This window comes from Pelobates fuscus, chromosome 3 (assembly GCF_036172605.1).
Source record: "Pelobates fuscus isolate aPelFus1 chromosome 3, aPelFus1.pri, whole genome shotgun sequence".
NCBI classification, from domain to species: domain Eukaryota; kingdom Metazoa; phylum Chordata; class Amphibia; order Anura; family Pelobatidae; genus Pelobates; species Pelobates fuscus.
The window spans coordinates 15,189,824-15,334,002 of record NC_086319.1 but is presented as its reverse complement, the minus strand read 5'-3'; the positions used below and the strand labels follow the sequence as shown (position 1 = coordinate 15,334,002).

The 144,179-nt window shown below is 43.1% G+C and overlaps 2 protein-coding genes across 3 annotated transcripts; one reads left to right on the top strand and one right to left on the bottom strand.

Moving 5' to 3' along the window:
• The first annotated feature begins 28,372 nt into the window (after nt 1-28,372).
• Nucleotides 28,373-30,782, top strand: LOC134601583 (indian hedgehog protein-like). The gene is made up of 3 exons (XM_063446107.1): nt 28,373-28,429; nt 29,388-29,517; nt 30,007-30,782. The coding sequence occupies exons 1-3, from the start codon at nt 28,373-28,375 to the stop codon at nt 30,672-30,674; spliced, it is 855 nt and encodes a 284-aa protein (XP_063302177.1). The 3' UTR covers nt 30,675-30,782.
• A 48,944-nt stretch (nt 30,783-79,726) lies between these two features.
• Nucleotides 79,727-137,395, bottom strand: FBLN1 (fibulin 1). Of its 2 annotated transcripts, XM_063446745.1 has the most exons (17): nt 137,238-137,389; nt 122,674-122,782; nt 118,309-118,444; nt 117,266-117,428; nt 115,224-115,286; nt 113,577-113,678; nt 112,401-112,538; nt 109,452-109,589; nt 108,614-108,757; nt 107,790-107,918; nt 107,536-107,661; nt 104,302-104,421; nt 103,285-103,416; nt 102,599-102,722; nt 92,036-92,172; nt 86,765-86,899; nt 79,727-80,620 (listed from the first exon to the last, which is right to left on the bottom strand). In XM_063446745.1, exons 1-17 carry the CDS (start codon nt 137,293-137,295, stop codon nt 80,481-80,483), a joined length of 2,094 nt encoding a protein of 697 aa, XP_063302815.1. In that variant the 5' UTR covers nt 137,296-137,389; the 3' UTR covers nt 79,727-80,480. The 2 variants fall into 2 exon arrangements, with proteins under 2 accessions (XP_063302815.1, XP_063302816.1); XM_063446746.1 differs by lacking the exons at nt 79,727-80,620; nt 86,765-86,899; nt 92,036-92,172 and adding an exon at nt 96,514-96,949 and having other exon boundaries at nt 137,238-137,395.
• Nucleotides 137,396-144,179: the final 6,784 nt, after the last annotated feature.

The window sequence follows — 144,179 nt, the reverse complement described above, 5'->3', positions numbered from 1 at the left end:
ACCACTTGATATCGCCTTACATGCATCAAATAGCAGAACACCCGAAGAATATACGGATTCTAACACCGTCTTATTAATTAGGGTCCCCTGAGGATCTCCATTCCTGAGAGTCAACCAAATTGTACGAGGTTGATACTCTGGACTGAAGCACTTAGGTTCTCCTACTCCTAAATGGCACACACTATAGTCTATATTTAGGTATCTACATCTTGATACCTCTCCTTTACATTCGTATTGTGAATGCCAAATTAGGGTTTGGGAAATATGGTTACCTGTTCTCGTAGTCTTAATGCATACCTCACAGCTAGGAGTGTCGGTACCTCTACCTTCCTGAATATAAAAACACATATAAATAAACACAATCAAAAGCACATCTTTCGCCGTCATCCTCAGTCTTCGTCCGTGCGATGGAACCTCAGCTTCCAGGATGTGAGGGCTGCAGGGAATGGAGTTCTGCTCGTCTTCACAGGTGTCCCTTCGAGACTTTCCTGGCTTATACACTATGTGTTGGTAAGCGGACAGGCTTTATTATGGCCTTCTCACTCACACCTGTAACAATAAAATTTGTAATCCACAATAATTCCTCGTTACTCCGACTGAGTAGTGCGTTTCAACCGGATCTTGCAGGGATTCTCTGGATCTGCTGTAACTTGCCAAGAATCGACTGCTGCTGGCTTAACCCTGGAGTGATGTATCCACGGAGTCACTTCGGCTACTTTTATCGCTGTAGGGGTAGACAAAAGAACAACATAAGGACCTCTCCACTTGGGCCCTAACGGTACATTATTCCACTCTTTAATCCACACTTGATCTCCTGGATGATAACTATGAACAGGGGGATAAATATTCACAGGTAATCTATCTTGTACCCATTTCTGTACCTCCTCCATAGTCTTACCCAACTCTACAACCTGCTGCCGGGTAATTCCTTCTCCCAACTGACTCAAATCCCCCCTTAAGTTACCAAGTACGGGAGGTGGTCGCCCATACATGATTTCAAAAGGAGAGAGGCCCATCCTTCTGGTAGGGGTACTGCGGATTCGCAATAAAGCTATGGGTAAAAGAACGTTCCACTTAAGTTGGGTTTCCTGACACATTTTAGCCAACTGGTTCTTAATAGTTCTATTCATTCTCTCTACCTTACCAGAACTCTGGGGTCTATATGCAGTATGAAGCCTCCACTTTATACCAAGCATATGAGTCAGTTGTTGTAGGCACTGGTGAACAAAAGCTGGACCATTGTCCGATCCTATAGAACAGGGTAGTCCATATCGGGGTATTATTTCTCGTAGCAGGAATCTCACAACTTCTCCTGCTTTCTCTGTACGAGTAGGACATGCTTCTACCCAGCCTGAATAGGTGCACACAATTACCAACAGGTAACGATGTCCACCCGATTTAGGCATCACTGTAAAGTCTATTTGTAGATCGGACATGGGGAGTCCCCCCATAAACTGGACTCCTGGTGGCTTTACTGGTCCTTGTCTTGCATTATTTTTAGCACACGTTACACATCTACGTACAATGGCCTGAGTCAAGTTGGACAATCTTGGTATGTAGAAATGTTTTCTGAGAGATTCTTCTGTACTGTCTCTCCCAGAATGTGTCCCGTTATGATAGTTCTGGACAATTTCTACTGCTAGTGATGCTGGTATGACTATTCTTCCATCTTCTAGCTGATACCACTTGTTCTCCAAATACTTTCCCGGTTCAGTCTTTAACCCCTCCTCTTCTTGAGTTGTATAAACTGGAGTCCATTGGGACAGTGGGGTTGGTATTAGAGCAGCTATATGCCCCACATACTCCTGTCTTCCTGATTCAGCAGCACGCTTAGCTGCACTATCTGCCATCCGATTTCCTTTGGTTACATCACCATCTCCTCTCAGATGCGCTCGACAATGTATAATACCGACTTCTTTCGGCTCCCACACTGCTTCCAATAGTTGTAGGATTTCAGCTGCGTACTTGATTTCTTTGCCTTCTGAATTCAGTAGTCCTCTTTCTTTATACAAAGCTCCGTGGGCATGAGTGGTTAAAAACGCATACTTAGAGTCCGTATAGATATTTACTCTTAAACCTTCAGCCAATTGTAACGCTCGTGTTAGTGCTATCAATTCTGCCTTTTGTGCTGATGTTCCTTTTGCCAGTGGCCGAGCTTCTATCACCTTGTCTATTGTTGTTACTGCATATCCTGCATAGCGGATCCCTTCTTTCACATAACTACTGCCGTCGGTGTAATATTGAACATCGGGGTTCTGGATGGGAAAATCACGAAGATCTGGTCTACTTGAGAATACTTCATCCATTACTTCCAAACAATCATGTTGACTTTCAGTAGGTTGCGGCAAAAGGGTAGCTGGATTTAAGGTGTTTACAGTCTCTAAATGCACTCTTGGGTTTTCACACAACATTGCTTGATACTTGGTCATACGGCTGTTACTAAACCAATGATTTCCTTTGTAATCCAACAACGTCTGTACTGCATGTGGGACTCGTACATAAAGTTCTTGACCCAGAGTGAGTTTATCGGCTTCAGCTACTAGCAGGGCGGCTGCAGCTACGGCTCTTAGACAAGGTGGAAGTCCGCTGGCCACTGCATCCAGCTGCTTAGACATGTAGGCAACAGGTCTTTGCCATGATCCCAAGTACTGTGTCAATACTCCCACAGCCATTCTTCTTTGCTCATGTACATACAGGTAGAATGGTCGTGTGTGATCAGGTAGACCTAATGCTGGGGCACTCATCAAAGCCTTCTTCACATCTTCAAAAGCCGTTTGCTGTTCTTGAGTCCATAAGAAGGGGTCGTGCTCTGTACCTTTGATGGCTGCGTACAGAGGTTTTGCCAGTATCGCATAGCTGGGAATCCATATCCTACAGAAGCCTGCTGCCCCCAAGAATTCTCGCACTTGTCTTCTATTCTTGGGTATTGGTATTTGGCAGACAGCTTCTTTTCTCTCTGGCCCCATAATCCTTTGACCTTCAGAGATATGGAATCCCAGATACTTGACAGTTGGCAAACACAACTGAGCCTTCTTTCTAGACACCTTGTATCCTGCCTTCCAGAGAATGTGTAGTAGATCGTGCGTTGCTTGCTGACATTTTTCTTTTGTAACTGCTGCTATCAACAAGTCATCTACATACTGTAACAATACACACTCTCCTGGGATGGACTCGAAATCCAGTAGATCTTGACTTAGAGCTGAACCAAATAGGGTAGGTGAATTTTTAAACCCTTGGGGTAGTCTTGTCCAAGTCATTTGGCGTTTTGAGCCCGTTACAGCGTTCTCCCATTGGAAAGCGAAAATACATTGACTTTCTGCGGCAATTCGGAGGCAAAAGAAGGCATCTTTGAGGTCTAAGACTGTGAAGTAAGTAGCCCCGCCCGGAATTAAAGCAAGCAGGTTATATGGATTGGGTACAACTGGATGTATACTAACAACCGCATCATTGACTGCTCTCAAGTCCTGCACAGGTCGATACTCATCTGTACCGGGCTTTTGAACAGGCAGCAATGGGGTGTTCCAGGGGGAAGTACAGAATTTTAGGATACCATACCGTATGAACTTATCCAGATAGGATTGAATGTTCTTCTTAGCCTTCTGCGGGATGTGGTATTGTCTTAGGCTCACTGGATAAACCCCAAGTTTCAGTTCAATTTTTATAGGTGGAATATTGCGGGCCAGTCCTGGTGGGTTGTTCTCTGCCCAAACTCCTGGTATGTTAAATAATGTCTCATCACTCCTAGGGTTTTGGCTAGTCAACACTGTATAAAGTCGCCACTCTTCTTCCTTTGGTACGGATACAGTCATAATACCTGAAGGTCCATTAAACTTTAAGGATGTTGTTCCATTTGGTAGGAACGTAATCTGCGCTTGTAATTTTGATAGCATATCACGTCCCAGCAATTGGACTGGACATTCAGGCATATAAAGGAATTGATGTTTTACTACGTGGCCTCCCAATGTACAGAGTCGACTTTTAAGAACCGGTTTTTCAGCACTTCTTCCAGTTGCTCCTATCACAGTAATAGTCCTTCCAGATGGAGGAGCAACTAGATTAGTCACCACTGAATGTTCAGCACCAGTGTCGATCATGAACGCACTCCTTTTTCCCCCTATTGATACATCGACCATAGGCTCCGCTCGACCAAGGGGGATGGAGCCCGGTCGGTATCAATAGTCCTCCATGACCGTGTCAGCCAATCCTACAAAGTCCCTACCTTCTCTATCGCGGGACCTTTGCGCTGCTGGAATATACCTGTCTTCCCTAACACTTCCTCTGTTCCCATTACTCCCTCTATAACCATTACTCCCTCCGGGGCCTCCTCTACCTCTCGCTCTGCCTCTAAAGTTTCCGTAACCTGACCTAGGTCTGTCTCTCTCAGACTGTTCTCTTCGCAGACACTCATTTCTCCAATGCCCTTCTTCCTTACAGTAGGCGCACTGATTTCTACTTAGAGGTTCCTCATTCCACTTACTATCGCCTCTATCTGGGCCCCGTCTATCTACGCCTGCGATCGCTACCGCTAGCATATCAGCCTTTTTACGCATCTTGCGCTCTTCCTCTTTCTTACTTTCTGTATCCCTGTTCATATAAACCTTATTTGCTACCTCCATTAGTTGGGTGATGGACATACCTGCAAACCCTTCTAACTTTTGTAGCTTGCGCTTAATATCTCCGTATGCTTGGCTGACAAAGGCGGAGTTAACCATTCGGGAATTATCTGCGTCTTCCGGATTAAAGGGGGTATACAAGCGGTATGCCTCCAATAATCGGTCATAAAAGACACTGGGCGCTTCATCGCTTTTCTGGATCACCTCAACTGTCTTCGACATGTTAATGGCTTTCTTTCCTCCTGCTTTCATGCCAGCAATTATAGCGTCTCTATAGGCTCTGAGTTGAACCATATCAGCACCATTTACATTCCAATCGGGATCGGTGTTGGGATAATGTGTTGCGGCCCATGCTGCTGGATTAGCTTGGTTCAAAGCACGGGCTCTATCCTCTAGTGCTTTTATGGCTGCTTGATTTATTCTTGTCCTTTCCTCATTGTTAAATAAAGTCATTAGTAACTGCTGGCAATCAGCCCATGTCGGATTATGCGTCTGTACTATTGAGGTGAACAGATCAGTCATAGCTTGTGGTTTCTCAGTATACGAGGAATTATGGGTCTTCCAGTTTAAAAGATCGGTTGTGGTAAATGGGACATATACGAAGACTGGGTCAGCGTGTGCCATTTGACCTGCGGCATCGATATAAGCTGACCCGGGATTCAGACGAAGAGGCATCTGATAGTGCTTTAATTGTTGGGCACCAGTCAACTGTCGGGTTTGGATGGGGCTACGTAGAGAGGCGTCAGTCATGGGTTCCGGTCGGGGAGAGATAGGGTATGGGGATGTGGGAGGTTGGTTTTGGGAAAAGGTCGTAAATAAAACACTTCGAGCCGAGCTAGATGAAGCTTGACCGGAAGTCTGAAGTGGCGCCAAATCAGGATATTCGTTTCTAATGGGGGTGGGTTCTGGTTCCGGAAGGGGAGATTTAGTAGGGGAGATTTAGTCCTAGTGGACGAACAAGTCCTAGCTACCATGAGGCGACACTGCTCCTCGTGGCATGTCTGGAGCCATTTTGGCGAGTCATTTACGGCCTGTCTCCAACAGTCAATATAAGGAAACTGGCCGTAAAGTTCAGGCCTACCCGATACAGCCACGTGTAAGCGCTGTACCAGAGTTGGATCCAAACTGCCACGTGGCGGCCATGCCGCAACCAAAGTAGGCCACTCCCTATTGCACAAAGTAACTAAACGTACAGGAGACATCTTAACCCCAAAATCACAAGTTTTGAATCCCTTTTTAAAATTCTTCACCATACAACCTAAGGGATCCGGAATCGTTGACTGCGACGCACCCATACTTAACAATGGAACGTCGTCGACAACGAATACTATACACGCGTACTATTCAACAGTCACACCCGTTTCCTCTGGCAACAGCACCACGTGGTACGGTTACCAAGTGAAACGTACACAATAACAATAAACACTCAGGGAATTCCCGTACACACACAGCTGTTACACCAGTCACTATATAATCAATATTATGCCCTTTGGCGTAACTATACAGTCACCCACGCTATAATTCTCTATATACGAATTACCCGTCTATAACACACCCCAGTAACATCGTCTTTTACAAATAGCGGTTACAGTACGGTTAGCATAGGTCAAAGCACAAGTTAAGGTCACAATACAATTATTAGTGGTTATGGTGTTAAAACATGCAATGGACGACAGTGATTAGTACTTATATACAGTGTCAGTAAATATACAGGGTTATGGTACCGAGCACTATAATACAGCAACACACTATTAACACTCTCGCTAGACGGCTGAGCTCGCGCTATCTAACAAGATATACACTTTACTAAACAATCGTTAACACATTTACAATTCCCAACTAAACTATTGGCCAGTACCTTGATGGACTACCTAAAACAATCTACATACGTTTTGGTTAGCCACACTGCCCAATCACCACATATATAGCGAGCTAGAGGACCGAATTTACACAGACGCCTCTTAGTCGCACTATCAAAAGTCTAGTGGGTTCCAAATTTACACGCCTTCCCACTTAGCCCAGATAGGATGAGAACTAGCGAACCGAATTTACACAGACGCCGCTTAGTCTCCCGGTCCCTCCGACCTAGCGAACAAAATGTACACCCTAGAACGCTAGTCTAGACAAGACACCGGTGTCCGGCTAGGGCTATTTACACCAGAGCCCCGCCTGACTAACAGAATCAAACGGTCTGACTAAAGAGCGTTCGATCGAGCGGTGCGCCTTCGCTCCTTCCCTCCGACAGAGGGGGCAGATACACAGATTCAAAACCCCTTTGGGCCTACCGCACAATCGGCATACCCCTAGTGGGTCCTGCCGTCTAAAACAGCAGTTGTCTTACCTCCTCGTTCCTGAACCTGAGTTCACACTCATCGACGGGGACACCCCAGCACTTCTCACGTAGAGGCCGATGATCTCCTGGACAACGGCCCAGTGGCGCCGAGACAAAGGGAGGTCCACGCAGAAGTTCAGGGGTGCAGCCGTAGAGAACGTGGGCAAAGATAGACCGTCTCACGCCTCTGCCTCTCAGCTACCGTTGAACGATGAGCTTCCCGGCCAATGCACCAAATGATACCGGAGAAACTGACGGAAGCCAAGCACAGAGAGATGGACACAGGTTTCTTCAGGAAGGAAGAGATTCTTTATTGGATCACCGATCGGGACTCAGAGGGACTAGCGTCACCAAAATACCACAAGTTCTGAGCCCCGGACAATAGTGCAGGCTCCTTATATAGGCATATAACTCCTCCCATATTAAGCTCCACCCGCACATTCTCTTAACCAATCAACACAAATAAGAATTAACTTCCTGTTTGACCGCATGGCTTGTCCAGCACAATGGAGGAGGGGAATACTATATCCTGTATTCTTGCACATGCTCCGTACACTACTGATCGTATCTTGCCTCGTGCAACCAACTGATCGATACGTCAGCATATGCACGTACACATGCCACGTGGTAATCTCGGCCTACTAAATTTATTTTTACCGAGATTCCACCACAAAACATTTTTATCGTTTTAAGCACACACACTATCACTGACCAATACATGCAATCAATGGCACACATAGTGTTTAAACAACACACACTTTCACTGACAAACACACACTCTCACTGATATGGACACACTGACATAAACACACTGACACACAATCACTAACAGACACCCATACACACACTCATGGCACACACTGTGTAACCAACACACACTTACTGACAGACACACTTTCTCACTGATACTAACACACACTGACATACACACTCAATGACAGACATGCACTCTCACTTATATTGACACAAACTAACACACACTCACTGACACACATATGCTCACACACATACACATTCTCTCACACACACTCATAAAGTAAATCTAAATATAATAGAGTATTTTTGCCTTTTTTTTTTTTTTTTTTTTTAAGGGCCATCCAGCCTCCCCACCTTTGGTAAGAGCAGTTGTGGATCCTATCCCAGTTGTCTAGTGGACTGCTCTTATCTTCATTGTCTAGCACTGCTCCAAAGTGTTCCCTATAGTGATGCCTGGGCCGAAGTGACAGCATTCCTGTATTTCTAACACTACAGTGACCCTGTCACTAGTTAGATTCAAGACTCCCCACTTTTCCTGCACATATCTCCACCTCTCACAACATCATCAAGGAGGCATGACTTCCTTGTCAGTGGTCCAAGCCAATGCTCCTTCCTCATAAAGGAGCACTGGGGACATCATGTGCAATATATATATTTATGTAAATCCCTGTCATGGGAGATGGGACTCCTCGTACGAGTTCCCTTAATTATACTTTGTATCGTCTAATGTTTCCCTGCATTCAAATTAAATAGCTCCCTTCTGTTCGGTTACCGAACAGATTCTGTGGGGTCCCCTAGTTCGCAAATCATGTTTAGGCTTGATTGGAAGATTGTGCTACTCCCATTCTAAATATGTAAGGAATAATTGACGACAGGCTGTTGAATTATTAGAAAAATAATGCACACCCGAAGTGGTAATGACACGAAGCGGAGTGGCCGTTACACCTCGGGTGTGCATTATTTTTTTATAATAATTCAACGTGCATTATTTTTTAATAATAATTCAACGGCCTGGAGTCCATTATTCCGAGTTATCACACCTCGAAACATTGTTCAGATGATGTATTTCAAGCCGTTTGTCAAGTTTTTGTCATTAACTCAATCTTGTATGTAGGACTAATTTCTTACGTAATGCGGTAAAGACCTGTCTGGAACTACTTTAGCCGTGCATCTCCCTGAAAATAATGCACACCTTAGAACGTTTGTCAACCAATCAGATTGAAGCATTCAACGGCCCTGTAGTATAAGATAAAAATGAGGTCTGAGTATTAATCTGTGGATAGGTATTAATGTCTCTTTTGGATATGATATTGGAACACAAGGCTTGTTCATATCAAATGACTCCTTATCTATGAGGGAATCAAGATATATGGCAAATGAGAGAGTTAGTTTATACTGAAACCAGACTTCCAGGCCACTTATGTGTGACTTCTCACACCTTAGAGAGTAGCTCTGCTGGGGCGCCAGTTTCAAAGAGGAATTTAGGTTCTAAGCTTTGACCTCCCATACAATCAAATTAACCCCTTTTGAAATTGACAATACCACCTCTGCCAGTTCATATATGCACGGACATAACTTTCATTTTACTGAACCGATCTGAGCGTTTTTTGGATATGTTGTGCGCTCAGATCGAGAATATCATTTTTGTGGGGTTCCGATGCTGTTGTCATGTAATTTAGTGATGTGTAAAAATTGTATGTAAGTTTTCCTATTTGAGAGATAATTGAATTAGCTTAATTGGAGCTCAATTATCTCTCAAACACAATGGCTTGTGGGAAGGAAATCCCTGTGATTTTGTGTTAGAAAACCCCATGTTAGGGGCACTGCATAAGAAGCCGAGTGTGGCCTAATAAAGTTCAGATTGCTGCTTTTACCCAATACGACTGGTTGCGTCCTTTATATCGGAGAAATTTTACACAACGATAATATTACCACCATATTCAGCACATCTGGAATTAGGACTAGTGGAGGATTGAAGGAATAACCACAATAGACTCACAAACCCGTGACAATACCCCTTTGTCCTCAGTCACAAACTGAGGTTATTGCCCTCTCTGTGCTACTTCCAAGATAGCTTTTTGCCTCTCTATCTAACCCCACCCCCTGGTGCCATCAGCTAATGATGGCCCTTGTATAGAGAGGCCAATAAAATGATTCCATTCATGTGCAGCTTGTTCTGCTGCCCAAATGACAACGCAATAGGAGACCACTGAATTCATTCTTATAGGAGACTAGGCATGTGCAAAACCTGCTGCAAGAGGACAGATTGCAAGTCTGCCCCACTTTTTTGACATGCCTAGATTCTCTATAGAAAACTTCTCAAACAACCACCAAAGAGGAGGAGGGGCCTTAAAGTTTATTACAAAATGAGAGGCACATATTTTTATTTTGACACACACACATAGGCAGTGGCTAGAGTATACATAAGAATGTCACTAGAACAGTATGATAAAATATCCAGGAGCTTGAAAACCTCACATAAATATAGATGTCTCAAAAGAAACAACAATGTAATACAATACAAATAATATAAAGTTCCAAAAATAGAAAATACAAAATAAGCCCATGGTTCGTTGCATAAGAGTTAGAGTATAAACAACACAGAGTAACCAGACCCAATTGACAATTAGAGAAGTGTTGGGACATACAGACACTCAGGAATGTAAGGTTTGAAGGAACAAGAGCATAACTATATCAATGTAAACATGCTTATGGGGATACACTCCTAGTGAACCCTGCCTCTTTTTTAATGAAATTATGAGTGAGCATAAGTGGAACTTGACAAACCATGTCTAAGGGCATCATGAAAGAATTACATGTTGGACAAAGGAGACATGTTGATTAATAGTTTGTCTACTGTATATATTTAGACTTAGTACCGATGATATTCTACAATGTGACAGTAGCCCACCCTGGAGACCCCTCTACATGAAACCACAAATGAGTCAGGACTATAAAAGAGTAAAGAAAGGTAATGTAATTATTAACCTCCTGAAGCGGGGGGTAACCCTTAGTGAGACTAGTCACTAGAGAATAAATGAGAAAAAAGAGACCTGTCTCTGATGAGCCAGATTGGCGAAACATGCGTCAGGGGTTCTGACAAGAACACTTCATAGCCACTGTATCACTGTAAAAACGGCTCTCATTACAATCTCCAGCTTTCTTTCATTATATCTGTTCTAGGGGTGGAAGGCATTTCTTATACATCCATTTAGGAGTAACAGGCATTTTGGGTTAAGGGGTGCCCTTGAAGGCACAGAATTAGTATATACTTTTCCTCTCCCTGCTATGACTCCTATCGCTACAGACATGTATTGGCTACATTGTTTGGCAGCGACTATTGGCTAATACAATGTTACTTTTTGTGCCCACTTTGTGACAAACTTCCCTTCCTACGTGAGTTTGCCACAAGCTCATGGAGAAGCCTGCTTGCCATCCTCCTGCCCACTGACTATGGGCCCTGCAGGAATACCTGTAAAAGACTATTTTACTGGCTTGGTTCATGTAATTCTCCTCTGCTGTTCGAGAACTAAACAGCCGCACGAACTATGGACCACCCGGGAGCTTGTTAAGCCTTATGGATATATTGTAACGATCCTAACCGCAGTGTTCTAAGTGTTCGCCTGGGTGGCCGCATTTCCTATGGACCACCACAAGGTGGCGACCATCTCGTTCGCACGAACATAGGCAGCGGTGTTTGGTCGTTGAGTTCATGGAACTAAAATCGGACACTCAAACTCCCGAACACCACTGGACTTCCATGATCGCCTGTGTTCGGTTTTTATATAACTTAGAAGAACACTGTTCGGTAGGATCGTTCGTCTGGATGAAGGGAACAAGCTCCACGGTATGTCAATGGATTCTGTTCGGTAGTTTGTTCGGTTGTAAACTACCGAACTAGACCGACTGCTAGCTCTGATTTTATGGAACTGTTTTGGGCAGAAGCCTCGTGTGCGGTCGGTCAAATCAAGACTTCCAGGAAATTCCCGAACCCCTGAACCGATCTGGATGATTTTTGGATATGTTAGTCACCCAGATCGGGGCTATCAGGGGTTGTATTTTATTTTTGTTTTTTATTAATGTATTTTTAAGGTACTTTTGGGGTGGTTGTGAAATGTATGTTTTTTTGTGCCTGGAGATAATTGAGTTTTGTACAGTTCCTAACTCAATTATCTCCCAGGCATAGGGGAGGAATTATCCTGTTTCCTGTGGGAGTGTCATGGGTGTGCTCAACTGTATTTGAAAATTTATAAAAGCAGGCCATCTGGCCAGATTAAACGTATTCCAGCTTGTACTCCCAGAACTATGTGTCCTCTGGTTACTGGGAGGGGAAAGGGCTACTCTTTAATCACTGTTCCGGTGTAAAGGATACCACAGGGAAAGTCCTTGTAAGGACTAGAGCTCTCAGGACTGAGTGTCGTCCAGTGCCTGGGAGTGTCTAGAGCAAATTTCCCATTCGGCTCCAGGAGGGAGCGATTCCAGGACCTCAGTCAAGCCACGGCGACTGTGGGCAAGAGTGCTGAGGTTTGTCCCCTGTTCCAGCTAGGAAGCGGTCCTTGGTGGAGGTACACCGTCAGGGGTACAGGGAGCTCAGTTACACACTACATTGCTGGACTTTTTTAGACCATTTAGCCTGTATTACTAGCATTTTCTGATATCTTAGTATTTCTATGGCATCACAGCACATTGTTATATACTACTTTTTTTTTTTTTTCAAAAGAGAGGGAGACGTCCCCTTATGCCTTTGTTTGGAGTTTAGATTTAGATTTTTTTCTATTCTCCTTATGCCACTGGTCTGCTACAGAAGGTCTTTTTATTATCCTGAACTGACTGAGCTACAGCCTGTACTACCTTACTCTGTGTTCATTATCCCTATATTTGGGTATAACTACCAGAATTTCATATACAGACATTATAACTACACTCAGGATAATTGTTTTGTAAATATGTACAATATCATTTCTGATTTAATTCTCCCCCCCCCCCCCCCCCCCACTGTATCACACAAATATTAGAAAAATAAAGTTTTACACACCTTTTCCAACACATAGACTCCCTTGGCACTATTCATCTCTTCCACAAAGTCACGGACAATGCATGGCCTCCTCCATAATGGTCCAATCCAATGCTCCTCATAGAGGAGTACTGAGGACCAAATGTACTTCCCCATAGGAGAGCATAGAGACATTGCTTTCCTATGTGGGCTTCCACACCACGTGACAGTCACTGGAGGAGGACTTAAAGGGACACTTTATAGAAGAATAAACTTGATTTACTAGCACGGAAGATATGGATTTTTTTTTTTGTTTGGAGAGAACCTCCATTCTACTTTATAAAACACAAATGGCTGTCTATAACTTTTGCATTTTAAGAAAAAAAACTAATTATTAATCTGAATTTTACTTTTTTTCAAATACTTTTTGCATGTGAGCTGCTGGAGATATGTTTGCTGGCCTGAAAAGGATTAAAAACCCCAAAAATCTGGATTTTTCACTATTACTAATGATTCTTTAACATAACCTCACTCACCATTAAAATAAGAAGACAAATCATGCCGCCATTTATGTCATAATATCACAATTAATCGTACAGAATCAGGAGGAAGCAGCAAGGACTCTGCTTATTGATAATAGATAATGGAACTGAGTGACGGAGCTTAAGGGTCTTTTTGCAGATATTACGCGCTTGTTAGTTATCCTTTGGTTTGTGTCTATGTTTTGGGTCTTTTTTTACACTGCAGGTGTTAGGTTTCTATTTTTTAATCTTTGCTTCAGGGCTACAGTATCGTCTTTCTCTTGTGTATCTATCAGACAATGTTCTCATCATATTCTGAAACTCTGAAACGTCTGAAACTGATAATTGGATTTTCGTTATCAGCCATCCTATGAAATGAGTCTGAATTTGGTAGATTTGTGATGGAGCTCAAGTACTCTGACATAGTACCTTCCGCCAAGTCTGCTTCCTCGGTGCCACAGGGGACTCTGGAGCACTTCAGACCCAGTCACCAAAGCTAGACTCTCAGGAACTCTTCCACTTCTCTAAACTGTGACAATAAAATCCATGGCAAAATTCTGCTGTAATTATTGCTAAATTTTAGAAATTTTCCAGGTCATCTATATAACCCTTAATTTTGCAGAATGGATATTAATTCATTAAAATTTGGAGTTAAATGAATACACTTGTGTCACGTTATTCATACAGCCCTCAGTAGGTATATACAGGTAACATTTGAAATCACCTTCTCTGCACATTACTCCATTCAATAAAACATTGAAAGCTAGGAACGAACTACAGCAGACGTGCGTGATAAGAGCTCCCGAGAGATACTATAATTTTATGCTCTGATCTGAACATCAGGGGAAGAATATCCCAACCTCACCGAGGTGAAGCCACCAACGCTTCCAAAGATATTGGCACTTTACTTCATGTGACTCTGCAGCCATGTCCTGTCAACACGGGGTCCGCACGGGAAGTTTCCAACAACACTTCCGACTAAAGTGAACCAGATGAACCTATGGCTCATGTTGGGCAGCGAGGGACCCAGGCGAGTCCACTTACTGCCCTGGAGCAATTGCTGGCGATCAATGCAGATATCCAAAACTTCCTCACAGAACTCAAGGTTATGTCTGCTGCAGACATTGCGCTCGTCTAGAAAGACATGAGTGCTATAACGGCCCTGATACAGGATGTGGAGGAAGAAGGGGATACTATGAAAGGCAAACAAGCAGACCTGCACTTGGTGGTAGAGAAGTCTAAACAAGTTAACTCACTTATGGAGGGCAAGGTGGCAGCACTGGAAGATGCCAGAAGGCAGCACAACTCACGGGTTACCGATAGTTACCCGTATTCTTAGAGACTTGAGATTGGATTTGATACACGCTCCTACACCGAACTCATAGATATGAGAGATGACACACACCTCTGGCATACAGCTCTGCACCTCGTGGACTTATATCATACACACCTTGCACTAACACCACTACACACAATAAGGACATAAAGGAGAAACCTACACCAGACAATACCACTGTCAGCAACAACAACATGCACCGCTGGACTGGGGCCACCCGCGAACCGGGTATCCTGCCGAATTAGCTAGTGCCCTCACCCTTGGCCGAACGCACCACCGAGAAAGGGTCGGGGTAGTCCCTCATACGGGCTCATGACCACCACTTAGAAACTAACCCACACGACTGTAGCCCTGGGGGGATCTAAACATAAACCCCGCTGCACAGATACTCGATAGCATACCAGATGACTGCGACTTTAGCAACGACCCATGTCCCGATCACATTACACCACTCCCACACAATAGAGGATACGTGATCACCCTAGGGTGGATCGCGAACCCGCCTACACCGCTGGCCTGTGACCCGCTTCGCCTACAACCACTCTGATTTCTGTTCACCATATACAATTAGTGTATATCCGGGCTGTTCACGTTTTATTATCATGGAGACTTACATGTCTCACTGCCACACCCAGATAATTCTTGCATACATCGAGCCCAATTCTGTTGCTGATGATACTGTACGCAACTCCTGTGTTCATCCACACAATGTCACTGATTGGTAAGGCCGTGTAACAGAAAATGTATATCCATGCCTCCTAAAGCTATTCACTAAACGTCCTTGCCCGAAGATGCGATATTTAACACACGATGCGCAAATAGTGTTCTTGGTATAATGGTATACATGTCAAGAAGAGAAGACACTGGTTCATCACGTAATAATTTGGGTACACGGTTATGCTGTTGAACCTGGGGATGGTGGACACGTTTCTCCCCCCATGACTAATCTACTGTATGTTCTCATGCTTGTTTATGCTACTATGCGAATATCATAGAGACCTGGGCGTCTCCCCTCCTTGACAACAGCTGTTTCAGGTCCTGCGTGACCTATACTGTCGCTATCTTGCATTATTGAAAGGTTTCTTATATATATATATTATATATTTACAAAAAAAAAGAAGGCAGCACAACCTCAGAATTCAAGGTGTCTCTGAGGAGGTACTGGACACTAAGGTCCCTCACTAGCTTAAGCGGTTGCTGACCTCCTTGCTATCACCCTCCAAGGCCCAAATCACCCTCTCTGAATATTTCTTTCCGATCTTCAAATTGTCCAAAACCCCAGATGTGGTGCCAAGGGACTTACTGGTTTGTTTTCAGTCAATCTGGAGTAAGCAGCATGTGTAGGCTGCCACCCAGGAAGCACCCACATACTAGTTTGAGGGTTCAGACCTCTCCTTTTTCAGTGACCTCTCAAGGTTGAACAACTCATGGCGGCGATCCCTGAAGCCAGTGGCACAGCTACTGTGGGAACATTGAAGCCCTACAGATGTAGACCTGGTCATAGACTTTCCGTTCTTCACAGGGAAAAGATGATTCTGCTCACACAACGGTCCGATGCGGAGAAGTTCCTAATGTCATTAGTTATCTCCATGTCTGATACATCAGTGAGACTTGCAGCAAAACCAGTCACCACTACATCATCTAAGCTATGGGACATTCACAAGATCAAACCCTTTGATCCATGCTTGGTACAAGCAGCGGGACTGCTGAATTCGACAGACACTTGAATTTAGTACATCACCATGGTGGTTCTCCGCCGGTTCTCCTCTCAATACTCCAATAAGATGTTCTGCATTATTTTTTAATATATTTTATTGCTTGCTTTGTGTGATTTGAGTTGGTTTTCTTGTAAACAATTATCTTGGCTGAGCCATAATGTGTCAGGCTGACAAGCTGCAGACTATTTGGGTGTATACATAAAAACTCTGTATAAGTGTAACGGGGTTTTGGGGATGCCCCCTAGTGTCTTTGGGGTCCTTAAACCTAGTTAATTCACTATGCCTGACAGGCGGATCCTGAGCCTCCGCTATCTGGGAGCTGGGGTACATGTCTGCGGCAGCGCCTCCACCCAGTGGAGCATCCGGGGTAGGGATGTGGGGTCCCACTGGGAACATACTTGGTGCAATAAGACTGACACAGCCTAACTGGAACTAACTTTATATGGTAAATAGCAATTGAACCGACACACATAGGAAAATACAATGGCGTAACAGATAACAATGCAAATGTGGATTTTCCCCACTCACCCACCAGCACACCTGCGTCCCACCCCCTTATCTTCACCCTAGCGGCCGTTGGTGCACATAGGAGAGTTGGGGCCCTAATAAGTCCTGCTCCACAGAGTCACTGACACAGCCTCAGATGTGTAATGTCTGTACGGGACCTCAGAGTCTTTACTGTGAGTGAGAAGACAGGTGCCCTGTGGTGATACAGGGAGAGGTTTGGCTTACCCTCACAACACAATTAACCAGCTAGTCAGTAGCAGTCTCCTCTCACTGGATTCACCAAACGTCTGGGCTCAATGCTTGTCTTTGCCAGCAGGTCCCTCTCTCATCTGGTGTGATCTTGGGTGAAACAAGTTCTCTCCGCCAGGTTCCATCTCTTTTTACAGTCTCTCACATGTCCTCCATTTCAGCTCAGCATGTCATCCTTCTAGAATCCTTTTAGGCCCCTCCTTCCCCAGAGCTGTGCAGGAAAACCTCTCAGGAACTGATGATGCCACACTCCTCCCACTGATTTCAGTAAGTCATGTGATCAATGCTCAATGTTTTATTAACAACATACTGGGGCCATGTGCCATCTACTTGGCATTTCAGATAATGCAGCCTGTGTAACTTCACAGGGTTACATGCTCCCCCTTGAAAATACTTGCCTTCCACTGGCAAGTCCTAGCCAGGGAGCTTAACAAAAATTCAACAGAGAAAGGTTTAGCATACCTACAGTACAGTTAGCACAGTAACATCCTAGCTAGCTAGTTATTTAGGGTAAAGAGTCACTAACATTTACCACTTCAGCTAGTGCATGTAGGAAAATGTCCATTTTAGATGCGGCTTGTGTCAGCGGGGCATAACTGGGCTCTCCTATATTATCATGAACTAGGGTCCTAGGGGGTTGCCGCACTCTGGTGCTGTGTCTCAGTTCTCTCTGGGGGAGAGGATCTTGGGACATCAACTGTGGAACTTCGACTCCTGCCCTCGAAGTAGAGTCTCTAAGGGAAGTTCCAGGCACAAAACATGGACTTTCTGGATTCAACCTTGGAGAACTTAGTGACCCAGGAGAGGTTCCGGGACTTTGTGAAACCACAGGAGTTAAAGGAGGCAATTGCTGTGTTTCTTCAGCGGGTGATGACCACCACTGATCCTCTGCACTGGGAGTCCCCAGGGTCTCCTCTGCCCCATTTCTAGGACTCTCTGTTGGGTTTTCCTCCAGTTCTTCACTACTCTCTTCCTCTTCATCAGCATACACAACTGGAAGCAGATGGTTTCTATGCCAAGCCTTTATTCGGCCCTCCGGGCCCCTAATGTTGTACACTGGTAGTCCTTCCAGTTTGGACACAACCTCAAACAGGGTATCCTTCCATCTGTCAGCCAGTTTGTGTTTTCCAGGCACACCTAGATTCCGGAGAAGAACTTTATCCCCTGCTTGAATCTCCCGATATCTCACCTTAGCATCATATCTTCTTTTGTTCCGTTCTTCCATTTTTGCTGCAGCTTGGGTGGCCAACTCATAGGCCCGATGAAGGTTTTGTTTGAGGTTCCTCACATATTGAAAGTGTGAAGTTGAATCTGTTCCATCAGGAGACACTCCCAAACGGACATCTATCGGCAATCGAGCTTCTCTTCCAAACATTAGGATATAGGGTGAGAACCCTGTAGATTCATGCCTTGTACAGTTGTATGCGTGGACCATGGCTTCCACATGTTTACTCCAAGACCGCTTCTCGACTTGCTTGAGAGTCCCTAGCATATCTAGGAGGGTCCTATTGAACCGTTCTGGCTGTGCATCACCCTCCGGATGATAAGGTGTGGTTCTGGACTTCTGCACCTGCAACATGCCCAACAGCTCCTTGATCAACTTACTCTCAAAATCTCTACCTTGATCAGAGTGTATCCGATTGGGTAATCCATAGTGAATAAAATACTTCTGCCAAAGGACTTTGGCTACAGTCACAGCCTTTTGATCTTTAGTGGGGAAGGCTTGAGCATATCTGGTGAAATGGTCCGTTACCACCAGCACATTTCCAATTCCCGCTGTGTCGTTCTCAATGCAGAGATAGTCCATGCACACAAGATCCATGGGTCCCGCACTTTTCAGATGACCCATAGGGGCAGCTCTCACAGGCAGGGTCTTCCTCTGGATACACCTCCTGCATGTCTTTACATGTTGCTCGACATGTTCCCTCATGCGAGGCCAATAGAACCGATCTTGTACTAGGCCATAGGTCTTGTCCACCCCGAGATGCCCATGTTGATCGTGGAGAGCTCTCAGGACCATGCCACGGTATCTGTGCGGTAGTACCAATTGTTTTCTATCGGGGTGATCATGATACTTCACGACCCTATAGAGTACTCCATCTTCGAGATGTAGTCGGCTCCATTCTCTTCGGTATAATTCTCTTTGACTCACAGGTAGAGAAGTCAGCAATTTAGGATTCTCAGTCTTTATTGCTCTGATAACTATCCCAATATACCAGTCCTGCGCTTGAGCCTTCCTCTTGTCTTCTGTGGTTATACTGGGCCACTGTTGAAGCATGACTGGAGCATGGAACACCTCAGGCACAGCTTCTGGAGAGTGGCTAATGGAGTCTATCCCCCTTAGCTCAGCAAATTCTTCTTGACTCTCGGCCACCACAGACATCTGACAAAAGGCTCCTACCCCCGGCCCAGGGATCTCTTCCCACTCCTCTTCTTCTTGGTGAGGAGGGAGTCTAGGTCTGCGGGACAGGGCATCTGCGCTGATATTCTTGGGCCCAGGCTTGTACTTCAGGCGGAAACTGTAGCTTGACAAGGCAGCCAACCACCTATGTCCTGTGGCATCCAGCTTAGCTGTAGTCTGGATGTAGGTAAGTGGATTGTTGTCAGTCCTTACTTCGAATGTTGCTCCATACAAATAGTCATGCAGCTTATCCATGATGGCCCACTTGAGTGCCAGAAATTCCAATTTATGGACTGGATAGTTTTTCTCAGCACCTGTAAGACTTCTACTTATGTAAGCCACCGGCCTCAATCCTTCTGGATAACTTTGGTGCAGTACACCCCCTAGGCCTTCCATGCTGGCATCCACATGGAGGATATATGGTTTCTCAGGGTCTGCATAGGCTAAGACAGGAGCTTCTGTAAGTCTCTTCTTCAGTGTCAGAAAGGCATCTTCACATCCTGAAGTCCATTTATCTCCAAAGGGGTCTTTAGGATATGGTGCCTTAACACCCTTTACGTCAGAGGTAATCTTCAGCAGGTCATGTAACTCTCGAGCAATCTTTGAGTAGTCTTTCACGAACCTACGGTAGTAACCACAGAATCCGAGAAAGGACCGCAACTCACTGATGTTATTTGGTCTTGGCCAATTCAACACTGCTTCAATTTTAGCAGGATCTGTGGCTACTCCTTCAGCGGAGACTATGTGCCCCACATAAGTGACAGAGTTCTGGGCAAATCGGCATTTGTCCACTGATAGCTTCAGGCCTTCAGCTTGCAGTCGATCCAACACCTTTAGCAATCTTTGTTCATGCTCCTCTGGTGTCTTCCCGAAAACAATTAGGTCATCTAGATAAACTAAACACTCTTTGGGATTCATATCCCCCACAGTTTTCTCCATCAGCCTCTGAAAAGTAGCAGGAGCTCCTGTGATTCCCTGTGGCATTCTGGTAAACTGGAAGAACCCCAAGGGGCAGATGAAAGCTGTCTTTTCCTGATCCTCCTTCTTCATAGGTACCTGATAATATCCAGACCTCAAGTCAAGCACACTGAACCACTGGCTGCCAGATAGGGCGTTCAGAAGATCCTCTATCCGGGGCAAAGTGTACTGATCTGGCACAGTTCTCTTGTTCAGAGTACGGTAGTCCACACATAGCCGAACTGAACCATTCTTTTTCCTCACTACCACAATAGGTGAGGCATAGGGGCTCCGGGACTCTGTGATGATGCCTGCTCCTTCCATCTGTTGGAGTATGTCCCGGACATCTTCCACATCTCGAGGGGGTATTCTTCTTGACCTTTCTCTGAAGGGAGTAGGATCAGCAAGTCTTATAGCATGGGTGGCACTCTTAGAACACCCCACGTCCATCTCTGCTCTGGAGAACACTCCCTCTCGGGTGGCCAGTTTTGAACGAAGGCTGTCTTTCCACTGCTGTGGTAGGGGAGAATCTTCTAGATCAAAATCTAAAGGTGCTTTCACATAATCCTTCTGTTCTGCACTCACAGACATGATGGACGAAACTTGATACATCCTGTACCATCTTTGCATTAGTACCCAATATTATTGGGGCACACACTTTCTTGGCTGCAGGGCATATCAAAGCTGCCAGCTCCATAGGACATATCATCCCGGTATTTAACTGGGGAATAGTTATGGTCACTTTTATGCATCCCTCCACAGGTTGAGCTTGCGACCCAACGCCCCATAGCTGAAACTCTCCTGCAGGTTCCATAGGAATGTGTTTCAAATGACGTTCATAGAAGTCTCTGTAGATAATGGTGACTTGAGAACCTGTATCTAGCAATGCTGAAGCATGAATTCCTTCCACTTGTACGTGTATCAAAGATTTAGGCCCAATCTTGGCCCCTACAGTTAGACTATGTGTAGGCCGGGTCTTCCTTCGCTTGTAAGACCTGGTCATTTGAGTCTCCTCGAGCTCGGTTGCCAGCACCTCCACATCCACCTCCATGGAATTCGCAGGGCACTCCCGCTGAAAATGCCCTGACTTTCCACATTTAAAGCAGTCCCCTCGGCGGGGTGAATCCTCAGGAAACAGCTTTTTCTGAGTCTTCCTGTGTTGCCCCCCACTTCCAGGGGGAAAAGCTGCTCTCTCTGGTGGTGATTTGCATAAGAGCTCCAATTCAGCCACCTTCTTCCTAAGAGCTGACAGTTCTGTATCCTCTTTTTCTTTCTGTAGGGGTGGACACGTCTGGTCTTCCATTCTCCTAGCTGTATTTATTAATGTGGAATAAGGCAGAACTTTATCATCCAATTTGGCTCTCAGCAGAATCATAACTGGATTATTGGTCAAACCACCTCTCTGAATTTGCTTAGATAGCCGAGCATCCAACTCAGGGGCAGTGACTGCTCCTTTATGGAATAACTTTCCAAGCGATAGGTGTAACCGGTTGCTATAGTCAGTGGCTTTTTCATGCTCCTCCTGCTTAGTGGCTAGGAACTTAACCAACAGATCATCCAAATCTTCTGATTTCCCATAAGCATCCTGTAAAACTTGTAGATAGTCGTGCACAGTAGCTTGCCCATTTACTCCCTTGTACAGTCTTATCATGTCTGTAGCGGTAAAACGAAGACTCTCCACCAACCGCTGTTTCTTTATGGTATCCGTACAAGACCATTCCTCCAACAACTGCATAGCATTATCCTTCCAGACCTCAAAAGGTTCTTCTCCTACAGGAACAGGCTGATTCCCAGAAAACACCTTTAGTTTGCGGTAACTATGGGTGTGGTTTGCCGTCACTATGGCTTCTGAGAGTTTCTGTAGTATGTCCGATACATCACTACCTCCTGTAGGCAGGGTGTGTACTTCAGGGTTGTCTGGTTTCAGTAATGCTGTAGGTGGATAAGATTCTACTTTAGGAGTAATCATCCCCTGCCCTCTAGGAGGATGGGCAGCTTGTTTAGGAATGGCTCCGGCCTTTCCGGAGATGGGGGTCAGGAGCTTAGAATAATTTTCTGTGACATAATCTTTCCGTTATAATTTAAAGGGTTGTTGCAGTGAGGCCCTTTCTTTCTTATCAAGGAGAGCGTACACTAAGGAGCATCCTTCATCCGGGGCTCCATATAAATGAATGTTGGTAGGCATCTCGTGGTCTCCCAAGTCCGTATGACAATATATTAACATGTAAGTTTGGCCTTCAGAATCCTGCAGGATATCCCTGACGGTCGCCATTTCTATTCCCAGTCGAATTTCTATACACAAGATGACGTGATTCCTCTCACAGCAGGATGGGACTTTGCATAACATCACAGCTTGCTGTAATGGTACATTTTTTTTCTGGGCCCACTCTTTTGCAAAGGAGGGAGTGGCCTGAGGACTTAGCCTATTCTCACTGGTTGTACCCCAATTCATCTCAGCAGCACCTCCATATGTAACGGGGTTTTGGGGATGCCCCCTAGTGTCTTTGGGGTCCTTAAACCTAGTTAATTCACTATGCCTGACAGGCGGATCCTGAGCCTCCGCTATCTGGGAGCTGGGGTACATGTCTGCGGCAGCGCCTCCACCCAGTGGAGCATCCGGGGTAGGGATGTGGGGTCCCACTGGGAACATACTTGGTGCAATAAGACTGACACAGCCTAACTGGAACTAACTTTATATGGTAAATAGCAATTGAACCGACACACATAGGAAAATACAATGGCGTAACAGATAACAATGCAAATGTGGATTTTCCCCACTCACCCACCAGCACACCTGCGTCCCACCCCCTTATCTTCACCCTAGCGGCCGTTGGTGCACATAGGAGAGTTGGGGCCCTAATAAGTCCTGCTCCACAGAGTCACTGACACAGCCTCAGATGTGTAATGTCTGTACGGGACCTCAGAGTCTTTACTGTGAGTGAGAAGACAGGTGCCCTGTGGTGATGCAGGGAGAGGTTTGGCTTACCCTCACAACACAATTAACCAGGTAGTCAGTAGCAGTCTCCTCTCACTGGATTCACCAAACGTCTGGGCTCAATGCTTGTCTTTGCCAGCAGGTCCCTCTCTCATCTGGTGTGATCTTGGGTGAAACAAGTTCTCTCCGCCAGGTTCCATCTCTTTTTACAGTCTCTCACATGTCCTCCATTTCAGCTCAGCATGTCATCCTTCTAGAATCCTTTTAGGCCCTCCTTCCCCAGAGCTGTGCAGGAAAACCTCTCAGGAACTGATGATGCCACACTCCTCCCACTGATTTCAGCAAGTCATGTGATCAATGCTCAATGTTTTATTAACAACATACTGGGGCCATGTGCCATCTACTGGGCATTTCAGATAATGCAGCCTGTGTAACTTCACAGGGTTACATAAGTGATCATTTTTATTGAGAATTGTTAGTGTATATATCTCTCTGATAGCTCACAACCTCCCGTTTGCTGATGGTAGTATTAGAGCAGGCTTCCCCAAACTCCGGCCCTCCAGATGTTGCTTAACTACAACTCCCATGATTCCCAGCGTATCAATTTCATTCATAGAATCATGGGAGTTGTAGTTCAGCAACGTCTGGAGGGCCGGAGTTTGGGGAAGCCTGCTCTAATACTGCCATCAGCAAATGGGAGGTTGTGAGTTATTTTAGTCCGAGCACAGCAGGACAAGCATTGCAAATAAGGAGTTAAAATAGAAACATTGTTTCATTTCTCCTCCTCTGTGTCTGCTCTCTCTATGCCAGCGGTTCCCAAAGTGTGGGTCGCGACCCACTGGTGGGTCGCAGGGCGATTCCCAGTGGGTCGCGCTGACCCACACATCCAGGGCCGCTGGGGAGTCAGGCAAGCAGACTGACACCAGGAGGGAGCCCGGCGGCTTGCCCTGTATGCCGCCGGGCTCCCTCCAATCAGTCTGCCCAGCAGCTCCTGTCTGCAGCTCCGCCGGGTGCAGAGCTGCAGACCGTGTGATAGAAGTCTCGCGAGCTCCCAGAGCGTTACCATGGCAACACTCAGGGAGCTCGCGAGATTTTTATTACACTGTCTGCAGCTCTGCACTCGGCGGAGCTGCAGACCGGAGAGTTACCCCAACGGACCACCAGGGAGACACTGGACCACCAGGGAATTTATTACAGGTAGGACACAGCCCCAGACCATGTCCTCCCTCCCCATGTAACCCCTTCACCCCCTGCCCTCCCCATGTAACCCCTTACTCCCTGCCCTCCCCAATTTAACCCCTTCACCCCCTGCCCTCCCCCCATGTAACCCCTTCACCCCCTGCCCTCCCCATGTAACCCCTTCACCCCCTGCCCTCCCCCCATGTAACCATTTCACCCCCTGCCCCCATGTAACCACTTCACTCCCTGCCCTCCCCATGTAACCCCTTCACCCCCTGCCCTCCCCCATGTAACCCCTTCACCCCCTGCCCTCCCCCCATGTAACCCCTTCACCCCCTGCCCTCCCCATGTAACCCCTTCACCCCCTGCCCTCCCCCATGTAACCATTTCACCCCCTGCCCCCATGTAACCACTTCACCCCCTGCCCTCCCCATGTAACCCCTTCACCCCCTGCCCTCCCCCATGTAACCCCTTCACCCCCTGCCCTCCCCCCATGTAACCCCTTCACCCCCTGCCCCCATGTAACCATTTCACCCCCTGCCCTCCCCATGTAACCCCTTCACCCCCTGCAACCCCTGCCCTCACCCTCTGCAACCCCTGCCCTCCCCCATGTAACCCCTTCACTCCCTGCCCTCCCCATGTAACCCCTTCACTCCCTGCCCTCCCCATGTAACCCCTTCACTCCCTGCCCTCCCCAATTTAACCCCTTCACCCCCTGGCCTCCCCATGTAACCCCTTCACCCCCTGGCCTCCCCATGTAACCACTTCACCCCCTGCCCTCCCCATGTAACCCCTTCACCCCCTGCCCTTCCCCCATGTAACCACTTCACCCCCTGCCCCCATGTAACCATTTCACCCCCTGCCCTCCCATGTAACCACTTCACCCCCTGCCCTCCCCATGTAACCCCTTCACCCCCTGCAACCCCTGCCCTCCCCATGTAACCCCTTCACCCCCTGCAACCCCTTTACCCCTGCCCTCCCCATGTAACCCCTTAACTCCCTGCCCTCCCCATGTAACCCCTTCACTCCCTGCCCTCCCCAATGTAACCCCTTCACCCCCTGCCCTCCCCAATGTAACCCCTTCACCCCCTGCCCTCCCCATGTAACCCCTTCACCCCCTGCCCTCCCCATGTAACCACTTCACCCCCTGCCCTCCCCATGTAACCCCTTCACTCCCTGCCCTCCCCATGTAACCCCTTCACTCCCTGCCCTCCCCATGTAACCCCTTCACTCCCTGCCCTCCCCATGTAACCCCTTCACTCCCTGCCCTCCCCATGTAACCCCTTCACTCCCTGCCCTCCCCATGTAACCCCTTCACTCCCTGCCCTTCCCATGTCACCCCTTCACTCCCTGCCTTCCCCTATGTGTCACCCCTTTACTCCCTGCCCTCCCCCATGTCACCCCTTCACTACCTGCCCTCCCCATGTCACCCCCGCCCCCCCTGTAACCTTTTCTCCCCCTGCCCCCCCCCACTGTAGCCTTTTCTCCCCCTGCCCCCCCCCACTGTAGCCTTTTCTCCCCCTGCCCCCCACACTGTAACCCTTTTCTCCCGCCTGTGACACCCCTTCTCCCCCTGCCTGCCCACGCCTTCTCCCCCTGCCCGCCCACTGTAATCATTTCTCACTTTGCCCTCACACTGCCCCCCACACTGTTACCAGCACACACACTCCCTCCCACACTGTCACCCTCACCTCTCCCACACACTGTCACACTCACCTTCTGTCTCTGCGTGTATATGTATCTGTGTGTCCTTTTGTGTCATTGTGTGTGTATTTAGTGTCAGTGTGTATCTGTGTACATGAGTGTCTGTTTATCTATGTGTGGGAAACTAGGTGTCATTGTGTGTATTGCTGTCAGGGTGTGTATTTGTGTGTCTGTGTGTGTCTCTGTATGTGTGTGTATATGTGTATACACTTCACACATACTCCATGCAAAAAAACATGCTTACATTCAAACACACATTGTGTATATGTATATTTTATAAACACAATACACACACTGCATCCACTACACACGTACTGCAAACGCAAACATTACATACAAACACACCCCGGCATTAAAACACTAAAATTATCTACAAACACCCCTTCATTCAAACACCAACACTCAAAAAGCACACCTGCATTTTAAGTCCGACACTACATACAAACACCCTTGCATTCAGACGCAAACATTACAAACAAGTACACCACTACATTCCAATGGCAACAGTACATACAAATACACCCATACATGCACACATATACTTAATACAAAAACATGCTTACATTCAAACAATCAAACACTGCTCACAAATATAACCCTGCAATGATAAGAAAATGGTAGATCCCCATCTGGCATAGCATTGTTGAAGTTCTCCGACAGATGGAGATCTACCTTTTGGCCACACTTGCACTAGAGGGGGGTCCAGAAAACATATTTGCACCACGGTCTTCTCTACATTAGTTCCACCACTGGGATAATCAACGTGAGGTGCCTGGATGAAAGATCAGGACACAGCACTTCTGATTCTGACTCTGTGAGTAAGCAGTTCTATGTCTCTAAAACTTATTGCCATGATGTGCAAAGTTTCTGCCTCTAAAACTGCCATAATATCCCAGAAATATGCCTCTAAAACTGCCATGGTGTGCCAATCGTATGCCTCTGAAGCTGATTGCCATGATATGCCAAGTTTATGTATTTAAAGCTGCCATGATGTTCCAATTTTATGCCTCTAAAACTGATTGCCACGATGTTCTGAATTTATGCCTCTAAAGCTGGTTGCCAAGGTGTGCCAATTGTAAGCCTCTAAAACTGATTGCTATGGTGTGCCAATTGTAAGCCTCTAAAACTGATTGCCATGGTGCGCCAATTGTATGCACTTAAAGTTGCCATGATGTGCCACGTTTATACATCTACAACTGATTGCCATGATGTACCAATTTTATGCATCTAAAGCTGATTGCCATGGTATGCCAGTTGTATGCATCTAAAGCGGATTGCTATGGTGTGCCAATTGTATGCCTCTGAAGCGGATTGCCATGGTGTTCACTTTTTAAAATATGCATTAAAAAAAGCAAGTGGGTCTCGAAAAATTACCATTTTGAAAAGTGGGTCTCGGCCCATAAAAGTTTGGGAAGCCCTGCTCTATGCTGACTGCAAGGCGCAAAGGACGCAAAGACTTTGTAACAATGATTGACAGGGAGCTAAGATAGAGGCGCCCAGTTAAAGAATAACTCACAAAAAATATTTTTTAACCATAGGAATAATTAAACATAACATGAAAATCTGTGGAAGGTGAAGGTCCCCCTTTATGATTAAATAAATAACCCGACTCCTGAGTATAATTATCTTTCTGGTGACATCTAGTGGCCAGTTTTAGGATAAATTAGGTTTCTTTATCACGCCTCTGCTTGCGTTGTAAGGTTCTATTTAGTAATTAGTAAATACTAGCAAATTGAAAACCCATTTAATTGGATCTTAGGCATAATACTGAAAGCAAAGTGGGTGTTGGGTTACATAACCCCCAGCTGAAACAAGAAAATGAAGACTAAACTCAAAAAAACAAAACAATTCCAAAATCTTGCTCAAATTAGTAGACATTTTCCGCTATAAACACTGTTTGGCTATTTTAGCTTGAATTCTGCAATTCGATTCTACATCCACCATAATTGACTTTTAAATAAATATAGCACTGTTTGTCCATTCACTACAGTATTTTATGGGTTTTTTTTATATCACTAATTAAATAAAGTTGATCATTTTTAATATGTACCAAATACAAAACTGCAACACCATGGCTATCTCTGTAGTAGATGTTTTAAATCACTTTGTGCCCCAGGAGTGCCACCATCCTTCTTGGTGAAAGGCGGCACTAGGAGAATTAAATGTCGTAGATGAAAGAGAAGGACATTATTTGTAACTGCTGCCGTAAGCTGATGCCTGAGATTTCTGTGAGTTGCAATCAGAATACCAATGATGCTAAGGGGATGGGGCAGGCGTGGAAAAGTGTATCCTGTGTTCCCAAACTAAATCGGTGATTTTCTTTGTTTCTTTGTTTGTAGTTTCCCATTAATCACTTGGTTAAGAAGTGTCCTCCAACCTGTTATCTCAGAAAACTCAGCATATCGTTTTATTGAGAAGACAATCACGCAGAATCCAATGAATCATATTTTAATATAATTCTAGGTTTCAGATCACAAACATTCTTAAATTACGCCACAACATCAGTGCCCTGATTAACCCCTGAAGTTTAAAATTGCAGGAAGGACCAGCTAAAAGATGAGGCGATATTAAAGAGCTAAACTATCAGGTGATATTAAAGTGACATTATAGGTTGTTATTTTTTTTTGCAGTTTTGAAAGACGTGTGAATTCAAAAAGCAAAAACTAATTGCAGCCTTCTTAGTGTAAAAAGGAGAGCACATATGATGATATTCTGTGCGTTGCACTGTCAGGTTATCACACACATGCTCTCCACTTTGCAGCCGCCTGCCGCCAATTAGATAAAGCGGTCGGTATGAACCGTGGCGGCTGCAATGCAAGCGATAAAATGGCATGTATCTTTAAATGTACATGCCGTTTAATTCCCAGATGAGATGCGGTTTCTTTTCTTTTGTTACCATCAAACAAAAAAAGTTTCTCTCTGATATGATAAGATTCTTCCCAAAGAAAAAGCTTTCATTGTCCCTCCATCGCCCTCTATCTCGCAGGGGAATCCAATCACAAAACTCCCATCTTGCACTTGCCAACCTCGAAAAAACAGACATTTTAATTGAACTGTGAAGGCGTGGAGCAGGTCTGACTAATTATATCTTTGAAGGGGAGCTTTGTCCCTCATGTTCGCTATCTCTTTTCAAGGGATTTTGTTACCATGATGATTTCGTTGTTTTTTTTTTCGTTTTTTTTTTAGAAAGATGGGCGATACAGAGAGATCGTCTGGAAATTCTGCTCCCTAGACATGCAGCTTGCAATTCGACACACAGATTACATCAGGCTGGACTCGTCCGTCTGTAAAAATGAATCAACCTGTTTTGTGCAAGGTATCCCTTTGTCACAGATAGCGGGGATGGGAGCGAATCTAGTTTCTAGAAGCAAAGGATACAATCTTTGTGGTTGAAAAAGACGAAAATTGAGCTGCAGATGTATTTTTTATCAGAAATCAAGCATGCTTAAAGATAAGATGCTTTGTCCATTCATTTAAAGAGCTGAGCAGATGCCAAACATTGATGGATGAAGAACTGATATTTCTCATCTCTGTCATCCTATACATTTTACAGAATAAAGGGAACTTGGATTGAGGTCTTTAGAATCCCTGGACACATCACTTCTGCATGTTGATGGTCAGTACATGAAAAGTGATCTTGTAATAAAAATGTATGTCAAGGGTTATTGGAATAAGTATTGTATGTATATATTTTCTAGCATAAATGGCTCACCATATTATACTTTTTTTTTTTATTTTTTTTATTTCAAAGCTATGTATTTTAAATTGCTACTTTGTTGTGACTTTTCTACCGTTCTTTCTCCAGAACATTCTGCTGCAGCCAAGACTGGTGGCTGCTTCCCAGCGAGCGCCACGGCCACTATAGAATCTGGGGAGAAGTTGCCCGTGTCTGACCTGCGCCCTGGCATGAAAGTTCTAGCCATGGACAGTGATGGCCACTTCTTATACAGTAGTTTCCTGACATTTTTGGATAAGAATACTCATGTAGAAAGTCTGTTCCAGGTGATAAAGACTTTTGACCCTCCTCGACAGCTTTTCCTAACTCCATCACATCTCATATTTGTGGCAGACAATTTCACCAGCAAGCCTACTGATTTCCAAGCAGTGTTTGCTGGCCGTGTGACACCAGGGCAATATATACTAGTCTCAGGTGTGCCAGGCCTCTTACCAGCAAAGGTAAGCTCAGTGAGTACGGAAACAGACATTGGGGTCTATGCTCCCCTCACCCAACATGGGACAATAGTGGTGGATGACGTGGTAGTTTCCTGTTTTGCACTGGTACAAAAACAGAGGCTATCTCAACTGGCATTTTGGCCCCTCCGGATATTTTACAGTCTAGGAGTAATGGGGGGAAATCAATCATCCCAACTGGATGGTCTTCACTGGTATAGCCAAGCTCTTTATAACTTGGGCAGAGTAATACTTCACAAAAGTGAGTTCCATCCTCAGGGCATTCTTCAACTAGAGAGCTGAGTGTGAAATTAGAGGTTTAAGCATCAAATAAAGATTTCTTCTGAATGCTACTGTATTGGGTACATTAACAGTATCATTCTATTTGGTCTACTGATCCTTCCCGAGAGACACCCCATGTAGATTACCAACAAGCAGCAAGTAGTCCTGTCCAATGCACTTTCTTATCCACCCGAATGGTCTTTAGCGGTAACCCTCAGACGAGAAATTCTGCTTCATGAGTTATCTCTGTGTTTTTCCAGATAACCCTTGTGGCTATATCTCCATCTGAAGTCCAACCCAATAATGATTCAGAATAATAATCTGTGCTCTCCTTAACGGAGCAGAAAATAAGAACTTTTAGAGTAAACACACTGTGCTGTAAAGTGTAAACCTTTTTTTCATGGAGGTATGAGAGTTACAGTCAGGGGAGGCGTTACCAGGGCCGGCTTTACCTGGGCCGGCGTTACCAGGGCCGTGGTGTGCAAGCAGTGCGGCTACACAGACACTGTAGCAACAGGGACTCCAGGCAACCGATGCAGCTCGCAGCAACACGCAACCCAGGAATAATACACACTGGTCACGATGGCCGACACCAAGTAGCCACAGCTCTTTGTGTGTACGTACAGTGTGAGGGGAGAGTCCAAACAGATCTCCAGTAGCTGGTCAGATCGTCAGTGAGTGCACCAAGAGGCAGTGAAAAGGAAATTGCGATTCATCTGCATTTGGGCGATCAATGGTTCTCTAACTCCGAAATGCTAAATGAACGAATCACAAAACGAACAAAGGACATATCCTGACACAGCCACAAATTATTTTTCAAATTATTGGTTTGGCTGAACCAAATTTTATTGGCCTTTAACAGGTCTAGTGTTTATTATTTTACATGGTTTTCTGTTGTTTTATTTAATTGTAAGAGTAAGGCACTTACAAGTAAACTTCTTTCTAATCTGTTTGATTCAGTGTTAATGGAAGGTTTTAAACGGTGGGCGGGATTGGATGTGGGAGTGTGACCAAGGACGGGTGTTGTGAAGATTTTTAGCAGGGCCTGCCCTGGGTATGGCTAAGGATGCATAAACAGAAATAAAAGGGATACAACTTCTTAATGGCAGAGAATTGAGCAGTGAGACTGCAGGCCCAAAATCTACACACCAAAACCACTTCATTAAGCCAAAGTTGTTTTTGTTCTTAGAGTGTCCCTTTAATTCTCACTGCTTCAGTTGTGCAATTTGGGGCTAACCCTCACATGTCTGCAATCTCTCTATTTTACATTTATTTACGCATTCATTTTATATGTCATTTGGCAATCAATAATATACATATAAATTAAAATTTCCAAATTTAAGGCCAGAAAAGAAAAATTGAAACACACAGCTGGATTGGAGATTATTTCCCAGTTTGGGTATTTATAAAATTCACTTTGAATTAAACTTGAATTCTTACTGTGTTATGATTTGTAATTAATAGAATCCATTCTATATCAGATCAAACCAAACCATATCATAGGTGTCATTAGGAGGTGACTTTTGGGGAAAAGGTTATTTAGGGGTTCTTTCGCCTCTGACCCTTTTAGGTACATTTACCTTTTTATATCGTGTAAAAGGAAAATGACTTCACTTTGCAGGTGCTAGGGGGGCTTAGCAGTCGCTCCCCTGTCTTACTATTGGAAAGGGAGTAATGGGAGAAGAATTGTGCCATATGGCCGGCAATTAAGCCCTGATGGGCACATTTGTTCCCAAGCCTTCATTGAGGTCTCTGCCAGGGAGATTCAAATTCGAAGCTAGAATAGCTAAGCTGTAAATTAGCTGTGTTTCAGAATTTTTCAAGTTTGGCTATTTTAGACTATAATTTGCAACTCCCTTGTGAATTCTCCGGGATAACCTTGAAGGATTTATTTGCTAAGCAGAGAATGGTTGGTGAATTAAAGAACAAATTGCTAAAGTTAGGACAAAACTGGCAAACTGTGATTTGGATTTTTTTTTCCCCAAATCCGTTATTGTTTTAAACTTTCGTATTTATCGGTATTGGATCCATATTAATAACAAACAATACAAATAATGACTGAGGTATGAAATATAAAAAAAAAAAAAAAAACGTTCAAATCAAACCATTACATAGTAATATCTCACTGTCATATATTTCATGCTGTTTCCTAAAATGTACTACGGTATTCTATTTTCTGTTTAGTGAATATTTTGCATCTCACACGAGGTCCCTGCTCATGCTATCACAGTGAGGCTTATTTACTAAACAGTGAAAATTGAAACCTGCAAAATATTTCACGGGGAAAATGAATTCTATAATTGTCACAGTCTGGCACTTTTAAATTAGAAGTAGAACATTTTCAGTTAATGAATTCACTGTTTATGTAATGAACTCTGAATTATGTTTAATTAATCTTTTTGGGGAATGTATAGAATCACCGATTTAGGGGGAGTTTTTTTTTTTTTTGTAATGAGAAATGTTTGCATCTGTCTCCAGGAATTTGACCAAATTGGCAGGCTGATTTCAGTCTTGTTTGAAAACCAGCCTGTACACGCTTTATGGAAGCTAATTAAGAATGGAAAGAATGCGTGTCAAGAACTGTCAACCTTACAGAACGATAAGAATACGAGACATGTCCTTAAATTCTGCGCCGTTTGGTTGTTCCACGAGGCTCCCTGCTCTCCTATCATCTTGTCTGGAAATCTGTAAGGCAACAGACCGTAAAGGAAATCGAAGATTGCCCCGTTATCAATCTATAGCGATCTTTCTAAGGCAGTGTGTATGTAAATATTATATTTAATTATAATATCATTCATTTTATATACATACGAATGCGTATATATTAGACGTGCAAAGATTCATTTTAAGCGATTTGTCCGAATAAAATTCCGGGAAACCGTTCAACTAATCGATTCCGAAGTGTTTTACCTGTAGTTTTACCTGTGGAGTCTGCAGGTGAGATCGGTTCTGATACAATTTGTTCTGGTATCAAGGAATTGTATTCAGACAAATCGCTTAAAATGTATTTTTGCACAAGTCCAATGTATGTGTGTGGATACATCTAGTTGTGTGTGTGTTGTGTGTATGTTGTGTGTGTTTTGTGTGTGTGTTGTGTGTGTGTGTTGTGTGTATGTTGTGTGTGTGTGTTGTGTGTATGTTGTGTGTGTATGTTGTGTGTGTGTGTGTTGTGTGTTGTGTGTGTGTTGTGTGTGTGTGTGTGTTGTGTGTGTGTTGTGTGTATGTTGTGTGTGTGTGTTGTGTGTATGTTGTGTGTGTGTGTGTGTGTGTGTGTGTATGTTGTGTGTGTGTGTTGTGTGTGTGTGTTGTGTGTGTTGTGTGTGTGTTGTGTGTGTGTGTGTGTGAATGCAGACCTTAAGTATGTATTTTAATAATTAGATTCTGATTCTCATTTAGAAATGAACTAAAATCTGTTGGTTTACCAAGTACACGTTATACACGGTGCACACTTCTTTAGTTATTACTGCAATGAATCTGAAAATATTTCTCACAATAAAGTTTCCATTGGTATAAAAACTTTAGGAAACCACAGACCTAAAGGACACTTTATTATTTTTTTATATGACCAGCGGAGAAAAGGCTGTTACTTTCTCTAAAGTGTGTAGGTGGTGGGAAGAGGACAGAGGGGGCGCTGGCATTGGCAGCCTTTGGATACGGTATAGTTAGACCAGCTAATAAGAAAAAGAGAAAAGGCTCTGCATGGGCTCAGCACAATACTCTGCATTGAGAAGGAGCAGAATAACTGCACAGAGCTGAATGGACATGAAAAAGCGCTCCTTGGAGGCGGGGCAGACAAGCTCTGAAGGTGAAAGAGACGATCTCATCATTATATGCGGCTCTGCGGGGGCGGTGCTTACGTACACAGAGATTTAATGCAGTTCAAAGCTAGTTAGCAGAATATCAGATTGAGTTAATCAAGGCGAGACAGAAAAATAGCCATCTTAATTTCCTGAAGGGAAAATCAGAAAAACTTCCATACTGTAATATATAAAATACCATAAAAATAATATAATAAAAAACTCATTTTAGATTCTCTTGGACCCTCTGTCATGTCCTGAAAAGGAGGTCCCGGATTTACTGTTATATTCTCAATCTCTCTTTTTTTTTTCTAGAAAATGTTCATAATTTTGGACTTTGAAAATGTTAATGTTTAGAAAGTTAAATAATTAGATCAGGGGGTGTAGCTTTCGTACGGGCTCTCCTAGGAGTTCACGACCATCTGATAACCAATCATTTATGTAACTGAACATGTAATTAAGAACAAAATATTATATTTGCACAAACTGGGCTCTAAACACAATTATTGTAGTTTAAAGGAATTTTACTATGAATTTCATTGATGGAAAACTCTGACATACACACAAATTTAATTATACGGATCTGGCCATGTGAATCTGATGCCAAACTGTGCCGGAACATTTAAGACAAATGATTAGTGATGTCCCGAACGGTTCGCAGGCGAATAGTTCCTGGCGAACATCGCGTGTTCGCATCTGCCGCGGAGTAGGTCCCCCCATATTGTTTTTTAGGGCCCCCACTCACCGCGCAGGAGTGGGGGCCGGGGGAGGACAGTAGGACCCCCCCTTATTGTAACTTAGGGCCCCTACCTGCCGCGCAGGGGTGGGGGGCGGGGGGAGGACAGTAGGTTCCCCCCCATTATTCTTTTATAGGGCCCCCACCCGCAGCTCAGGAGCCATGTTACTCTGTATATAGAGGGAGCCATGTTTAAACCGTATATAGAGGGGAGCCATGTTTACACTGTATATAGAGGGAGCCATGTTACTCTGTATATAGAGGGAGCCATGTTTACACGGTATATAGAGGGGAGCCATGTTACTCTGTATATAGAGAGGAGCCATGTTTGCACTGTATATAGAGGGAGCCATGTTACTCTGTATATAGAGAGGAACCATGTTTACACTGTATATAGAGGGGAGCCATGTTACTCTGTATATAGAGGGGAGCCATGTTACACTGTATATAGAGGGAGCCATGTTACTCTGTATATAGAGGGAGCCATGTTTACTCTGTATATAGAGGGAGCCATGTTACTCTGTATATAGAGGGAGCCATGTTACTCTGTATATAGAGGGGAGCCATGTTACACTGTATATAGAGGGAGCCATGTTACTCTGTATATAGAGGGAGCCATGTTTACTCTGTATATAGAGGGAGCCATGTTACTCTGTATATAGAGGGAGCCATGTTACTCTGTATATAGAGGGGAGCCATGTTACTCTGTATATAGAGGGGAGCCATGTTACACTGTATATAGAGGGAGCCATGTTACTCTGTATATAGAGGGAGCCATGTTTACTCTGTATATAGAGGGAGCCATGTTACTCTGTATATAGAGGGAGCCATGTTACTGAGGTGGTTAACTATGATTGGCCCTGGCATGTTTGTTAGTCTGGCCTGCATGGTTGTCTGGCATGAATAAAAGTAGCATGTTTCAACTATATTAGTAGTTAGACTAGTTTGCACTAAAACATGGAAGACATCCTAGTATGAATCGTGATCAACCGCTCTCAGAGACTATGCATTGCGACATGTATATGATGTGGAAAGGTTAACTGTCTATAGACGAAGTGGCTTTAGCTGCACCTTAAGGATCACCAGTCCATGGGTGCTGTATCTCTGCGACTGCTATTCAGGAGCCATAGATTGCCGGGAATTGTTGCCAATGCTATTCAGGAGCCATAGATTGCCGGGTATTGTTGCTATTCAGGAGCCATAGATTGCCGGGTATTGTTGCCAATGCTATTCAGGAGCCATAGATTGCCGGGTATTGTTGCCAATGCTATTCAGGAGCCATAGATTGCCGGGTATTGTTGCCAATGCTATTCAGGAGCCATAGATTGCCGGGTATTGTTGCCAATGCTATTCGGTGGGTGAGTCCTGTAGCCTCCTGGACTGTTTGCGGTTGTTTGAAGTCTATGGCGGTTCGCCGGGTTCGCCCGTTCGCGAACATTTGCGGAAGTTCGCGTTTGCGAACGGAAAATTTCGTGTTTGCGACATCACTACAAATGATAAAACAAATAGCATAAGCAATAGCTAAATTTTTACTAAAAAGAATGCTAACAAACGTATGTATTCCTGACACTATAGCTGTAATAACACTATTTAGCTCCCCCATTCCTCTCTGAATTTACTTGCCTCTATTCCAGCGCTGTGTGGGTCTATTCATGGCCCTCAACCCATCCCCTAGGCTGAGATCATCAGACTTGATGATCTCAGCCAATCCAATGCTTTACCATAACATTGGGAGACCATTGTGCATGTACGGCAAAACAATGCCCTGCTCCAATCACCACTTCCTCATGGTGATACATTGAATCAATACATCTCTATGGGGAATGTTCAGCACCTTCATGCAGATCTTGGAGAAGCATAATGTCAGTGCTGTACAGTACCCAGGAAGCAATTGTAATGATCGTCTGAGTGGCTGCCACTAGAAGTGTTCCTAGGCTGTAGTGTAAATACTGCCTTTTCTCTGAAAAGTCATTGCGTACATTGAGCCTGCAGGGACAGGATATAGATACCAGAACCACTACATTAAGCTGTAGTTGTTCTGGTGACTATAGTGTCCCTTAATCCATCATGCATTTAACTCGACGGTGACAGTTACCGTTATGTGATTTTTATTTTATATCTGTACATGCTATATATTTATTAAAGACAATGTCAATAAATCCGCGGTATCAAGCAATCTTTGAAAGGTACACGGTGAACTGCAACACAAGCTTAGAATTCCCATCACTGGCCTTTGAGAATCACACCTGGATTTTATTCTGTCTGCCAATTATTGGACGATGAACCGTGAAACCCGTATTGACCCTTGAACTGACCATGCCTACTTCATCCTGTGACTTTAGCTGTCTACTTGACCCTTGACGACCTACATCTACCTGAAAATTGTCCACCTGCTCCTGTGGGGATATTTGTGGGACAAAAGTTAAGAATAGATATAAATTATTAGTAATATACTTTCTGAAACCCACCAGCATTTTTCTCCCTTAGACTGTCTGTCTCTACCTGTGTCTACCTGTGTCTGTCTCTACCTGTATGTGTCTCTACCTGTGTATCTGTCTACCTGTGTATGTGTCTACCTGTGTATGTGTCTGTCTCTACCTGTGTCTACCTGTATCTGTCTCTACCTGTATCTGTTTCTACCCGTGTCTGTCTCTACCTGTGTCTGTCTCTACCTGTGTCTGTTTCTACCTGTATCTGTCTCTGCATTAGTCTGTCTATACCTGTGTCTGTCTCTACCTGTGTCTGTCTCTACCTGTATCTGTCTCTACCTGTATCTGTCTCTACCTGTGTGTGTCTACCTGTATATGTCTCTACCTCTGTCTGTCTCTACCTGTGTCTACCTGTATCTGTCTCTACCTGTGTCTGTCACTAACCCTTAGGATCCCTACATAAAGCCCTCCTCATTGTATTCCCTCATCATCTTCTCTTTTATAATCTTTAACCATGTGGGATAAAAAGCACCGTAGGAGATTTATAAGATTCTCACATTGCATACCTACCTGCCCAGTGCTCCTTACTGCCCTAATATTCCTCCACTTACACTTCTTAAATCATGACGCTTACACGTCTAGCAAGGTACAAGAGGTGATGCCCTGGGAAGATAAAGTAACACAAAGCAGAGACGATTACTTCAATAATGGAGGAAGAGGAGGAATTATTTTTCAATGTTGCCATTTTTCTCAATCATTCTGCTGTGTTACACATTCTCCCATTTGCTGAAATCTTCTCAAATACACTATCAGGGTTATTCTCACTAAAGTGAACATTGAAGGTGAATTCAAAGGGAATTTCAAATTTAAGGTAAAAATTAACAAACTGGAAAAATTCTGTAAGTCAGCCATTCTTTCAGTACAACTACCCTGGTCTTAAAAGGGCACCGTCTGGGGACTTTGCCGAATTCGCAACAATGACATTGCCGCTAGTGGGACACAGGGGGCAGGTAAGTGTGAAATTACTTTCCTAAGCTTGTCCCTAGTGGGCGCCTCCATCTTGGTTGCGCTGCTCCTCTGCTGTACAGTATTGAGGGCTATAGGGAATTAATGAGATAACGGGATCCTCCATTGACACAGCCAATTTCCTGTAGCCATTACTGATAACAGCTGCAGGGACTGACACTTAGACTCCGCCTCCGTGCATTAAAAAGTAAAGCTGAGGGGAAAAAGAGAGACAAAATAGTCCCTCTATCTTAATTTGGTTGGAATTTCATTTTTCATTTTCAATTTAAATTCTAACAGAGTCATAATGAGTATTTCACAAAGATTCTATCTTTACAAAATACAAATTTTTAATATGAGGGTGACAGTGCCACTTTAAATTTAAAATTCACTTTAAATTCCCCTTAGATTGTTACTTTAGTAAATAACGTGTATTACTCCCAATAATTTATAGAGACCATCAATGCCTTGTATTGATATACATGTTGTCGTAGTTCCCAATATATGTGTCCCCTATAGATTGCCCAGATTTATATAGCCCCATATCCTGTCATATATGGCACACACAAGGAGACACGGACACACACAGCCCTGACCGCAGGATCAAGTTTAGTAGATAGCTCCCTATTTTGGTATCCTTAAATTTGGCAATTTTACAGAATGATATCAAATTAGGGAGCTCTCTACTAAGCTGCTGAAAGAGCAAAATTAAGGAATTGTTAACTTTCAGCGGTTTAGTAGACAACTCCCTAAATAAAATTGGTACCCTTATATAGCACTGCCATATTTAAGGATACCAAATTAGGGAGCTGTTTAGTGGATATCTCCCTTATTTGGTAATAACTAAGCACAACAGCTCCCCGATGTTGAGTATTGGCACCCTTAAATATAGATTGCTATTCCCACATAAGTGATGATGACTTTAGAAGAATGAACTAATCAACAAATTGAAGGAAGATTTTCATTTTGTGCAATTAATTAATTGCTTTCTGTTTCCATTGTGTCTTCCTGAATTCAGATCAAAGGACGGACAAACCGATTTTTGTCTGAATTGCAATTCTTCTGAAAAAAGTCTAATTTTCATGTGTAAATAGATCCCAAGCATATCCCACCTTAATAAATTAAATTTCACTTCTAATAAATCTCTTTTTTTTATAATAAGTGCAATTTATCTTGAGTCCCAAATACCGTATTTCACAAACCACTAAACTAGCGTTAAACTTGGCTGTTAACGTGGAGTATGGGCATCAAAACTCCAGCGGTTATATGAGAATGTTCTTTCAAATGACATTGTTAAAGAAAAGATCATCTAAGTTTGAAGGTTTTAACACAGTTTGTGTGAAATTGGAGAACCAAAAAGCATTAACATTTACCCACTCAACTGTGGCGTTTCTATCATTTTCTAGAAATATTTTTTCATGTTTGAAAACCTAAAAATGAAAATTACTTTGAATGCAAAACATTGTTACATTCTGTGGATTGCATAAGGTAAGAGGTTTTGGACTAAAAGTGAAAAACAAATTGGAAAGCAGTGTTCCCCTCATCTTAACTCTTTAGTTTTCTACAAAACCTACTGGTTTTGAGCCAGTACAAACCAAAATGACTCTGTGATCTTAAACGTTTTCTCCAAGCACCATGACCACTTCATTTAAAGCGTTTCACTTTAAGACATTGCATAAAAATATTTTTGAATGGTTGCTTGCGCCATATCACAAATCCCTACGAACATTTAAATAAAAGGAGGTTTTTTTAGTATCACTTAGGACCACTATAGTGCCAGGAAAACATACTCGTTTTCCTGGCACTATTGTGTCCTCAGGGTGCCCCCACCCTCAGGGACCCCCTCCCGCCGGGCGCTGGGGAGAGTAAAGGGTTAAAACTTACCTTTATTCCAGCGCCGGGCGGGGAGCTCTCCTCTCCGCTTCCGATCCTCCCTTTCGGCTGAATGCGCATGCGCGGCAAGAGCTGCACGCGCACTCAGACGGTCTCATAGGAAAGCATTTACAATGCTTTCCTATGGACGCTTGCGTGCTCTCACTGTGATTTTCACAGTGAGAATCACACAAGCGCCTCTAGCGGCTGTCAGTGAGACAGCCACTAGAGGATTTGGAGGCTGGATTAACCCTATTATAAACATAGCAGTTTCTCTGAAACTGCTATGTTTATAAAAAAAAAAAGGGTTAATCCTAGAGGGACCTGGCACCCAGACCACTTAATTAAGCTGAAGTGGTCTGGGTGCCTAGAGTGGTCCTTTAAAGTGTAAGCTCACCTGCCCCGCAAGGGCAAAGCTCTCAGTTGAGTCCTACACTAGCAATACAGGTAAAGACAGATAAAAAGGGCTGAGTCCTACACTAGCAATACAGGTAGAGACAGATACAAAGGGCTGAGTCCTACACTAGCAATACAGGTAGAGACAGATACAAAGGGCTGAGTCCTACACTAGCAATACAAGTAGAGACAGATACAAAGGGCTGAGTCCTACACTAGCAATACAGGTAGAGACAGATACAAAGGGCTGAGTCCTACACTAGCAATACAGGTAGAGACAGCTACAAAGGGCTGAGTCCTACACTAGCAATACAGGTAGAGACAGATACAAAGGGCTGAGTCCTACACTAGCAATACAGGTAGAGACAGATACAAAGGGCTGAGTCCTACACTAGCAATACAGGTAGAGACAGATACAAAGGGCTGAGTCCTACACTAGCAATACAGGTAGAGACAGATACAAAGGGCTGAGTCCTACACTAGCAATACAGGTAGAGACAGCTACAAAGGGCTGAGTCCTACACTAGCAATACAGGTAGAGACAGATACAAAGGGCTGAGTCCTACACTAGCAATACAGGTAGAGACAGATACAAAGGGCTGAGTCCTACACTAGCAATACAGGTAGAGACAGATACAAAGGGCTGAGTCCTACACTAGCAATACAGGTAGAGACAGATACAAAGGGCTGAGTCCTACACTAGCAATACAAGTAGAGACAGATACAAAGGGCTGAGTCCTACACTAGCAATACAGGTAGAGACAGATACAAAGGGCTGAGTCCTACACTAGCAATACAGGTAGAGACAGATACAAAGGGCTGAGTCCTACACTAGCAATACAGGTAGAGACAGATACAAAGGGCTGAGTCCTACACTAGCAATACAGGTAGAGACAGATACAAAGGGCTGAGTCCTACACTAGCAATACAGGTAGAGACAGATACAAAGGGCTGAGTCCTACACTAGCAATACAGGTAGAGACAGATACAAAGGGCTGAGTCCTACACTAGCAATACAAGTAGAGACAGATACAAAGGGCTGAGTCCTACACTAGCAATACAGGTAGAGACAGATACAAAGGGCTGAGTCCTACACTAGCAATACAGGTAGAGACAGATACAAAGGGCTGAGTCCTACACTAGCAATACAGGTAGAGACAGATACAAAGGGCTGAGTCCTACACTAGCAATACAGGTAGAGACAGATACAAAGGGCTGAGTCCTACACTAGCAATACAGGTAGAGACAGATACAAAGGGCTGAGTCCTACACTAGCAATACAGGTAGAGACAGATACAAAGGGCTGAGTCCTACACTAGCAATACAGGTAAAGACAGATACAAAGGGCTGAGTCCTACACTAGCAATACAGGTAGAGACAGATACAAAGGGCTGAGTCCTACACTAGCAATACAGGTAAAGACAGATACAAAGGGCTGAGTCCTACACTAGCAATACAGGTAGAGACAGATACAAAGGGCTGAGTCCTACACTAGCAATACAGGTAGAGACAGATACAAAGGGCTGAGTCCAACACTAGCAATACAGGTAGAGACAGCTACAAAGGGCTGAGTCCTACAGTAGCAATACAGGTAGAGACAGCTACAAAGGGCTGAGTCCTACACTAGCAATACAGGTAGAGACAGCTACAAAGGGCTGAGTCCTACAGTAGCAATACAGGTAGAGACAGCTACAAAGGGCTGAGTCCTACACTATCAATACAGGTAGAGACAGATACAAAGGGCTGAGTCCTACACTAGCAATACAGGTAAAGACAGATACAAAGGGCTGAGTCCTACACTAGCAATACAGGTAGAGACAGCTACAAAGGGCTGAGTCCTACACTAGCAATACAGGTAGAGACAGATACAAAGGGCTGAGTCCTACACTAGCAATACAGGTAGAGACAGATACAAAGGGCTGAGTCCTACACTAGCAATACAGGTAGAGACAGATACAAAGGGCTGAGTCCTACACTAGCAATACAGGTAGAGACAGATACAAAGGGCTGAGTCCTATACTAGCAATACAGGTAGAGACAGATACAAAGGGCTGAGTCCTACACTAGCAATACAGGTAGAGACAGATACAAAGGGCTGAGTCCTACACTAGCAATACAGGTAAAGACAGATACAAAGGGCGGAGTCCTACACTAGCAATACAGGTAGAGACAGATACAAAGGGCTGAGTCCTACACTAGCAATACAGGTAAAGACAGATACAAAGGGCTGAGTCCTACACTAGCAATACAGGTAAAGACAGATACAAAGGGCTGAGTCCTACACTAGCAATACAGGTAAAGACAGATACAAAGGGCTGAGTCCTACACTAGCAATACAGGTAGAGACAGATACAAAGGGCTGAGTCCTACACTAGCAATACAGGTAGAGACAGATACAAAGGGCTGAGTCCTACACTAGCAATACAGGTAGAGACAGCTACAAAGGGCTGAGTCCTACAGTAGCAATACAGGTAGAGACAGATACAAAGGGCTGAGTCCTACACTAGCAATACAGGTAGAGACAGATACAAAGGGCTGAGTCCTACACTAGCAATACAGGTAGAGACAGATACAAAGGGCTGAGTCCTACACTAGCAATACAGGTAGAGACAGATACAAAGGGCTGAGTCCTACACTAGCAATACAGGTAGAGACAGATACAAAGGGCTGAGTCCTACAGTAGCAATACAGGTAGAGACAGATACAAAGGGCTGAGTCCTACACTAGCAATACAGGTAGAGACAGATACAAAGGGCTGAGTCCTACACTAGCAATACAGGTAGAGACAGATACAAAGGGCTGAGTCCTACACTAGCAATACAGGTAGAGACAGATACAAAGGGCTGAGTCCTACAGTAGCAATTTACCTTGCTGCTTTTAACTAAAAGGTAAAATTACCAATGAGGCAGAGAGGGGCATTTTTATAAACCCCTACACACACATTAACCTTTAATAGAGTATGGGGTGGGCGGCAGCACTGTGACATGGCTGTACAATACGAAAGCAAATACAGACATACAAAATGAACCAGGAAAGACGGCAAACCATTTAGCAATAGTGAAGAACCTGACTAGGATACTTCTAGTATTTTAACCATTATAGCGGCCTGAACTCATTATAACGCTTGAATTAACCGTTTAAATGTTTGTTTGTTTTTTAAGCAATTTAGAATGTAAAAAACAATATGTCTTTACTATAAGCATTTTTTGAAATTATAAAGGGTTCATTACATTTACTGACTCAGTTATTTAATAAACTCTGGACATGCACAGTTTATATGCCCTGAAATTTAAACTTGGGCATTCACCCAATGCAATCGTGGGAAACATTATGTGAATATTAAAAACTTAAAAAAAAAATTATGTTAATTTACTTTGGAGAAATTAGCTTAAATGAATGAATGCCTGCATGAAGAAAATGGTTTTATTTTCAATCAGATGTTACTTAACTTAAATGCTTTTATCTCCTCTGTAAATTGAACTTTAATCTCACACAGGAGGTTCCTGCTGTTAACAGAGCCAGAGATAAGACATTCTAAATTGAACACATTATGCAGTGAAGGAAGTGTAAACATTAGATGACTCTTTACAGGAAGTGTTTATGGAAGGCTGTGCAAGTCACATGCAGGGAGGTGTGACTAGGGTGCATAAACAAAGTGATTTAACTCCTAAATGACAGATAATTGAGCAGTGATGTATACACCAAAACTACTTCACTAAACTAAAGTTATTTTGGTGGCTATAGTGTCCCTATAACGTATTCAGTGTTTTCCGCTTCTGCATGGTACACCTGTTTAGCCAGTCTCGCTGAGATAATTAGTGTTTATTATCCAATGAAAGTCAGGTTTAGTTGTCTGAGGCCGCCTAAAATAAATAATAAAAATGAACCGCAGGCTGTCAGTTTGTCAGCTTGCTTCCAGGAATAGATGTCCAGCAACACTAAAAAGATCTATAAAGATTAGAAAGCTACATTATTGCTGGTTTATGTTCTGTCATATAAAATCAAGTTGATACAACGCTTGAAGGTCATAAAGTATTTACACTAAGATTTACAATAAATCAGGTAACGAATACTTCTACAGACGCGTGTCACAGGGCTGTGCGCAGTAACATCTCAATATACATTACACAACTTTATTCTAGCCCCTTAAACCCTGCGCATGTTGGTGCTTCCTAAAGGGTTTGTACTAGCCGGAGGATTCCATTGGTCTCCATGGTGATATCTCCAATTTTAAAACTCTGCAACTATTTTATGAGATGAGAATACTTCTTTTTATAAACCTGTAGCAGCAATAACCATTCTTATTTCTAAAAGACTACATATAAAGTAGAGTTTTGGGGCAAAACTCTGCAAGTGGGGCAGTCACTTTCTGATCACACATCTCCAATACGTTTCAAACAGATAAAAAAAACTGGTGATCACCTGTTACTGGTCAGACACTGGCCATAGGACTGGTCCTAGTTCTTCGATACAGTAAGGTCCTTCCAGAATACAAAGACATGAAACAAGCTTGTAAGAGAAGTCTTTCCTGGAGTAATCTTCAAATGCTGAGGAAACGTTTTGCATTTCTAAGAATAAACAAAGATGTTGAAATATCTTACATGGGGTTTCCTCCGTCCAAACCTATTTTTGGCTTTTTTTCCTTTGCCTTAATGAGGGGCAATTAGCCGGTAACCTTAGAGTTTAATCTACATTCCTTTCTGGGTCATCGAACCAAATGGCTGCTACATCTGGTTCAAGGTCACAGGAGCCTCACCAGTAATCAGACGCAGAAAGACACCATTTTGTTTAAAAGGCTTAGAGGAATTTAATGAGAATAGACTGAATAAACAGAGGGCTGCTGGATGTGGTTTGGCAGGAAGAGGTGATGAAAAGAGGAGGCACATTCGCTTTCCAACACAATCTCGTAAATCCAACTGCTGTCTTGGGTATTAAACTGGGTTTTTAAAGGAAGGTTTGTGGTCTATGAAATGACCTGATAAATGGCAGATCACGTCTCTTGCATTTTGGTATTTACCATACTAACATAGGCTGCAATACATTCTATCGCCCCCATCTTGGATGTGTTTATTCATTCACCCCGTATTAAATACGACTTAACCGGACACCATATAATTAGAGGCTCGTGTTTCCAACACAATTGGCTCCAGATTATTTGAGTCTGCAATTTTCTCTATGTATCCAAATTGTTCATACTGCTATGTTTTCATATCCAACATACATTTTGTCTGAGTTACATCAATGTCATTGTGTCTTTTGGAGTCCTTTTGTAGTTTTTCTTGTTTGTAACACGTGTATAGCAAGATAAGTTATGAAAGGATACCTGCTGTCATCTCTAGATGAAGTTACTTTAAAAAACTATCTACTGTAGACCTCAAATGAGGGGCTCGAGCTAAAGAGGACACTGATGTCAGGATATTGGATAAGCCTTTCTGACGGAGTACATGTTAGGAGCTACCAGGAAGATAGGACAGAGGGAGAGAGACACATATTTTCGGCCCCTTAGAGCAGCCAGTCTTAAAGGAACACTCCAAACATCTAAAGAACTTTATCTTACTGTGTGTTACTGTTTTTTTCACTCCCTGTTTTCATTGGGTGATATACTGACTGGATGTCTATTTGCCATGCATGAAAAGCGCTGTGAATTAAAGGGACACTCCAAACACCTAAAGTACTTTAGCTTTATGTGTGAAAATTGTTTATAAAGGAACCATGTTACACCTCGCTAGCTGTCATTCATACTACCAGTCCTGTTGCTTCCTGGTTTGGTTAGCTCAGTGAAGCTAAGCTCAAGAGGCAGCAATTGCCCAGAGCACCTGTCTTGCAAAGACTTCTCATTGAGCTGCATTGGGAAGTCTGTGATTGGACAGCCACAGAAAGTCTGGGTGGGGTTAAAAAAGGGAAGGCTTTCATAAGCTTCAGACAAGAGATCTGCACCTTTTGCAAATGTTTTTTTAAATATACCACATTGACAAAAGGCATAATTTAATGCATGCATGTTTTCAATTGTGGTGTATCTACTAAATAGTAATATAGATATAATTTATTTGGCAGTGGAGTGACCCTTTAATAAAATTCCAAGATTCAAAATAAAGGTTTTCTGAAACAGACTCGGGTAAGCCATGGGACAAGCCAGAGTCAAGATTCTTAAGATATCTAAATAGGGAAGAGAATTCTGCATGACCATGGAAAACGAGTTCAAAATCAAATAACAAGAAATCTGGAAAGCATTATCGAGCACTACAAAAATCACTATTAGGCATGCGATCAATGGAGACAATGATTTTACAGAGAGATGATCAGTATTAGGAAGCCAGCAGTTGTTGGTAGTTCGCAATGTGCGGTTTTGAGGCTTGTGGCATGGTTATGCTTGTAGCTAAATATACCGCTCATTTCATATAACTGAACACACGTGGTCGGCAAAAGAGTGGCGGCCATTTTGTCTATTGAACAGGGGCAGCGGCAGTTTGTCGTCGAGTGCCTGGAACTCTTTTCGGCTAGGCACTCGCACGAACACAGGTAAAGGTTATACCACTGCCCGTTCTATTCTATTTCCCGACCAACTATGCGAGCGATGTTCGGGAGATGGGAACTACCGACTAGGGGGAGCATTCGTATACCAAGACCAAGCATTCGTATACCAAGACCCTTGCATGATTTTCACACAGGAACCCCCAAACAGAGACCAACTATGCGAACCAAGAGAATCCCTTCCATGGTTTTCGCACAGGAACCCCCGTACAGAGACCAACTATGCAAACGACGTTCAGGAGATGGGAACTACCGACTAGGGGGAGCATTTGCACACCGAAACCAAGAGAATCCCTTGCATGGTTTTCGCACAGGAATCCCTGAACAGAGACCAGCTGGGGCACCTATTTCTAGGTAACTATTTGGGGCTATCTTCTTGTGTCCTACCGGTCAAAACTTTACCCCGGTGGCAATCCAACTCCACTGAACTCATCTGAGTGATATTTGGACATGTTATACACTCAGACCAGGGCTACCTGCAGATATAACTTTTGTGGGGTTCCTAGTTATGATGGGGGTACTTTTGGGGTTCTGTATATTTTTTATAGTTTTTTTGTACCTGAGAGATCATTGGATTATAGTTTTTCTCACGCAATTATCTGTTAGGCACAAAGGACCCTGGAAAGAAAAACCCTGTAATATTGTATTGGAGACATGTTAGGGTTCTATGCATAAAAGCCATGTGGGGCCTGAATAAAATCAGTTGGCTCCCATAACTATGTTTTGTCTAGTTACTGGGGGAATGGATGCTTGTATATTTAATGGTTCCAGTCTGGCTGAGAGACAAAATTAGCGGAGGTAATCAGTTGGGTTACCCGTTGTGGCGAAAGTAACCTCGCCACTGTTTTTTCGAGGGGCCTGTTTTCCAGCCTCCTGCCCTGCGACTATGGCCCTGGGATGTATTGCCCTTTTAGAACTGTATTTGGGCCCAATGGATTTTTGTATGCTGTTCCTGGCCCTTTAAATACGTGGGAGCAGTGTTACAACTTTTAAACTGGCACTTCGAATGCAGTCGAAGTGTCGAAGTGTCAAAGTGGCCACCATTCGACAAACGAACACGGTCATTTTAACTTATTCTAACGCAGTCAGCGGTGTCTGCAGCCAAATCTATGGAACTGTTTGCGGCTACCCAATTGCACGAACACCGCTGACCCGTACCTTCTTCGACACCGCGGCTGGAGACTAAGTCCCATTCGAAGATTCGAACGCTCGTTCGAATGGGACTTAGTCATTTTCTCGTTGTAAAATAGACCGATCGCACAGCACAAATCTATGGAACTGTTTTGGGCATGAAAATGTGCTTGCGGTCGGTCATAAAGGACTTCCAGCTAACTCTTTAACCCCTGGATGGAATTGACAGAATTTTGGATATGTGTGTAAGTAAAGTATGCTTATTATTAATATGTGTTTTTTTATGAAGATTGAATGTATAGTTTTAAAGTTATAAAATGTATAAAAATGTATAAGTTTTAGCTTGGAGATAATTGAGTAGATACAGTAAGAAACTCAATTAATTCCCAAGCAGAGGGGAGGGAATATGTGGGATGTAACCGATTTGATTGGTTAATGCCTAATTGCATGTGGGCGTCTCCCTTGCAGGGGAGCACTGCATAAAAGCAGAGTACCTGCCATTAAACATCAGTTCTTCTTCACCCTCAATCTAGAGTCCTGTCTCTTATTGGGGGAATCGCTATATCACTACAAGCAGGGCCGGATTAACATAGGGGCTGATGGAGCTGCAGCTCCAGGCCCAGGCCCATGGAATAGGCCCATTGGTTTTAAAAAAAAAAATTTTTTTTTTTTTTTTTTTTTTTTTTTTTACACACTACTCCTAGGGTTGCCAGATATTTCTCATGTATTTCTTAGGGTTGCCAGGTATTTCTCAGAAGTATTTCTCAGGTATTTGAGGCTGCCTAGCTGGTGCCAGCATTGCAGTAATACCGGCAATACAAATGTCTGTTGTATAAACATAGATTATTCTGCAATACCAGCGCCGGCCAGTAGGGGTCGCTGTTTGTGTGGAGAGAGGCAGTGATAAGAAGTTACGGCATCTCCCTCCGTGCCTCTCTCTACTCACTGATCCGTGGGGGAGCAGCTCTGCACAGAGAGTCCAGACAGCAGCTCCGAGACATGGGGACGCTGAGACATTGGGACACTGGGGAACATGGGGACCCTGAGCATGGACGTCCGCAGGAATTTTTCCGTGGGGGGAGGGGGGGCATAATTGTAATGACATCCATGCTTGGCCCCTTTTTGACAGTGTCATGAAAGGGAAGGAGCATAGTCATTTTCACATAAAGCAAGGATGAATAGCGTTTTCACAACTATGGTGTTAGGAATATATGTTTGTATTCCTGACACTATAGTGTTCCTTTCATCAAATTACAGGAACATTCTGGTCACCATAACAACTTTATCTAAATGAAAATGCTGTGATGCAAAGAGGCCCCTGGGTGCTCTTTCTTTGAAGGGGTGAAACCGCTCTCAAATGGTTTACCCCCAAAGGCTTCCTTCAGCTCCAGATCTCCAGGTCGCTCAGTGGTATTCGACTTCTGAAACAGAGTGTCAGGAAGTGCAGATTGACGTTGGGCATGGGTGCCGCTGATTGGCTAGAGTGGTCAGCTGACACTCTAAGCCAATCACTAGTTCCCGATTCCTAAAAATGTTTTAGCCAACAATGTTTTAGCCAATCAGCGGCACCCCTACCCAGCGGCCCTCTGTGTTTCCTGACACTCAGTAAATAAAAGTGAACACATTAACACTGATATTGTTTCCTGCTCCCTCTTCCTACTCCTTGCTGCCCCTTCCTACTCCTTGTTGCCCCTTCCTACTCCTTGCTGCCCCTTCCTGCTCCTTGCTGCCTCTTCCTACTCCTTGCTGCCTCTTCCTACTCCTTGCTGCCTCTTCCTACTCCTTGCTGACCCGTCTTGCTCCTTTCAGACCCTTCCTACTCCTTGGTGACCCCTCCTGCTCCTTGCAGACCGTCCCTACCCCTTCCTGCATCCCCTTCCTATTCCTTGCTGACCCCTCCTGCCTCTTGCAGACCCTTTCTACTCCTTGCTGACCCCTCCTGCTCCTTGCTGCTCCTTCTACTTTACCCTCCTGCTCCATGAAAACCTTTCGACCCCTTCCTGCTTCTTGCTGCCCCTTTCTATTCCTTGCCGACCCCTCCTGCCCCTTGCAGAACCTTTCTGCTCCTTCTACTTTACCTTCCTCTATGCGGTCTCCCCCCACCCCCCATCCCTCACTTACCTGCTCTGTAGGCTGCCTCTGTGCTGCTCCCCTGCGGTTTCAGTCATGAGAGAGAGGCAGGGATAAGCTGTAGCTTCCTGCCTTTCTCAATTCACAGCGCCACCTACTGGCCAGTGCTGGTATTGCACTGTATTCTCACACTAAAACGAAAAATAGCAGCACAAGCTGAAAAATCCGGGGGGGGGGGGGGGACAAGTACCCCCCTTTACCACCCCCATTCAGACGCCCATGACCCTGAGACACTAGGGACACAGTGGCCCCATGTCTCCCAGTGGCCCCTAGTCTGTGTCCCCATGTCTCCCAGCCACTGTCCCTAGTGGCTCAGTGGCCCCATGTCTCCCAGTGTCCCCATGTCTCTAAGTGTCCCCTAGTGTCCTAGTGACATCAGGACACTGGGAGACATGAGGACACAGACTTTAAGGGACACTGGGAGACATGGGGATACAAACACTAGGGGACACTGGGCGACATGGGGACACTGAGAGGCATGGAGACACAGGGAGACATGGGGACACTGGGTGACTTTGAGACATAGGAGACATGGCAGTGTCCCCATGTCTCCCAGCCAGTGTCCGTAGTATCTCAGTATCCCCATGTGTCCCTGGTGTCTCTCAGTGTCTGTAGTGTGCCAGTGTCCCTAGTGTCTCAGTGTTCCCTAGACTCCCAAAGTCCCCTAGTCTCCCAATGTCTCTGTGTCCCCATGTCTCCTAGTGTCTCTGTGTCCCCATGTCTCCTAGTGTCTCAGTGTCCCCTAGTATAAAAGAAAAAATCTCAGGCACTCACTGTGATAGATTTAGGCAGGCTTATTGGACACCGCAACGTTTTGACCTGTACCCAGGTCTTTATCAAGTCTCCAATGTCCCCTATGTATCAGTGTCCCCTATGTATCAGTCTCTCAGTGCCCCATGTCTCTCAGGGCCCCATGTCTCTCAGGGCCCCATGTCTCTCAGTGCCCATAGTGTCTCTGTGCCCGTAGTGTCTCTGTGCCTGTAGTGTCTCTGTGCCTGTAGTGTCTCTGTGCCCGTAGTGTCTGTGTCCCCTAGTATAAAAGAAAAAAATCTCAGGCACTCACTGTGATAGCTTTAAGCAGGTTTATTGGACACCGCAACATTTTGACCTGTACCCAGGTTTTTATCAAGTCTCCAGTGTCCCCTATATATCACAGTGTCTCAGTGCCCCATGTCTCCCCGTGTCCCCTCGTGTCTGTCACCCAGTGTCCCCAAGAGTCTCAGATTTCCCAGGTCTCCCAGTGTTCTCTAGTATCTGTGTCCCCATGTCTCCCAGTGTCCCAATGTCTCTCAATGTCCCCTAGTGACATGGGGACACTGGGAGACATGAGGACACAAACACTAAGGGACTGGGAGACATAGGGACACAGACATTCCCCCTTTTTGTGTATGTTCGCCCTTTCGGCCGTTCTGGTTATGTGATTTGTGTCAGTAGCCCACCATTTTACCGCATCTATTGCGTTACTGGAGACTGCTGTTAGGGGGTATGGGTTTACTTGAAAGATGAAAGCATGAGATTAGCAAAGGGTATGTGTTTTCTCATAGTTGCATCCTATGAGTTTCCCTACAGCATCATCTCCATCAGATACATGACGCTTAGGAGGTAGGACTGTTTTAGTGTTTTGGTCAATAAGAGTTTGTAATTAGGCCCATCATAATTATCAGCACCAGGCCCACTGGGCTCTTAATCCGGCCCTGACTACAAGGGATTGCTATGCTCTGCATGCTCCCTTGGATAATCACTTCTAAGCTCTTTTAAGAGCTTGTTCCTGCTTCACTCTCTTGGAGGAGAGGTTCTCCCACTGGAACCTGGAGCCTTGTCGTAGGTCCAGGGTGGGTAGGAGACGGTGAGACCCCAACCTAGCTGTGGCGGTTTGTGGGGTCTGCGGTGGTTGTGGTGTCTGCGGAGCGCTTGGAGCCCTCTGTAAGCGCTAGGAGCATCCTTCAACGGAGGTGCCCAGTCGGGGTGCCAGGTGATCCGTTACACCCATGGTCCACTACAATGCACACAACACGCAGAGTTTTAGTCTATAACGTTACTATGAATACAGCCATTACAAACCAGTCTGATGTAGAGACAAAGCACGTTGCTGCCGGAGGTGTAACTCGACCTCCTACAGCATCATTAGCCATTCTAGATCGAGAGATTCGGGCTGGCTAATGTAAATTCTGAGCATAGTTAGTATCAGGCGTCAGTGCTCATAGCATGCTGGTGATGGACAACCAAAGGCTGCATGCCCACTCCTCTGTGCCGCCCAATTCCTCCCTCATTCTGGCCTTTGGGATATCCTTCCTCTTTCATTGTGGGGAGTGACATCACTGGAGGAGGTTCAGGCTACAGGAAGAACGTGGCCTCGGTGAGGACATAAAGGTAAACATAATCTTTATTTTCTTACTTTATTTTGTTTTTTTAATCAGGACAGTTTTTTAATGGGGACATGACTGTTTATATATATCACCAACGTATTCCAGAGCACTGTACAATACATATGTAAAGGGAAAAAAAAACTGAAGAACTTTCTCTTTAAATATCCTAGTGTGTCAATGTAAGAAACTGTAGGCTCGTCAGACCATTAGAGGTTGACTGACCACAATGAACTCTAAACCCCACAAAGAAAACCAAATCAGATTGCTGCAGGTCAGCAATATATGAACGAGGCCCAAATTTCTGCTAATGGATAAATAAATAGAATACACCGCAGTCAATGCAACCCCGAGCCCTGTCCGCTGCTATAGCATGAAAAAATATATTTACACAGGAGGGCAATGTATGTGCTGAGTCATTATATCTGGACTCGCAATCTTAATATTGTTATCGTTATGGCTGTAAAGCCATATTCTGGCAGTTAAAATAGATCGAGATCTGGCTACTGTATAATTTGAAAACTGCCCACTTCAATCTGGCACAATATCTATACGTTGCATGCCTGCCTTTTATATTAAATTGAAAATTACATTCTTTTCAATGCATTCTCTCTGCCCAAACATGTAAAAAAAAAAACATTATTGAGCTTGATTTCATATAATGAAAAATGATAACTGAATCCATTGTTATGTAAACTCGGCAAGATAATTACTGTATTTATTCCCCGCTGAAATAGTAATTCACTAAAGTATGAATTGTAGAGCAATTACAATTTAGGCCTAGATTTAATATTTAGTCATTAGGGGTTACCTAATTCAGATCACATCACACTGAAGGCGGAAGCTAGACGGCAAATTAAAGACCTGGTGGATACAATTTCTCACCTTGAATCTCAACACAAACGCTCTCAAATCGCGTCAGCCTATAAGGAGCTTCTCAAGACCAGAGGGAAACTACTAGCAATCCTATCGAACACTTCTGAACAATGCAGCGGTCCAGAGGCTTTTTCTATCTGCATGCCAACAAGGGTGGTAAACTGTTGGCGCGCATGCTTCGAGGACAACAGATACAGGCACAAGTCCTTACGATCAAAACCGCCTCTGGACAAGCAACTCAAATACCGGAGGAAATCACAGCGGAGTTTAGTACCTTTTACTCCTCCCTGTACAACATCGCTTGACCGGAAGGGGGTAACCAGGATGGAACTCAAGAGCAGACAACTAACTAAATACGTTACAACCACCCTCCAGCTGGATGACGCCGAGATACTCAACTCCCCAATTACGGAAGATGAACTCCAGAGGGCCATCAAGGCTTCGAGGTCGGGCCGAGCTCTTGGCCAGATGGCTTGACGCCAGATTACTACCAAAAATTCAGCACTACCCTGATCCCAAAACTTACCAAAGCCCTTAACAACCTAACCTCTGGTGGACGATTGCACCAGGAATCATTGTCAGCTACGACCACTATCTTGCCCAAACCGGCTTCCTGTGGAAGCTACAGGCTGATTTCACTGCTCAACATTGATGTTAAATTGCTGGCGAAGGTTTTAGTGGTACGGTTAGGCGCAAAGCTCCCAGGCCTAGTCCACCCGGACCAAATGGAGTTCGTCCCGGGCAGGGAGGTGTGGGACAGCACACTGCGAGTGCTTTCCATCCAACATCTCGCACGAAGGGCTAAGATACCCCTGCTTCTCCTCTCCACAGACACTTTTGATCGGGTGGCCTGGCTGTTCCTCATGCATACAATGCGGAGGTACAGTTTCAGGATGGGTTGGATGGACTGGATGGGAGCCTTATATGACTCACCGACTGCACGAGTGCGGGTGAACATAGCCTTGACGGACAGCTTTGCAATCTATAATGGTACCAGTCAGTGCTGCCCACTTTCACCACTCCTAATCACCCTATCTTTAGAGCTCCTCTTGGAGGCAGTAAGGTGAAGTGGTGACATCCATGGCTTCCACTGGCAAGACCTCAAAGTAGCGGTGTACGCTGATGATCTCATGTTCTTTGTCACCCACCTGGACACTACTGTTCCGTGCCTGCTAAAACTATTGGATTCCTATGGATGGCTTGCGGGACTCAAACTCAACCTCTCTAAGTGCGAGTTTCTTGGGGTATCTATGACCACCATTGAGACTGAGAATCTCTGGCCCCGGCTTCCCTTCCATTGGGGCCGTTTACACATGCAATACCTGGGATTTTGGATCACGGCTGACCCACTAGATCTCTACCAGAAGAATTTCACACCCCTACTACACCTCATACAGCAAGACCTAGCTAAATGGCGATAACCACATATTTCTGGGCAGCATAGCGGTGGTTAAACTGAATATCTTGCCCAGGCTTCTGTACCTCTTTCAGACAATCCCCCTGGCGTTACCCCTGTCCTACTTTGCTTACCTTCGTTTGACGATCATAAGGTACGCCTGGCATAATAAAACGCCACATATCAGACACGACCTCCAGAGCCTCCCGAGGCAACATGGCAGGTTGGCACTACACGATTTCCGCAGATATCGTCAGGCTGCGGCCCTCCAAAGGACATTGGAATGGCACACTCACCCGAAGCAAAAACTCTGGGTCACGCTGGATAGAGATAGTCTGGAACACCCACACTTTCACGTACTGATGTGGAACGTGAAACAGGTGCACCTGGATAAACACCTTCAGACGTGCCCAGCAGCCCAAACTGATTTCGGATGTATTCGCTACTGGTATTGATGTAGAATTATTAAAACCTTTATTGATCCTGTATTGAATTTTTGTACTAACTCCATTTTGTCTACATTACATGACAGATTTTCCTAACAGCATTTAGAATAATGAACAGAGACTGTAGTTTCTAGAAGGACATGACTAACACCGGAATTATCAAGTTCCTGTAACATGCAACAAAGTATACTATAGCTAGGCCATGAGAAACAGCTTGTATGAAATGTTCTTTCATAAAAAAGACCCTGAACCTGACCTAGAGTCTGACATCACTAACTACCCAAAATGACGCCCAAGCCCCCCTTCCCACCGAGCAAGCCTCGTGCTGGGTAAGATGGTGTCACGGTAATATACCCCAACACGCAGGAATAGTCCAGACAGTCAAGAGACAAGAAACCAGGATTCGTCTTACCGGACCTTAGAATGGCCGGACTAGACGAGTACAAGAAAAGACAGAGTCCAGAACAAGCCGAGGTCAAGGGAACGGAGAGACAGCGTAAAGTAGAACAAGCCGAGGACTGGTACACAGAAGACAAACCAGCGGATAAACAAGCAAGGATAAAGAGAGAGCGGAGTCAGGAACAAAGCCAAGGTCAAGCACCAAAAAACCAACTGAACGATACAAGCACTAAAGGGAACTGGACAGAAACCACGATAGGGCAAGGTGCAAAGGAAACAGGTGAGTATAAATACCCTAATGTTCACTTTGATTGGCCCCTGTCATATCCACGCCCCCAAAACGTGAGTGTATGGGGAACGTGGCATGACAGGGGCCAATGGGAGACTGATTCTAATTTTGTCTCCCACTGTCCCTTTAAGAGCGCGCCCGAAATGCGCGGCGCGCTCTTAGTGTCAGGCGGGACACGTGACCGCTTCTCGCGGTCACTGCCTGCCCGACTGATCTCGTCGTTGGATGAGCCGCGCGCGGCTCGTGCAGGAGCAGGACCGCGCGCGGCGAGGAGAGAGGACCCCGGCCGGCCCCTGGAGAGGGTAAGTACTGCTACAGTACCCCCCCCTGAAGACACGCCCACCGGGCGGGGAGGAGCAGGCCTGGCAGGAAAGCGAGCGTGGAAAGAACGCACAAGGCGAGGAGCGTGAACAGCGTCAGCGGAAATCCAACTGCGTTCCTCAGACCCATAGCCCTTCCAATGTACCAGATATTGGAGGCGACCCCGAAGAAAACGAGAGTCAAGTATAGCAGCCACTTCAAATTCCTCATGGCCCTCCACAGAAACCGGAGGGGGAGGAGGGACATGCCGAGTATAACGGTTGCACAGGCGGGGTTTTAACAAGGAGGTATGAAACACGTTAGGAATGCGTAGATTCCTAGGAAGATCCAAGGCATATGAGACAGGATTAACCACATGCAAGATACGAAAAGGACCAATAAAACGAGGAGCCAACTTCATAGAAGGCACACGAAGATGAATATTGCGAGTAGAAAGCCAAACCCGGTCCCCCACAGCATAGGATGGAGCCGCCCTGCAATGCTTGTCTGCCTGAACCTTCTGGCGAGCAGCGGAAGCCACCAAAGAACACTGAACCTGCTCCCAAGTATTACGTAAACCAGCCAAATGTTCATCCAGAGCTGGCATGCCCTGTAAGGAGAATGCAGCTGGAAGAACCACGGGATGCCGGCCATAAACAACGTAAAAAGGGCTGTTACCGGAGGATTCATGAGCAGCATTATTACGAGCAAACTCAGCCCAAGGAAGAAGGTCAGCCCAATTGTTCTGATGGTGGGACATGAAACAATGAAGATACTGCTCTAGAGATTGGTTGGCACGTTCAGCAGCTCCATTAGACTGGGGGTGGTAAGCGGAAGAAAACAAGAGGGAGATACCCATCTCTGAACAAAACGTTTTCCAGAATCTGGAGATAAACTGGCTACCCCTATCGGACACGATCGAAGTGGGAATACCATGCAACCGAAACACCTCCCTGGCAAAGATAGAGGCAAGTTCCTTGGATGATGGCAATTTGACAAGAGACACAAAATGAGCCATCTTAGAAAAACGATCCACAATCATCAGGATGACAGTTTTACCATTCGAAGGAGGTAATTCAACAATAAAATCCATGGATAGATTGGACCACGGCCTCTCTAGTATGGGCAACGGATGCAACAACCCACAAGGAACTCTGTGGGAGGACTTCATACTAGCACAAGTAGTACAGGCATTAACGTAATCGGTGACGTCCTTGCGTAAGGAAGCCCACCAGAAATATCTAGAAACTGCTGAGAACGTTTTAGAAATACCAGGGTGTCCAGCAGTTCTAGTGTCATGATATAATGACATAATGTCTCGTCTCTCGGGTATATCAACGAACAGTTTATCAGCAGGCCTCTCCCCAGGAGCCATGTTTTGTTTAGCCTGTATAGTTTGTAAGAGGGAAGAAGAAATAGAAAGAACAGTAGTAGCTATTATTCTGTCGGGAGGAATGACAGGGGTAACATCAATTTCTAGTTTGTCAGTAGTCTCGAATTGTCTGGACAGAGCGTCAGCTTTAGTATTACGATCACCTGGTCTGTATGTGATTATGTAATTAAAACGAGACAAAAACAGAGACCACCTGGCCTGCCTAGAAGACAATCTTTTTGCTTCACTAAGGTAGGAGAGGTTTTTGTGATCCGTTAAAATGAGGATGGGATCCCTAGTACCTTCTAGTAGATGTCTCCATTCCTTGAGCGCCAAAATGATAGCAAGGAGTTCACGATTGCCTACATCATAATTCTTCTCTGCTTTGGACATCTGTCTGGAAAATAAGCCACAAGGGTGTAATGGCTTTTCAGGTGAATCTCTTTGACACAAGATAGCACCTACCCCAATCTCAGAAGCATCAACTTCAAGAATAAAGGGTAGTGAAGGGACAGGATGCTGTAAAATAGGGGCAGAGGCAAATGAAGCCTTCAGGAATTCAAAGGCCTCAAGTGCTTCTGGTTTCCAGACATGAGTATTACCATCCTTCTTGGTCATTCTGGTTATAGGTGCTACAATGGCAGAAAACCCTTTAATAAAACGCCTATAATAATTTGAAAACCCCAGAAAACGCTGAATGGCTTTCAAACCCTGAGGTAGAGGCCATTCCATAATGGCAGAAAGTTTCTTGGGATCCATACGAAACCCCTTGGCAGAGATTATATAACCCAAGAATTGGACTTCTGATTGATCAAATTAACATTTTTCGAGTTTGCAATAGAGACCGTTAACAAGAAGAGTTCTCAACACTAATTTAACATGCATGTGATGAGTCTGTAAATCAGTAGAATAAATTAATATGTCGTCCAAGTATACTATTACGAATGTATGTATATATTGACGTAGGACATCATTAATAAATTCTTGAAAAACTGCTGGGGCGTTACAAAGGCCAAAGGGCATCACAGTATATTCATAGTGACCACTCCTGGTATTGAATGCGGTCTTCCATTCGTGATCCTTTTTGATACGTATGAGATTGTAAGCACCCCTAAGGTCCAATTTAGTAAAAACCGTGGCATGTTTAAGCCTATCAAATAGTTCCGTGATCAAAGGTATGGGGTACGCATTTTTGACGGTGATTTTATTTAGGCCCCTATAGTCAATACAAGGCCTTAATTTGCCATCTTTCTTAGATACAAAGAAGAAACCAGCCCCTGCCGGGGAAGAGGATCTTCTTATAAATCCCTTTTCTAAAGATTCCTTAATATAATCCTCCATAACCAGATTCTCCTGAGGAGATAAAGGATATATTCTCCCTTTGGGAGGCATAGTACCAGGTAGTAAATTAATAGCACAGTCGTAAGGCCTGTGAGGTGGCAACTTTTCAGCCTCCCTTTTATCAAAAACAGATTTAAGAGACAAGTACTGAGGGGGTATGACCGTAGGCACGGGAGGAATATTAGTAGAATTCAAAGGGGTGATTTTAACAATACAAGACTCTTGGCAAGCATCACTCCAAGAAACTATTTGTCCTGACTCCCAATCAATAGTGGGATTATGAGTACGCAACCAAGGATACCCTAACACGAGGTGAGAGGAAGGAGAAGTAATGATCTGAAACCGAATGGTTTCAGAGTGTAACACCCCTGTAGACATATGTAGTGGTACAGTTTCATGTGTGATAACTGGAGAGCATAATGGTCTACCATCTATGGCCTCAACGGCCAAGGGTGTCTCCTTCTCTCTAGTGGGTATGTTATTCTCCTTGACAAAACTGGAATCTATAAAGTTTTCGGCCGCTCCGGAATCAACCAGGGCTAGTATATTCCCTGCTATGCAGTTACTACCAAGGTGCAGGGAAACAGGGAGAAGCAATTTATTAAGAGGCAACTGTGAGGACTCTGATGTCACACCCAAGGCCAGTCCTCTATACGGTCTTAGGTGCGATAGTTTCCCGGACGCACGGGACATTCTTGTCTCATATGGCCCCTCCTACCACAATAAAGGCAAAGTCCCTCCTTTCTCCTATAAAGTTTTTCAGCGTCAGTAAGTTTGGCAACCCCTAACTGCATAGGTTCCTCCTCTGACCCTTTAGATCCCTCGGGAGTCTCAGCTCTAGGTGGGTTAACGGGGACAAAGCGTCTATTTCTGGACCTGGTATATAACCTGTCACGGATCCTGTTATCTATATCGATGAGATAGTCAATAAGGTCCTCTAGGGGTACAGGGAGGTCCTTAGCTGCTACCTCATCCAACATAGTTTCAGACAGACCTTCCATAAACACAGTAGTAAGCCCATTGTTAGTCCAATCTACCTGTGAGGCAAGGGTACGGAACTGAATAGCATAATCGGCTACAGATTTAGATCCTTGCTTAATTCTCATTAACGCCCTGGCGGCATTTTTTGACCTTTTAGTCGTGTCAAATGTTCTACGAAACGCTGTGAGGAAGCTATTGAAGTCGTGTACCACCAGCCTCCCAAATAGGATTTGCCCATTCAAGTGCCTTATCCGTAAGCTGGTGCATAAGAAAACCCACCTTAGATCTATCATTGGGAAATGAACGTGGGTACATTTCAAAGTGGAATTCCACTTGATTAAGGAATCCCCTACATGTCTTAGCGTCCCCTCCATACCTAAGTGGCGGGGTTAGATGTGCTGAAGCATTAGGCATATTAGCTGTGTCTGGTATAGGGGTTACAGGAGGCGCAGGTACAGGTACCGGAGCTGATCTGGATAACAGTGTCTGGATGGCTTGAGCCATTTGATCCATACGGTGATCCTGTTCTGCGAATCTAGCCTCATGAGTGGCCATCTGTTGTCCTAAACCTGCGGGGTCCATGGCCCTATCGTAATGTCACGGTAATATACCCCAACACGCAGGAATAGTCCAGACAGTCAAGAGACAAGAAACCAGGATTCGTCTTACCGGACCTTAGAATGGCCGGACTACACGAGTACAAGAAAAGACAGAGTCCAGAACAAGCCGAGGTCAAGGGAACGGAGAGACAGCGTAAAGTAGAACAAGCCGAGGACTGGTACACAGAAGACAAACCAGCGGATAAACAAGCAAGGATAAAGAGAGAGCGGAGTCAGGAACAAAGCCAAGGTCAAGCACCAAAAAACCAACTGAACGATACAAGCACTAAAGGGAACTGGACAGAAACCACGATAGGGCAAGGTGCAAAGGAAACAGGTGAGTATAAATACCCTAATGTTCACTTTGATTGGCCCCTGTCATATCCACGCCCCCAAAACGTGAGTGTATGGGGAACGTGGCATGACAGGGGCCAATGGGAGACTGATTCTAATTTTGTCTCCCACTGTCCCTTTAAGAGCGCGCCCGAGATGCGCGGCGCGCTCTTAGTGTCAGGCGGTGTCAGGGTACCTGAGGCCTCTACCTCTAAGGGAGGTAGAGACTTGGTGGTGTATCCGTCCAGGCGAGCTGTTTCCTCCGTTCCTCGCGGTTCATCCAGTCACTTAAACACCGGCCGCGAGGAATCCACGTCCTTTTCTAGCAGGACGCTCAATACGTGACGTCATGACGCTAGCACGAGTAATCTGTCACTCAAGTGTCCGATATCCAATCGGTACTTGTCAGAGGCGTGATTTCCATCCAGAGCCAGGGTATTTAAGCTTACTCCTTACTTCAGCTCATTGCCCTGTCGTGGTTCTAGCTTGTCTAGTCACTCAGTGCTCTGGTATTCTAGTTTGCTTCATTGGTTTTGACTCGGCTCGTTGTACTACCCTGTTTCTCTGTTATCCCTTGACCCGGCTTGTCTCTCGCTTATCTGTCTTCTCGTTCCCTCGACCTCGGCTTGCCTCTGACTATTCTTTACTCTCGGTACGTTAGTCCGGCCATTCTAAGGCCCGGTATACGTACCTTTCCACTCTTTGTACTCTGCGTGTTGGATCCCTGTCCCGATCCTGACATTACGACAGGGCCAATGGATCCTGCAGGTACAAACAGTCAGCTTGGTTCTTCGGATCCCAGGTTTGACGCCATGGAACATAGGATGGATCAGATGGCTTTGGCACTACAGGCACTTTTGTCCCGTGCTAGTAATCCACCTGAGGAGACACGTACTCCTTCTATCTCTCCTGCAGTCTCAGGTCTAGAGGTAGCCACTGTAGGTGCTTCTTCCCGTATTACCCCACCAGTACGTTATGGCGGGTCACCGGAGAAGTGTCGTGGCTTTCTAAACCAGATTAGCATCCATTTCGAACTACAACCCCGCTCTTATCCTACAGATAGAGCAAAAGTTGGATTTATTATTACTCTGCTCATTGAAAAAGCTTTGAGATGGGCCAATCCTTTATGGGAGAATGATAATCCACTCGTCTATAATTATAATGCCTTTGTAGCTGCGTTTAGAAGAACTTTTGACCCTCCTGGCAGAAAGGTCAATGCAGCTAGATTAATGTTGCGCCTTAAACAGGAAAATCGAACACTTGTGGATTATGCACTAGAGTTCAGATCCTTGGCGGCAGAAGTTAAGTGGAACGAACAGGCTTATATAGATGTGTTTCTGAATGGGTTATCAGATGTAATTCTTGACGAGGTCGCTACTAGAGAACTCCCTGAAAATTTGGAGGATTTAATTTCTTTTATATCTCGTATTGATGAGCGCTTAAGAGAGAGGCAGAACACTCGAGATAAGACCCGTAGACCCTCCTTTAAACTAGCGCCTACCTTTCAAATCTCTGAGTTCGAGGACTTACGTATTCCTGAACCTATGCAGATAGGCAGTACTCATCTCACTGAAAGGGAGAGACAGTACAGGAGAAGGGAGGGTTTATGTATGTATTGTGGAGTCAGGGGTCATTTACGCCTAAATTGTCCCAATCGTTCGGGAAACGCTCGCACCTAAGTTCCTCTAGAGGACAGGCCTTGGGTGTTTCTACTTTGTCCTCTATTCACAACTACAAGGAGCTCAGGCTTGTGTTACCCGTTTCTTTAAAGTGGGAGAAGGGAGTAGTTAAGGCTATGGCACTAATCGATTCTGGAGCTGCTGAGAGCTTTATAGATCAGGGTTTTGCTGCCAAGCATGCTATTCCATCCCAGTTAAAAGAGACACCTCTGGCTGTTGAGGCCATCGATGGTAGACCGTTACTTGAGCCTGTTATTTTTCATGAGACCATACCGATTAACTTGACTGTTGGCATCCTACATAAAGAGGATATATCCTTGATGCTCATTTCTTCTCCGTCTATTCCCATAGTTCTGGGGTACTCCTGGCTGAGGAGACACAACCCTATTATTAATTGGGAGTCAGGGGAGATAGTTTCGTGGGGAGAGAATTGTCAAGAAAAATGCTTGCGGAAGGTCTTACCTCTTGGGTTAACTAATACATCGAATACCTCTGACAACCCTACAGAGACACAAATTCCGCCTCAGTATCTAGATTTAAAGGCAGTATTTGACAAAAAGAAAGCCGATACCTTACCTCCACACAGGTCCTTTGATTGCAAAATTAACCTACTTCCTGGTACCATGCCTCCCAGAGGTCATGTATACCCATTATCTATAAAGGAGAACTCAGTCCTAGAGGAATATATTCACGAGAATTTAGACAAGGGATTCATCAGGAGGTCCTCCTCCCCTGCCGGGGCTGGATTTTTTTTTGTTAAAAAGAAAGATGGTTCTTTGAGACCTTGTATTGATTATCGAGGCCTGAATAAGATAACCATTAAAAATGCCTACCCGATTCCCTTGATCACCGAACTCTTCGATCGTTTGAAGGGCTCTACAATTTTCACCAAGTTAGACCTCAGAGGGGCATATAACTTGGTGAGAATCCAGCAGGGACATGAGTGGATGACGGCATTCAATACTCGATATGGCCACTATGAATATACCGTCATGCCTTTTGGGTTATGCAATGCACCAGCAGTATTCCAAGATCTGATTAATGAGGTTCTTAGGGAATTTCAGCAAGAGTGCGTCATTGTATACCTAGATGATATACTCATTCATTCTAGTGACATTGAGATTCATCACAAACAAGTCAGGAGAGTTTTGCACAAGCTTCTCCAGCATGGCTTGTACTGCAAGTTGGAGAAATGTAGCTTTGATCAAACCCAGGTAACCTTTCTCGGCTATGTGATCTCTGGGGAGGGATTTAAGATGGATCCGGATAAGCTCCAATCCATTCTAGAGTGGCCTTTACCCACAGGTCTTAAAGCCATACAGAGATTTATTGGTTTTTCCAATTATTATAGGCGCTTTATTAAGGGCTATTCTTCCATTATTGCACCCATCACTAACATGACCAAACAGGGGGCTGACACTAAGAATTGGACTACTGAAGCTCTCCTTGCGTTCAAGACTCTCAAGGAGCTTTTCGCTTCCGCTCCAATTTTAGTTCACCCTGACACTTCTCTGCCATTTTTGCTCGAGGTAGACGCATCAGAGACTGGTTTAGGTGCTGTTCTATCTCAAAGGTTGGGTGTTGATAAACCATTACATCCATGTGGATTTTTCTCTAAAAAATTGACCGGTACTGAAAGCAGGTATGACATTGGTGACAGAGAATTACTAGCGGTTATCAAGGCTTTGAAAGAATGGAGACATTTATTGGAAGGTACATTACATCCTGTTACCATCCTGACAGACCACAAAAACTTGTCCTATATCGGAGAGGCCAAGCGTCTGTCCTCCAGGCAGGCTCGTTGGTCGTTGTTTCTTACCCATTTCAATTACGTTCTGACTTACAGACCTGGGTCAAAGAATTCTAAAGCCGATGCGCTATCTCGCCAATATGAACCCTCTGCTTCAGTTGAACCACTTTTGTCTTCCATTGTACCCAAATGCAATATTATTGCTAATACCAGTCTCAAAATTCATTCCCCGCTACTTGACCAGATCTTGAAATCGCAACATCTAGCTCCCGGAAACACTCCTGAGGGAAGAAACTTTGTTCCTCCTGAACTTCAACTGGAGCTCTTACAATGTTTTCATGAAAGTAAAATAGCTGGTCATCCTGGTATTCGCAAGACGTACTCTCTGATATCCAAGGATTTCTGGTGGCCTTCACTTCGTAAGGATATTGAGGAGTTCGTTGCAGCTTGTGAGACTTGTGCCAAGACTAAACTATCTCATGCATCCCCATGTGGCCTGTTACACCCCTTGGACATTCCTGAGAAACCTTGGTCCTGTTTGTCCATTGACTTTATCGTTGATTTGCCTGCTTCCAAAAGACAGACTGTTATCCTCACGGTGGTGGATAGATTTACCAAGATGGCCCATTTCGTGCCACTACCCAAACTTCCGACTTCTCCTGAATTGGCGGAGATTTTTGCGAGAGAAGTTTTTCGTCTACATGGGATCCCTTCAGAAATTGTTTCTGATAGAGGCTCTCAATTTGTCTCACGTTTCTGGAGATCCTTTTGTTCTCAAATGGGCATCAAATTGAACTTTTCCTCTGCCTATCACCCTCAGTCTAACGGAGCTGCTGAACGTACTAATCAAAAGATCGAACAGTATCTGCGTTGCTTTGTTTCCGAACACCAGGACGATTGGGTCGGTCTGATTCCTTGGGCGGAGTTCGCACACAATAACCTTGTTTGCGATTCAACTCGCTCTAGCCCTTTCTTCATGAACTATGGCTTTCATCCTTCGATTTTTCCTTCGGTTTCCTCTTCTCAGGGGATACCGTCGGTTGATGATCATGTCGCCAACCTGAAGAAATTATGGGACCAGACTCGACAAATTCTATTACATAGTTCCTCGCTGTTCAAGAAACACGCTGACAAACATAGAAGAGCGGCTCCTGTTTTTGTTCCTGGGGATAGGGTATGGTTGAGTACTAAGAATATTCGCCTAAAAGTTCCGTCCATGAAATTTGCTCCTCGTTACATAGGCCCTTACAGGGTTCTCACTCGTATCAATCCGGTTGCGTATCGCCTTGCTCTGCCACCTGCCTTACGCATTCCTAACTCTTTTCATGTCTCCTTGTTGAAACCCCTCATTTGCAACAAATTCTCTTCTAAGGTCTCCTCGCCTCGTCCTGTTCAGGTGGAGGGTCGGGAAGAGTACGAGGTCAACTCCATCATTGACTCCAGAATTTCAAGGGGAAAATTGCAATATCTGGTCAACTGGAAGGGATATGGTCCTGAGGAGAGGAGTTGGGTACCTCAGGAGGACGTCCATGCTTCTCGCCTTCGCAGAGCCTTTCACCTTCGCTTCCCATCTCGCCCCGGTTCATTCCGCCCGGTGGGCGTATCTGAGAGGGGGGGTACTGTCAGGGTACCTGAGGCCTCTACCTCTAAGGGAGGTAGAGACTTGGTGGTGTATCCGTCCAGGCGAGCTGTTTCCTCCGTTCCTCGCGGTTCATCCAGTCACTTAAACACCGGCCGCGAGGAATCCACGTCCTTTTCTAGCAGGACGCTCAATACGTGACGTCATGACGCTAGCACGAGTAATCTGTCACTCAAGTGTCCGATATCCAATCGGTACTTGTCAGAGGCGTGATTTCCATCCAGAGCCAGGGTATTTAAGCTTACTCCTTACTTCAGCTCATTGCCCTGTCGTGGTTCTAGCTTGTCTAGTCACTCAGTGCTCTGGTATTCTAGTTTGCTTCATTGGTTTTGACTCGGCTCGTTGTACTACCCTGTTTCTCTGTTATCCCTTGACCCGGCTTGTCTCTCGCTTATCTGTCTTCTCGTTCCCTCGACCTCGGCTTGCCTCTGACTATTCTTTACTCTCGGTACGTTAGTCCGGCCATTCTAAGGCCCGGTATACGTACCTTTCCACTCTTTGTACTCTGCGTGTTGGATCCCTGTCCCGATCCTGACAGGCGGGACACGTGACCGCTTCTCGCGGTCACTGCCCGCCCGACTGATCTCGTCGTTGGATGAGCCGCGTGCGGCTCGTGCAGGAGCAGGACCGCGCGCGGCGAGGAGAGAGGACCCCGGCCGGCCCCTGGAGAGGGTAAGTGCTGCTACAGATGGCGCTTGAGCCATCCGTCCACACCCGTGTCCAAGAAAGACGCCACCTCCCGGTGGGAGGACACCTAGCTAACCACTTAGTGCTGGAGCCAATTAATAATATTGATGGGTGGACATTGACATAACCACTTAACACTTAATCCAATTAATGATGTTTATTTGTTGTTATCTTGATATTCAATGATGATGCAATTTCGCTCTTATAAGGGTCTGCGAGCCCGCTTTTTAACCAGATGCCAATAAATTTCCTCAAAGTTATTTTAACCTGAACTCCGTGTGTCAGTGTGAACTTACTTCTACGTATACGCAATGTATTCATCTCAGATTTGGACAGGAACAGATAGACATTTAAACATATTTGTTTACTTAAAATAATCTAGAACAATTTGGCGCCCATACGTGGGGCATCGGGCTATGGCCTCTGGCCGGTAAGTCGTCCTAAGGAAGACGCTGTTGGACGGAGGAATCCGGGGGGAAGGATAAGAGACTGATCACCTCTGAATACATGGTAGAGACTACTGCAGAGCCTAGCCGGTATGTTCCAGCCCCTTTGATTGACCCGTCCAAGTGTCTGTGACTGCTTCCCGGGAGGAAATCAAAGACAGGTAATATCTTGCCCGGTGCCTTATTGTTGTTACCCACTGTTTACCTACATTTAGTCTATCTGTTGCCTGGGTGTGTTTGTATTGGCCTGTTTTTAGCTTAAGTGCCCGTGTAGAGTGTTTATCTGTGTACCCCCTTTTGGGATATAAGGGGGGTGGACCTGTGGAAGTTTTCCTGGGGGTCCTCTGTTTGTCTGTTTACCCCTTTTGGGATAAAGGGGGGTGGACCTGCGGGTGTGTGCCTGGGGTCCTCTGTTGCCTGTTTACTCATTTTAGGAGCCACATGGCTGTGGCTGTAGGGAAATAGGGGGGTGGACCTGTGGAAGTTTTCCTGGGGGTCTTCTTTGCCTGTTTACCTCTTTTAGGTGCTGGGTAGCTGCAGCAGTAAGGAAAAAGAGGGGGGGGATCTGTGGAGGGGTGTAGACTCATTGCTTCCTGGGGATTCCCCATGGTGTCACTTTGATAGCCTAGCTAGCCTCATTGTGCACATAGCTCTGCTTGCAGAGAGGTGGTACCCTCCAGCTTCGAGCGCTGAGGCTGGTGGCATTCCAATTTTATTTGTGGTGCGTGGATTCGGGCAGGCATTGCTGTCTCCATCACCACGGGGTAGTGAGACTTATGGGTGGGTCCATAGGGGCGCTACGAGGGTGAGGATAGTGGTGGCCACACTTAGTGGACTGCTGTAACGGGGGAGGCATATGGATTTCGGGCCGGTGTTAGCTGTTATCCTTGGCCGCTGGTAGTGAGACTTGAGGAAGTCATTCTCCGAGCGGGGACACTACGAGGTTGAGGGAGGTGACTTTGGTCACATGAGTAAAGGAAAGGGATTACTGTTGAATTTATTTGAACTGTGATGCATGCACTGTATTTCAATTGAATTGTTGTTTTAATTGGGAGTCATTCAAACTCCTGTGTCTGTCTCTACTTTCACTTTACTTTTACTTTTTACTCTACTTCCTGTGTTATTTACACTTTCCACTCCTATTTCTCTTGTGAGAGAAGTGATTGGTCACACACTTCTCACCTCGCTCCAATCCGTGGCTACCTCGGGTAGGCGGAATTAGTGACTAGTCTACGTTTTGGGAAGACGTATTTGGGGGGACCCACCCTTCCGAGTGGCAGTCGAGCATTGTAGACACTCTGTTTCATCTTCTTTCCTCTATATCTGGGATGCCTTTTATAGGGGGTATGGGACAGGGATTGGGAAAGCCCGGTAAGGGCTGGCTAGCGTGTGATCTAGTTGAAGACAGAGAGGGTGAGGAGATGGTTAAGGGAGTCGAAAAGATTGCTAAAGTGTGTAAAATTGCTGTGCCTACATGTGGTAGATTGCAGCCAGAAAGCTGGCGTAGATTACTGACAGAGAAGAAAGGCAAGCTTACAGATAATGATTTATTACGTACTGCAGAAGCATGGTATAGAGTAGCAAAGGCTATTCAGCAGGAAGGTTGGGTTGAGGAAGAAATAGATCACAAAGGTGTAAAACTGTATGTATATCATAATAATTATGTTGCTGGGGCATTCCCTCAGCCAGCGCCCCAAAATGGCGCCCAGGGGTTGTCCATCCCCAAGGTTCAGTCAGCAATAAGTGTCAACCAGCTGACCATGTTCCCCACTCCCAATCCTCCCGTCACCCATCCCGTCATTTCCCCTGTTTGTCCGGTCCTGAATTCTGATGGATCTTTATTTTCCCCATCATCATCCCTAACATTCCCATCATCCTCATCCATCCCTGCACTACCTTCTCTGTCTAATCCAAACATTTCATCCGCCATTCCTTCTCTACGCTCTCTCTCCGTCAGTAATCCTACCCTCCCATTTACATCCACCCAGTTCTCTAACCCCTCCTCACCCGCTACTGTCAATCCCACTACACCCACTCTGGCTCCTCCTACTACACCCACCTCTGCTAATCTCTCTCCGTCCTCTCTCCTGCCCACTCCTCCCACAGCCCAAGTTCCCACCCCTTCAGCTTCATTTCCCTACCCCGGATGTCCCACCTCCTTTCCTAATCCCTGCCCAACTAACCCACCCTCCCCAGGTTCCACCTCAGCCCCTGCCCAGATGGCCTGGCCATACCCCTTCCCTTACCACATGGCCCTGCCCTATCCAAACCAAGCCTACTTCCTTTCCCAAGCCACTCCCCAGACCCCGGTCACGCCCAATCCGGCACAGTCTACCCCGGATGTGCCCACATCCAACATGGCCGCCACTACCTCCCTTAACCCTAACGCAGCTTCCTTTCACGCCTCCAATATGGCGGCCCCCAGTCACCCAACACCCCTAATGCCGGTACTTCCCGGTGACTACTCATCCCAGGTTTATGATCCACTGTCTACCCCAGCATCCGGGATCCCTGCCTATCCCCCGGCTCTGACACCCCAAGTGGCCCCACTGTCCAGAGAGGTCTTGGTCACGAATGAAGATGAGTATGAGGAGACCGGCTCTCATGGATACCGGGGCTCACCGGATGCCGCAGGGCCTCCGCCTCGCTGTTCCCTTGATGATCCCTTCGGACATACGGGCCGAGGGGATCAGGCCCCTCCTAAATATGTTTCTTTTAATCCTACTCAGGCTAGTTCTCTGATGAAATCACTCCCTGACCCAGAAAAGCAACCTATGCCTTTTTACCGAGGGATAGTTCAGATTCAAAAGACTTATTCCGCTGCATGGCGTGATTTACTAAGCATTTGTGCTATCAAAGCCGGGGATGCATACTGGCCCAGCATTGCCTGCCACCTCAGTACAGATGTGCTTGCAAGTGACATTGATTACCCCTCCGGAATAGCATTCTGCAACCAGCTAAAAGAATGGGCTAAGGACAAACTTGCAGATCAGGCTGCTGGCCTTACTGATATTATACAGGAAAAAGGAGAATCAGTGGAAAGGTTTCATGCAAGACTGTTTCAATTGTTTACAGATTTGGGATTTGATCTCACAGACAAGATCCATTCTCAAATGCTGTCTGGTGCATTTGTCCAAGGTGTTAAAGACTCCATACGCAAGGGAATCATTGCTGCACGCCCTGAATACAAGGTAGTCCCTCTGGATACCTTACTCTTAGTTGCTAGAGGTCTGGAATCTGCCCAGACTCCTAGAAGGCCCTCTTCAGCTCCTCTCATGGTGTCCCGCCCCGGACCAGTCCCAAAAGGCACCAAACCCGAGGATGGATATTGCTTTAATTGCAAAGCCAAAGGACACTTCAAAAATGATTGCCCAGAACCAAAGAAGGAGTTCAAGCCTGCTACTGGCCCCAAGGCCACAAAAACAGTTCCAATAGTTGAGGAACCTGATGATTAGGAAATTGGCAAGCCTGTGTCATCAACCCCTGTCATGGCAGTGTCTTCAGGGGATAAGGGGGGGGGGCACTTGCCACTGTGACTCTACCCATTGAAGGACAACCTACTACATTTCTTGTTGACACAGGTGCAGCCCGAAGTGTTCTACGAGAACAAGACCTGCCAGACCCATCATTTCTGCCAAATATTGATGTCTCTTGTGTAGGAGTGGATGGCCAACCAAGACACAATCCTTTAACAACTCCATTACGAGTTGGCAACTACCCTAGCTTGCTTGCTCGTTTTGTGGTGTCCTCCACATGCCCCATTAACCTGTTAGGCGCTGATGTCCTCTCACGCCTGCAGGCATCTATCATCTTCACTCCAGATGGACAAGTGGAGTTATCCACCCCTCTATCTGTGTCAGACACCTCAGCCTTGTGCTCCCTGCCTTTGATGCTCCATTTAGAAGAACCCCATAGGGAAGCAAAGGAACTGAGGTCCAATTTCCCTGATACACTGAAGACAAGAGTACCTGCAAAGCTGTGGTCCTCAGGCCCAGAGGACATAGGACACCTAAAGGTCCCACCTGTGGTGGTAAAACTCATTCCAGGAGCAAAGCTACCAAGGAAACCACAATATCCTTTAAAACCAGCTCAAGCTGCAGCTATCTCAATTCAAATCAAAGCACTCTTGGAGAAGGGTGCTCTTGTGAAATGTGAATCAAAATGCAACACCCCATTGTTTCCTGTAAAGAAGAAGACTCCAAAAGGTGAACCAGAGAAATACAGGATGGTCCAGGATCTCCGTGCAGTGAATGAAGCAACTGTCCTGGACACCCCTATTGTACCAAATCCACACACCCTGCTCTCTGGGTGCATCTCTTGCATCCCACCTTCTGCAAAATACTTCACAGTCATTGATCTGGCCAATGCCTTCTTCAGTGTACCCCTGGATCCAATTTGTCAATACCTGTTCGCCTTCACAAATGAAATGCAACAGTATACGTGGACTGTCATGCCCCAAGGGGCACAAAACTCTCCAAGCCAATTTGCAAAGGCCATGTGCTCTATCCTTGATCCATGGCAATCAGTCCGAGGACAGCTCCAGAGTGCTCAGGGAATTGAAAATTCCAATGCAAGCTCCGAACCCGGCTGACACCAGGCCACGCTACTCCTCTTCAAAAGTATCTAGGAACTGGGACGCTGTGATTGCAGATAAGTGAAGGCTCACCCAGGTGTAATCCTAGACACGTTTCACAGGCCTATATACCAGATTCTGGGGTAAGCCTAAACCTTGGAGCAGTTTAAGGGGCATTGACCCAACAGTAACCCTTATGTAGAATGAAGTTCCTACCTCCCCATATGGCCACCTTTCCCCCCTGGCTCCTGGGAGCCGACTGTTTGACGTTCGTGATACTACACTTCACATTCGAACGGCCTTATGTATATAGTTATGTTGTTATTCTTACTTTATTTTCTTTTCCTTATTTTTATTTGAGTTGCCAAATGTATGCCTTGACCTTACATGATAGATGCACTGCAAACTACTTGCATCAGTCTTTAGATTCCCATAACCATCACCCCTAACGTCTTGTGCTGATCTTTTGGAAATACTAAAAGCATCCGCCCCATCAAACCCTACTAGCCTGTATACATAATGACAGTGTTATGACACATAAGGATAAATCCCGGCATAGGACACACAGACTCCTCCAAGCTCCAGGGCTCTGGAACACAACACCAGTAAAGGAATCTGCACACAACTGATATATCACTCACCTAGCTTACAGGACCAAAAAAATACCAAAAATTGTTCTACCAATAAAAACAAAAAATGGAAACAATTCCAAAAAAAATAAATAAAAAATAAATAAAAATAAAAAATGTACAAAAAAATATAGTTCCATGAGGGGGGACCATAGACGGGAAAGCTTCCATATAGAGGTTAACCCCCCACAAACTACACACATGGATAGCTGCTTTAGCAAATCATACATACTCCAGTGGTGCAAATGAATCTTATATTGCTCTCTCTCAATGCAAAAGGCTTGAACTCCCCACACAATAGAAGGCTAGCCTTCGCTGAAGCAAAGCACACATAGCTTTTTTTCAGGAAACCCATTTCAAATGGGGCGATAGACCGACATTTACTTCTACTCAGTTCCCAAACAATTTTCCATTCCTGTTACAAATCTGAAATATTATAAAACAATATTGAATAATTTATATATACATTTAATCATATATGTAACCCCTTAAGGACCTGACTGTTTTTGCGATGTTGTACATTTGCGACCAGGCATCTTTTTACACTTTTGTGGTGTTTGTGTTTAGCTGTAATTTTCCGCTCTCTCATTTACTGTTCCCATACAAATTATATATTGTTTTTTTCAGGACAAAAGGGTCTTTCTTTGCATACCATTATTTATATAATCTCATGTAATTTAATTTAAAAAAAATGAAAAAATATGATGAAAAATTGAAAAAAATACACGTTTTTTGACTTTTATGTGAAAAATCTTTTACTCATCTACAAAAGCGAATGAAAAAAACTGCTAAATAGATTCAAAATGTTGTCCTGAGTTTAAAAATACCCAGTGTTTACATGCTTTTTGCTATTTTTGTGCATGTTATAGGGCTATAAGTACAAGTAGGATATTGCGGTTTCAAAACATACATTTTTAAAATGTATCAATAGTGACATTGTAACACTATTATCTGTCATAAATCTCTGAATACCACCCCACATGTACATATTTTTTTTAAAGTAGACAACCCAAGCAGGGCCAGATTAAGAGCCCAGCGGGCCTGGTGCTGACAATTATGATGGGCCTAATTACAAAATCTAATTGACCATAAACACTAAAACAGTCCTACCTCCTAAGCGTCATGTATCTGATGGAGATGGTGCTGGAGGGAAACTCATAGGATGCAGCTATGAGAAAACACATACCCTATACTAATCATACGCTTTCATCTTTCAAGTAAACCCATACCCCCTAACAGCAGTGTCCAGTAAAGCAGGAAGTATATGGATCGCGTAAAAGGGTTGGCCACTGACAAATCACATAACCAGAACTGCCAAAAGAGGCAAACATACACAAAAAAGGGGCATGTCTGTGTCCCCATGTCTCCCAGTCCCTTAGCGTCTGTGTCCCCATTTCTCCCAGTGTCCCCATGACACCAGGGGACATTGAGAGACATTGGGGCACTGGGAGACATGGGGACACTGAGATACTAGGGAACAATGGGAGACCTGGGGACAGTGAGATTCTTGGGGACACTGAGTGACATGGGGACACTGGGTGACTTTGAGACATGAGGGGACACTGGGAGACATGGGGCACTGAGACACTGTGATACATAGGGGACACTGTGATATATAGGGGACACTGGAGACTTGATAAAGACCTGGGTACAGGGCAAAACATTGCAGTGTCCAATAAACCTGCTTAAATCTATCACAGTGAGTGCCTGAGATTTTTTTCTTTTATACTTGGGAACACTGAGAGACTTGGAGGCACTGTGAGACATGGGGACCCTGGGAGACTAGGGGACACAGACACTACGGACACTGAGAGACACCAGGGACACTGGGAGACATGGGGCACTGAGACACTCTGATACATAGGGGGCACTGTGATACATAGGGGACACTGGAGACTTGAGTGCCTGAGATTTTTATTTTATACTAGGGGACACAGACACTGGGAGACATTGGGACACTGGGAGACTAGGGGACTTTGGGAGACTAGGAAACACTGAGGCACTAGGGACACTGGCACATTACGGACACTGAGAGACACCAGGGACACTACGAGACATGGGGATACTAAGATACTAGGGACACTGGCTGGGAGACATGGGGACACTGGGAGTGCCCCATATCTACCAAGTCTCAAAGTCGCCCAGTGTCCCCATGTCTCCTTGTGTCCCCCAGTGTCTCCATGTCTCTGTGTCCCCCAGTGTCTCAGTGTCCCCATGTCGCCCAGTGTCCCTTAGTGTTTGTAGCCCCATGTCTCCCAGTGTCCCTTAGAGTCTGTGTCCCCATGTCTCCCAGTGTCCCAATGTCACTAGGGTACTATGGGACACTTAGAGACATTGGGACACTGGGAGACATGTGGACACTCAGAGACTGGGAGAAACATGGGGACTCTGGGAGACTAGGGACACAGACACTAGGGACACTGGGAGAAATGGGGACACTAGGACACTGGCTGGGAGACATGAGGACACTGAGAGACTAGGGGCCACTGAGAGACATGGGTCAAAATGTTGCAGTGTCACTGTGTCCCTAGTGTCTCAGGGTCCCCATGTTCCCCAGTGTCCCAATGTCTCACCGTCCCCATGTCTCGCAGGCTCGGAGCTGCTGTCTGGACTCTCTGCGCAGATCTGCTTCCCCGCGGGTCAGTGAGTAGAGAGAGGCAGGGAGGGAGATGCTGTAACTTCTTATCCCTGCCTCCACACAAACAGTGACCCCTACTGGCCGGTGCGGGTATTGCAGAATAATCTGTTTATACTGAGAGAGACATTTCTATTGCCAGTAGTACTGCAAAACCAGCACTGGCTAGGCAGCCTCAAATACCTGAGAATTACTTCTGAAAAATACCTGGCAACCCTAAGAGTAGTGTGTAAAAAAAAAATGGGCCTATTCCATGGGCCTGGGCCTGGAGCTGCAGCTCCATCACCCCCTATGTTAATCCGGCCCTGAACCCAAGCTATTCAATATGGGGTATGTCCAGACTTTTTTAGTAGCCACTTAGTCGCAAACACTGGCCAAAGTTAGCGTTCATATTTGTTTGTGTGTGAAAAAAGTAAAAAACTAAATTGAACGCTAATTTTGGCCAGTGTTTGTGACTAAGTGGCTACTAAAAAGACTAGACATACACCATTTGCAATACATTGGGTTGTCTTCTTTTGCAAATGGTATGCCATCATGGGGGTAATTCTCATTCCTCGGCTACCATAAGCTCTCAAAGGCAACGTAACCAACCTGGCCATTTTCAATGTAAAACCGTCCTGAACCGTCCTCGGTCCTTAAGGGGTTAATCAAATATTAAAATGTATCCATAAATCTTAAATCCTATAATCAAATTCATCAGTTTTGTTGTAAAATGTTAAATTCACTTTGAATTCCTGGCAGTTTATAAATTGAAGTGAATAACCGGGTCAATTGTTCTCTGGCTGGTTTTGGCCCCGTTACAATTCATCAGTCGCTTGTCACGTGAGCTTAGGACTGGTAGCTGCCTATATAGAGACAATATACCATAGTTAGGTGACGTTGTGCTTGGATTTGCCTTAGGGAACTCCTCTGTATACTAATCCTTGGTATTTTAGAAATCCTAAAAAATTTCTATAATTAAAATTCTGGCCAATTAGATATCTGGCACCAGTGTTTGAGTAAATCCTGTTAACCCTGAAGACCTGAAGATCTCATATCGGGTTCCAGTTTTTCTACATGCTGAGCCAGCTTTTATCGTATGATGGATGACTTTTGTAATAGCCTTGACAATCAAATGTCCTTAATTTCTAACTTTCCATTTTCTTATCCTATAGCAGGGGACAGAATAGCCATCCTTTTGCACTCCAGATGTTATGAACTACACCTCCCACAATACTCTTAATAGCCAAAATGTTGGCACAGCATGTACTACTTTATGCAAGTCCCTTCGTGGACAGCGGTGGTCCTAAAGCTGAGTCCTAATCTCCATTCTGTGTATCCTGGTCTACTGGCCAAGCTAAGTTCACCATCATTAGTAGACATCATCAGGAAAGGTGGAATCCACAAACAACTCATCCAATCCACACTAAAGAATAGGCACATGTCATGAAGACAAATCCCAAATATTACACGCCTGTGGAAAAACAATATTGGTACCTTTTGAAATTAAAGTAAACAATTTTTATAGATTGTAATAGTGACTTATGTAGATTAATCATTTGAAAGTTTTTAAAACATATTGTGATCAATTGAAATGCATATCCAAAATAATTAAATTAAGACGTAAGGCCTTGATTTGATATTATTGGATTCGCTTTTCAAATGATTTAAGATTTTTGAATAAACATTTAAAGTTAATTACTATTTTGAAAAATATATTTCAATAGTTTGAAACTTTTTCTTATATTGATATTATTTATAAATGATATATTATTTTGATATTTTAATAGTTTGAAAGATTAATTTCAAAAGTGTATCCAAAAATATTAAATCATTTGAAAACTTTATCCAAAAATATTGAATTATGTCCTAGGTTAGACAGAACTGTAATAAAGGATCAGAGTGGCAGTCCACAGGGTGAGGCAACACATCTGTTACTTCCTGGTTTGTTTAGCTCAGTGGAGATAAACTCAAGAGCAGCGGCCTTGTAAAGACTTCTCATTGAGCTGCATTGGGAAGTCTGTGATTGGACAGCCACAGAAAGATATCTGCAGCTTTCCCAAGTGGTTTTTAGGTATACCCCCATTGACAAAGTGCACAATTAAATAAAGGGACACTATAGTCACCAGGACAACTACTGCTTATTGTATTTGTTCTGGTGAGTAGAATCATTCCCTTCAGGCAGTGTTTACATTACAGCTTAGGGATACCTCCACCGGCCACTCCTCAGATGACTGCCAGAGGAGCTTCCTGGGGCAGTGCTGCACAGTGTGACTGACATTCAGTGACTCCACCCTCTGCATGGAGACACTGAACTTTCCTCATAGAGATGTGTTGATTCAATGTGTCTCTATGAGTAGATGCGGATTGTCCAGGGCTGTGATTGGCTTGTGATAGTTCTGCCCCTGATCTGCCTCTTTGACAATCTCAGCCAATCCAATGCTTTCTTATGGGAACGCATTGTGATTGGCTCAAAGCTCCACTTCTGATGATGTCAGTCAAGCAGGCAAATCAGGGGCAGGGCCAGCAGCAGTGGACTGGAATAAAAGTAATAATATACTATATTTAGGAAGGCAAGTGGGAGGTCAGGGGGGCTAGATGGTGGTTTTAACACTATAGGGTCAGGAATACATGTTTGTGTTCCTGACCCTATAGTCGTCCTTTAATCATTTTTTTTTTTATTTGGGCAGTGGAGTGTCCTTTTAAAGCAGCCCCAGGTTCCATAGCTTTGAGCAGTACATCATTTTACCTGTGTAGTTTACAGATGAGCCTATACCGGTAGTAAAGCTTCCAATTCTAAAAATCGCTGCGATAACAGTGTGTTTTATATTGACATTCTACTACAGCGTCGCTGTAATTACACTCAACATTTTGCTCTCGTGTTGATAGTGAACCTTTTTTCATACAGGATAAGCTATTAGCAAGAAAATGTAAGAATTTTCATTGATGGGTTTTTTTTATACAGACAATACCTGGCTGATTATAAGATTATAAAGGGAGTGGGGAGTGGAGGGGGGGGGGGGGGAGAGGGGAGGGCAGATAATCTTATGGGAAAAATAGAGAAGCTATGTTTTGGTGCATTGAATCTCAGTGACACAGACAAGGATTTACCAAGTGTTTATTTTTCCGGATAACTAAAGAAAAACAAGTGTAAAAATACAATCTGAAACGGGAAAAATACATTCTTTCAGCAATACATCGTCCTATCTTACTGTATACATTTTGGTCTACTGAATACAAAATATATCTTTATTAACACCTTGTTGATTTTTGTAACTAGCCTTTTTATTAGAAAAATTACCCCCAGACTCTGGGTAGTACACTGTGAACATGTAATCTGTCATTAAGACAGTTCTTCGTCCAGTTTGAAGGAGCAATCCTACTAACTATGCAATGATCTTAATTAAGCTCTGACCCAAAACTCCCAGATCCCCAAAGCAGCAGAATTGCCAAACGGTTTATTTATTAAACAGTGAAACGTGGTCAACAGAAAACCGATTTTGTAACATAAAGTCAAAAAAGGACAAGTTGGAAGATTTGAGAATGTTTAACTTTTATTCAAATTTGTAAACATTTTTTTTAATTTTAACTTCACTGTTTAGTAAATAAACCTTTAATTGTGTATTGAATAAGCATGCCAGTTATCCACAGCCTATATAGCATTTTGCTCAGAAACACACAATAGTAATTGTGCAAATAGTCGTTAAAATGAAAAGTATTGCTCACTGGCGCTACCCAAAGCAGACGGTCCTGCCTGGAATGTGGACAGGTGCATCTGAAGAACTGGGTGAAAGTCTGGTGTGAATGCATATCAGGCTGTCTGCCAATCAAACAGGCCAGACCATTGATGGCAGGACATGCCGGGAGCACTGTTTCAGTGGTCCTAATGTCCTGAGTGTAGAGCGAGCGCGTCTAATGATGAGCTTGCACTACGCTTCTTGGGAACAACACGTACATTAATTAGTATATGGTGAATTTATAAACATTTGATTTTTAAGTCAGAGTTATGAACACAATTTTGTGTCATTATTCATTTTACAAGGAGTGGTGAGAATATGGAAAAACTGCACATGATATTTTCATTTTAAGCAAATAATCATCCAGAAATCTCCTAGAGATTAAAATATACATTTAATTTCAGGTGGAAAAGTAGAGATTTACAAAAACTACTAAAATTTGTTGTTGTTTTATTTTTTATTTTTTTTAAATAATTCTTAAATCTGTCCACTCCAGCAATCTGAATTTTTCTAACCCGGGTTTGTATCTTTGTAAATACCCGGCTGATAAGACTAACCCTGATTGATAGTTTGACGGACACAATGTTTCAAATTGCATTTCTGGATGCATTTACCGTAAATTCAGATTTTAGCAACATGTTGACTACAAGTCAAAGCAAGTGCCTTATTGGTAATATTTTTAATGTTTGATACGGCATTTATTTACAAAATGGAATCATGAGAACATCCATACGATACGTAGACTTGTTGGCTAGAATAATCTTTACTGTCTATGTAAAATCACTATTAAGTTCATTTTATTATTTCCCTCAATAATTTAAAAAGAAAAAACAAAAGACAAAATCTTCAGAAAATTGGCTATCATGTCTCCTTATATAACTTGAATTTGGGAAACATTTAAACAACATTTAAATGTGTCTCCATTTTCCCAATGATCTAAAAGCACAATACAAAATTGTTTTGTTAATAATGCTTCAACTGGCCTTTCATTAAACATTTTCCAGTGAGTAAGTCATGTTTTGAGTGACTTGTATTCCCTCCTTAAATATTTAGGAATTAATTTGATTTTTTTTTGATCATTTATTAAAATTCTGTAAAACATTCAGTTTTTTTTCATCCTTACTTTTAGCTAGCATTTTTTATTTTGTAAAAGATACGCCAGGTTAATATTCAGCCATCGTCTGCAAAATGTATCTACATTTAAGAAAACTTGTTGATGTTGGTACTACCTGGTCTACTAAGTGTGTAGAACCAATTCTTAGCAGTAATTTCAGCCACAAAACCTAATACAAACACGTATTACTGTTGTACACAAGAGGCAACTGCCTGATCTTCAGAAAATTTTCTTTTTTTAGAACCAAAATTCTGAGACAAAGATGTGGACGTTGACAATATTTTGGTGGGACTCCACACCTCCAACCACGTAATTCATCTCAAGTTTCAAGACGGTGTTGAATGGTCCTACAATGGGTTTCACTTGACGAACAACTCCTGTTTGAAAAGAAAAAGTAGGGACTGAGCAAGGCAACAGGAAACCATTAAAATATGTTATTGTCCAATTACAGGTTTGAATCGAGGACTGTATATAATTTATAACCACAAGTATAAAACAATGTCTCGTTTTTATAGAGGATTGACTATTGTACATAGGATGTGCTATTTTCAAATTCTATTTTATTGTAAAAATCAGGACAATGAGTAAGTATTCACAGCTATCTATGCATTGTATGGCAATCAATAACATATACAATGACATAGAAACATAGAATGTGACGGCAGATAAGAACCATTCGGCCCATCTAGTCTGCCCAGTTTTCTAAATACTTTCATTAGTCCCTGGCCTTATCTTATAGTTAGGATAGCCTTATGCCTATCCCACGCATGCTTAAACTCCTTCACTGTGTTAACCTCTGCCACTTCAGCTGGGAGGCTATTCCATGCATCCACTACCCTCTCAGTAAAGTAATACTTCCTGATATTGTTTTTAAACCTTTGCCCCTCTAATTTAAGACTATGTCCTCTTGTTGTGGTAGTTTTTCTTCTTTTAAATATAGTCTCCTCCTTTACTGTGTTGATTCCCTTTATGTATTTAAAAGTTTCTATCATATCCCGCCTATCTCGTCTTTCCTCCAAGCTATACATGTTAAGATCCTTTAACCTTTCCTGGTAAGTTTTATCCTGCAATCCATGAACCAGTTTAGTAGCCCTTATAGAAACATCAAATATTAAATATTAAAGGATCACTATAGTGTCAGGAAAACAAACTCGTTTTCCTGACACTATATAACCCTTAACTTTAATAAATCTTTATGTTGTGGCCATTTTGGACAGAGTAATAGAGAGAAGTTAAGTTATGTTAATGAGACGTAGTTATGACTTCAGAGGGAGAACGCTTGTCTCACGGTTTGGCAGATATGAAATAACTTTAAACTGCTTGACCCCACAGGTCTTTAAATTGACAAAAACACAGCTCTCTAAATTGCTCTGACTTAAATAGTTCAAACAACGCTTGGCACCGACATGCAGGGAATTCTGGCCTGATTTCCATTGGGATTCAAACCCAACAGCCAACGTCTGGTTCACCGCGTTCCAAGCACAGATTTATAAATATATCTAAATAGCTATTATAGTCTGTGATAAATAGTTATTACGGAGAGTTCATTAAGGGCACAAGGTTACATAGTAATCTATGTCGAAAACGACTCAAGTCCATCGAGTTGGACCTTTAAAACGCAGGTGAAATCTCTCTATAAAATTTACTCTCGATTAAAGCAAATTAATGGGCAGTGTCTAACACATACCGGTAATAGTGAAATTTACCATTATACTAGTATGGACCAGAACTCATTTGTCCCTCTTTTCTATCCTATCAGTCTGTGTATATAAGATAATGTCTTCCTGATCTAAATTTTATTTTCCTTACACAAATGATAACATTTCATGATGTCAACTGTAATATAATAAAATAATTATCTCTTGTCCACTTAATATCTTGCAACATCCTTCTGTGTGTTACTAAAGTTCAATTAACAGACCAGGAAATACAAACTTCTAAAGTAAACACACTGTGCTGTTAGAGCTGTCTGAAAGTTAAAGCATTTTTTTCATGCACGCTGTGTCAGTCACAGCCAGGGGAGGTGTGGGCTGCAGAAACTGAAACAAAAGTGATTTAATTCCTAAATGGCAGACAATTGATCAATGAGACGGCAGGGGCATGGTCTGTACACAAAATTGCTTAATTAAGATAAAGTTGTTTTGGTGCTTACAGTATCCAACAACACATCCCATAAGGTGGGTTTTAATAATTCAGGGGTGCCTTACTGCTGCAAGGCATGGCTCCTAAATTTACTCAAAAGACAGAAATGTTGCTTTTCCTAAGCAAAGAATTGATGATCCTCTGATGCCTGTGCAGCCAAAACATGAACTTTAACCAGTAAGCTTTAAGAGGTCAATGGTAAGTTGTAGCATTAATGTCAGATCAGCGGGAGTTCTGTGTGGCCCTTTTACATCAAGACAGTTTAAGCTCTTTGAAGGGTTCTACAGAACAATGACACGGGTCAGAGGTTGAATAAACTTACCTACTGCTGAGAGATTTAAATATAACTCCTGCTCAAGGAAAGACATGATCAATGTCCCATTCACAGAAACAGACTGGGAAACGACAACCAAAAAACATGAATGCTATCTGTTACCAAAGAGGAACAGGTAAGTTTTGGCAGCCAGGCTGATGTGTATCACAACTCTCATCAGTCTTGGCAACCACTCAATGACCCCAGAGTGCTGCTTAAAATGGGAGTTTTATTCCAGATTACCGGAAAATGCAATGACTATAACCGAGCACTAGGTAAATATCAAATAATCCGAAATACACAATAATCTGTTTATAGGAGGGGCCCAATCTCAGCCCTTCAGCTCTTTCTGGACTATAATTCCCACAATCCATTGTCAGCTGTTAGACTTTGGATTTAGCAGGACCATGATTTTAGGACAACATCAGATGAATATTTATTGGACGTAAAAATAATGTTTAGAGATTACATATTTAAATTATATTATAATTTAGAAATGTAAAAATCACACATGTTGTGTTCCCAGCAGTAAATAAGACTGCATGGTCTTTATTCACTATACGGTTAATTATAGCAAATTAAATACAGACCCAGTAAGTTTGAGCTGAAATATCAGAGCAGCTATTTTGATACCAGGTGCTGTTCTTTACGTTTTGCAATTCAGTTTTCAATTAATTGCAATTCACTGCTTAGTAAATAAACCCCATATTTTCTTGATTTTTAACTAATTTACCAGAACTCAGAATTTGTTTAAGAAAAATCCTTCATTTCAGCAGTTTTTTTTCTGTCTCTGTCAATTTAGCTTAAAATATACAGCGTGCTGAGGGTAATATCAGCTTTTGTAAAATTCACCAAGAAAGAAATACAAATTAGTGATTTATTCACTAAACAGTATATCACTGGCCCCAAATTGCAATAAATTGTCAAAAAAAAAACAATGATTTGGGGAATTGTCTAACTCGCTGACTGTGTAACAAATAACACTCGATGTATCCCCAGGCAAATGATCTGTCTGGAAATGACCACAACCCCCTCTTACAAGGACACAGACCGCGTGGCAGAGTTACAGCGGCTGGCTGTCTTCCATGATAAATCAGGATCTATGGATTCTTTTAAAGATATATTTTTATTAAAGAGCCATTTTATAAGTCAGATCGCTTCTTTCATTCAATTTTCTCAAGAAGAAGGTTTTCTTCTACAAGATAAGTGGACACATTATACTATCTGCCCTTTATGTGATGTCACCCCAGAGCTGCCTTATTACGTGGTGTCTGATCCACAGCTGATGGACTTAGTTACTCCTTAACCCCCCAATATTTATATAAAACGTAACACAGAGCAGCGATTTCACTCGTAGATTACGGAAGAGATGGGGAGCCAAGGAGGAAGCTCGGAGGAGAAAGAAAATTGGGGAAATGTGGAATGCACTGTGGGAGAGGGCGAGAGCCTTAAAGAGGGTCCTATACCTGGGATTTTAATTTTCTCTGTTACTTATCCCATATATGCAGCAAATCTGTGTGTGTGTGTGTGTTAGCTCACTGTTGTGAAGAACGGAGTTCCGAGCACACAGAAGTCAAAGGAGCGGGACACTGAGTACACTGAAGGTAAAGAAGAAGGCACTGAGTACAATGTGAGTAAAGGAGGGGGTCAATGAGTACACTGTGGGTAAAGGAGGAGGCACTGAACACCCTAAGGGTAAAGGAGGGGTAAATGAGTACACTGAGGGTAAAGGAGGAGGCACTGAGCACACTGAGGGTAAAGGAGGGGTCAATGAGTACACTAAGGGTATAGGAGGGGGCACTGAGTACACTGAGGGTAAAGGAGGGGTTTACTGAGTACACTGAGAGTAAAGGAGTGGGCACTGAGTACCCTGAGGGTAAAGGAGGGGGCACTGAGTACACTGAGAGTAAAGGAGAAGGCACTGAGTACACTGAGGGTAAAGGAGGGGTAAATGAGTACACTAAGTGTAAAGGAGGGGTTTACTGAGTACACTGAGAGTAAAGGAGAAGGCACTGAGTACACTGAGGGTAAAGGAGGGGTAAATGAGTACACTGAGGGTAAAGGAGGGGTTTACTGAGTACACTGAGAGTAAAGGAGGGGGCACTGAGTACACAGAGGGTAAAGGAGGGGCACTGAGTACACTGAGGGTAAAAGAGAAGGCACTGAGTACACTGAGGGTAAAGGAAGGGTTTACTGAGTAAACTGAGAGTAAAGGAGTGGGCATTGAGTACACTGAGAGTAAAGGAGAAGGCACGGAGGGTAAAGGAGGGGTTTACTGAGTACACTGAGAGTAAAGGAGGGGGCACTGAGTACACTAAGAGTAAAGGAGGGGTCAATGAGTACACTGAGAGTAAAGGAGGGGTCAATGAGTACACTGAGAGTAAAGGAGGGTACACTGAGCACACTGAGGGTAAAGGAGGGTACACTGAGCACACTGAGGGTAAAGGAGAAGGCACTGATGGTAAAGGAGGGGTCAATGAGTAAACTGAGGGTATAGGAGGAGGCTCTGAGTACACTGAGGGTAAAGGAGGGGCACTGAGTACACTGAGGGTAAAGGAAGGGGCACTGAGTACACTGAGGGTAAAGGAAGGGTTTACTGAGCACACTGAGGGTAAAGGAGGGGTCACTGAGCACACTGAGAGTAAAGGAGGGGGCACTGAGTACACTGAGGGTAAAGGAGGGTACACTGAGCACACTGAGGGTAAAGGAGGGTACACTGAGCACACTGAGGGTAAAGGAGGGTACACTGAGCACACAGAGTAAAGGAGGGGGCACTGAGTACACTGAGGGTAAAGGAGGGGTTTACTGAGTACACCGAGAGTAAAGGAGGGTACACTGAGCACACTAAGGGTAAAGGAGGGGTTCACTGAGTACACTGAGGGTAAAGGAGGGGTTTACTGAGCACACTGAGGGTAAAGGAGGGGTCACTGAGAAGGCACTGAGCACACTGAGGGTAAAAGAGGGGTCACTGAGCACACTGAGGGTAAAGGAGGGGTCACTGAGCACACTGAGAGTAAAGGAGGGGGCACTGAGCACACTGAGGGTAAAGGAGGGGTCACTGAGCACACTGAGAGTAAAGGAGGGGGCACTGAGTACACTGAGAGTAAAGGAGGGGTCAATGACTACACTGAGAGTAAAGGAGGGGGCACTGAGTACACTGAGGGTAAAGGAGGGTACATTGAGCACACTGAGGGTAAAGGAGGGTACACTGAGCACACTGAGGGTAAAGGAGGGTACACTGAGCACACAGAGTAAAGGAGGGGGCACTGAGTACACTGAGGGTAAAGGAGGGGTTTACTGAGTACACCGAGAGTAAAGGAGGGTACACTGAGCACACTAAGGGTAAAGGAGGGGTTCACTGAGTACACTGAGGGTAAAGGAGGGGTTTACTGAGTACACTGAGAGTAAAGGAGGGTACACTGAGCACACTGAGGGTAAGGAGGGTACACTGAGCACACTGAGGGTAAGGAGGGGTTTACTGAGCACACTGAGGGTAAAGGAGGGTACACTGAGCACACTGAGGGTAAAGGAGGGGTCACTGAGCACACTGAGGGTAAAGGAGGGGTCACTGAGCACACTGAGAGTAAAGGAGAAGGCACTGAGCACACTGAGGGTAAAAGAGGGGTCACTGAGCACACTGAGTGTAAAGGGGGGGTCACTGAGCACACTGAGAGTAAAGGAGGGGTCACTGAGCACACTGAGGGTAAAGGAGGGGTCACTGAGCACACTGAGAGTAAAGGAGGGGGCACTGAGTACACTGAGGGTAAAGGAGGGGTCACTGAGCACACTGAGGGTAAAGGAGGGGTCACTGAGCACACAGAGTAAAGGAGGGGGCACTGAGTACACTGAGGGTAAAGGAGGGGTCACTGAGCACACTGAGGGTAAAGGAGGGGTCACTGAGCACACTGAGGGTAAAGGAGGGGTCACTGAGCACACTGAGGGTAAAGGAGGGGTCACTGAGCACACTGAGAGTAAAGGAGGAGGCACTGAGCACACTGAGAGTAAAGAAGGAATTTCTGCAGAAATATCATAAAAACTGTAAACTAATTGTAAGAATGCAACTCACCGACTGCCATGCCATCTATGTAACGTTTCTGGATGTCGAAGGAGTCTCTGAGATTGCCTTCTGCAATGCGGAAACTGATTTCTGGCTGCAAGCCGTGAGGGTAGACCGGGGTCACTGCACGCAGGAAGATTATTTCTACAAAAACAAAATGTTTAGAAAAAGGGGCAATTTACTAAAAATCGAAGCGCATCAAACTCAGTAATAATAAACTCTAAATAAGCATTAGCTGTTACTTTAATTTCTGTTAGTAGACTCCTCTAAATATTAGAAACCACTTATATCTGTCTGTTTCAATGCGACACTCATGTAACGATATTTGTTTAATGCGGCACTGTCATAATTTGCTAAGACCCCCGACGGTGGCATTGCCACTGGTGGCCTGGGAGAGGTGAGTTTAACTTACCTGAACCAGTTACTCGCAGGCGCTGCCATGTTCCTCCAGCAGGTCCTTGTCTGGGAGGGGAGGGTGAGAGTGCCGCCGCTTTAACTGCCTGATGGGTAGTATTTAACCTGCTCACTGACTTAACCATTAATTGTTTTATCTAAAAGAAGATTGACTATTGGGTTTTGTATTGCATGTTATTAGATCTTCTGCTCTATTGATTATTGATATTTTTATCCGTTTCTGAGCTGAATTGTACAGTTAATAAATATATATTTTTGGAACAATCTTGTTTGTTATTGTGTCTATAGATTAGCATCAATGAAGAATCCGTGGGAATCAGTTAATTAATGGTTATTATTAAGTTACCTCCTTTGTATCAAATCAATCCTCGCTTGTTCAAATAAATGAAAGACTGATTCCACCGATCAGAACTTCTGACAAAGGCAAGGGGGTGAGTGAAGATCGCCGCTAAAGGCAACTTAGGGGTTAAACCGTTCGAGAATGGTTTAACCCTTTGAGGTAAGAGTGCCTCCAGGGCAGATTAAGTTGTTTTGGTGCCTGGGGTGTCCCTTTAAAGAGAAACTATAGGCAAGGATTACACACTTGTATTCCTAGCACTATAGCTCCCTATAGTGCCCCCCTCGCTCGCGTGACCCCTCCCCCCCCCCCACAGCACAGAACCCCTTCATCACTTATCTGAATACAGAGCCATTGTCCCTCTGCGCTGGGTCAGGCAGGAACGTCAGGGAACTAATGCGCATGCGGACAGCCACAGAGGTGGAGTTAACCCTGGATAGTAAATATTGCAGTTTCTCAATAACTGCAATAATGACTATTGCAGGGTTAAGGGGAATGAACAGTGTACCCAGCTGAAATGGTCTGGATGCCTATAGCGTCCCTTTAAGGCCAAACCTAACTGTAACCCTAACCAGTTAAACCAAGTTCTAACCTAAACCATTTAATCAAAACCCTAACCCTCCAACCCTAACGGTAATTCTAAACCTAACCCCAAACCCTGACACTAAACTAACGATGTCAGGGACTAAAATCTCTGCCATTTTCGCCCTTTTAATAATTTGATGCAAACAACGTCACAACGTCATAGCGTCAGTGTTGAAATAAGGAGCTTAATATACTGATGCAGGCAGGGCCGGATTAAGAGCACACTGGGCCTGGTGCTGACAATTATGATGGGCCTAATTACGGAATCTTATCGACCAAAAACATTAAAACAATCATACCTCCCAAGCGTCATGTATCTGATGGAGATGGTGCTGGAGGGAAACTCATAGGATGCAGCTATAGGAAAACACATACTCTATGCTAATATCTCTCTAATTTATATCTTTCAATTAAATCCATAACCCTTAACAGCAGTGTCCAGTGAAGCAGGCAGTCAATGGGCGGGATAAAAGGGTGGCCACCGGTGCGAATCACGTGACCAGACCTGCCAAAAGGGGAGAACATGCCCAAAAAGGGGGCATGTCTGTCCAAAGAATTTGAAGGACAGCCTGGCATGAATGCATGTCAGGCTGCCCGCCAATCATGCAGGCTGTCCAACTAAGGGCATACTATGCAGGCAGCACCCTGAGCTTGACATAAATGCGTCTAATGATGCGCTCACTCAATGCTTTCTAAGGACTGTCCCCTAGCACTCGCTGGTCCACTTGTCTCCTTAGCTTCTTACTAGCAGGCAGAAGTTCCTGGTATATAGTCTGAGACAGATAAAAGGTGTATGTAGTGAGTGTAGATGAATGGGGACATGCCACAGTGTTAGAGAGACCAACGTCTGCATTACCTAAACTAATTTTATTGTCAGCCAGTCCACACAAGTTTTGTTCCCATACATCCCTCTTAAGCTTCCAAACTTAAAGGGACACTATAGTCACCAGAACAACTACAGCTTATTGTATTTGTTCTGGTTAGTAGAATCATTCCATTCAGGCCTTTCGCAGTAAACACTGTCTTTTCAGAGAAAATAACTCCACTGGCCACTCTTTAGATGGCTGCTAGAGGTGCTTCCTGGGGCAGTACTGCCTAGTGTGCAGCACTGCTATTCAGTGTCTCCACCCTCGGCATGCAGACACTGAACTTTCCTCATAGAGATGCATTGATTCAATTTATCTTTATGTGGAGATGCTGATTGGCCAGGGCTACGACTTGTGCTGGCTCTGCCCCAGATCTGCCTAGTTGACAGTCTCAGACAATCCTATGGGGAAGTATTGTAATTTGCTCAGACCACCACTTCTGATGATGTCAGCAGACAGTCAGTTCAGAGGCAGAGCCAGCAGCTGCAGACTTGAATACAAGTTATATTTTTACTATACTTAGGGAGGCAAGAAGGGGGCAGGGTGGTGGTTTTAACATAATAGGGTCAGAAATACATGATTGTGTTCCTGACCCTATAGTGCTACTTTAAGCAAGAGTATGTGAAGAGTAGTTAAGGTTGCCACCTTTCTTGGAACAAAATACTAGCCTTAATCCTTTGTATAATCACAAGGAGTGACATCAGAGTGACATCTGTAAAATCACCAACAAACTACTCAGTTTGATTCTGCTGTATAGATAGATTGCTCCCAGTGTCTCTGTCTCGCAAGTCACACAGTGTCTCAGTGCCCCTATGTATCACAGTGTCTGTGTCCCCATGTCGCCCAGTCCCCTAGTCTCCCAGTGTCTCAGTGTCCCCATTTCTCCCAGTGTCTCAGTGTGTCCCCATGTCACTAGGACACTGAGAGACATGGGGACACTGGGAGACATGGGGACACTGGGAGACATGGGGACACTGGGAGACATGGGGACACAGACATTTAGGGAAACTGGGAGAAATGGGGACACAGACACTAGGGACACAGACACTGGGAGACATGGGGACATTGAAACATTTGGGGACACTAAGACACTAGGGACACAGAGACATGGGAACACAGGCACTGGGAGACTATGGGACACTGGGAGACTATGGGACACTGGGAGACTATGGGACACTGGGAGACTATGGGACACTGGCTGGGAGACAGACACTTGGGGACACTGGGAGACATGGGGACAGTTGTGGACATAGACATGGTGACACTAGGCACACAGAGACATGGGACACAGACACTGGGAGACTTGGGGATACTGAGACACTAGCGACACTGGATGGGGGACACTGGGAGAAACAGCGTCCCCATGTGTCTCAGCATCCCCATGTGTCTCAGTGTCCCCAAGTGTCTCAGTGTCTGTGTCCCCATGTGTCCTAGTGTCTGTGTCCCCATGTGTCTCAGTGTCCCCATGTGTCTCAGTGTCCCCATGTGTTCCCTAGTGTCTCAGTGTCCACATGTGTCCCCTAGTGTCTCAGTGTCCACATGTGTCCCCTAGTGTCTCAGTGTCCACATGTGTCCCCTAGTGTCTCAGTGTCCACATGTGTCCCCTAGTGTCTCAGTGTCCACATGTGTCCCTGCTGCCTTTCCCCCCCCATCCCTCACTTATCTGAGCTGTCGAGCTGCTGTCTGGACTCTGTGCTGTGTTGCTGGTCCCCACGGATCAGTGAGTAGTACAGAGAGGCAGGGATATGCATAGACATAAAATACTAGACGCCGCATTGACTTGGATCGGTCACAGTGTGATCTGCAGCATAGACATGTCTATGATCTGCAGAGCAAGGTCCTCAAAGTAAACATGGTTAGTCTTAAAATCCACCTGGAGGGTGTACAGATCCAGTAGCATGATGTTTAATCCTGGGATATTAAATAAAATTAACTGACATTTGCTGCTTTAAGACCTCTGTGGTTATTTACGTTATCGACTAAATTTACTCAATACATTGAAATTATTTGAATTTCCTGATTGAAACTATGCGTTGCATTTGGATTTAGGTTTGCTAAAATTATAAGTTTAGTGAACTAACCCCACAATCTATCATCTTAATATACATGTTTTAAACTGGGACTGGATCTTTGCCTGATTTGTAATGTATTTACTTTTCACCTATTTTTAACTAATATGGATTTTGGAACTGTGCAAAATAAAATGTAGATATTTACAACTCTTTATTATTGTCAGCTCTGTCTTTTGCACTTTGAAGTCCGCATGGAGATAGCATAAAGAGAATAGGAGAACAAACAATCACATCACTATTTACTAAAGTGAGATTTGTCACTAAGGCAAAGTAAATTAAAAAAAATTAGGGACAGAAGTCCTAATATATAGACATATAATACCACACCGGGTGACCGGCCCAAAATGGCGCCCGCATTTCATGGCCCCCCGAGGTCAATGCGGCGTCTAGGTATTATATGTCTATGGGGATATGCTGTACCTTCCTATCCCTGCCTCTCTCCACACACAGTGACCCCTACTGGCCGGTGCTGGTATTGCAGAGTAATCTCCACTTATTCTGAGAAAAATACCTGCATTTGTATTGCCAGTATTACTGCAATACCGGCACGGCCAGGCAGTCTCAAATACCGTCTGTGCCAGTAAAATACCAGTCAGGTGGCAAACCTAAGAGTAGTGTGTGTGTAAAAAAAAAAAAAATAAATTGAAAAAAAAATTTTTTTTTTTCATTTTTTTTTTTTCAATGGGCCTATTCCATGGGCCTGGGCCTGGAGCTGCAGCTCCATCAGCTCCTATGTTAATCCGGCCCTGGATGCAGGTCACAATGAATACGAGCTTACGATACTAGTTAAAATATAAGCTTTTATTCATAAAGTCATTCTAATGATAAGCATGAAGTTAATCTTTAAAAAAAAAAAAAATATTATAAAATTTCAGGCACTCTGGCCTATTGCAATGTGTCGGCCTGCAGCTAGTTAGGATATATCGACTGTCCCTACCTGCACTGTGTATATTAGAGACATTATGTATCGGAAAGTTACTGTACTAAGAGAACACAAGACGTTTACCTTCAGGGCGACTGAATTCGCGGAATGTTGGCAGAGAGATCACCGTGTTGGAAATGGTGTGGACCGGATCAGCAATGCACGTCAGATCATTTGGTCGGCAGGACTTGATGCAGCGGACCATGTCAGCTCGTTCGTAACTGAAAAAAGGAAGGAGAGAAGATTAAATGGCGGAAATGTGACGTGGAGCCAACTGTGCTGCTAAAAAAAAACAAAAAACAGCCAATGGCCAGGTTTTTCCAGTTCTGTTGTTTAACTTTTTAAATGATTTATCTACAGAAATTATCCAGTAAAGTCTAGGAGAATTTTTGCAGATAAATTGTTTGAAAAGTATTTTTTTCCAGCAGAATGGAATCACATCTGATACCAATTGAAAGTAAATAAATGGAGACTCACGTTCTTTATCCGTATTTAAGGAGCTGCTATTCTGTGATGTCATGATTTGCTCCTTATAGGGACACATTTTAATGTATTATACAAATAATGCGTTACATATACCGATCTGGTGTTTGCTGCAATCCGTCAGATTTTCCGCTTCTGTAGTGAGCCATTAAACCAGAAAGTGGATATTACCTTATTTTTTCTAGGTTAGTGCTGAGTATATCTCACATATTAAAGCACATGAATGGATTATGTGCACTAGAGGAGTTTATGGGAGTTTATTGTAGTTAAAGGGACACTCTGAGCAACTTTAGTTTAATGAAGCAGTTTTGGTGTATAGATCATGCCTCTGCAGTCTCACTGCTCAATTCTCTGCCATTCAGGAGTTAAATCACTTTTGTTTCTGTCTATACAGCCCTAGTCACACCTCCCCTGATTGTGACTTGCACAGCCCGCATGAAAAAAATGGTTTCTATTTCAATCAGATGTAACTTGCTTTAGAAATTTGTATTACCTGCTCTGTAAATTGAACTTTAATCACATACAGGAGGCTCCTGTAGGGTCTAGCAAGATACTAACAGTACAGTTTCAATAAGAAATTCTAAACTAAACAGACTGTGCAACAAATACAGTTTAAACATTAGACCTTGATCTATCTTTACAGGAAGTGTGTAGGGAGACTGTGCAAGTCACATGCATGGAGGTGTGCCTATGACTGCATAAACAAAGTGATTTAACTCCTAAATGGCAGAGAATTGAGCAGTGAGACAGCAGGGGCATGTTCTATACACCAAAACCACTTAATTAAGCTAAAGTTGTTTTGGTGACTATAGTGTCCCTTTAATCAGCTTTCTGGTGGAAACTCCACACACCACAATTTGTTTAGGTCATGAAAACTATGGGATTTATGAAGATTTTAGACAAAAATAGATAGGGAAAGTTTTTACATTCAGCTGTTCTAAAATTATCAATTCTCTTTTCTCCACACGTACTGGTTCAGTCAGTAAAAAAGGATGAAGGAAAAACGGTTTTCAGTGGATAATTTAATGGCGTGTGCACATAAACTGCAGATTTTGCACCATGTGGTTTACGCACTAAACTGTGAGATGTGATGAATGCAAAAAAAAGATTCGAAAGTCTACGCCAAAATATATATTTTTTTGCAGCTGAGTTTTTTTTGAAACGCACTTTGCAAAACAAATTTAAAAAATAATGAACCACTGTTATTGTGCTACAGACAGAACTCGCCCTGCGCTTGTACTGCCCTCACTTACTGGGTGCAGTGAGACGCGATGTCATCTTCCAGTGCCATAAAGCTTTGGCGGAGAGATCTGTGCTGTCAGAGACTCACATCACTCTGATCCTTCCTGCAAGCTGAGCAGAATGAAGGACTAACAATCCCTTAAAAGCTCAGTATCCTACACAATTTAATTCAATATACAGGTTCAGGGTTTAAGAATGTCTTGTGTATTCACTTTGATACATGTCTCACATTTTTGACATACTAGCTGTAATCGACCCATTTTACACACAGTGTTTACATTTGTCTATATGCAATTTAGTTTTACATTCTGGATATCAGATATAGTTTGTGCACTTGTGATTTGTGATGCAGATTGACAATCTATCTGTATACCATATAACTGATTACTAAATTGTTTCTATGGAAATCACCCCGCCTCTTATACGAGTTTGCGCTCATTCTATGATTGTATACTTTTTATTGCTTACCCCTACGTAGACTCCTTTAGAAAGATTCACGTTTAGGTCAATAGACTGTCTTTCTTTCGGTTAGTGCCATATTGCTGCGCAGGGCAGAGTGAAAGCCAAGATTTGGTGTCATTTGACAGAATTTCTTAACGGAATAGTACGTCAGTCACGAAACCATGGACTCAGGTTGGCACCAAAAAGGCATCCACCGGCATGTAACGCCCAACTCTTGGTCACATTCCCCTTTGAAAGGGTTAGTCACTAAACACTGAATTTGAGTAAACTTCATTCAAATAACACGGTACAGGCTAACATAGCCAGGCTGAGGTTCTAACCAAGGCCTTGATTTAATATTTTTGGATAAACTCTTCAAATGATTTAATATTCTGAATAAACTTTTACAATGCTGGGAATTCAAAGTGAATTTCAGATTTAATCTTGGCAACACGTGTAATGATTTGTAGTCAGTATTATCCCAGAACCAGTATTTATGGCGACTGCGCATGTACAGCTGGGTTATACAGAAAACCTACACACAGACAGCCACAGGCAAAACTGTCGAAATTAAAACATAACTGACACTTCCTTTTATCGATTTTGGCATAAAATGTAAATTCACTTTGAATTCCTGACAATACACTCTTCGGAAAAAAAAAAAACCTTTACAAATCTGTGTATCATTGAAAGATAAAGGAATTCATGTATTTCTAGGTAGGTGTGCTGGGTATGAACATTGCCCTAATTTTCTTTACAGAACATTTGCTATGAACTTGATGTAGTGCTACAGCTCTTCCACACCAGGGGAAGAGGGCTAGTGACACTTAGAGGGAGATGGCTAGTGATAATGAAAGAAGGGAGAGGGCTAGTGACACTAAGAGGGAGATGGCTAGTGATAATGAAAGAAGGGAGAGGGCTAGTGATATTTGGAAGAGGGCTAGTGACTTTCATAGAGAGGGCTAGCATATTTTGATAAGAGGGCTAGTGACATTTGGAAGAGGGCTAGTGATATTTAGAAGGAGAGGGCTAGTAATATTGTGGGAAGGGGGCTAGTGAGGGTAAGAAAGAGGGCAATATTTGAGAGAAAAGAGTTAGTGATTTAGTGATATTCTTGGAAAAGAACTAGTGGCACCGAGAGAGAGGGCACGTGATATGTGTGTGAAGGCTAGTGATATTGGGAATATCTAGGTAGATGATATGAACAACAAATACGCTAATGACATTATATAAAATAGAGTTTGTACTATGAGCAGGGAGAGAGCTAGTAACATGAGGGAATGAGTTAATAATAATATAGGGCGGCCAGTAACATTATGAATGCAGAACTAGTGCCAGTGGTCATAGCACAAGTGGAAGAAAGGTAAGGCAGAGCATGCTTGGTCATAAACAATCTTTAAACCCCTATGTAGGAATCTGGCCTAAACATGATGATCTGGAAACCTATCTCCAGTGTCGCCCAACCAGACAGACTATGAAGTCAGCAGTCCGTCAGAGAGTCACAACGAAATGTACAATGTCACCATTTTGCTAACCAAAAAGTCCACACTATTTCCAGGAAGCAGGTGGTCACCAGGAGTAGTGAGATGATACCGCAATACTTCCATACGTAACTGATGTGCCCAATGTTTGTTCCCTTTACTTCTATGCCAAGTGGCATAGCAGTCATTCCTAGGAAGGTCGAAAATATGTCAAGGGAAATAATTTTTCATTTGTACATTTGCTAGAAATCTAATAAAACCAATATATTGAAGAAAGTGTGTTGTCTGTAAAGAAACTGCAAGTCCTGCTGGCCACCTGGAACATTTTAAAGAAACAAGGAAAATACTGGACAAAGGCAGGAAAACGAAAATATCACAGCAATGTGTATTTCTACGATGTACGAACTACAATGAAAACAGATCTGTTTATAAATGTTTATTCACTTTGGGTCTGTTTTAAGACCACAACGCAGAACTTATAAATTCCAGTTCAAAGGAGAAAAAAGGGACCCGCTTGTGTTTAAAGAATTTAGAAATAACATATTTTTATCCCTGGCTGTCTCTCAACGACACCAATGGGTTTATCTTCAGATGTAGCCAAGTCTTCATGTAGAATTTCCACCATAACCTAATCCAATCTAAGCTTTCTTGATGGGCTTTTGATGTCCTTCTAGGCCACCCGAACAGACAGTGAGAAAGTTGTAATAGCTTTAAAGAGTCTGAAACTAACTAGGTCTTGTGACATGTGGCCAGTTGGTGCTAAATTGAGCATGTGCTCAATTATACATCCCAAGACCCCAAGTAATAAGAAAACATAACAGATATTAAGATTGGAGGAAGTCCAAGAGAGACATGCAACCTTTCTTCTGACCAAGTTGACATACCCCTCTACCCAAGTTATGGCTGGACCCCATGTAACAAGGAAAACTTTATTAAACCTAAAACAAAAATGGTGGAAAAAAACAGCAATGAAGATAAGCCCCCAAAGCAAATATTGGATCAAAGCTCTTTTGTGACAATGACATGTAGTTTAGCTACAAATGTGCTGACAGTCCCATGGCGAATGAGATTCATCTGGATAGTTAGAAGAATGTCCTTGGGTTCTGTGATAGTTTTCAGCACATTCACAAGGCCACTGTGAGAGTTCGGTTTAGTGGTGATGAAATGGCCCTCCTCGTTCCCACTGGTGATGGACAGTTGAATGTCATCCCCGGGGATGCTGTGGGTGGGACCCATGCGGAATACGCTGGAGGGAGGTTGGATGTTGGTGGGGAGCACTAGGTGGTGAAAGCTTATTCTCAGGGGCAGGCTCTGGCACTCAGTGTCACTACAAGGCAAGCGCTCACAGCGACTGCAAGAAAAGTGAGAAGAGAAGACAAGAAAAGGATTAATGAACACAAAGCAAGCAAGCTAGCGAGCAGGTGAGTCTTCCAGTAGACGGTGCCCAACTCCAGCATGCAACGAAGTTTAAAACACTATTTGGGCTCTATATATATCAACAGAAACCTGGAGGAGAGAATCTAGGGAAAGAATGGGGCAATCGCCAGCAACAATCAATTGTTTTGTGTACAATCTGTCTGCGATACGTACAGAGAAATTACTTTACAGTGATAAACATGGATGTACGTTGAAGTTCTACAAGGGAAGCCAAAGAAAATAATGGCTACAAATTGGCAAATCTACTGTCAATTACAAGTGACCTTGACGACAGAAGCTGCTTAACTGGCGCAAGAGTTGAATTTACCAATAAGTGTCTCCCGGAGCCAAGGTAATCAACCAAATAGAAATAATGTACAAATGTATCATTGTAACCACTACCTGCACTCAGATACAATTATCGAGCAACAAAGTATCTCAATTTGTGAGTGATCTTACTTTGTAAACCATAACTACCAACTGGAATTCATCTAACAATAGATTTATCATTTTGAATGGATTTTACCAGCTACACAGTAATGAATGTCCCAAGCACTATAACCACTGGAGCCTGCTGCAGTAGTTATGGTGTTAGGAGTGTTCTGGCCCCATCCCACAGTAAGATTTCAAAACATTTTAGTACGGCTTGACAACTACAGTCACATTCCCTGCGCCCAGTTTCCTACAGCCGGAGGTGTCAGATGTCTCTGCAGAGCAATGCAAGGCCAATGCAGGACTGCGCTTATCTGACCGCCATCAACACGCTATGTTCCATAGGTGACCGCTAAATGACGCTGTCTGGGCATTGAATGGCGACAAGTTGAGTGACTTCCAAACATGTCAAAACGGGAGTCAAAAAATGAAGCAAGGTAGCAGAACTGGAAGCTCAGTAAGTATAAATTCACCCCGGTGAGTGTGCCATGGGCCCTGCAGGCTTACAGTGGCTAGTTAATTCTTGGTCTGGCTAGTAGTTTAGGCAATGGTAACATTTTAGGGTTGAAATCCCCTGTGCAGCCTTCCCACCCATTATACCTGCCATCTTGGAAACAGAGAGAATAATCTTAGCTAAGAATGTATAGCTGTATATCAGTACGTATAGTTGTACATTGCCTGGATGACAGGTGAGTGTTATATTTTATAAATTATATGCAGAGCATGTGTTTCTTATTTCCTGTTTGACACAGTGGGGGAATTCAAAATGTCCCGACCATAGAACCCAGTGGTAGATACACAGAAAATGGTAAATAGATACCAAATCTTGGATGGGCGTGACGTGAACCCCAAGAAAGGACGTGACCCAAGGATTCTATATCACCAACGCCACATTGACTGTCATACGGACATGGTGTAAGGGGCAGCACGCCATCTCCCCAGAGACAGTCACAGAATAAATCCACATCTGGGGAGAATTTCTGACGTCACTTTTCATATATCATGTTATCTATTAGACATGGGCAATACATTTGTTTTAATGTGTTTATCCGAAACTAAATCCTTGAACTTGTTAAATGAATTCATTCCTTATTGGTTTATCTATGGGATTACCTGCAGATAATATCGATTTGGAGATTTGGAATTGGTGGGTTTTGGCAACAATTATCAACCATTGTATTTGGACAAGTAAGAATAATGATTTTTTTTTTGCACAAGTCTATTATTTAATGCACAGTTTACAATTATTATTGCGATTATTTAGCATATTCCGTAGCTCTTTACCGCATTAAAGAGGGGAAATAAAGCAGGAGGTAACTGGCAAACAAACCAGACATGCATTAATTAACAAATAATTTAATATGGCATACAACCCCTTTGGATTTGTTTTAAACTAATCGATTGGTTTAAAAGTCAATTAAACGGGGTTTTATGCTGGGTGAATCAACTTGTCGTCAGACGAGTTGATTCGTTTAATGAATTGTACATCTAAAACAAAGTAAATTCGACAGAACCAGGAGGTGAAGAGGGCCCGGGTTAAATTAGCTTAATAAAGTGATGCTGAATAATATTAAGAGTCCCCAGAAATCCATTTTTAGTTATTCTGTTGTATCGCAGCCTGGATTAAGTCAAAGCTTTGATTAAAGCACAATGCGTATAGAGTATAATTTCTTGTCTCAGAGATCCTGTAATACCCCCGTAGGACAGTAGTAGCAGTGTCTGCGTGGAAAGGATGTGAAGTCATTGTATATTTACACATTATTCTGTAAAACGTTTCTGTAGTTTTTGTGAACGTAATTGGTTTAATATAAATCTGCCCTTATCGGAGGGTACCGGCTAATGAACAACTTGATGGACATGAAATATCTTGATATAAATAACAGTAATATGCACTAGGTGGCAAGACAACCTCAGGACATTATATCAGACGCCGTATAAAGGGTACAATCACACATGGAGTTTTATTATTTAAGTTCATCTTGAGTCTCTCAAGGCGACAGCGATATTGTCAGGAAATTACGTCTACAATTAACTATCTCCCGGCACGTTAAATCAGGTCCCAAAGATAAAGCCTGTTTTAAGTCTGATGAGAAAAAAAATGCCAAAACAGGGCACGGGATTTGTCTTGTTGCGGCTGGAATAATGAATCCATGGCTGGTAACGATTCCTGGAACTTTCTAAGAGACTAATAGCCAAATAGGGTTATTTACTAAGGTACGAATTCAAAGTGGATTTTAATTTCCTGGACAAAATAGCTTTCAGCTTCACTAACTATGGCTACACTTTGAATTCATTTTAGTAAAAAGCCCTGTAAATATATCTCAGAGATATGTGGGATTCCATAAAACGCAATAAATATAAGACAATGTTTAGCAATAAAAAACATACAGAGTAAGTGACTAGATTCTTTTAAAAAGGCAGCAACTAATTATTTCTCATCCACTTAAAGGGATTCTCAACTCACCATAACCTTCTATGTCTTATTGTATTATTACAGCTCATTGTATTATTACAGCTTATTGTATTATTATAGCTCATTGTATTATTACAGCTTATTGTTTTATTATAGCTTATTGTATTGTTACAGCTCAATATATTAATACAGCTAATTGCATTATTACAGCTCAATGTATTATTACAGCTCATCGTATTATTACAGCTAATTGCATTATTACAGCTCAATGTATTATTACAGCTCATCGTATTATTACAGCTCATTGTATTATTACAGCTCATTGTATTATTACAGCTCATTGTATTAATACAGCTCATTACATTATTACAGCTCAATATATTAATACAGCTCAATATATTAATACAGCTCAATATATTAATACAGCTAATTGCATTATTACAGCTTATTGTAGTATTACAGCTCATCGTATTATTACATCTTATTGTATTGTTACAGCTCAATGTATTAACACAGCTAATTGTATTATTACAGCTCAATGTATTAATACAGCTAATTGTATTATTACAGCTCAATGTATTAATACAGCTAATTGTATTATTACAGCTCAATGTATTAATACAGCTAATTGTATTATTACAGCTCAATGTATTAATACAACGTATTTAAAAAGGCAGAAACTAATTATTTCTCATCCACTTAAAGGGATTCTCAAACCACCATAACCTTCTATGTCTTATTGTATTATTACAGCTTATTGTATTATTATAGCATATTGTATTATTACAGCTCAATGTATTAATACAGCTTATTGCATTGTTACAGCTCATTGCATTATTACAGCTCATTGTATTATTACAGCTCATTGTATTATTACAGCTCATTGTATCATTACAGCTTATTGTATTGTTACAGCTCATTGTATTATTACAGCTTATTGTATCGTTACAGCTCATTGTATTATTACAGCTTATTGTATTATTATAGCATATTGTATTATTACAGCTCAATGTATTAATACAGCTTATTGCATTGTTACAGCTCATTGCATTATTACAGCTCATCGTATTATTACAGCTTATTGTATTGATACAGCTTATTGTATTGTTACAGCTCAATATATTAACAGCTAATTGTATTATTACAGCTCAATGTATTAATACAGCTCATTGTATTATTACAGATTATTGTATTAATACAGATCATTACATTATTACAGCTCAATATATTAATACAGCTCATTGTATTATTACAGTTTATTGTATTATTACAGCATTGTATTGTTACATCTTACTGTATTATTACAGCTCATTGTATTGTTACAGCTTAATGTATTAATATAGCTCATTGTATTATTACAGCTCATTGTATTATTACAGATTATTGCATTAATACAGCTCATTTTATAATTACAGATTAATTTATTAATACAGCTCATTGTATTATTACAGCTTATTGTATTATTACAGCTTATAGTATTATTACAGCTTATAGTATTATTACAGCTCATTGTATTATTACAGCGTATTGTATTATTACAGCTCAATGTATTAATAAAGCTTATTGCATTGTTGCAGCTTATTGTACTGTTAAAGCTCATTGTATTATCACAGCTTATTGTATTGTTACAGCTCATTGTATTATTACAGCTTATTGTATTGTTACAGCTCATTGTATTGTTACAGCTCATTGTATTAATACAGCTCATTGTATTAATACAGCTTATTGTATTATTACAGCTTATTGTATTATTACAGCTTATTGTTTTATTATAGCTTATTGTTTTATTATAGCTTATTGTATTGTTACAGCTCAATGTATTACTACAGCTCATTGTATTATTACAGCTCATTGTATTATTATAGCTTATTGTATTATTACAGCTCAATTTATTAATATAGCTTATTGTATTGAACAGCTCAATGTATTAATACAGCTCATTATATTATTACAGCTTATTGTGTTATTACAGCTTATTGTATTGTTACAGCCCATTATATTATTTCAGTTTATTAAATCATTACAGCTCATTATATTTTCAGCTTATAGCAGTGGTTATAGTACTAGGAGTCAATGGACTCCATCCCTATGTTTTCGGTCTAAATTTCGGGCTCCCACCAGCACCCATATCCTATACCCTCTGCAGCTATATGAATTTCCCCTTTGTCAAGTGAGAATTTGTTCAAACTTAGATGACAATGAAAGGCTGACAGTGCTGGGAGAGGGAACTCCGTTGTAGTTCCAATGTTCCCAATCGTGGCTGAGTGGAAGAGTGTCAGGAGATAGTAAAATAATCTCCATGGAGTCATTTCAACAATCATTCAGAAAGTGATATAATAAACTGAATCTAAACACTGCCATATCTGGCCATATATGTGACTTTCCTTCCAAGTGTGCTTTAAATGGACACTATAGACACCCAGACCACTTAAATGAGATGAAATGTGTGCAGTGTCCCTGTCCCTTTAGCCCTGCAAGTAAAAATATTGCAGTCTTAGAAAAACTGTGCACGAGGACGTCCAGCGTCTTCAAACATCGCTGGAATTCAGGTACGTATTTAAATGGTTTTAACCGTTTAATTGCAGTGGGGGGGGTGGCCACAAGGGAGGGGGCAGAGTGACACTGCAGCTTTGTATTCCATAGCACTAAAGTGTTCCTTTAAATGACAGATTCGTTATTATAGAGAGGCTCCTTCCTCGCACCCCAAACATCAAATGAGACCAATCAAATTTCTCTTACCTGTCACTAGATCTGCGGTAATTCTTTGGGCATTCGAAAGACAAGCAACGGAATCCTCCCTGAACATTGACGCAGGTCTCTGTTCCCGAGCAGTTGTGCGTTCCGGTAACGCATTCATCAACATCTGTGAGAGACATTGTATTTCTAACATTAATGACACAGGACGCAATACACCAAGGTAGTGGGGTCTACAATTCAGTGAATTGTGGAGAAATTATTGGCTATTTTGGCCTTAAATTTGAAATTCACGTTGAATTCTCTCTTTGGTGAATAAGCCTGATTGTTGTTGCTTTTCCGTTTGTGTCTGTTAGTTTGATAGAAATTATATCTGAAGTGTGAACACATGGACTAGGGCAGCGTAAAACATAAACAGATCACTGCCTGTATCACTGTACAATGTTTGTAAATTACAAATAAAAAAATGTTAATGTTATTTCAAACTGTTCAACGAGCGATCTTATCTTGTTGTTCCAATAAATGTCCACTAGATGTCACTGTTGCCTATTCTCAATGCCCCATATTTTCATTGAATATCTGAAATTAATTACTTCTCAAAAACTAAACTTTCCAAGTTAAATGTTTTTCTTGCTTAATATCTCGGTAAATACCCCAAGATTTGCTCATTGGTTCCGCAAAACAAAGGAAATGTTGAAATCCTGGTATTATAAGGAAAAAGCTTTCCGTACCTTGGCAGTTGCGGCCATTGGCTGCCAGCGTGTACCCAGTCAGAGGGCATGTACACCGGAAGCTGCCGGGGACATTGTTACAGCGATACGAGCAGATGTGACCACCCGTCGGCAAGGCGCACTCGTCAATATCTGTAAACCGCCAGAGAGCAAAGAGAGAGAGCATTACTACGGAAACAACCATTATAGATTTAATGATAATATATGATGACACCAATATATTCACTAATGTATCACAAGAGCTTGCACTCTATTTGTAAAACACTATGCATGCCAAAGGAGGGAATGTATAGAACTTTCACCTGGCAGACAAAGTCAAGTAAATATTATTTCATTCCAAAAAAAAGGAAACAATTGGACAATCTGTTACTGACATTCCGTGGAAATATAACACAGAATACCTGAACACAGGATTTATTCTACTGTATAGGGGAATTGGCACATTAGGATCTTAGTAACTGAATGGGGAATTGATAATATCATTGCGAAATTTAGGCCAAAATTGTCCAAAGAGCAATTTCTTTGTCTATTCCCCATAATTCTCAGATCCATGATTAAAACCCAAATGATAAGTTGTTTGTTTTTGGTCAAGGTGTTAACTATCTGCTTTCTCACGGAGCCAGAACTACAAGACTTTCTGCTCTTAGTTCTCACATTAAAGCTGATCAGTAGTGATGTCCCGAACAGTTCGCCGGGAACTGTTCGCCGGCGAACATAGCTTGTTCGTGGCGAAAGCGGCGGGCGAACATATGCGATGTTCGGTCCGCCCCCTATTTGTCATCATTGAGTAAACTTTGACCCTGTACCTCACAGTCAGCAGACACATTCCAGCCAATCAGCAGCAGACCCTCCCTCCCAGACCCTCCCACCTCCATGACGAATAGGGGGCGGACCGAACATCGCATATGTTCGCCCGCCGTGTTCGCCACGAACAAGCTATGTTCGCCGGCGAACTGTTCGGGACATCACTACTGATCAGTAAAATGTGTTTCTGTCTAATTTATGAAATGATTTTACCTTGACACGTGACTCCATCCACATCGCTGAGCTGGTACCCGCGGCGGCAATAGCACTGGTAGGATCCGTACACATTGGCGCACTCCTGGCTGCATGGATTGCTGGTGCATTCATCCACATCTAAAACACAAGAGAATGACGTCAGCGATACGGATATCTTGTAACCTAACATTTAATTAAACTTAAACACAACGTGTAATAATTATCTCATACATTAACTGCTGCCACAGGCAATATTAGGAGATTTTAAATCCTTAGTATAATTTCTGCAGTTTGCATATTTGTTAAACTCCCCCGGTAGATTTACTAAACAGAGCATATATTTTTTTTTTTTTTTTTTTAGAGAACTCCTTCATCTTTTATGCCCTTGGAGTGGAGTGAAGTTTAGATCATTGAATATTTTAGAGATAACTGATCTCATTCACGATTCTAAGTAATAGTAGTTTTTGGATACACTTTTCAAATGATTGTTTTAAAAATATAAAATTATCAAAAATATATATCATATCTAATAATAATATATATAAAAAAAGGTTTATATTTTTCACAATATTATATCATTTTAAAAGTTTATCTCAAAATATTAAATAGAGGCCTAGGTTTCTAACATCACTTCCATGAAGTTAAGCAGCCATTGCTAACACCACACGTCATATGAAAAGCCTCAAAACTTTGGCATGGAGACACGAATGCTAAACATGATATTTTGTAACTGGAGAAATTTAGTGGTGACGTCAAATTACAATGGTCACCCACTCCAGCATGTAGAACCCCCAACCAATAAAACTTTTTTTTTTACAATTCTTTATTTTTGTTATGCATGTGTAAATTCAAAGATTGCACAATATACAAATATAACAGAGAAAAAGTTTGTCAGGTTCAAACAGTTGTACATGGAATTCAGCACATTTGTTTTTTGACAGGCATACTGCATATTGAAGAAGACTTAGCAATAAATTGTGAGCATTAGGTGAGATCTGTGAGTGGTATCCAATAGATCACCGGGTTGTGGTAATTCAGATTTAGCAAAATAAGAGACTCCAGGTTGGCTCAGTTCGATGCAACATAAACTTTTAAAGTAAAGTGAAAACTGTAACTAAAATATCTATCTTTACATTTGGTGGTCTCTAACGGTGAGGATAGTTTCTAAGTCCCTAATTTTTGCTCACTCATCATATTAGTATAGCAATGCCAACGGCAAAGAGACAACAGGATGGGCCATAGTACATCTGTATATAGTAGAAGAGGCATCTTAGCTGTCTAGTGTGCGGTCTTGTGCTGAGTGGATTATAAATTTTAGTGACATGTCTAACAACGATATAACGCTACAATAAGATGGAGGTGGTCCCCTGAGGGTATTCGTAGATCAAAGATGTATCAGGGTTCCTTACGTAGGCATTAGTGCTCCAGGGGGAGGAGAAAAGCCCCCCTCGGGGTTCCTACAGTAACTAACACTTTTATCCGTTAGATACATCAATATGGGGAGGGGGGGAGTGGAGGTTGGTGCCTGGGTGGGCCTGGAGGACCATATGGGAGAGGCGCGGTTGATGCCTGGGGTGCATCCCTCATCTATTTTCTCCCTTCGAGTTGTCTAAAGATTTGGCATTAGAAAAATAGAGAAGGGGAAAGAAAAAAAAACATGTGAAACGAAAACATAAGCAAAGTACTCAAATGAAGGTGAGATAGCAATCCCCTTCAGTGCGTCCAGGTCCCACGGGTATAATGTTCGGAGTTACGTTCTCCAAGGCGATGCTTTATAGTGGCAGCCAATAAACAAGAAAAACATTAGAAAACAAAAACAGAAAACTTATAGTGGTTATAGTCACATATTCCAGTGGCGGGTTTTATGGCCTCCAATGGGGTGGAGAGTCCTTCGGTTAGTTTGGTGTTCTCAGGTAGCATCGTCTGCCGATGTGGTGTGTCTGGCTGACCTGGGTACGAATTCCTTGGCGGTGGTAGGATTCAGTCTGGTGGAGGTGGTCGTGGATTCCGCTTGCGGGGCCTTCAGGCCCAGCTGGCCCAGGTAAGTCTCCAGATCCTGCAGGCTTTTTACTCTGTAGACAGTTCCTTTGGTGCTGAACGTTAGCATCCGTGGGGTGCCCCAGCGGTACAGGAAGTTATTTGTTCTCAGTAGTTGTAAGCTAGGTTGGAGCGTTTTACGCCAACTTAGTGTGGTTCTTGTGAGGTCAGGGAATAGCAGTATTTGTGAGTCCTCAAATGACGGGGGGGGGGGGGGTTTCCCCGGAGTTGCTGCCAGGAGAGCTGTCTTGTCCTGGTGGGTCTGAAATTTTATGATAAAATCGGCCGTGGCGTTTGTGGTTAAATTTTTCGGCTTAGGCAGTCTGAACACTCCGTCAATCTTTACGCGTTTAGCTTGTTTAGGTTGCAGAAGTGTGGCAATTAGGCGTCTCACATCGTGTGGGAGGTCAGTTAGCCCTATATCATCAGGTATCCCCCTAACCTTCACGTTATTTCTTCTCCTATGATCTTCTAAGGCCTCCACTTTCTCTATTGTGCTCAGCTGTTGTCTGTGGAGGTCATCTATTTTCCGTTCCAGGTTATGTAGGCGCTTATCCTGGGTGCATGTCTTGGCCTCCAGATGGGTGAGCCTTGTGGTGGCCCCCTCTATGGCCTCTTTAAAGCTTGCCCGGTCTGCTGCCAGGTCCTGCCTGAGTTCGGTCAACATTTTAGTTAGCAGTGCCGCTGTGGCTGGTTCTTCCGCAGGGGATGCTTTGAGCTTGGGCCCTGGGGGATGGTTCATCGATGCGCCCTCACCCAAGTCTGGGTAGAAGTCACCCGAAGAGTCGGAGTATGCGTCTTCCCCCAGCGCCATTTTCTCCCATGCGGCATTCTGTGAGTTCCACAGGAGTTCGCCGATGTCGCGGCTGGAAGGCAATTTGTTCGGCTTCAATTTTTTATTTTTCTTGCCCATTGTCCCCTCCTCGATCGGTGGGTGAGGTTTGAGTAAGATGAGTGCCCAAATTCCGCCAATTTCATGCGTTTTTCTCATTTTTTAGTACGGAGCTTTTCTCCATGGGTCTTTGCTGGTCTCCAGCTAGCTCTGCCCCCCACCAATAAAACTTTTTAACACATTTTGCTTGGTTGCTAGAGTGCCCATGTGTTTGCTTTAGGCACAGAGACAGTTTGGATCCTGATCTAATAGCTGCTTCTAGTACCAGCAAGGTTAACTTCACCAGCGCCCACTGGGGGCAGCTATTAATAATTTTACTTTACCTTCACAAGATCTGCCATCCAATGCCAGTCTGAATCCGGTGGTGCAGCTGCACGTGAAGGAGCCTGGCGTGTTTTCACACTTGTGGGCGCAGACCCTCCCCAGATAGCCCCTGCATTCATTGATATCTGCAGCAGGAAACGACAATGAACAATGAATAATTTCGTTTTGTGAATAACCCTGATTGTGTTTCTGAGCGAGCGCGCCCATGACCTCACACGCGTACCGGTCACAAATACACTGTGATGTTACTTACCGGCACACGTTCTGGACATGGGGTCAAAGAGGAAGCCGACCTGGCATTCACAACGGAAAGATCCTGGCACATTTAGGCATTTGTGTCCATCACCGCAGGGGTTCTGGAGGGTCGCGCACTCGTTAATGTCTGCACAGGAAAACACAGAAAGATGTTAATCTGGAATAAATGTGGACATGTCTTATTAAAGGAGTGTAAGCTCTGTACAGTTTGTAGAACAGACACCTGAAATTAAGTTGTTATGGTGCCAGGATGCCCTGGCACTGGCTTACCTTCAAGAGTTAAACTGTTAATGAGCAGTTAATTCCTAAAGTGAGGACGCTTGTGAAGGCGCTGCTTCCCTGCATTCCCTTTCTTAACCATTTATCTGTCTTTGTTTATACTGTTGATACACAATCTGAATCAGAATTTCTCTGACATTTCCCAAAACTCTCAGCTGATCATCGACGCTCACGGTTGGATGGATTTACGGTGAATAATGTGTTGACGTGTAATTTCTGATTTCTCCAAACAGCTTTGGAGGAGCATGGCTATGGGTGATGGGGAGAGTCCTATTTTTTTGTCCTGCTCCAAAACTGTTTGTTAAAACAGTGGTTATGGTCCTTAGGGAGCTGATAGAGGGAGACATCACATGTTACTAACCAACGTACGATATTGTAACACAGTGGTGGACAGCCTGAACTGTTAAAGGGAAGCTAGAATTCCCACCAAACTCTTTTAGAAGATCATGGAACCTTCAAGAATCCGAGCAGGGAAGGATATAAAATGCCCCCTTTTTGGCAGACCCATCCTGGCATCTAGTGGCAGCCTTGATGCACACCTACCTTCACACTTTGAGCCAGACGCATCCAGGTGATATCCTCGCCCGCAGTTGGCCACATGCCGCTGGCAGGTGTACGAGCCTTCGGTGTTGATGCAGGTTTGTCCCGGGAGACAGGGAGCATTGAGACTCAGACACTCATTTATATCTAAAATATAAAGAAACAGAGACATTTCAGACCAATCTCAATCAATCCAATGCAGAGCTAAACTGGAATAATAAAATATGGAGATAAAGCGTTATTGTGCAGGATCTGCTGCCTCCTTCTTCACTTTACCCAATAAAGCAGGTTTTTAAACATTTCTAAACACCATAACCACTACATTTTTTGTAGTGTTTGTAACCAATCACTGCATTAACATTTCGAGTGGATAAGTGAAGTTCTTAATATCTCACTAATAGCCGAGGCTGGGGTTTTGGGTGCTGAGTGAGACAAGTTTTTTGTCAAACTACTTAAAAATGGTTTGACAATCCCCAAAGACTCTTTGCACCATAAGTACTGACTGTAATCAAGCTGTAATAACGCAATGAGCTGTAGTGGGTTAGGGGGCTCATAGTTTTCTTTTAAAGGTCAGCTGCTGGCTGAGCAACATGGAACTGCAGGTTGCAAATATGTTCAGAGTTTTTACTGCAAATCACGCATGACCTTTTGCTCCTTCGGAGACAATATCTGAATGTTTCATGGTTAGTATTATTAGATGGAATTTTGCATTAGATGTAGCACACCCAGAGCGCACTAGGTACAGAGATTTTACTGGATCAGTCATTTTATCATCCCGGTCTATATTGACTGATCCCCCTGATAAATCTCTCTGCACTCACTAAGTTGTCTCCCGTCTTACCGATACAATTGCCCGCTGCATCCTGAATGTATCCTGCTGGGCACTGCACCTTAGGGCGACATCTGAACGATCCAGGGGTGTTCTGACAGCTGAAGTTAGGGGGGCAGTTGTGGGTGGCCGAAGTGCACTCGTCGATATCTGGAAGATGCAGGACATGGATAAGTTACATTGAGTCGTCAAGTCTCAGCTCGATACAGTTTACTCAGTGACCCTGATATCAGGTGCAGAGTTGGCATTTAGTTACCCGGTACTCACAGACCCTGACATTAGGACAAGGGTTAGGGTTTAGCTCACTGAAGCCCGTGATTAGTAGGAGCCCATTAGCATGCTTGGTGAGTGTATAACAGAGCTCCACAGCAATAATACTCCCAGTAATGTGTCTGAGTGTATAACAGAGCTCCACAGCAATAATACTCCCAGTAATGTGTCTGAGTGTATAACAGAGCTCCACAGCAAGAATACTCCCAGTAATGTGTCTGAGTGTATAACAGAGCTCCACAGCAATAATACTCCCAGTAATGTGTCTGAGTGTATAACAGAGCTCCACAGCAAGAATACTCCCAGTAATGTGTCTGAGTGTATAACAGAGCTCCACAGCAATAATACTCCCAGTAATGTGTCTGAGTGTATAACAGAGCTCCACATCAATAATACCCCCAGTAATGTGTCTGAGTGTATAACAGAGCTCCACAGCAATAATACTCCCGGTAATGTGTCTGAGTGTATAACAAAGCTCCACAGCAATAATACTCCCAGTAATGTGTCTGAGTGTATAACAGAGCTCCACAGTAATAATACTCCCAGTAATGTGTCTGAGTGTATAGCAGAGCCCCAGAGTAATAATACTCCCAGTAATGTGTATGAGTGTATAACAGAGCACCACAGCAATAATACTCCCAGTAATGTGTCTGAGTGTATAACAGAGCTCCACAGCAATAATACTCCCAGTAATGTGCCTGAGTGTATAACAGAGCTCCACAGCAATAATACTCCCAGTAATGGGTCTGATTGTATAACAGAGCTCCACAGAAATATGTCTGAGTGTATAACAGAGCTCCACAGCAATAATACTCCCAGTAATGTGTCTGAGTGTATAACAGAGCTCCACAGCAATACTACTCCCAGTAATGTGTCTGTGTGTATAACAGAGCTCCCCAGCAATAATACTCCCAGTAATGTGTCTGAGTGTATAACAGAGCTCCACAGCAATAATATTCCCAGTAATGTGTCTGAGTGTATAACAGAGCTCCACAGCAATAATACTCCCAGTAATGTGTCTGAGTGTATAACAGAGCTCCACAGCAATAATACTCCCAGTAATGTGTCTGAGTGTATAACAGAGCTCCACAGCAATAATACTCCCAGTAATGTGTCTGAATGTATAACAGAGCTCCACAGCAATAATACTCCCAGTAATGTGTCTGAATGTATAACAGAGCTCCACGGCAATAATACTCCCAGTAATGTGTCTGAGTGTATAACAGAGCTCCACAGCAATAATACTCCCAGTAATGTGTCTGAATGTATAACAGAGCTCCACAGCAATAATACTCCCAGTAATGTGTCTGAATGTATAACAGAGCTCCACAGCACTAATACTCCCAGTAATGTGTCTGAATGTATAACAGAGCTCCACGGCAATAATACTCCCAGTAATGTGTCTGAGTGTATAACAGAGCTCCACAGTAATAATACTCCCAGTAATGTGTCTGGGTGTATTACAGAGCTCCACAGCAATAATACTCCCAGTAATGTGTCTGAATGTATAACAGAGCTCCACAGCAATAATACTCCCAGTAATGTGTCTGAATGTATAACAGAGCTCCACGGCAATAATACTCCCAGTAATGTGTCTGAGTGTATAACAGAGCTCCACGGCAATAATACTCCCAGTAATGTGTCTGAGTGTATAACAGAGCTCCACAGCAATAATACTCCCAGTAATGTGTCTGAGTGTATAACAGAGCTCCACAGCAATAATACTCCCAGTAATGTGTCTGGGTGTGTAACAGAGCTCCACAGCAATAATACTCCCAGTAATGTGTCTTAGTGTATAACAGAGCTCCACAGCAATAATACTCCCAGTAATGTGTCTTAGTGTATAACAGAGCTCCACAGCAATAATACTCCCAGTAATGTGTCTGAGTGTATAACAGAGTTCCACAGCAATAATACTCCCAGTAATGTGTCTTAGTGTATAACAGAGCTCCACAGCAATAATACTCCCAGTAATGTGTCTGAGTGTATAACAGAGCTCCACAGCAATAATACTCCCAGTAATGTGTCTGAGTGTATAACAGAGCTCCACAGCAATAATACTCCCAGTAATGTGTCTGAGTGTATAACAGAGCTCCACAGCAATAATACTCCCAGTAATGTGTCTGAGTGTATAACAGAGCTCCACGGCAATAATACTCCCAGTAATTAATGTGTCTTTAAACTACTATAAATCTGTTAAGAAAACAGTCTGTGTAAAGGAGACACAGTGTCCTTGTTATAAATTACATTTTAGTTGTATAAATTATTATTAAGTCACCTAAAATTTCACAGAACTGCCCAGTCCCTCTTTGTCCATGTGAAATGTTGGGAGTCATGGGACGCTACTGAGTTAACGTCAGTGTCCTGAGATTATTCTCTGTATTAAACTTCTAGGGATAACAGATACATTTATTTTTAAAACACACACCTCACTCACCGAGTGCCATGAGTGTCATATCTTTAAACGTTTATCCATAAGCATTAGATCCTTTGAGAAGCCTATCAGGCAATATTAAATGAGGCTCACATCATGGTGCGGCTCTAACACTGGTTTGAGTGACGTTCTTTCCTGGCTAGATTCTCCCAAATGTTACCAATTATGCAGTCCCCAGGGATGACAATCAGACGTCAGATACAGTATTGCAGCCCATTGCGCTGCTCACAGGCCGTTTGACACATTGTGTAAGGTACCTTTGCAGCTGTTGTCCTCTGTCAGTTCATATCCAGTGCCGCAATTAATCTCCCTCTGGCACCGGAAAGAGCCCACCAGGTTAATGCAGATCTGTCCCACTTTACAGTTGTGTGTCCCAGATATACACTCGTTGATATCTAAATAATGAACAAACAAATACACTCAGAGAGGGGGAGACGCGTTTTACAGACTGAGTCATTATCAACATAAATATTTACATAACAATATTATTTCTATTTCACAGCTTTTAGGAGAATGCGTTGGTAATAAAAACGGGTTGAAAGGTCCATTATGCCTTGATACAAATTCCTTTTGTGTTTAATAAGTAATATTAAAAATTGGAATTGGAATTGTCTGAGATAAAGACAAGAGGAAGTAAAACTTCTTATTAAAGCTGAGTTCTGACTGGCTGCTTGGAATCAGGTAAAGTTCTAATTAAGGTACAGATACAATGTAACTGAAGGCTGAACCTTGGGTCCTATAACAGGACATTAAAGACATTTCTGAGCCTTTTACAGCTATATGAGCAACTTTGGATGAACCGAGTCCAGTTTGAAGCCTTCAGGTATTTTATACACAGTATAGATCTATACATACTACAGGCAATTAGACCAAAAAAAAGAAAAAAAATTCGGGACTTTACAATTTAAGGCAAATGGAGGTTCAGCTCAGCAGAACGAAAAAATAATAATATCATAATATAATCTATATATAATATAACATACGTATTTTACAGGACACCGATAGGAGCTCTTTCCCACCCTTTGGGGTGAGGAAAAAGTTACCAATACCGAGAAACAGGGGAGAATTTTAAAAATCTATATTTATTTTTTACATATTTATTAAGTGTATAATATATAAGTGAATTTCAGGCCAAAGTAGAGAAACGGGAAGCTTAGATGACTTAGATAATGTTTCCAGTTCGGCTGTTTTTACCTTGAATTTGAAATGCACTTTGAATTCACTATGATTCTCACTTTACCCTGTTAGTGGCCGTATGAATTTAGAGACCTGGTGAATTTACAATCACGAGCCAAACCAAACAAGCTCGTCATAGTGCGGCTCGTTGGGTCCATGACTCAGGTACATTTTGGCTCGGAATCAACCGATATTTCCAGATTGGCCTGAAACGACATATCTTTATTTACACCAATAAATAGAAACAGTGACGTTACCTTCACACGAGACCCCATCAGGCAGGAGCTGGTAGCCGTTATAACAGGAGCATACAACACTGGTCCCCGTGTCCATACATTGCTGGGTACAGGGTCCAGCACCTGACATAGAAAAATGTTTAATTCATCAAAGGATTGATTGCAATAAAAATATAAATAAATCCATACACATTGTGTCATCCAATCTTGTTTGGAATGCAGACTCTGTGGCAGGTAAAATTATTTTCTATGGTATAAAAAAAAATCCTCCAAAATTCAAATGCACAATTTTTCCCCCTAGTAATAACTCACTTGCAAATTTAATCAGTGGCAAACTATTAATGTTGTGCAGCAATGACCCAGGAAGCACCTGTAGTGGTGGTCTGAGTGACAGCCACTGAAGGTGTCCCTAGGCAGCAAGGCAGTGTTTACATTAAAATGCCTGCAAGGACCGGATATAGACACCATAACAACTACATTAAGTTGTAGTTGTTCAGGTGACTATAGTGTCCCTTTAAGACCAAAGAGCCGAACTGGGAGCAGAGCTGGTTTGGATAATTTTTTCAGACTAGTTACTTTAATCTTGAATTTTAAATTTACTTTGAATTTTCCATTAATAAATAATCTCGATAATATTCAATAGTTAAATTTGCTATTTTGTCTCTGTCTTTAGACCAATATTGAGTATTGGATGTACAAATGTCATGCTGCCACTAGGTGGAGTCTACAGAAGTGCAACGTGTGTGCATGTGGGTGAGACAGTAATTGTGTAAGTAATTGCGTTAATTGGAAGCAGAAATAAGAGTTAATTACATCACATGGGATTATCCGCTCTGCCCAACACGCCGTACCAGCATCACCCCTGTATAAATCCGAGCATAAAAAGGAAATGGACAGCTGATTAATCTACCTGCATCTGGACCCCGGGGGAATTCTTCCAAACAGTAATTATACAAAATCCCAGACTTTTAGATCCATGTAACAGAATAAGAAAGGTCCAGGCACTCCAGAAATCAAACAATTAGGCAATGTATTGAACCCACAGCCAAAGCAACGTTTCGACCCACCTGGTCTTGGGCAAGGTCTTTGTTGGTTGAAACGTTGCTTTGGCTGTGGGTTCAATAAATTGCCCATATGTTTGATTTCTGGAGTGCCTGGACCTTTCTTCTTCTGTTACATTATTTAATTGGTTGCCTGGTACTGTGACCGATCCGGTTGCGCCCAGAACTAAGGGATTGAGTGTGGTTCCACATCTTTACCGTTGGAGACTTTTAGATCCAAACACATTCCCTGCGGTCACTTAACATATTGGGATTAATTCATTAAACACTGGATTGTACGAAACTGAAAATGATACGAAACCAAAAATACAATGCCACCAGCAATGTGGAGAACATTTTATTATTAGCATTGTATAAAGTGACAAACTCTCAGCTCTTATCGGATATACCAGCAGTATTATGTATATATAGTAACTTGCAAATTAACATTTTAATTCTGCCCTGTGCACAGATTTAGGGGTTTATTGAGTTGCCGCCTTGAAATTTAGACCAACGTAGCTCACCACAATACACTGTTAAATAAACACACCCCAAAGCTATTTTCTGTAATTTGAGGTACTCGGCAGAACGCTGAGCAAATCATGACTCCAATTCACAGATCACTCACCTCTACAGCGATCATTCAGCAAAGGGTCTTCGTTATCCGAGTGAGGTACTAGCGGGGGGTTTGCTGGAGGGAAAAGAGATTTTATTAGACAATATTTTAAAATGTCAAAATATTCTAAAAAAAAATTAAAATGTATTTTGGTTTGTTTCTCTGTTCCACAGTATGACTATTTAATTATTTTTTTTTTTTTCCAGAAATTAATCTTAAGAGGTGGACCACCTTAAATATAGATCGTAAAAGTGCTCCCCAGTGACCAGTGGTTATTAATGAATTAACTCATGTTATTATTGTGTCTATTAAATAAATAGTCTTTATCATCCCAATATAATTTATCAGTATTTAATATTTCAGATATAATTTATATAAAATACTCATATTGACTGCGTTAGAATATCACTGGAATTCCCGCACAAATGATTGATACAAAACAAAGTAGACACTATTTGCAGGCATGGAACCTTCGGGGGTCTTTCCAGAACATATTAAGACCCACAGGTTATCTGTCTGTCTGTCTGTCTGTCTGTCTGTCTGTCTGTCTGTCTACTTATGGCTGACTACACATATCAAAATATATATTTAAACTTCTTCAAATTAGAGGCCATCTTTGTTTGCATTCATATCATTGTGAGAATCAGTTGAAATATAAAAAAATAAACATATATTTATTTTTCAGGAAGAATTTTTTATTTCACTTTTTAAATGGAAGTTATAGAAATGGATTTCTGTTAAGTTCCCCAACAGACAAGTATGGTTAAAATGTTACAAATTTGAGCCATTTTGGATTGTTCCTGATAGTTCTCTTAATTCTGATTGGCTGTTAAGGTTAATTCCTTATTAAAAGCTGAGATCCCATAGTCACCTGTGATAACAGCCAACCTGTACCTGGATTATGGAATTATTTAAAAAGGCCTTCAATGTAAAATGATAGGAGCGATGTATACAGTATTAGAGTAAAACACGCCCTTCAGGATAAAGCTGGGAGATGGCAAACTCTCCTCTTAATTAATTGCTGAAAATTGACCAAAAATTGCAAATTTATAGATTAATTGAAAAAAATGTTGACATTAATCTATATTTCCAGCTGTTTTAGCCTGAAATCTCCCATTCCTGGGGCATTTCTGATGTAGTGTCGGAGTCTATTTGTGTTACAGACGGTAATTTCATTGTTCATATTAGAACTATTGGACTTTCCGAACCGTCTTTATAATGTTCAATGTTTTCGTTTTGTTCGGCATCTAAGACTTTTTTCTAAAAATTAACAAATTTAGCATTTCTGTCCATTTCTAAAGGGATGTTCTCGGATTGTTATGTATCCCTTTTTTAACGTTACTCCCATGTTACTGTATAAACTATCTACCTTTCTAACAGCAAGCTAAGGCACAATCACAAGGTCATCTTGCACTGGACGACAGTTAAAGGGACACCCCAAACACCATAACAACACCAGCACGTTGTAATGGTTACAGTGCTAGGAGTGCCGTGTCAACCCCTCACTGTAAGCAGTCAAGGCGGTCTCTATGGATAGCCAGATACTATTGCATGGAGCTTTTGTAAGCTCTCCTGAGCTAAATCCCATCATGCAGGGCCAGCATTGGCTGAGAGTGCTGATGGTGCGCTTGGCTTAGCTCGATGCAGATAGCTTCCAACTCTCTAACTCCGAGGTGACCAGCCCCCTGTGGAGCCTGCTGACCAAACGGTTTGACAACTTATATACGAGGGTGCCAGCACCAGAACCTCTAGCGTGCCAGCACCAGAACCTCTTGCGTGCACGGTAGTGGTTAGAATACTTTGAGTGTTCCTTTAACAATCTTACCACACAGCCACAAAAAGAAAGCCCATGATGGTCTATGGTCCCACACAAGTTAAATACAGGGTCAAAATATTAGCTTGAAAAGGGAATTAGTAGATTAAAGAACACACTATCATTATACAGAATAAAAGTAAACATTTTATTATTCAAGAAACAAAGCTATGACAGTGTTAATGCCAACGTAAGTGCTAGTCTACTTAAACGGCTGTTATTGTCGTGTTCAATACTGTACCTTCATCCCTAATTCCATTTCCCGGGACATTAGACCCTTCCTGAGCTTTTTCACAGCATGCCCTGAACACCAGACCACACTGGTATCCCAGATAAATGCTCTGCTCACAGCTCCGTCCTTGCACATGCGCTGTTTTTCCCAGCAGGCAGCAGTCACAGCATCGCTGTTGAAAACAAGATTTCCGTTTTAAATCAAATATAAAGAAACACAAGTAATATCCAGCTGTGGCACTCTGGGATATTGTTACATAATTACAACACAATGGTGCTTTAAGCCGCAACTAACACGGTGTTCCAACACTCTGCACGCAGTGATACAATATATAATCACATGAAAAATCACCATTGTAATTGGTCGACATTGGCCTTGCTTTAGTAAAAAAATATAAAATACAAATGTTTTTTTCAAAATATTAAAATATAGAAAAAATATATAAATAGAAATTATTGTATCAAAATATCAAAATATTAACATATTAACATATATTTTAAATAGTAAGTCATTTTAAAGGTTTTCCCACAAATATTAACTCATTTGAAAAACTCATTCAGAATATGAAACGGAGGCCAGAATTTGAGCATTTTTTGGCGCTCTGTACGCAGTGATCCAATGTATTCTCAAATGGCACACAGTGACATTGTATACAGGACAAAACAAATAGTAAGACCAACGCTCAAATGGCACACGGTGACATTGTATACAGGACAAAACAAATAGTAAGACCAACGCTCAAATGGCATACGGTGACATTGTATACAGGACAAAACATATAATAAGACCAACGCTCAAATGGCACACGGTGACATTGTATACAGGACAAAACAAATAGTAAGACCAACGCTCAAATGGCATACGGTGACATTGTATACAGGACAAAACATATAATGAGACCAACGCTCAAATGGCACACGGTGACATTGTATACAGGACAAAACATATAATGAGACCAACGCTGGCTCAATGAAATCATGGATTTAGCTACCTTTTCTTTCTACAAAATCCAGGACTAAGTCTATAGTAATACCGAGTGTATCCTGCCTTACCTTTATAAAGCGAGATTCGAAGACAGAGGTTTGTTCTTCTTTGATCTGACAGCTGTCCTTCTCACTGGCAATGTTTATTCCAGTGGTGCAGTGCAGTTCCTCCAACTGGTTCATGCAGCATTGCTCCTGGGTGATTCTAAAGAGATGAAAAAAAAAAAATAAATTATCATTATTAAAATCTTTCATTTCAAGACAATCTAAAATGACTGAAAACGATGGGTGCTACATACTAACAAAACAAGGGTACTCGCTAGCTTCACGTTACGTTCCAACATTAGGCAAAGCAACAACAAAATAATGAAACACTGAAATATCTGTGATGCCCAGAATGCTGGCATTCCTGGACAAACTCCTAACCGACTTCTGGGAGACGCTGTCCCTCCAACAACCGGCACCTGCCCAACATACCTCGCAAGAGCACCTACCTAAACCCGCTCCCCGGCAGCCTCGAAAGAGGCGTAGCACAAAGGAAGCACGAAAATGGCGACAAAGACAGGGGCAGCGGAGCACAGAGAGCGGGAAGCGCAAGCCTGCATCAGACAGGGGAGCCTATGGAGCCAGCAGCCAGAAGGACAAGCAGAATGAAGCAGGGTGTCAGGATTCACGCCTTGACCTCCAGACTGCCAGACGGGGTCGCCCTTTTATTGCCCGAAGAGGGATTTGAACCTGTATGCTTGGCAGTTCTGAACCTGCTCTTTAACATCTGAGCCATTTCAGGACTTGGGATAACTCCTGTTTTATCTTGTATTGCCTGCAGCACTAAGGGGCTGGACTTCACCTGGCTCAGACCTGTCGATCACTCTCCAGCTGAACCTGATATACTAATCATCAAGGTATAAGACACTGCTCCTCCCTAAGGGCAGTGTCAGTTCAATGACTCTGGTTAGAGAGTTGCTACTCCACGTGCTAAGTATTCTCCTGACCTTGGATTGTGACTCGTATCTCCTGAATTCTGGCATCCTTTGACCTTGGCTTGTTACTCGTATCCCCTGATTTCCGGCACCCTCTGACCATTGGCTTACCTACGACTATTCTCCTGGATTTCCTTGTCTGTACTGCGACTACAAGCATTCAGCTGCACAGCCCCCGTGCACAGATTCACAGGCCAGGTGAGTTCTACCTTGACCACCTCGGCCTGTGTCTAATTGCAAGGGTGAGCTTTTATCTCTGCATGTTGGACTCCCAGCAAGGTAAGCCTGACATATTGAACTGACCCTTATGGAGTCCACAGAGATAATGCTCACCTCCCTTGCTCAGCAAGTGTCCAGCCTGACCCAGACTGTTTCGGAACTGCAGCAAGAACTTTTATCTCTTAAAGGCACAGTACGCCCAGTTCCAGAACCGTTTGTTGTGATGCCTGACCGCTTTGATGGTTCCCGTACCTCCTTCACAGCATTCAGACTGGATTGTGAACTTCTTTTTGCTCTCAAGCCTAAAACTTACAACAGTGACTTTGTCAAGGTCCGTTCGGCCATCAACTTACTTGTCGGACGGATCAAGGAGTGGGCATACCGGAAGCTACAGGAGAAAAGCACTGTCTTGGACAGTTGGGAGTCATTTATGTCCGCAATGGACTCTCAGAGCTCTACCTCCAGGAAAGCTACTCCCAAGCCTGCTCCATCTAACCGCAGATTGCTGTTACCTAAAGAAAAGGACTCCTACCAAGTCCCCATAAGGTCACAACGCAAACCCTCCTCCAGTAAACCTCCTTGTACCCCTGTTTTCCCTCAAGCTAGCTATGAAACTCCAATGGACATGGAGGAACCGCCTTGTGACCCTGGTTTTCCTCTAGCTAGCTGTGAATCTCCAGTGGACAGGGAGGAACCCATGGAGATAGGCTTCGTCCGCTCTAAAACAAGACTGCCATCTAGAGAAAGAGATCGAAGGAGGGCGCGTTGTCTCTGTTTTTATTGTGGTGAAGAAGGGCACTTTATCTCTCACTGCCCTATTCGCCCAACTCGGCCTGAACCTCTTCAAGTGGGTACAATTCAGCTGCACCCTGTTATTCCGGCAACACGACCTAAAAAATGTCAAAGGTGCTGTCGGATATTTCCACGTTCCGTGATGCAGAAGAGTACCCAGACTACGATGGCTGCTGATGCCAGTGGATCTCAAGACCACAAGAAATCACTACTTCCAGAAAACTCACCTATGGGAAATAGTTCAGATAAAATGGTTTGTGGGACTAAGTTTATTTCCGCCTGCACCAGGTCTCTGAATGGCCCAGACCTTTCTCCACCAGTACCCGACACTGATACCCCAAGGTCCCCGACTGAGGGACTCCACTCTGGATACTTCGATTACAAGGACTTCCTCAGTGATACGGAGTCCGAAGACGAGGAATACAGTTCCCAAAAGGAACCTGTTCACGCCCAGAGTGCGTTCTTAAGGGGAGGGTACTGTCAGGATTCACGCCTTGACCTCCAGACTGCCAGACGGGGTCGCCCTTTTATTGCCCGAAGAGGGATTTGAACCTGTATGCTTGGCAGTTCTGAACCTGCTCTTTAACATCTGAGCCATTTCAGGACTTGGGATAACTCCTGTTTTATCTTGTATTGCCTGCAGCACTAAGGGGCTGGACTTCACCTGGCTCAGACCTGTCGATCACTCTCCAGCTGAACCTGATATACTAATCATCAAGGTATAAGACACTGCTCCTCCCTAAGGGCAGTGTCAGTTCAATGACTCTGGTTAGAGAGTTGCTACTCCACGTGCTAAGTATTCTCCTGACCTTGGATTGTGACTCGTATCTCCTGAATTCTGGCATCCTTTGACCTTGGCTTGTTACTCGTATCCCCTGATTTCCGGCACCCTCTGACCATTGGCTTACCTACGACTATTCTCCTGGATTTCCTTGTCTGTACTGCGACTACAAGCATTCAGCTGCACAGCCCCCGTGCACAGATTCACAGGCCAGGTGAGTTCTACCTTGACCACCTCGGCCTGTGTCTAATTGCAAGGGTGAGCTTTTATCTCTGCATGTTGGACTCCCAGCAAGGTAAGCCTGACACAGGGAGAGGAGAGCAGGGGATGCAGAAGAAGACAATAAACATCACGGACACTGCATCAACCTGGTTCGAGTCACTGCGCCTCATAAGTCATCCCAATACCTGGTACTGTACTCTGCCCATGACGGGCATAGGCTGAAAGCATAAAAAGTTGTCGGATCCACAATCACCTCACACTCAGCCAGGAGAACTAAACCTTAAGACTGCACCACATGTCCCAAACATCCCCACACTAGCACCTACCACTACAGTCACTCAGGGTGGCAAACTTAGCTTGCATAATACCTTTAAGAGCAACTTACTGCATGTTTAAATATCCCTTAGGCATACCTTGCAGCAGCAAAGCTTTGATCTTTAATGCTAAATATATATAATAGTGTTAATCTTGTTACCATGCAAACATATACTACGCGAGGTCTCTAACGTTAATTGTTTAATATCTGCATCTATCTTTACTTCTGTGACTTTCATTTAAACAAGCATGATTAGCCTATGTATTAATACACTTAAAAACTGTGCCACTTTCTCATGCCATATATATGCTATATATTGTTTTCACGGTTTGCTAATGCCGTTGTGGCATCGTATTATCTTGTGCACAGGAAAAAAAAAAGAAGGGTAGGCCGACTTATACTATTTACGAATATAGGGTCCAAAAAACACGCAGAATATCCGAATAATATTCCCTAAAAGCTCAAAGCTCTCCAATCATTTCAGCCAGCAAATACCAGCACACACCAATCAAAGTACAAAAATAACCACCTTGTCTATCCACACACGCCCTCATCTTTGGTTTTAGATCATTCAGGGTAAAAACACCTATTGAGTGGTTATAGTGCAATAAAACGGTCTCTGAAAATCTACCTTTGAAATGCTTGCTGGTTTCTTTATGTTTGGGTAAATCGCTCATGAGCGGCTACACCCAGGCAGGATATTAATTAAAAGCCATAACAGGATAACAGATTGGTCAGTTATCCGAGCACTTATGGCTAATTAACCATATTCATGTAAAAACAACACAAAGCAATGAATAAACTTCAAACAAAATATCCTGTAGCAACAGCAAAAAAAGACATGAGACCTATCGCTGGACTCTCCTGGTGTCTCATGATTACCCCTTAAAAACATGATCCAGGTTAATAAAGTATGACATTAATTTATTCAATTTAATTCAATTAAACAAAGACAGTGAAAGAGAAGTTTTTATTTTTATAATAAATAAATATTATTCTCGTTTGTTGGATAATATGGATTTTAACGAGCGAGAATGGCCCACGGCCTGTCCCCAGGTTAACGTTTCAGCACCAGGGGCTAATTTAATAAAGTATTTTAGGATCCGCGCAGCCTGTCCACTCACCGACACTCCAAGCTGTCCGACACAGTGGGCAGAGAGCCGCAAGCCTTCTTCTGATTCGCCCAATCGTTCCCACTTGTGCAGCAAGTGTCCAGGATAGTCTGAGCCGCAGCTGAAAAAAATCAATTCCATTTCTACTTTAATAAAATATTCAGTAATTAATACGACACATGATATCTAGCAACAAGTCTAATGCAAACACATGACTTTACCAAATATAAAACAAGTGAAAAAGAGGACCTGTTCTCTTCAAGATTATTGTTCCATTCATTTTACCCTCAATTTATTTAATATTTTAAACAGCAGAATGACTTGGAAAATATTATCGTAATTAGTTTGTACTATTTAACGCTACAAAATTCTACCTTCTTGTGCCTTTCCCTGCTGTACCTCCTGAGATAGTCTGGGCCAGCGGTAACACGTCTTGGCTAGGATAGCATGGTCATGGGATGGATACATCCAATTAGTGTTTTATTTGCCCCCAACCGCTGCTGCAGAAGCAATGCTCAAAGGGCAGTCCAAACACAATAAACACTAAAGCCTATTGAGTGGTTATAGTGCAATAAAACTGTCTCTGAAAATATACCTTTGAAATGCTTGCTGGTTTCTTTGTTTGGGTAAATCTGCATGACAGGCGCACAGTCGGATTTGCCGGCATATGCGCTAACCTTACCCCAACCCCCATTAAAACACGGACACAGGTTATACTGTTGGAAATAATTAGTCCACAGCTTTATTAAATTGTTAATAAAATAATTAAGGAATAACAAATGGGGTCATTGCCAACAAATCTTATTAAAGTTAACATCCCCCCATATACATAACATACCCCTAGCAATGACCCCACAATAATAACAATAGATAACCATCTAAAAAACATGTTAATACAGAAACTGGCCGTCCAATATGACCACATTTCCACCAGGTTAAATTGTAGGGGTGTACCGAGACACCGCTACCCACCATATCGATTGTAGGGGTGTACCAAGACACCGCTACCCACCATATCCATTGTAGGGGTGTACCAAGACACCGCTACCCACCATATCCATTGTAGGGGTGTACCAAGACACCGCTACCACTATATCCATTGTAGGGGTGTACCAAGACACCACCACACCCCCAGGTTCGGAGCCACCGACGGGCTCGAACCTACCAACCACGTGCAACACTGCCCAATCCACACTAAACCTCAGGATGCCCACTTTCTCCTCCATCTACCCTCCGATTTAACCAGGCCATTCCCCGCCGCTGTGAAAAAACAGGAAATCAACTAACCTAACCAAATACAGGGAGGGTGGGAGGGACAACTGACAGGTAAGCTTAGGTTTAGTTAAAATGGCCACTTCATATAATGGCTTGTGTAAATATTCCCCTTATGGCTCCGCCCTACCCAGCATGCTAGCTGCCACTAACTTCCTGTGGTTGCTATGCCTACCTCCTGGCTCTGTCAAGGCCTATTCCTCTTAGCTGCGCTGATCCATGGGCTACAGGACTTAGGTTCCACCTCCTACTCAATGATGTCATTTGGGGAACCATGGATTTCCCATTGAGCCATACAAGTACTTGTACAGCTTGAGCTCATCTGTCTGCCCATGCTGTCCAAGAGAGTCTGCCTCTGTTCTGTTGTTAAATCCATTTTAATTGAAAAATCACCAGATCTAGGCCATTTGCCTAGGGGTACTCCATCTAAAACAGTTTTCCATTTTTAAGTAGATTTGGCTTGTGAATGGGGGTTATATACTAAACAGTGAAGCAACAAAAACAAGCTTGCATCTTTAGTCATGTAGCGGAGTTGTATATTTTTATCTGAACCATGTTAGTATAAATTTAGCAAATTCAGCTTCGCCTCCCCGTGACACGCCTTATAACTCACTGTTTAGTATATAATCCCTTATGTGCACGTTCTGAGTACCGGGCAGACTGTAAAATCATACAATGAAATGCTTGGTCAATTTAAAACAAAGAATGCCAAGAGAATGACGTTACAGCTGTCTGTGAATCAGCTAATGAGGTTAAAAACTATTTCAAACTGCGGTCCCCTGCGGTTTCCAATGCAAGGCTTTTAACAAAACATTACGAAATACTTGAAAATCAACTGGATAAGGAAAACGATTAAACATAAATGCACCTGGACTTGCTGATCCAGAGACCCTTCATTATATTAACCCTTCCATATCCCATTTGGGAGATGCCGAGTAATCTTTTGCCAACTTTGATAGCTGAGTATTTTTACTGGCCACAAGCCACGGACCACGTAATCAGTGGATAAGGGTCTTTTTTGATCTATAAGGTGGGTGCGGAAGAGAGACAGGAGCGGCCTACCATACAGTGTTACTAAAGTCAGAATGCAAAGTCAATTCAAAGTGAATTAAAAATGTTACATCAAGGGGGCGTGGCCTGACCGCGAGCCTGGACGGACGCATGTGAGCTGAGCTCCCGACGAAAATAGGCCCCACAGCCATCAAAAGCACCCTGATCAAGCCAAAAAGTCAGCAACCTTGCCCCAACACCTACCACCCCCAGGCATGGACAAGCGGCAGTCAAAAAAGCCGCCCCAAAAAACGGCGGACGCCCGGACCTCTGTGGCCGACATGTTCGCGGCTTCCCGCCAGACCGACCAACAAGATGGCGGCCGCCACAGCCTGAGACCCGCGGCACCATCAAACCGCCCAGCGTCACCACAGCCTGCAGGCTCACCCAGGGGGGACACCTCCCAGATACTAACCAAGTTAATGGAGGTGAAAACCTACCTGGCAGCCGAGATCAGCAGGTCCCAAGGCCCCAGGCCCCGATGGCTTTGAGGGGAGCTACTACAAAACATACAGGGAGGAACTACTTCCCCACCTAGCCAAATGGTGTAACCACCTGATGCAGGGAGGACCCCCCGACCCAGAAATGTCCACAGCCCATATAGTACTGATTCCAAAACCGGGGAAGGACACAACCTATCCAGAACACTACAGACCCATATCACTAATAAACCATGACGTCAAAATTCTAGCAAAGATCCTAGCGGAACGACTGTCCCCACAACTTACACACCTAATACATGCAGATCAGGTAGGATTTATTCCTGGACGACAATTATTCGAAAATACCCGACGCAACATTGACTTAATCTGGACACAGACGACCACACACACCCCATCCCTTATGCTCTCACTAGACGCCGAAAAGGCATTTGACAGGGTAAAATGGAAGTACCTGTTTGAGCTCCTGAGACACCTCCGATTCCCCGAGACATACATCGCGACAGTTCAAGCCATGTACACGGACGGCAAAGCGCATATCCGTATCCCGGGAGCACAGACAGCCCCCTTCCCATTGCACAACGGTACACGGCAGGGGTGCCCGCTTTCCCCCCTCCTCTTTGTGCTCACATTAGAACCCCTACTACAAGCAATCCGCTCTAACCAGGCTATCCAGGGAATAGAGGTAGGCGGCCAGACTTACAAAGTCTCCGGATACGCCGACGACGTACTAATCACCCTCACGAACCCAAAAGACTCAATGAGAACCCTGACCCAAGAACTGACGGAATATGGCACACTCTCAGGTTACAAGGTAAACCTGGCCAAATCCACGGCGCTCCCAATTGCCATCACACCCACAGACGTGACATACATACGAGAACACTACTGAATACCAATAGCAAACGCAGCCATAAAATACCTGGGGATACAGCTCACTGCAGACCCCACACACCTATACAGAGCCAACTACACCCCCCTCCTCAAAACTCTTAGCGCGGACCTAGACAAATGGATAGACAAGCCCCTGTCGTGGATAGGAAGGGTCCACACGATTAAGATGAATATATTACCCAGACTCCTCTTCCTCTTCCAGGCACTGCCCATCCCTGTCTCCAAATCTGACCTGGCCCCCCTACAAAAGACTATAGGAAATTTCATATGGCGACACAGGGTGTCCAGGAATGTCTTGTATAGACCCAAGGATGGGGGAGGATTAGGCCTGCCCCATCTCCACAACTACTACCTCACAGCCCAGATAGCCCAGATTGCCATGTGGCACTCAGCACCGGGAGACCGGCGATGGGCGGGCCTACAGCGGGCAATCCACCTGTATGAGGGCGACCAGGTACTAACATTCGAAGCCCTGGCAGAACAGACAAGGCTAACACCCTCAGATTTCTTTCGATACATACAGATCAGGGATTTCGCACAACACAACCTAGCAAAAACTGCAGCACGGACTACACCAACGGGTTTCGAGAAAAAATGTGCCTAAAAGAAAACCCCCCGAAAGGGCTCATATCATCACTTTATGCACACCTTAGCTCCAATAACACTGATTGGGGGGAACTACATTACACGACCCAATGGGAATCAGATCTGGGAGGGGCCCTGGAGGGCACAGACTGGAGAGACATATGGGAAGCAAATAAGGCCACCTCGATATGCGTTACACAACAGGAACAGGCTTACAAAACCATGTTTAGATGGTATACCACCCCAGTGAAGCTATACCACATGTGCAAAATCCCTGATGACCTGTGCTGGAGGGGCTGCGGACATAAAGGGACGTACAGGCACATGTGGTGGGACTGCCCAAAGGCACAGGCCTTTTGGAGAGAAGTAGAACACCTCTTAGACAGAGTGTTCCAGAGAAGGGTAGGCATTGACCCATGGGTGTACCTGTTGTCCAGACCAATGGACGACTGGACAGGAAGGGAACAAAAACTCCTCCGTAAAATCACCCTGGCAGCTAGACTCACCATGGCACAGGCATGGCTTAAACCCGAAATCCCCCAGATCCAAACGGTGATACACAAAATAAGAGACATCCACGTTATGGACCACCTCACTGCAAAAGTGAGAGGTACTATACAAACATATTAAAAGGTTTGGGAACCCTGGAAGGCCACTGATAGAGAAGACTGAGACTGGAACAGGAGGCATTACCATTCCTGACCTACCCCGAGTGTAAGCCAGTCTAATCCAGACGAAACTCCGATCTCCGCTTGAGGATCCCCTCCCCCTTCCCTCCCCTCCCTATCCGTTACTCCCCCCTCTTTTCTTTAACCGGTTACTGTGCAGAGTTAATTCAAAACTCCTTGGTGGACGGTGACGAAGATGTGACTTACAATGAATGTGCAATGTCTATGGTTGTTTATTATATAACAATGTTCAAATGCATGACATGTTACTTGACTTTTGCACAAGCTAATATGCTAACGAGCTATCACTATGTCTACCAAGATGAAAAAATAAAGAATTATATATAAAAAAAAAATGTTACATCAAAACAGCCAAACCAGACAAGTTGTCCAAGTCAGTTATGCTCACAGTTCGGTTACTTTGGAGTTAAAATTCACTTTGAACAATCCTGATAACGGGTCCTAGATTTAGAAAGTGACACTGCTAGAATGTTTTTTATGGGAATCTGCTCATTTACTCTGAGAATCTGCCTATTCACCCTGAGACTCTTTGAATCTGCACATTCGTTCGCCCTGAAACTTTGCACATTTACCCTGAAAAGCTGCTCTTTTACACATTTAGAATCTACCCTTTTCTTTTATTATACTAATTCCGCAGCACTTTACAATATTATTTCTACAATTCCCTGCAAAGAATCCGGATATTCAGAGATAATATGCAAATCTGCCCTAACATCCCAAGAATCTGTCAATCTCTGACACCAAGAATCTGCCCTAGATCCTGAGAAATCACCCATATTCTCTTAGAAATCTTCTCCTTCTACCAGAAACCTCTATTTTAAGTTAATTCTCTATAAAAAAATCACACTCTGTCCTCACCAACTTTTACTGGAATATTTTTCTTTTGACAAATCTAAACTATACCCATACACAAAAAACATTTCCAGATATCTGATGTAAAAGTCAGTGTATTCAATTCTGGCAGAAGCTGCAAACGCTGACTGTACGGGCAATTTGGCACAAATAACATACTAACACTTAATTCATCGTAATTTAAATGGCGTCCTCCGTCCAACCTGAGTTTATAATAAAACATCTCAAGTGAACTCATATAAAAAATACTACCAATAAAATCCGTACACTGGCAAAACATTTTAATTCATGTCTCCTGACTTGGAATAATTATTTAAAATGTCCATTAATAAATATAAATTTTAATGGAGAGGTTGGCGCACACAGATATCTAGTAGCAAAATTACATTAAGAATTCTGCTTGATTAACAACACTATGAAAAATGATAAAACATGTTATAAATCTTTAAATCGTGCTTTATCCGGATTTAGCCATCTGGCGGTTATTTACTGATAGGCTGGAAAGATGTACATTTTAAAAAAGTCAAGGTCCAGCTTTTGATCCACCTGGAAGCATCACTGGATGGAGCTTCATCTTCCACAACATAGGCAGAGTATTGTTTGCATGAAGGAGGTATCTGGAATGGCCTGAGACAGTGAACTCATTTGTACATAAACACTGTAAAATAATGGGAGAAGTAAGATAGATCTCCCTCTACTACATTTAAATCTCTTCGAGTGGACTGAACAATCCACATTGATGATACTCAGTGAGATAATGTTACCTGTCTGAGCAGCAGTGGGACAATTGAATTTGCTTCTATAATACCTCCTCAGGTTCCAACAGTCCAATGGATTCTATACTCCATCCACACAAATCCCCAAGTATGTCACATATTTACTGTCTTCCAGGTCACTGGTCTCCAGAGAAACTCTAGAGCGGATTTGTGGTCAACATTTTCTTAACTGTTTTTTTGGGGATTCTCCCATTCTCTTATATCTAAAAAGTTTTTTTTCACCCTTTCTCAATAGGAATAAAAATACAGAGATATCAGCTTACTTTAGTTTTAATGTTTCCAGGTATGTCAACACAGATCAGAAGGTAAAAACAGAAGTGTGTCCATTGGAAAGAGCAATAATAGGACTTTATCTCATCTATTCTGATACGATGGACTCAGAGATAATGATGACGTCCAGTCACAATGTATGATCATGTTGTGTATTGAGATTACATCTGTCACTCTGACCTCATAAGAACTCAGACTAATGAGAAGGGGACAAAAGACTGATACCATGAGAAGTGACTTTTGGAGCACCTGTAAATGTGATGTGTATGGTAAGTACCTGACTGAGTCTACAGGATACAAACTGTATAAACAAACAGAGGTGTAACTCCAAAATTAATGTTTTAAACTGTCTTCCAGTCCCAAATTCTCTCAGTAGTCCTTAGGATGAGAAGTACTGTGCTTTCAAACCAGCCGCACAAGTAAATTTGAGCTGACACAACATGGACCATCACTGATAAGCCAGCAGAATCTATTCATCTCCAATGACCCATAGAAGAAGGAAATCACTGGAGGACATGACTTCACCAAACAAGGCTTTCACATCAGGACTGTCCTGAGTAAAAGGTTAGAAGATACGATGAGGTTGAAACGATTTGTACTTCTGGTGGCACACACCACCCGTCCATTCCTCCTTTCTGGTGAGAGGAATTACTGGCTGTGAGTGTCTAGATGTGGCATCAGGTCCATGTCCCTGAGTCCCAACTACAGAACATCAGCAAAGAGAAGCCACAAATAGAGATCTGAGCCAGCGGAAGCACAGATCACCCACTTCCTTATACCAGACCATGGGAATTAAACCCCAGATCTCCCCTGGTGATAACGCACTTCATTATTTCACATTGTTTCAATTTCAGGGGGAGCTGACTAAGAAAACAAAGAGAAGCCATATCGACATGGATTTGTCTATCCAGCTAACAAAATGTATTTTCATTCCGCCATCATTTATAGCACATTCGTCATTCGTCCTTCATGCCATGGCCCAATCTCAAATAAAACGTTAACTACTGGATACCATCACTACTTCACAGACTTGATAAACAGTCTGAAAGGAAGCTACACAGTTTGCTTCGTTAAATTAAATCAGTAAATTCTAGAGACATAAGAGCTCTGGGAGGGGAGCAGGAACTACCTTTAACCCCTTAAGGACACATGACCCACAAGGTGCTAGAAAGAGGTTAGTAAACCACCTTTTTAACTGAAGTTGGGGGGGGGGACAAAACTGCTATTTAGAAGTATAGTATCAGGAATACACATTTGTATTCCTGACACTATACATAGTTACATACTGATATGTTCCATTCCTTTTATTAATATCGTAGCCCGCCTCTGCACTTTTTCTAGTGCCATAATATCCTTCTTTAGAACAGGTGCCCAAAATTGCACAGCAGATTCAAGGTGTGGTCTTACCAGCGATTTATGATTTAATATTTAACTGCGTTGGAAGGGTTATTTTGTTTCATCTTGTAATGTCTTTGGCTTTTTATTATTGGAATAACTGAAAGACTACACCACACATTTCTCAATTGCCTAGATGCCTCTGACCAGCTCTGCTGGGAGTCATTTCCATGAGACCACCAATACACATAAATTGTTTGCATCATTGAAATCCATTCTCCGAATAAATAACCGCAGGGATTAATGAGTAAAACAGAAGTTACTGGAACGCAATGAGAAATAGCAGAAATACTTGAGAAAGAACATCACCCTATATATAATATGGAGCTCTTTCATTTATATTTTCGTGAGTGCAGAGATTTGGCAAATATGGCATTTGGATGCTGTGCCCATCATTCTAATAAAAAAATGATTGCAAATGCATATGTATACACACACACACACACACACACACACACACACGCACGCGCGCACACACACACACACTCCATATTGAAATACTAAATATTCAACAATATCTGGGTGCTTCCCTGGTGCCCACTGCCCAGCACAGAAAGCACACACAGGCAGTATACAAGATCTTGATAAAGATGCAGTTGGGTCGTAACGTTGATTTTGTTTGTTGGGACGTGTCTTTATTGCTATAGTATTCACTGGGAGTCCTGTGAGAATACTTTCTTTTGGCTTATTGGTTTCTTCATATGAACATATATGTAAAAACATAGATAACTAACTACTCTTTCATTGGCCTTCACAGAAATGCCATTTTGGTATAAATAGGCCTATTTTTTCATACGTCTTTGTGTTTTGGGATAACAATAAGCATTTCTGCATTCCCTAACATTCTATTGCATCCGCCATTCCTGGAAATCTGTTCCATGTATGTACCAACATCTCTGTAAAATAGGATCTCATGGTGCTTTGAACACTTTTTTTGAGTATTTATCACAATGAACAGCACGAGGCCTAATGCCGGCGTTGTACAAAGAATTTATTAATTTATACAGGGCAACTTGTCGACGAGATTGAGTCTTGTTGAGCATCATTTTAAATAGAATTTACCAGAGCAGTGAACATGGACAAAGCTCAGTCGCTGCGTGAAGTCTCAAACTACCACTACCAAACTATAGCCATTACACTAGGACCCTTTATGCCTTGGATATGAGAATAATCTCACTCCTACAGTCATAAACCTGAGATTCCCAGGTGCATAATTTCCAGATAAACGTTTTGACCTATTTTATGTCTCGTCTGTGAGATATAGATGATAACCCACTTGGTGCAGTGAGCACAGGGTCCATGTCTGGATTAAACTTTATATAAACCCCAATCACATGGAGATGAGTCAAAAACTGTATTTCTAAAAAGTCAAGAGGAGGCAAAAACACAGCAGCTTGCCTTCAGTGAGCCCCCACTCAGGTCTATATTATTATTTTATTATTTATATAGCACCAGCAAAATTCCGTAGCGCTGTATATGTGTCTTTACAGGGTGCAACAATCCCATTAATACAACCCCTCCCCCCCCCCCCCACACACACACACACAAAGGTCATCATGGATTGCTACTCCCATCATGCTTCCACTGACTGCCTAGGTGAACATTGTCCACACCGTAGCTGGGGAGTCAGACATTTCCTGTAATGGATTTCTTAATCACAATGTAAGTCGTAGCCTGAACTCCGAACAGGAGTGATGGGGACAGTAGTTGTCCTGGACCCCAGGGGCTGTAACGAAAAGCTCTTTCGCAAGTCTTTCTAGAAGATGGAAATGGCCAGAGGCAACCTGAACAAATGTTAAAGTCATTTAATGGAGGAGAGCGGGTACAGCCAGCCTATAATGTGAGCTGTGGTTAATAATTACAACCAGGGATAACCGGCCTTTAAATGAACAATTCCTTGAAGACAGGGACATTAAGAGCAGACACTATTGATGAAGATCAAGGGACAGGGATCTGCATTGAGTGGCCAAATGATGGGGATAATGATGTTTGCTAATAGACAGGCATTGTGTAGGGGGATCCGGGGGTCATGTTACTCTGTATTACACACTCTGCTGGGGCCTTTGATGTACAAACAGGATGTAAACAGACAGATTACCCCCTCCTTGTCTTTAATTCTCTCACTCAGATGCTCAAAACAAACTTCTAAGCCAAATGTGAAATAATCTGGGTAGGTAGGTAGGGGGTGGGTGGGTGCCTGTGTGGGTGTGCAATAATGGGTACACATTGTCCTACCAGTCACTGGATACAATGTAATTCCAGCACAGCACACAGTCCAACTCTCACACACAAATGGTTACATCTGCTGCTAAACACACAACACAATCTCATAAAGTAATAAATGCATCAATGACATGTTATCAGCTTATAATTATTACTCTCAGTGTTTCAGATTAACAACAATATTGTCACCACAATGTATTGTGGACCATGCTGGTAAAATATTTCATAAAATTAAATAAATCTAAATATATTAACTACACTGTGTATGAATTCACAAGACTGAATGGGGTGAATTTGAAAAACAAACACCTTTTAAAACAAAACACACTATTTGCTAATAAAGATAACGAGAAGTAATTGTGGCTTAGATTTTAAAATTTCAGTTTTGTATTTTATCACAATTAACTATTTAGTGAATAAACTCCCAAACTGTAACTCAAGGGATCAGTTAGCGTTCAATGAATTGATACCTAACGTAAATATTTCATTATGTTTGTTCTATATACGTATAAATTACTGTGACTCTGGTACTGGTACTATGCCTCATCCGGTATAAGTATTGTGATTGTGTATTGGGAGAAGCAGACCTGGGAAGTTTCCTTTCACTGAAGTCAAACTGTTAATATATCACTGGGTTCAGGGCTCCCTACACGCTCCCAACGTGACCCAGTTCTGTAAGTTTTAGTGTCACCGCAGGGCCAATCCTAGGGTCACAGACGCCTGGGTGCAGATTTAATTTTTTCGGCGCCTTAGGTGGGCGCGATCATCTTACTAACCCCTCCCCTTTACAAATGTCCAATAAAGACATGCTTGTTTCTATGGCAATGACTCAGTCTCTCCATTATTTATTTATTTATAAAGCGCCAACATATTCTGCAGCATTGTACAATTAGGGGAGAACAAACAATATGCACGGACAAATGCAAAAAGTAGAGAGGGGCCTGCCCGTAAGCTGAGATCTAGCCATTGAAGCTCTCTTATACAAAGTGCTTAGTTAGATAGTCCATGAGCTTACATCTGAGGCTGTGGTGGGGGTTAGGGGCAGTAGTGCAGTTTAGTGGCAGTAGTGGGGGCTAGGTGCTACAGTTTAGGTTGGGGCTGTAGTGGGGGTATAGGGGCTGTAATGGGGTTTAGTGGCAGTAGTTGGTGGTTAGGGGCTATAGTGGGGGTTAGGGGCAGTAGTGGAAGTTAGGTAGCTGTAGTGGGAGTATAGGGGTTGTAGTGGGGGTTAGGGTCTGTAGTGGGGGTTAGGGGCTGTAGTGGGGTTTAGTAGTTGGTGGTTAGGTGCTGTAGTGGGGGTATAGGGGGGCTGAAGTGGGGTTTAGTGGCAGTGGTTGGTGGTTAGGTGCTATAGTGGGGGTTAGGGGCTGTAGTGGTGGTTAGGGGTAGTAGTGGGAGTTGGGTAGCTGCAGTGGGGTATAGGGGCTGTAGTGGGGTTTTGTGGCAGTAGTTGGTGGTTAGGTGCTATAGTGGGGGTTAGGGGATGTAGTGGTGGTTAGGGGTAGTAGTGGGAGTTGGGTAGCTGCAGTGGGGCTATAGAGGCTGCAGTGGGGTTTTGTGGCAGTAGTTGGTGGTTAGGTGTTATAGTGGGGGTTATGGGCAGTAATTGGAGTTAGGTAGCTTTAGTGGGAGTATAGGGGCTGTAGTGGGGCTAAGTGGCAGTAGTTGGTGGTTAGGTGCTATAGTGGGGAATTGGGGCTGTAATGGGAGATAGAGGTTTTTAGTGTGGCCTAAGGGCAGTAGTGTGGGATAGGAGGTGTTGTGGGAAATAGGAGCTGTAGTGGGATATATGTACTGTGGGTTAGGGGCTGAAGTGGTGGGTTGGAATATGTAGTGTGGGTTAGGGGTATTAGCAGTGGGGTATACAGGCAGTAGTGGAGAGTTAGGGGCAGTAGTGGTGCTAATAACCGAAGTCAGGTTAGCTGTAACGAGGTATAGGAGCAGTAGTGGTTGTTAGGGGTGTAGTCTGGAGTTCAATATTAGGGGTTAGGATATATAATGGGGGATAAGGAGTGTAGTGGGGGGTTAGGTGGTCTACTGAGGTATATAAGGGTCTTTCTTTCACCCTCTCTGAGGCTTACCTTTGGCGAGGGAGTAGGTAATCCTGGACCCTAGTGCCTCAGCTCCCTGGTGCCTGGGCGCAGTGCACCCTGTGCACCGAGGATTGGCCCTGCATCACTGAGCCTGTGGGCTCCAACATAGAACTATCCTAAAATGAATCTTTCAGGAATTGTTTCCTAACAGTCAGTCCAGCGATTTAATTCAGGAAATAATCTGACATTAAATGACCACTCCATTTACATTACAACTTCATTTCAACTAAGTGGCTATGGTGGCTGGAGTCCACGGACGCCATTTACTTACTTACTGAGAAATTGGATTACATTATTATCCCAAGATATAGTTGGAAAAGATTAGGAGCTAAAGCACATAGTACTATTAATAGGGGTTTCATATAATGAGCAGTTCTGGGGCATTCGGGTAAACCGACCCAATCTGCAGGACCGTTCTACCAGTTTCCATGGTGACTGCACCATCTTTAGAACTGTGCTCTAGAATTAATCTATACTCGTAGAACTCTGTGTATTCAACGTATTAAACAAGAAAGCTAATTTCATTCATTTACCTCCCCCCAGTGCCAGGCATAAATTAAATATCAATCGGAATTTAAATAAATAATAATAATAAAAATAAATAAATAGATAAATAAAATCCCACTTTAATTCATTTACAAATATGAAAGATGTTCCACTGGATACGGCAAACCTCCTATTGCAGTTATTTGTATGTGTCCTTCACCTATTGTACAGCACTTTGGAATATGTTGGTGCTTTATAAACTAGATACCACTTATTGATCATTATAACCAACTTGTTTCTGTAAATTGCCCATGGATAACCCCCCCTCCCCCTTGCCCCCCCACACTAAGTGACTGGCACAATAATATATATTCCATAAGTAGATCTGAATAATTAAACCAGCAGATGTAACCCACTGAGAGCCAGATGGGCGCCCAGCAATAAGTTGGGGGTTCCCTTTCTCTTTAACCCTGTCAGTGCCAGGGGTCTGAATGAAAGTGCAGCAATTGGCAATAAAAGGTTTAACAGTGGGAGTTCCAGAGCAGCATGGATGAAAGCATTAGCATATAATGTTATCCCTATTTCCTTGATATAAATACATTATATTAGTGAAAGATAATGGCAGAACACTTACAGTACCCTAATAAATCCACCAACCCCCCCCCCCACCCCCCCCCCCCCAACACTCTCTCTCTCTCTCTTCCCCCACATCATCAGATTGTCAGAATAAACTGGAATATATATTGTGTGAAGACACAAATCACTGGAACAGTTAAAACATAAACAAACTATATTTAGGACAAAGGGTTGTTTTAGTTTAGTTTTTTTATTATCCTCATTGGGTTGGAGGTTTATTTCTAATATTTTGTTCCTGTTTGTTACTTTTAACAACAATATTAATCCACAAATAATTTTATCTCACAGGGTCCATCAGGTCAGAGCACAATATGACAAATAGACACACACATACATAGACACACAGAGACACACAAATACACACATACCACATAAACACACATATAAGAAATACAAAAACAGATACACATAAACACACAGCGCACACAGACACACAGACACATAGAGACACACAAATACACACATAATACATTAACACATATGTAAGAAATAAAAAAACAGATACACATAGAAACACACAGCGCACACAGACACACAGACACATAGAGACACACAAATACACACATAATACATTAACACACATGTAAGAAACACAAAAACAGATACACAGAGAAACACACAGCGCACACATACACACAAACACACAGAGACACACAAATACACACATACCACATAAACATACATGTAAGAAATACAAAAACAGATGCACAAATAAACACACAGCACACACAGATAAGAAACACAGAGTTTGTCTATGAATTAAGCTCACTACACAATGTTGGTCCATATGAGTCATGCAGATGTTTAACCATTTGAATGCCCTCAGTGTCATGCCCAGCATCATGCCCAAACTTAGTGACACATTATGTGGAGCCTGCTCCCTAACTACTGCCAGCTGTGCCCCCCAGCACTCACCTCTCTGCAGGAGAAACACAATCACAGCCAGAGACAGCATCCTGCTCAGAAACTTCATCCCCAATCCTGAGAGGGGACCTGGGACAGACTCCTGAGTCAGATCTGAGTGTAGGAGGTTCTAGGGTTTCACAGAGGGAGTTTCCTCTGAAGGGAGGGCAGGGGAATGAGCAGATCAGCACTGGCCTTTCCAAAGAAAAAGAGAATTTGGGAAGCACCAGGGGGGCTGAGAAGTCTACATGGGGTTAGTGGGGGGATAGCAAGGGGAGTACAGCAGAGGCTCTCTGGGACACTTTGCAGGATTTTATTGTTAGCAAAGCCCTGGGGTACAATGTGTGTTGATACTTTGTGTAACTGCACAACATGTTAGGGAGTCAGGACCACAAACTGAGAGGAGAGGGATGCAGCCTCTGCTCCCCTGGGTACGTTATGGAAACATTGTGGCAAATGATGTGCACAGCTCACTTCTGAGCATTTGCTTTAAATTAGGAAACCAGAGGCCCACAGGTGGGCTGACTGCTTGATCTCATCCATTAATCCCCCTTCCTGCCCCCCAGCTGAGTTTACCCTCATAAAACATGAGCTCTCACAGAGTCGCAGAAAGCAGAGGATTTAATGCCCGAAGTTACAGCATTTTGGAGAGTTTGGGGAACTTAGAATTCTGGGTCTGGGATAATTCAGAATAAGTGAACTTCCTAAATAATTTGAATGTATCTGAATCGCTTAATAAATGACAACAAATGGTAGGCATGGCGATAAGGCAATCTCACACATATACCCTCAGAACAGCACACACAATGCATTGTCATACACACACACACACACACACACACACACACATACCACAATATGGCCTAATACATGGCACACATATATACTCGCACACACAATACATTGTCATACACACACACACACACACACCATAATATGGCCTAATACATGGCACACATATATATCCTCGCACACACAATGCATTGTCAAACAGGCACACACATACCATAATATGGCCTAATACGTGACACACATATATACTCGCACATACACACACATACACATACCATAATATGGCCTAATACATGGCACACATATATATCCTCGCACACACAATGCATTGTCAAACAGGCACACACAAAGCATAATATGGCCTAATACATGTCACACATATATATCCTCACACACACAATGCATTGTCAAACACACACATACACACACATACACATACCATAATATGGCCTAATACATGACACACATATATACTCGCACACACAATGCATTGTCAAACAGGCACACACAAACCATAATATGGCCTAATACATGGCACACATATATATCCTCGCATACACAATACATTGTCATACACACACATACACATACCATAATATGGCCTAATACATGACACACATATATACTCGCACACACAATGCATTGTCACACACACACACACACACACATACCATAATATGGCCTGATACATGACACACATATATATCCTCGCATACACAATACATTGTCATACACACACATACACACATACCATAATATGGCCTAATACATGGCACACATATATATCCTCGCATACACAATACATTGTCATACACACACATACACATACCATAATATGGCCTAATACATGACACACATATATACTCGCACACACAATGCATTGTCACACACACACACATACCATAATATGGCCTAATACATGACACACATATATACTCGCACACACAATGCATTGTCAAACAGGCACACACACATACCATAATATGGCCTAATACATGACACACATATATATCCTCGCACACACACACATACCATAATATGGCCTGATACATGACACACATATATATCCTCGCATACACAATACATTGTCATACACACACATACACACATACCATAATATGGGCTAATACATGGCACACATATATATCATCGCACACACAATACATTGTCAAACACACACATACACATACCATAATATGGCCTAATACATGACACACATATATACTCGCACACACAATGCATTGTCAAACAGACACACACACATACCATAATATAGCCTAATACATGACACACATTATACTCGCACACATAATGCATTGTCAAACAGACACACACACATACCATAATATGGCCTGATAAATGACACACATTATACTCGCACACACAATGCATTGTCAAACAGACACACACACATACCATAATATGGCCTAATACATGACACACATTATACTCGCACACATAATGCATTGTCAAACAGACACACACACATACCATAATATGGCCTAATACATGGCACACATATATATCCTCGCACACACAATACATTGTCAAACAGACACACACACATACCATAATATGGCCTAATACATGACACACATTATACTCGCACACACAATGCATTGTCAAACAGACACACACACATACCATAATATGGCCTAATACATGGCACACATATATATCCTCGCACACACAATACATTGTCACACACACACACACACACACCATAATATGGCCTAATACATGGCACACATATATATCCTCGCACACACAATGCATTGTTACACACACACACATACCATAATATGGCCTAATACATGACACACATATATATCCTCGCACACACAATACATTGTCACACACACATACCATAATATGGCCTAATACATGGAACACATATATATCCTCGCACACACAATACATTGTCACACACACACACATACCATAATATGGCCTAATACATGACACACATATATATCCTTGCACACACGTACATGACACTATCAGCACACAGATACACACATACATATATATTATTATATATGAGTACACATTTATCTGCACATTCAGCATATTATACCTCCCGAGTGTCCCTATTTAGGAGAGACAGTCCCTTTTTGGGCCCTAACAGTATTAAAGTCCTCCTTTTGTAAGACGGCATAGCACGCCCTAACGTCAGCAATGGGTTAAACTACAATAAATGTGTTTAGACATCAGTCTGTGGAACTAAGATACACTGTTCTTCTTATAAATTACATTTTAGTTAAATAAAGACAGTGTTTACTGCAAAAAGAGCGCAGGGACAGGCTATACTCACCAGAACAAATAGAACCAAGGTGTAGTTGTTTTTGTGACTATAGTGTCCCTTTAAATTTTAGCTATATAAAATTAGTAAGTCACCTAAAATTTCTCAGAACAGTCCCACCCCTCACACCCCTACCCAGAACAGCCCAACCCCCTGGTCCCGCCCCTACTCACACCCCTAAATTGAAAATATCCCTCTTTCCAGCTGAAATGTTGGGGTTTAATACCGTTATACAGTCACCTCACAGACCACAACACCTTTCGTTTACCGTATGCACACACAGAGACACACACATATACCTGCATTCATATACGTAAACAGAGGTATTGGCTCAGTGACTGACTGTTAACATTGGGCGCACTGGAAGAGGGCTGCACAGATCTCTGTTATAAGAAGGTTTGTGATACATTTTGTGTTTAATCCCATTCAGGGATCTCAGTGAATCCATCCTTGTGTTACACACATACATTTCGAAACAATTCCAACATATTTTTGTCATTAACAAACCCACGCCTGGTCCTTAAACCACACAATGAGTGCTATTTACTAAGCCAGCAATGAGCTGATTTCCCCCCAGGAGACAGCCTGAGGCTGAGGGTTTATCATTATCACCCCCACACCCCAACCCTACACACGCACACACACACAAACACACGCACACACACACACGTGCAATTTCCGTAATATACCTTTAAAACTGAGATCCTGTAGGAGAGAGAAAGAATTAGTTAGTATTTTACTTATAAACAAATTACAGGGAAAACACAGAGAGGTTATTTTTTGTCTGTCCTTATGAATCCAGAAATTTACGTACATTATTATTATAATTTATACAGTATCCCATAATGCTCTACTAAGACACACACATTGGGAAACAGGACTATAATCACTTAATAGAGAATAACATTGTATCTGTGTCCCCTTCCAGTCAAACTTCTAATGTATAAATACAGTATTATTACTATATCTACTTCTAGCTATTAGAGCTGGATTGTCGATGGACAGATACAAATAATTTCATTAGCACTATTACTTTTTTACGCCTCACAACTCTTAAAGAGACATTCCGAGCAGTTAACGTATTCATGTATTAATAGATAATACATTTAAAAATATTTTTTGTCAGGGATATGATCACCATGTGAAGGGATCTGAGGAAGCATGCCATACAAGTACTTGTACAGTTTGTTTCCCTGGCACTGGAATATCCCTTTATATTATATTCTATTGCTGCCTCTAGCAGCCACCCAAAAGATCCCACTTTCCTTTTACTCCATTTATCTCTACCAGACTTGTGCACAGCAGAATTGGTCGGGGAAATATTCAGACAAAACTAAAAATGGAGCGAAAATGGGCCAAATCGATGTGCTGCACAATATATAAATAATATATCCCTCTATTGGTAACTTCTCATTTGATCTGTGAATAAAATCAACAGTTAGTGACTGTCCCCTAATTTTCTAAATACTTTCATTAGTCCCTGGCTTTATCTTATAGTTAGGATAGCCTTATGCCTATCCCACGCATGCTTAAACTCCCTCACTGTGTTAACCTCTACCACTTCAGCTGGAAGGCTATTCCATGCATCCACTACCCTCTCAGTAAAGTAATACTTCCGGATATTATTATACCTTTACCCCTCGAATAGTCGATCAGCCCAAATTTGAATCTAAATGTACAAGTCTAGTATAGGTCAGTTTTGACACTTTGTATATACAGAATTCTATCCAAATCAAAATGTAAAAAGTCTAATCTCTATTTGCCAGTTACTGGGTGCCCCACAGAATGACCTGGCCCCTGGTAGGGCCCTATTTGTCTTGTGAGAAAGCAGACAATGCTAGATTCAATAAGAGCTAATCTTCCTGGGGAAAATTTGGGGCTGAGATAGTTAAAATGTCCCTGTAGCTGGAGGAGAAATTTTCACATCAGTTATATTTTTGCGTTTCGGATTTCAATTCTCTCCAGTTCGGAGTTTAGTAAATAACTCTTGCTGAGTCTGGGGTTAAATCAACCTCAGATTAGCTGTGTTTTGCTCACTGAGTGGCCGCAGCTTTCCTAGTGACTCAGAACGGAGCGCGCAGTTCGATCTGTGTCAGCACTGCCTGTGTACAGAGTCAGATCGCTGGCCAGGGCTCGCTCCCTAATTCACTCAAGCTGTTTCCGGGTACTGTGTGAGATCACAAGTTCCCTGTATTAAAACACTGCCTGGAATTTACTGTCTGTGTCTGTCACCTTAAACTGATTCACATGCGCAGCTTAATGCAGGTTAACAAACGCACTGATGTTTTCAGCTATAATTTTATATTAAATGATCGTTTGTATTGAGGATAATTTTTTTGTCCTCTAAAGTAAGTTTCGGAGTTAGAGGGGAGCCCTGAGATTCTGGGCCTTGGAAAACCATCACCAAGAAGTCGATTTTTTTTGTCCTGCCCGATTCTCTTTCCTGCTAGTTTTTAATTTGAATACATTATATAAAGACCCACATGTAGAAAAAAAGTGTGTTTTTAGAACACTCATTTTCATTTTTTGCATAAACGTTTAATGACCAGTAACATACAATAAATGTCACGATATATTAAGTGACTTGGTTACTCCTTAAAGGGGCAATCTCAGCACCATATCCACTGCAGATTATTGTATTATGACAGTGTGTTGTAGTGATTATGGTTCAAGAAGTCTATGAGTCTAATTATTCCAGTTTTTGTCAAGCGGTCTCACAAGTCCAACCTCTCTACTTGCACATTATCTGTACAAATCCATCTGTAAGAAGGGTGACCCGAAATATAACGACATTATGGACTAACGTTAGACATTCAATGCCAAACATGTTCAGGGCTGGGGGATGGGGGGCAGTATTCGGGATTCTGTCATTGGGGCCAATAAAGTAGATGATTAATGCTTAGGGGACAACGACTGAATGTTGATTTTTTTCACAGATTGAGTGAGAGGCGACCAATAGAGGAAAACAAACAGGAGTAGCAGTAAATCAAAAATAAATCTATATTTATATATTTAGTAAATAAATAATATATTAATATCCATTTTATTTACTTTTCCTCCTGTTTCGTCCCCTATTCACTACTTTTTCTCACTTGATCTGTGAACCAAGTGGTGGGTATTTACTTCTATTAGTATATTACAAAATATATACATAATTCATAGTATGTTTATAATAATAATAATAAAAGTGTAATAATAATAATAGCATAATAATTCATAGTATGTTTATAATAATAATAATAGTATAATAATAATAATAATAGCATAATAATTCATAGTATGTTTATAATAATAATAATAATAATAATAATAATAATAGTATAATCATAATAATAATAATAGCATAATAATTCATAGTATGTTTATAATAATAATAATAGTATAATAATAATAATAATAATAATAGCATAATAATTCATAGTATGTTTATAATAATAATAATATAATAATTCATATTGTTACATTTACATTATCTATATATTTTGCAGTACGCCGATTGGCCAATTTTCGCACCTTTTTGGTTTGTTCTCCTGATTTGGTTACTGATTTGAACTAGGCCGAGCTGAACCAATATCCCAAATATTTTCGTCCTTTGGAAAAAATGATTCAACAGAACTGAAATTTCATATTTTGCACAAGTCGAACATTAACGCCTGCATTACCATAACATACGGCACTATAGTACAGCACTGCATAATATGGTGGCTCTATAGAAATAATAATAACTAAACATTAACCCCTACAATACACATTAACATCTATACTGCACTAACACTAAACATTAACCTGTGTGTTACACTAACATACTACACGATAACTAAACAGTAACCCCTACACTAAACATTAGACCATAACATTGT

Excerpts from the sequence above, each read along its gene's own strand:
- FBLN1 (XM_063446745.1), bottom strand. The coding sequence starts at position 137,295 with ATGAAGTTTCTGAGCAGGATGCTGTCTCTGGCTGTGATTGTGTTTCTC. Across the intron at positions 122,783-137,237 it reads TGTGTTTCTCCTGCAGAGAG|CTGCGGCTCAGACTATCCTG; the intron begins GTGAGTGCTGGG and ends GATTTTTTTCAG. Across the intron at positions 107,919-108,613 it reads GTCTGGCTCAAAGTGTGAAG|ACATTAACGAGTGCGCGACC; the intron begins GTAGGTGTGCAT and ends TTTCCTGTGCAG.
- LOC134601583 (XM_063446107.1), top strand. The coding sequence starts at position 28,373 with ATGAAAGAGAAGGACATTATTTGTAACTGCTGCCGTAAGCTGATGCCT. Across the intron at positions 28,430-29,387 it reads AGCTGATGCCTGAGATTTCT|AAAGATGGGCGATACAGAGA; the intron begins GTGAGTTGCAAT and ends TTTTTTTTTTAG. Across the intron at positions 29,518-30,006 it reads ATCAACCTGTTTTGTGCAAG|AACATTCTGCTGCAGCCAAG; the intron begins GTATCCCTTTGT and ends TTCTTTCTCCAG.